The following is a 144,179-nucleotide window of genomic DNA, read 5'->3' as shown; positions in this document are numbered from 1 at the left end:
CTATTTGTCTGTGGAGTGCCAAGTGAGAATTTAGCCTCACCTGGAGCTTCTAAAATAAATAAAAATTATTGAAAAGAAAACCATGAAGGTGATGTTCAAAGCTGTCCACAAATGCCATATTCAAAAGAGCTGTGAATGGCAAATATTTAGTCGTGTGTTCCAGATAAATCAGAATAAACCCATTGTGCTATGTAACGTTAGGATCAAAAAAACTTTCCGCTGTGAATGGGTCCATAGTAAGACATAAGGATCCATTGTTTTTCTTCACTGTCATAGTCTGGAATCATTCCTAATCCCAAATCGTAAACTTTTATTATTGTCATATTTTTAGATGTTAGCCACCTCAGCATATTTTCAACATAATTATGAGTTGTGAGATTGGTATTTTAACATGTAGTATATCTGTATAATTGCAATCTATACCTCAGAGCTCACTTTTCAACTCCTAAATTGAACTACAAACCTCTGCGGTATTGTTTATAGAAAATTCCATATGTTTTTAAGACTTTTGACCTAGATTCCTTAATGTTTTCCGAACAAGAATTTCCCAGACTTTACCAAGAGACTTGTTAGGGGAAAAAACATGGGAAATAAAAAAAAAATAAATTTCACTGTTTTGTTTTCTGAAGTTAAAGATCCCATAATACAGAGGAAAATTCATTTCTGCCAAAACATTGCCACTGTACAGAACAGCCATCTGTAAGGTGATGGGTGCCAGTATCCTACTGTTATAAATGTAACGCACAAACTCAAATAAAGAGCAATTGCAGCTAAAGGAAATGAGGACATTATTGATAAATGAATTGAGATATATGAATAATTTTATAGAGAGATGGCAGTAAAGAAGTGCAATCACAAGGAAGACCTAATAGTTTATAGAATTTCTTTTCTTTATCTTGCTGAAATCCTCAGAATTATTTTTCTGTGAAGGACAAAGACAAAGACAAAACCAGGGTGGTAGTATAAGAAATGCATATTAATTTATAATCTACTGCTTAATGGTTTCAGCCAATGGTAACAGCAGGGCCTAGAGCCTTGTGAATTATTATCAAAATGGGTTAGCTTTTCTGCTGAACATGTGTATGAATATGCAGTGGTACAAATCTGAAGAAAAATCTGGAAGTGTCTGATCTCAGGTTACTAGAGTTCTTTTCTTTAAAGACTTACTTGACCTTATGATGGCATGTCAGCAAATTAGATTTAGGTAATGCTGCTCCCAAGAGCTCTAATTATGGCTTATATGTATATTCTGCAATTCATTAAAAAAACATGCATTATAACAGCCTTACTGTATACTAATTTGCATACACATCAAAATAGAATCTGAACAACCAGAATTTACAGAATGGCTTTAATTTTTCTGAAGCATTTAGATGTTTCATAAATACTCATAACTATTATTCATTGTTGACATGCATTTCTTGAACTGTCTGAGCAAGGATAATTTACATTTGTTTTTGGAAGTGGCCAGCACAGATAACTGGTCTGCTCAAGAACATCTACTAATATGAAATATAACTCTTTAAAAAAATAACTGAACAGATTGCCCTGGGTGTGACATCTATGGAGGACAACGAGAATACAGTAATGAGAATGGCTTATGCTTGCTATTCTTCATTCACACCGAAAACTTGTCATAAAAATGGATTACCTGCAGTTCTGCGCTGTTTGCAATTCTTGTCTTGTCGTGGTAATAAGACATCAGAAGTTTAATGTTTAATATACCCCGTGAAATACAATAGAATATAAAGATGCATGGATATCAAAATATTTGCTATTTCCACCTCTTCCCTTTTACTGTGTATCTGCCAGGCTGACAAATCAACACCACTTGTGATGCTGCCTACTGCTTTCTAGTTTCTGGGAACACATGCTTGCAAGGACCACAGACATCTTCCTTGACACATGAAAAAGGCCCCACAGAAGGTAATAAACATCTTGGGTTGCTAACAATCCCCAGACCTGGGGTTACCTAGCTGATGTTGGTGATATGTTATTGTATTAGTGGCCTAGCTGCACTTCACTTTTATTAATTCAAGAGGAAAATCTGCAAGCTGCTGAGTGTCTCTCATAATGTGATGTCAGTTCCTGGCTTCCAGTGACCACAAGGAGACCCTCAGCATCTTGTGGAGATGACTTTGTATTCAGCTGATTTACTAACGGGAGTTCAGTATTCAGGACTGAACCCAATCAAAACAAGGAATTTGAGGATACGAACTAAAAACATTCAAGAGATGCTGCACCATTACATCTTAACTCACATGGAATTAGACTTGATTGGCCATACCTTAACAGATACTTCAAAGCGGATGGAAATCACCGAAGGACTGTGGAGAAAAGCCCTTTGTCTCTCTGTCTTTCTCTCTCTCTCTCTCTCTCTCTGTACCTTACCAAGGTTTGCAAGTTCGGGTGCTATGGCTTCTCTGGTCTTTAGTGTATTGCCTGTGGGTGCTCTAGTAAAGACAGTTCTGTTTATGGACTGACACTGCATTTACTTGAAAGGGTGTTGAATTAATGTCAGTAAGAGTGGGACTGAGCCCATAGCTATCAACATCTACATTTTGTGTGTCTTCAAAATGCCTTGTAGTTACTGAGTTTTCTGAGCTCCTCAGTTCAAATGTAACTTGCCTGAATAACCTCAAACTTAAAAAAAAAAAAAAAAGAAAAAAAGACATAAGTGTAAGGCCAAAAAAAGTCAGACCAAAAGGAGCTTTTCTGTGGCAGTTAAACAAAAGCAGTGCAAATTTATGTTAATAATAGAAAAAGTGCCACAACATTATCCTATAGAACCACTGCCCTAATGTAGGAGTGTGTGTAATCCTTCTAAAAATGTCATTAGAAGAGAATTTGTCACTCCAAACTGTAGTTACATTTACAGTAGAATATTTGTACAAGCTGGTTGCTGAAATATGCCTGTTTTGATTCCTCAGTAAAGAGAGGAAAGGCAAGAAGCTCTAGCCTGTATTTACCATGGCACAGGCTCAAGATAAGCCTTAAAATTACTTTTTGGTGTCCAAACAGTGTGGTTTCCCCATCAAAAGGTTATTTGTTATAAAAGAGCTTTATTTGGCAAAACATTGGGAACATTCACTTTTTAATTAGAGCAACAAACTTCTGAGCACTCTGAGGCCAGAGTTATGGCATTTTATAATGCTTCTTTTCCTGATTATAAAAGAAACAACAAGTGCAGCAGAATCTATTTCATCCCCTGGGAATTCCCTATAGGTCAGTTACACTATGAAAAAATGAACCAGAAACTGTAACACTGAGTACGCTTTCTTAACGTCTCAAGGACTTGTTTAAAATGTGTGGAGCTTAGCTCCTAGTGTTTTTTAGTTTGTTTACCCTTGCAGTGCTAGAAATTTTAAAAACGCATTTCATTCATTTCCTTTTCCTATATATGCATATCCTTATTTTTAACTCCATTTTTATTTGCAGTGGTTTTGCATTTAATTTTATTAGTTAAGTGCAAGTGGGTCATATGTAAGCTTAAGTGCCTTTTTTGCTCTGTCCTTGAAGGAATGGGACCTTTTGTTTTACTGGATATTTTTCATAATTCTTGCTGCTCCCAACTGGTTATTGTGCTGAGTGATTGCAAGTCTTTAGGTAAAATGAATTCAGATCTAGTTGACTGACTGCGAAAACTGCACCCAAACCTCCCCAAAATAATACATGATCAAATGAAATAGTTGACATTTTGGAAAAAATACTAGATTGAACTACATTTACTCTTTCTAAAAAAAAAGAAATGAAACTATCTTCAGTTTTTTAGACACAACAAATTACATTCTGCTTGTCATTTCACATGGTAAGACCCAGTAAATAATTAATTAAAACAGCCACAGAGCATCTGCAGCAGTTTTGAATGAGTGCAAGGTCAAAATTGTCTGTCTTTATGGATTAGTATTTTTGTGAGAAGGTCGAGGGGCTCATTACCTGCCCCAGAGTCCTCTGCAATTCAAGAGTTTTCTTTCTCAGAGTGGGATTAGATGCGATGGTGGCTGTCCAGACTGTGTTTATTTTTAGATATCGAGGATAACAAAAGTTCTGCTTTAAACATCCCCATGAGCGTGTAACATTTTGCAAACCATGTAGGGGAGGTTCAATTGTAATGCTTCAACTTTTGGGTGGTGCATCTATCTAAAAACTACCATAGATCACTGCAGGCTGGGCTGCTAGGGAAGATTTGTTTGCCTGGAAGCAGTATGGGTAAGAGTTAGAGGGTCTTCATATTGAGCCTAAAGAACCTTTATCTTAGCTTTAGTTTTACCAGCTTCCTAAGAGATATCTGTAGCTCTGGGCATTTCTGGAATGAAATACAGTAAAACTACCAAAAAGCTGATTTGTTTTACAGTACGAAAAAAACACTGAAGTTGCTTGAAATTCATTTTAGGTAGCATGGAAGAAATTAAAAGACAAAATCCTATGAAAAACCTGCCATACCAATTTTCTAGAATAACTGAAATAGAAATAAATTTCAAGGAGGGTTTTAAAATCATAGGATAGATTGACCAATTCCCATGGAATCATCCATCATGCCTTAGCAGTTTGGCTTATCAAACTGAAAGCGAGTTTTGGAAGAAGCATAAAAACTTCCATTTGATCAGAGATAATAGAATTAATCAAAGCAGTTTGCAAAGGAATAAACCTGAAACACTACTGGAAGGGAAAAATATATCTAAACGTTCTTCAGCTGATGAGAGTTTTAAGGCTCTCTGTCATCATGAAAGATGTGTAACTGAGCTCTTCATCAACCCTTAAAAACAGTAATATAACAAAGAATATTCTTACACCGCTGTTTACATCTGCATTGGACTAACATCTTGAATAGTATGTCCACTGTGAACAGGTTCCAGCAGAACTAGAAAAACTAGAAAGAAAAGACAATCAGTACGGTCCACCAGCTGAACAGAAATGATATAAACTAGAACTCTTCAGCTGGGAGAAGACAGTTGAGGAAGGCTGTGATAGAGATCCATAAAAATGAATGATGACTAAAACTTTTACAGGCAAAGAGGAAGCAGCATGCAAAGAAATTATTTTACAAACAAAAGGAAATTCTTGCATAAAGGACAGAATTAAACCATGGAAGTCAATACCACAGGATGTTGTGGAGGCCAAAATTATAAATGGCTTCGAAAAAGGAACAGACCACTTTCATGAACCATAGGTCTATTGGAAACTATTGTGTGATGGTCTATGCCCACCCTCTGACACAAAATTTCTTTAAAATACTGACTGCCAAGAGCTCAGACAGGGTAAGTGAGGGACCATTTTAGAAAGACTGAAGAGGCAATAAATGGAAAAACAGGTCAGCTGAGGACATAAATACAAAATCAAGATACTGTATGGCAATATCAAAGGCTCGAACAGTGCCCACTGGCCTACAAAGGCAGCTAAGAACATATGAGGACCCAAGGCAACAGAAATGCAGTCATGTGCTGCTACTCATCATGGATCCATTCCTGCAAAGTGTGACAGTAATGATATGAGAGACAGCAAAGCAAATGTTACAATAAAAAATGCAGAGATCATCCCCTGCAATGTAAGATCTTTCCCACTCCCTTTCTTATGAGGATTATGACATTTTCAGAAATGCTCAAAAGAGCCATGCCTTTCTGTAAAAGTCTTTTCCTTCTCCACAGGACTCACAGTCTCCATCTGCCTCAAATCCACAGGTGTTTAGCCCTTTCCTTTCTGGTGAGCTGACACACCAGCATATTCCTCTTACTCAGTTCTTCAGTCCTGGCCAACAGCAAATGTTTCATTTGCCCCATGACAGAGGTTTTTTGCCATGTAATTTGCTTTGACAACAACAGCATAGAGCACGGTTATGGGATGGGAAGCATGCCCTAGTAGAAGAGATTCTTCCCTTCAGGTGGACCTAATAGCATCCTTCCAACAAGTACAAGGAGATCAAGAGGAAGATGGAGCAAGGCCCTTTGCAAGCAGTGTGTGACTGAAGCATGAGAGGTAACGGGCACAAGCTGAAACAGGAAAGCTACAGACTGGGTATAAATTTCACTGTGTGGACAGTCAAGCTATGACTTGCAGGTTGCCCAGCAAGGTTGTGCAGTCTCCATCTCTGGGGGTTTTCGAGACCAAGATGGTTAAAGCCCTGATCTGATCTTACAGCTGACCCTGCTTTGAGCTAGACTGGACTAGAGACCTCCTGAGGTTCCTTCCAGCCTGAACTTTCTAGGATCCTATGTTTGGCACTCTCAGGGATTTGATCCACACTCATAATCTATAAGAATTAATGTAATAAAGGCAGGAAACACACAAGATTTAAAACCAACACACAGTTCAAATACTCAGAGATAGCATATTGCTTGTTGAGCGTACTTCAGAATAAGTAGGCTCAGGGGTGTTTTCAATTGTAGATGGTTTCCAAGAGGTAAAGGATGGAAAAAATAAATAATTAAGGAGGAAACAGCAAAACTAGTAGGGCAAGACATACAGCATGATGCTGCTGCAGCCAGTCCTTTTCCTCCAGTGCTGTTCCTACTCCGAAGGATGGTTTCATTGTGGCTCAGTCATGGATGTCTCAGACTGTGGATGATTAATGAGGAAATTCTGCAACTCTGGAGATCCCAAATGAAGAATGCCTGAATCTGAAGGTATAGAAAAAAGTGTAGGTAGAGTTTATTCTGGTAGAAATACTCTTTAATTTGGCATAAATAATAATTTGTAAATATAAATTCAGTATAAATCAGTATAAATAATGAATGCCGTTTCCCTTCACTGCTGAACGTCAATAGCAGAAAAGTCTAGGGGAGGGTCTTTCAAGAAGGAAGTGTTATGAAAAACTTATTTCCTAGAAAACATCATGGTGGGATAGAGTAGACAAAACAGGTGTATGACGCAGGGTCTTTTCAGTCCATCTGTCAGTAGTCCACGAGTTTCTCAGTCTTGATCATAGCACCTTCCATAATACAAAAACCCCCATGCTATCTATCAAATGTCTTAGGGACTGTAAAGGGATTTTGTGTCCAAATCTTCTCAATAGGTACAGTGGAAATTGTCACTTAAAACATCTTGCATGTTGTAAGGAGATCCTGGTAGGAAACTGGCAGGTCAGCGTTGTCTGAGACAGACACCTCCTGTGTGAACATAAAAGAGCTGCTTTGACATACCAGAGTCCTTGCAAGCAGTAGAAGAAGGTCTGCATCAGTGTTCTCTGACTGTTACAGAGAGGATACAGCATCATGGTGTATGTACCCATGACTCAGGATAGCGGTGCTCATGCTTCTTAGTACAAGCTCTTTTACTTAAAGAGTATTATTTGCTCCACAAGCAGCTTGACCTACAATACCATGCATATTTTATAAGGCCCTTGAACAAAGTATGTTCAAGCACTCCAGTATGTGTTATTACAGGAGATGGATAATTTAAAAGCTCTCAGTCCCATTCCCTTTCACTGTTCTTTCCTACCCTATATCTCAGTGTGTCGTATCAGTTAATGACCACAGAATTGTTCATGAGGCTGCTTTGTGAAGTGGATCAAGAAAATTATTTAGTTTAAAAATCATGCTCCAAAACCCAGTTATTTTAGTCTGACAGGAGAGAGATGGAAATTTTATTGCAAATGTTTGAATAACTGGTAAATTCCATACCAATATTCCTTTTCAGTGCTACTTTTTTCCTTATTTTGTATCTATATACTTCCTACTAGAAATGGCTAGTTACATTGATATATGATTACAGTCTGTTGGACCTTAGTTTACCACAGACATTGCTAGAAAAGTTGCTATTTTTTCCTTGGGAAAAGATGGAGTTTCTAGCTTTTAAATGCCTATAACTGGCAAACATCATGACCCCTAAAAAACTGATGAGGTGAACTTCTATATTTTTTAAGATGAATACTACAAACAGCAATAGACCATAAAATTGACTGATTTTAATGTTAAACATTGAACAGGGAAATACAATCTGGATGAAGGGATTTTCCATATTAATATGGTAAAATATGACTCAGTACATAGAAGAAAAAATTATTTTTTATTGTTTATGGTGTATTATCATCTTTCAATGTATAAAAGATGACAACATATTGTCATTCAATGTTTGTAGTAATTAGCTGGTAACGTGCAATTAAAAACATGTAGTAGTCTGCCAACTCTGCCCACAGGGTACTTCTCTGGGACAACAGTGCGTACCATGGCGCATATCCTAGATAACTCTTGGACAATGCAGCAGGAAAATCTTATTTCCTTTTGAGATTTTATTTTTAAATAGTAATCAATAAAGCAAAGCAGACAGTATAGTAAGATCTCAGAACTAGTTTGAGAGTTAATCTGATAAAGAGTGAATATTTAACTGGGAAAGCCAAGTCAAATCATACCTCAAACATTTCAGAATATCAAGAATTACACTAATTTATATAAGTTTGGACACACATTAAGCAAAAAGAAGTTTTCCAACATCTTTACTAATATGATAGTTATGGCTGGATCCTCTCAGGTTGTATAACCACATGAATATGGGTTTGCCATACTGCTTCATTCAAACCTGTCACCACCAGTTCAGGCAACACTGAGGTAGATGATTTTTCTTATTTAAGTAAAACTTGATTTCCTCAGGATCATTTACCATTGAAAATAATTTTTTGCACAGCAAAAGTGAAATCCCACATACAAACACAAAAGGCAGGGGGAAAGTAGACGTTGTACTATATCAGCTTGCACTAGAAGAATATAAAACAAACTGGGACTGATATCTGAGGCAAGAGATTTATTTCCCTGCCTTCATACAGCAGTGTGGAATTCTCACCTTTCTATTTTTTATATGGAAGATTATGTTTGTTCAGTTATATCTCAGTTTTTAACCTATCAGCTGGCATCATCACTACTGAAGTGGTATAATGTTTATTATCATTATGTCCGTATATCCGGATACCTGTAAGATGTTTTGTGTGCCCAGTTATTTTGAGCTATGTAGTTATAACATAGATAATTGATAATTGTGGAACATTCTCAGAGTCTCTCAGCTAGGATAGGATAATAAATCTGTCACAATGCATCCTGAAGTGGAATATGGACCATATGGTGAGATACTAAAAAAAGTGCAAAAAAAAAAGGCAAATGTGAGGTGTCAGTGATCACAAAAACATTGATTTCCTGGTGTTTCAGAGAACTCAACTGGGGTAGAAGACTGTCCCTTCAGGATGAGCATATACATTCTACTACCACCAAGTGCCACCTGCACTACAGAGCAGTGAAACAAGCAAATTGCAAGCTCAGGAAATCTTCCCAAGTAATCTGTTTTATGGAATTAAATATGATTGTGCTTATAACCTGTGACCTCCATGCGTGGAGCACCTGCAAGACATTCCATGTGGAATCAATGACTACAACACTGTGAGTTTATTAAACCATCCTACTACTATGTCAGTGATTTGAAAAGCCACTGTTGTACACAAAACATGGGAATATCACCCATGCTGAAGAAAATGTATGTTTACAGGCATCTCCAGGAAAACAATACCTGGTTATTTTGATGCCAACCAAGGAATATTTTAGGTTAGCACCTGATAAGCATGCTATAATTTTGCTTTATGTTGCATGTTGCTCTATGCATGATCTGTTTTCTACTCTCCCCTGGTCCAACTTCTAGCCCATGGGACTAGGAAATCTTTTGTTCTACACCCAGCCTGACTGTTCTTAGAAGAGCCTCTATTCAACAATTTACCACAAAGTCAGTGCCAAAAGCTGGCATTTCTATCAGTTCACACATTCTGATTACTAGATAAGTAGAAAATGCAAATTGAGAACATTTTCAGGATATCACCAAAAAACATATTTTGACTCCTGTTTCTTCTGAAGACTTGTGTTAGGCTTCATTTCCTTCCTGTGGGTCACCAAAAAGAGGAGTCTGAGCCAAATAGAAACCTGATCATAACAAAACTTGCTGGTAAACATGGTAGCAAGACATTGCAAAGGTCACCAACTCTGCAAAGTCAGCATAACCTTCCACCTATTGATTCTGCAAATCAAGAAACTCAGAAGCTGCTGCAAGTAAATCCAAATCCTATAAATATCAGGAACATGAAGGTTCCAGTAAATAATTCCTGTCAAAGTCAAGTCTATAAACAACTTATTAAAACATGTCAAACTGTCAGACATCCTTTATGTTTTCAGTACCCTTTCCAGTATAGGAGATAAAACAAGAACTTGCTGATATTAACCTACAGAAGGCTGCTGGACATGCTGGTGCCTTTCCAAAGGTCCTTAAGAACTTTGGACCAAAAGGAAGGATCTGGCAAATCTCTTCACAAATATTCATCCCTCTGGCAAGCTACCCAAAGAATATAAAGTTGGAAAAGTTATGATCTTGTAAGCAAGCAAGCAGTCAATTCTACCATCTAGCAGTCAATATATTTGACTGTATAGTGCTTGTCACAGCTTGTTAGAGGAATTCCTCCTCAAGCAACATAAACCAGTCTTGGAAACAGCTGTCCTAACAGAGCAAGCAGAGATTAGATTTAGTAACAATAGCTCTGGTAAGGTTCTAGCATAGTCCGCCTTTACTGAGGTTAGCTACTGAAAGAAATTTAAGCAACAGTTGCATTTATGTGCAAATTTTGCAGCGAGAAATGTCTGTCAGTTAAGCTTATTTCTATGTTATCAAACATCCGTAACTTCCAGACAGCTCTTACACTGTTGAACAAAGTGCCCAGCAGTAGAAAACCTGCACGCTTAAACAAATTTCTGAATGAAGGGCTCCCCCAAGACCCACTACTTCTCAGTCAGCAACACTGCACCTACAATCTCCTACAAGTTTATGTGTGCAAATGGCTTTGCATTTGCAATAGAGTCTAGTGCCTGCTCTGAGGTCAGAAGACATTTCACTATGATCCTCGGAGCATGAGAATGTATCTATCCTAATAGACAAATTAGACCAGGGGAAGCTCAGCCCTGAAGAGAAGTCACATTGACCAGCTCACATCTCCACAGAAAATCCTCTTCCCCTCCAGGGATAGGATGGCTACATCTACTCTACCTTTTGGGAATGGCCTATTGGGAATAGCCACCTGTGCAAGAATATCCAGGCATTTGTCTGTTAGCTGGTAGGCAAAACCCTAGTTGGGAGGGGCTAAGCTGTGCCAATGAGTTTACTAAAAATTAAATAGCAAGGACAGTTGTGATCCAGTACTCAACTCCATGCTCCAGCCCTGTTTTATTCCATAACATAAATGTAGGCTTAGAGACCAACTTCATAGTTGGGAAACTAAAACCACCGTAACTTCTGCTTTCTCCCAGAAGAGGCAGAAAATCATAGACAGTTAAAAAAGGTAGGAACTGGTAGGAAGTCATAAAAAGTCTTATAATGTTTTTCAGGAACACAAATTAAATTCCTGGATCAGAGAATAATTCAGGTTGGAAGGGGCTTTAGGAGGCCATCTAGGCCAGCATTCTGCTGTAAGCAGGGTCAGCACTGAACAAGGACCAGGTTAGGATTGCCTGCTGAAGTGTGTTGGAATCTGACTGAAAGCCACTCACAGCTGCCAAACGCATTTTGAGAACAAGCAAAATCCAAAAGCCCAGACCTACCCATTAAAAGGTAATGGGAACTACCCTGGGTAGCATTGTATGTGCCCTGAAGATTTTAAAACAAGGATTTGTCCTATCTACAGCAGAGAACTGCTCATCTGTTTGATATAACAGCCTTCATACATAGTTCATCCCCCCTGAAATAAATAGCTCTTTGAGAGTAATAAGCAGTGCATTAAACTCAAATCCAATTCCTTGGCTTTCAATACTATTGAGCATTCTGCCATCCAAATATTAAACGTGAAGCAGCTGCACTATAAGAGTGCCAGAAATTTATGGTCAATAAAGATCTGCCACTCGAGGCTAACATAAACGAAGAACAAGCCATCTGCCTAAAATCCAGAAAACTGCTTTAAATATGCGTCTCAAATCTTTGGGTGGAACATAAAGATCTCACATCTAAATGGCATTTTGTATAGGTATCCGGTAGTATCCTAAGTAAGAAATGAATTTTTAATCCCAAATTCTAATGCCAGGATTTACCTTACTTCAGCAATAAAGGTCTATCTAAACTAATTTGCAGCCAAAGAAGTCATGGAAGGTGTACACATCTTCTGCATAAGCAGGGATAACTTTTTGAAGAGAATTTCAGAGAACTTAATAATTCACATTATTAAACAACTCTGGAATGTGCAGTGATGTAGGGAACATCAAAGAAATTCATCAGGCTGTCCCAGAGTCTACAGTAGGTTTTCTGTAAATAGTGTGTTGTTGCTTTTTTGAATGCCTATTGTAAGAGAGAAAGAGAATGTCGATACATAATTCTATAGATAACTCTTATTTTTATAACTTATCGGGTATTTCCAATTTGTATATAAGGTGCTTTTTTTATCATTTCCGCATTTAAGAGCCAGGAGTTCTGGGGGGAATGGATCTACCGTTTTCATAAAGGTTCCCTCTTTCTCTAAAATGAACCAAAAACAGATGACAGAAAATTTCTATCATTTCTATCAGAGATAATGAAAGCATGGGATGAAAAAAAAGAATCTCTAAGAACTGTATTCAATCTATGGAAGTCAAAGGACCTGTTAAAAAGTTAAAAACAGAAGAACTAGTGTTCTATTTCGTTACTAGGAATTTTGGAACAATATTGCCTTTTCAAGGAAAGAATACTTTAATACTTCTACGGAAATGTGAGGAGGATAATAATTCCCATCAAATCCTTTTTAGTGATTCAAGTTTTACAAATAAAAAGAAGTTACGGTTGCAGGAAAAAAGGTATGCATTACAAAAAGGATAAAGCAAACCTCATCCTAGAGCAACATGTGTGAGGATGCCGAACTCTCTTGTTTAATGTAACTTTTGTTCTCAAAGATGCCTATGCTTTGGGAATGGAAATTTTCCATAGTATTCAGATCTTCTCATAGACTGATAGCTGTGAAATCTCTCTTAATTTAGGGATTAGCAATATATAGATATGTGAACATTCAGCCATACCATGAAGCAATCTTCCTTCATAAAAATAAGCTATGTTCCAACATCAGAATGTACCTTGAAAGATTACTTTGGAACTGTTATCAGAGATTTTTCTTTTCTTCATAAAAAGATATTTTTAAAATTTTTTTACTACATCTCATATAGAACACAGTGTGTAGTTATCAGGTACTATATACAATTGTGCAATTCTGACCCTGATGCAATCAGTCTAACATGGGCTAAATTTTCTAGAGAAATTTCCTAATGTGATGTGATTTATAGTCATCAAGAACACCACAGGGGCTTTTTTGTAATTAACATGGCAAGAAGAAAAAGGCCACATGGCCATCTAGTGTTTACTGTGAGAAATGCAAGTGATCAACTTCAAAACATTACTCCCCATTTGACGATGACTTCGCAGCTCTCCTTTAACAGTGAAAAGGTTTTCAGGGTGCACGCCATTTCTGCAAAGCTCAAACCTGAAATTCTGGCTGTAACATTGAAAACCGTAGTAAACAGGCTCTTTCCACAACTTCAGTTATTCCTGTTAATTGTCTCCTTGTGTCTAGACTTCTGCAGCACCCTCATCAGTATGGAGCAGAGATACTGGGGCACGCAGCTAGAATTTTCAAAGGCTCTCTCTCTTCAAAGGCCCTGAGTGAATACATTGAATTTTGGTAGCAGCTAAGTGCCTAACTCCATTTGGTTATGTAAATAATACCAGCTGATAAGCTGATACCTCGAATTACCATTCAAAGCCAAATAAAGCTTTCTTGCCTTCTCATGTGCACAGGCTCTCTGAAGCCCATGACTACATCCAGGCTGCTCTGGAAGGGGTTATGCCGAGCAGCCTGGCAGCTCCCCGCCACGCAAACACACCAGGCGCACCCTGGCATGTGGGGTCTGAGACTGTACTGCAAGTCTCAGGTCTGGTCTTGCTCTGAGTATGGCTTCAAACCCATAGCAAAAAAGATAAACGATAAAGACAGATGTAATAGGATTCTTCGGCTGCAATATGACCTGGTGCTGAACCAGAGCAAGTATTTACAGAAGATCCATAAGTCAAAGCATGCTTATGGTTGTCAGTACGTGTCAGGGTGGAGTTATGGTAAACAATTGCTACAATTGTATGGGAATGTTTGCCTGTACATTCTATAATGTATTCAGTGAAAAAAAATTCACATTTTGTCACAAACAAAAGCCGTTTTGTTTCCTTTGAAGGCAAGAGGAATTTTACCATTGACTTTGGCAGCATTACATTTCTTATGAAATGAACTCATTGGTGCTTATATAGATTTATCACGTTAGTTGTCCTTCACAGAAATGCAGAAATACAGACTCAGAGAGTACATGAGGTTGGAAGAGACCTCCAGAAGTCATCTCTTTCCAGACCCACAACCAGGTGGAAAGAAGGCAGGAGTTCTTCTCCTGCCTCCAGAGTACTTCCTGACAACATCACTCAGAAACTCAGGCTGAATCTTTTTTGCGAAATGATGATGTTTTTAATAGACACTATCTACTTCACCATGCTCTGCCTGGCACTGCGTGGTTCCGCATAGAAAGCAACTGACTGAAATCCTTCAGGAAAATTGACAACCCTTCCTGGGAAGAGACATCTCGCATGAAAGCTACTTCTAATGCATCTGAAGATGCAAGAGACACAGCTAAACGTCTCATCAGTACATGTTCATTAGGAATGGCCCTTTTGTGCATAGTGAGTTTTAATTAGCACTACCTTTGTCCCTGCAGGGGGTACTGCAAATGACAGCTGAGTTCACTACCTTGCTGCCACTGGGTAAACACCACAATGTCTGCCACCAGCATGGATCCCTTCTGCACTCATAAATGTGGGTTCTTGTCCTACCTCTGCCTCATTTGTTAATTATGGCCACTGAGAATTATGCCATCAAGCTCTATTTGAAGGTACTTCCAGCATAAAAATGGAAGAAATTAAATGACATTATAGCTAATGAGGGACCACCTGAGCCCTATAGCAATTTCTACAGGCATATGGGATCTGGTGGGCTATTCAAGAATGTAGAAGAAATATCTGAGGTGATTTAATTCATTAAATAATTCCCTAGGTTCTCACTAAGTACTGCACATACACAGGTCACAGTGTTCTCCTTCTCTTTTTTCCAGTGTACAATTAATGAGACAGCACACTGAGGAGTGGTTGGATTTAAATGTAAGAAGAGATGCCACATATGCAAATGTCCTGAAGGAAGCCCAGAAAGGCATTCCACAGGAAAAACATTGGTGTAGCCTGGCACAACAGCATTCTGGAATCTAGGTAACTGGATTTTTAAAAACTATCTCGGGGGTTGGAAACACATCCCCCAATACATTTAGTGAAAGATATGTCTAAGTCCCTGCAACATTTAAAAAATCTCATCATCTTATCATCCAAATATTTACTCCTGTCACATTTCAAAAGACCAGATTCAGTTCTAAGAGAGCTGCAAAGAACAGTTCACTGTAAAGAAAATAGTAGGACTTGAATATGATGAGAATACTGTAAGTATTTCTGACTATATGCAGTATGTCCAATATACCCTCTAGCTCTTGTCACTTCACTGTCTAGATAAGGGACAGTGCAGAAAGAATAGATAGAACTGTAGCTCATTTGCAGCCTCACCTCTCAGGTTTCCTTCCCATAACACCACAGGAAAAGAGGTAGGATTGCTGGCTCCTGTGTTACCCAGAACCCTTAGTATAGTTATAGGCCAAGAGCCTAAACTTTCTCCTGCTAAAAATTGCATTGGTTGTACCTTTTTTTTTTTTTTTCCTTCAGAAAAGACTGAAATGCAAGACAAAATCCTCACCTTCCCTGAAAGTAGAGGACAATGTTTATGGCAAAATTCTTCACTTGGGGCAGAAAGCAGAGGTTGCAAAGGTTGCAACTACATCACTGACTAATGGAGGACAAAAGGGGAGTTTGGTGCAGTCTGCTATGGTTTTAGGACTGTGTGGCCACATTGGGTGTGTACTGGCCGTCAAAAACATGCCAGTTGCCAGTCCTCCATGTGTCCATACATCTACACTTAAAAGGCAGTGAAATGCAGATCTTTGTACCAACACTGCAAATCACCTCACTGCTGCTGACAAAATTCCCTGCATGTAGCACATGCAGACTCCTGGGGATCCTCATGTCCATGCTGCAAGTGAGGCACAGGGGACAGTAGCCTGGCAGGACACCTTCACTGAGAAGGAAACTACTTTGAAGTCATCCTTGCTGCACTACAGTGTGTACACATCAACCCAAGCACAGAGAGAAGGCAAGTTCTCACCCAAACAAGAACCTCTCCGACACACCAGATCACTCTTGTAGATGCAGCTCTGGTTCTTCTATTCTCCTCCTCTGGACTTTGATGAGAATAGCTCCATGTTCCCATAGAAATACAGAAGTACAGCTGTGAAGAGATCAGGTGCCATTTTAAGTAATTGCTCTTCAAACATATCCCTGCAGACACATCCAAGGAAAGAAAGACACTTCAACAGTTAAACAGTGAATCCTGTCACAGTCTTACCTCAGTTTCTTAACTGATTCCCTTATTGCCACTGTATCAGAACAGTTCCCAATCTCTCTGTATTTGTCTGTACCCTATACCACTCCGAGATAGGGAAGTATTTGCATATTTTCCTTATAGACAAGAGAGAGGCACGGAGACATCCCTCACTTTGGTTGAGATCTGTGGCAGAGAGGATAACTGAACAAAAATCTTTGCAGTCTCAAGGCCCAGAGTGCCATTACCTTTCAGACTTCTGGTAAATATATACAGACTTGATTAGTACTACACTATGGTGTAAAATTCATACATTAAAATATACCTGAAAGAGTAATGAAATTATCTTCCACTTGCTCATTTACTGAATTTTCTCCATTTTCCCCAGTAAGCATAAAGCTTTCAAAATCTTACTAACAGTTTGACAGAAGCTTATTACATTGCATTTAACTTTCTTAGTTGTTTCAAGGATTTCCTGATGGCTTTTGAACTGCTATTTGATGCCATTTTGCAAATGAAACAGCTTAGGGGATTGGTAACAGGATACATGGCCTTCACTTGGAGGTCTGTGGTGGCCATCTACCTTCTGTCAATACTGATCACAGCAACGTGTGGTTGCTTGCTGAAAATGAATTGGAATTCCAACTCTGCTTGCTAATTGACAGCAACTGCATCAGAAACCACCCTGACAACTGACATCCAAGTTGTGATGCCTCAATAAAATGGGTGAAAGAAGTACAAGACTCCATTCTTATCCTTCTGGGACAGGGTTGGATCACTAGATAATTTGTAGAATTACGTACTACCCATACAGTACATAGTCAATGACCAAATAAGGAACTTCACTTTACAGGATTGTCAATCTATCACCTTTCAGGAGCATTAAGTTCACTTAAAAAAATTAACTTTAGCAGAAAAGGTTGTTATTGCTTTTACTGAGGTCACTGAAAGGGTAATACCATTCTCAGTGATGCTAATGTAAAGGTACAGGGGTGACATGAGTTAATTGCACAGTTACCACTCTATTATTGATTTATACTCTCCTGACATTTACAAGAAATAAAATTGAGTTTACATTTTACACAGTATCACAAAATATAAGCCACAGAAACTACTGTAGAGAGTCAGAATTCAAATTGTTAAAATTGTTACATGCAAAGGAATGAAATTAAGAAAAGGCATAATTTCTTCTCTAAGTTTCCTTCCGTGAAGCATTAAAACTATGATTAAGGATTTTGAATGAAAGCAGGGAAAGGGGATTCATCTACTGAAAAAGTTTACTCTTCCAATAGCTATGTGCATATAGAAATGTTCTGCCTCTCTGACTACCACAACTGTTGTAATTAAGGCCCACAAGAAGGCTCCATAAATGTATTTCAGCTATACATTTTGCTCTACATATATTCAAGTGTCAAAAAATCAGATGAAACATGAATATTACTGAATTGGTGTAAATTTACCTGTTTGAACTCTGACAGTAACTCTAAAGCATGTAAATAGCAGTTCTTCCCTTGAAATAGTTTCTTTTGCCAGCCTATTCAGTCTGGTAACTTGGTTTGGTCACTTTTTTTCATTCACAAGTCAGGATAAGAGACTTTTTAAAAGCAAAATTTCTCAAGAAGCTTCATCTGAAATTTTCTTCAGTCATAGGGCTCATTTAAGATTCATGTTTCTGAATCCCCTTCCCTGTTTCATACAACACTGTATGATGAAGAGTATCAGGAAGCGATGCTGCAGTAGAGAAGCAAGTCTGAAACTCACTTCATAGTACAAATCTCCAGCCCTGAGGCTCAAACACAATAACAGAAGATGAATCCGGTCACACCGATAGTTTAGATGCAACACAGGCCCTGGAAAAGTAGTTCCAGTGCTCATGGTTCATATAAACCACCTGAAAAATATATCTTAGGTCTACTTACATACATGTTCTGTATACTTACCTGAATTCCTGTGCTAGACCTGTGGATCATGCACCTTCATCTTTAGGGAGTCTGGGGCCTCCTTCCTTTATTGTGTGAGTCTGGCCTTCTCCCCAGAACTTCTATTTGTCCCAACATGAGGAACATCCCATTGTACCAGATACATGAATCAAACCGGAACATAGAGAGCCTAAACACTTGGCAAAATATCACACAGTAAGCCTATTGAGAAAGAAGAGGAAGTAGTACATCTATACAAATGTATAACTATATATGTAGGTCATCCCTCAAAGACAGCTGTTCTGTGGTGATGGTAGCATAGACAATAGAGAAGCAGCTGTTCCCCAAGGACCTCTTTCTCGGAGGATCCAATGTATTCCACACTGGGGAGAGAATTTCCTTTCAGTGTATTCTTTCCCAGCATGCCTCTTTTAGTTTACATCTTTTGTACTACAGAGGCAAACCAATAATTCTTAAAACAGCTGTTTTGTAATGAGTTTGATGCATTCGATTTCTTCTAACCAACACATCATCGCAACTTAAATAATCTTTTTGTTTCTTTTTCTCAGGGAAAGGTGGACACTCTCAAACTCACTCATGTTAGCATGCTATCAAACTACACATACAAACTTTCTAGGAAAAAACAATCTGAGTACTTCACTAAAACATCCTACTGTCAGGCTGGCAAAAACATGCATCGATGTCTCCCGTTCCTTGAAAGAAAAAGGTTGTTTGTACAAATCAGTATGAGAAAATACACTGAAAGTTGGCAAGTATTAATTTATATAGTGTGATATGACTTACAGAGTGCAGCTGTTTTTATGGTGACCTCGACATATTTCCTGGGGTTAGTGACTGAATTTTGCAAATGATTTAATAGGTAAATATATTATCTCTTAGCAGTCTTAAGGGATGTTTGCTTTTACACTTTTTTTATTAAACTTTTGGTTTTATGTAAAATATTTAAATAAGTTACAACTTTATGTTCATCATCTAGAATATAAGAATGCCCATACTGTAATTAGGCTTTAGGTTAGACTTAAGGGAGACTGCCTTGTATCACACGGTTCATACTGAAAATGTAAATGTGGAGTTTTTAGACCTACAGCTATGTTAAATAGCTGTGTTAAGACAAACTTATTAAAATGCCATTCTTCTCCATTTTTTTTATTACCTTAGAAATGAAAATTCGCTTATGTTATTAACATAAATATGAACATAGTAGTATTTGATCATGTGTTCTGAATGTTGCTGTGCTCTGTACAGAATATGAGGAATATACAAGAGTCACAGCTGTAGCTGGGTTCTTAATAACTTTGGTAATTATAGGAGCACATACAAGGCTGAGGTACATATAAAATGGCCTACCCCTTCTGGATCTGGTGGCTTCAGAACTTGAAGATAGACAGAGGTTCTCCCCCTCACAGATGATTAAAGTTATACCTTCAAAATCTCTAACACTGTAGTTAACCCAGAATACAGCTACTCACCTTTTGCTGCAAGCTGCCAGTCCTCTTTTGATCTGTGCTTTGAAGATTATATCCCCCTTCAGATCTCCCATCATAACTGCATGCGCATCCAGTACTGTTAGAATCATCTGATTAAAAAGCAAACAAGCTGACAAAATTTTTAAGTTAAGCTGGATCATTTTGACATAGTTGGTGGCAGATCTCAGGAACTGGCAGCTCTCAGCCAGGGGGTGGACAACCTAGGAAGAAGTGCTCGGAGCAAGGGTGGGACTGGCAGGGCTCTTCAGCACTCACCTGCCTGAGCCCCTTCAGCCTCAGCCGCTGTGGCCAACACTCAGGCCCTCTTCTGCACTGAAGACCTGAGCCATGTGTTTCGGAGCCAACTGCGTTGAAGCAGTTGAAGTGCAACCAGTTCAACTGAAACCAGCCTGGAGGAGTTGGTTTGCGTTTCCCTAAAGCAGCCCTTTTCAGCTGGTGATGGGTGAATCACTGTGGCATGCGTGGATTAAGGAGAATGTGAGACGTAAGAAAAGTAAATAAAAACACAAGTATTGCCATGAGTCTGTACCTCCACTGAAAAGAAAAGGTGGTGATCTACGAATGGAATAAGTTAAAAAACAGTCTTTTAAACAATTTAACACCCAAAAGGGGCTCCAAAGCTATTCTGTAATTCTTTAAATCCAGTGCCAAGCACAATGCATTCTGAGATGCTATAAAAATAGCTGGTAAACTTTAAGATTTAGGCAACATTGAATTGTCTCATCTTCTCTGCATCTACGTAAGTGTAAAAATAGCCCAGACAGACCACTTAGTTTCAACCATCATTATTAACCCAGACAAATGGAATTTGTTTTAAACGGTTCATTAGATTTCTAGGGTGCTTTTTACCTGCGGAGCTGAACTGAAAACATTGCAGAAGTTTTCAACGGTTGATGTCATGGAGATTAAATTATTCCCAACTCTCAGCAAAAGACGATTTTCATATGCCATGTCTACACTGTCAATATCAATGTATTCACACTGTTTATCAGTGTACGCAGTGTGAATTATACTCACTTATCAGTAAAAGATCATTGTCTTTTGCCCTGCCTACATTTTGAATTCAATCATCCCTAACTGAATCAATGAGGTGGAACTACTTACTTTGTGTACAAATTATGTATCAGATGCACGTTCATCCTGTTAATCTCTGTTCTAGCCTGTTTCAGTTTTGCTGTGTTCTTGTATAGGTACTGTTTAAATCTCTTTCAACAGCAATGTCCTCTGCTTACCTATCCTACAGTTTCCAAGGTTATCTCCCAAGACCTGTGTCTCCTGGGAAGCAGTGACCACTGCATACTCAAACATACAGGGAGAAGTCTCCACTTGACTAAGGATCATTTCAGAATAGCCCATATTGGACAGAGCATGTAGACTAGCATATATGTATCCATGCTGAGATTGTCATGCACATAAACCCTTTCAATCACTTTTATAGATAAGCATGAGGTATATTCTAAATCACGTTCAAGGCATCAAATAATGATAGAACAATACACTTCACAAGCATCGACCAAGCAACAAATCCTTAGAAAGCTGATCTGCTATGACCAGTGCTTTTAGACATGGTATGTTGAAGTACTTAAAATAACTATGACATATTTTTCATTTCAATCTTTTGTTCATGCATGCATCTCGACTGTATTTTGGGAGGAAAAGAAATTAGTCACGATTTGCATAAAGCATACCACGAACACGGCCTGGATTAAGCAACAAGATCAAAACATCATCTCCAAATATGCGGTTACTGTCTTCATCTGGGGAATCGTTTTCATTGTATTTGTTCTCATTACATCAGTAACTGCATTTGTGCTTCCCAGCCCTTATTCCTGCTTTAGCCTGGCAGGATTTTTAATCAGAAAAAAACCCACGGTGAACCTGATTTGTACTTCCACACATTTGCTACCATTATGTCAATGACAATGCCCCAGATGATGATGCCCACCCCATCATCTATTTGCATGATCAGAGGATGGGCTTTTTCCAGGCAAGGAATTGATAGGATCGCCGACATGGGTCAGGTGGAACAAACAGGATGGAGACCCCGGCTCTCATACCCTATTTAGCAATCTATCTACATGATGAGTACTTGTGCGGTGAAAGGGTCAAGATGGGGGGGGGGGGGGGGGTGGGTGAAGGAAGCATTTAAGCAGCGTGAAACCCTTCGCCTGCCGATCGTTTCCTTTTCCCCTGCGACACGTGGGGACGCCTCGCGTGTAACACCTTGACACACTGGCAGGATTTTGCTCACTTTCCCCCTGAAAGGCAGCCGTTACGGCCTGCGGCGGTAGCTCCCCCCTCGCTCCAGCTGCGGGCATCCCCGCCGTTCTGCTGCGCCGCGGCCTCCCTGCGCCCGGTGGCGGAGGCGGCGGGGCCCGGGCGGGGGGGCGCAGGCGGCGGGCGGCGGCGGGCAGCGCGGCCCGGCGCCGCTAGGTGGCACGGCTGGGTCTCGCACGGCGCCCGGGCCCCGCCGCCGCCGCCGCCGCCACCCGCGCTACTTGCGGCGCTGCCCGGCCCGGCCCGGCCCTGTCCGGCGCTGCTGTGCCCTGCCCTGCCCGGCCCTGCCCGGCGCTGCCAGGCCCGGCCCTGCCGCCGCACCCCGCCGCCTCTCCAGAGCCGCAGCCGCCCCCCCCCCCCCCCCCGCCCGGTGAGATAGAGAAGGGCAGCAGAAGCCCCCCTCGCCTCCCTCCTTACTCCGCTGCTAATGAGGGGAACGGCCGGGGGGAGGGGGGCGCAAATCGTCTTAAAAGAGAGGCAGAAAATTACCATGGGCAACCGCCACGAGGCCGGTTTTGTTTCTCCGCTTTCGCAGTAAACTCTTGTAATCTGCAGTCATTAGCATAATCTTCAAAGATCTTTAGGGGGATAATCTTTAAAATGCCTAGGGTGCTCGCTTGTGAGGCTCCTAAATAGGGTATCATTGGGAGGACCGTCAATACCCTTTGAGGTGTCTTTCTTCGGGTTCGAGGGGTTCCTCTCCGCCTTCTGCTGTGGTAGACAATACTGTAATCTCGGCCTTGATGGGGGTCAGGAGAGCATTGCAGCTCTGAATACTCAAATCTGCTCTCTCGCGGGCTTTTAATTTACGAGAGGGAAAGGCGTGTATTTTCCTTCGAAGTTTACTTTTCGTCAAGGGTAATTATCTCACTTGCATTTGAACTCTTCGGGGGACTAGAATGAATTTCCAATCATTTGATTCCCCTGCCTGGAATCTATGGCTCTTTTGTGTGAACCTTCAGAGCTCTGGAAATGAACAACCCAACCCGCGGTTTGCAGAAATGTTCATTGCAGCGAAGGGCGTGTTCGGAGAATACAAACAGCACCCACAGATAGTTGCCAAGGGCACCTAATACATCTTTGCATTACACCTTGAACCAGTCTGCCCATATCTCCGAGTTTTTATTGCACGGATCATAAACGATTGTAAAGTCTGCAAATCTTTCACGAAACCCTGGCAATTAATAGTTTAGCCAGGGAACCTTTAAAGAAAACAGAGGCTCTAATGCAGCCCTTGAAATCGGTTCATAGCCGCGTGGTGCCGGCGTAATCTCACGATTCAGAGTTTTAAGAGGTTTACAGCTTTGCTTTTTCTTTTGAACAATGCACTTTCTCTCTCACTCTGTTTTTCGAGGCAAGAAAACACAGAAGCGTTGGTTAGTACCAGAATGCCAGGTGCGCTCTGATCCGGGGGAGGGGGAAAGGGCTCTGCAGAAGTCAGCTTGAACGCTCGATACCAGAACCTGTAAAATTAGACCGCGTTTCCCATTTACGGTTTCAGATAACCACATAAAACTAGCTGTTTCTTTAAACCGGTTTGGTCCTGATCGTTTCCTGTATTGCGCTTTTAAAGCCAGGAGCACCCCGTGACCCTAAGTGGCTATAGTTCCCAGCAGCCGTTTAGACGGTGTTTAAAGGCACGTTGGGGTCCTTTATCAGTTATTCGTGTTAACAAAGAAAAGGCGCTCGCCTGAAGATGGGAAAGTTTTTCAAGGGAAGCTCCTGCGAGAAGTGCCCAGTTCCCCATAAATGATTTACAAGGGATGGATCAGTAACAGGGAAAAAGCAGCCCAGGGGAGGGAGAGAGGGCACGCAAACAGTCGCTTCACCCGCAGGTTAATGAGACCGGAATAAAGCGAGCGGAGACCGGGCGCCTTGCCGCGGTGGGCGGCCGCCCGCCCCCGAGCCTGCCGGCCGCCCCAGCCCCTCTGCCCGGCCGCCTGCAGAGGCAGCGCCGGCAGCTCCCCGGCTTTTCTCCCTAGCTAAACTGCCGGGCGCCTGCCTGGCGGGGGGTAGCCGAGCCCTCCCCGGAGCAGGTCGGGGAAGGGGCAGACCCCCGCAGAGGCGGGCCGGTGGTTGCCCTGCGGGAGCGCACCGGGTTACCCGCCCGGGGCGCGGGTCGCTCGCACCGCGGGGACGAGGGGGCTGAGCCGGCGGCCGCAGCCCGGCGGGCAGCCGCCGAGCAGGTGTCTGCGGCCCCGGCCAGAAGCAGCCAAGGGCTTAGAGGGGCTTCTCCAAATTGGCACAGAAACTATGCTGTCTGCGACTTCCTCCTTAAGGTCAACGCCTGGAAATATTCGTTATCTGCGCTGCGAAAGGCGACGTGGATTTCCTCCCCTCCCTAACCTCAGCACCGTCTCCCAGCCCTGCTTCCCGGGATGTCGTTAGGGAGAGACGTGGTCAGCGAAAGGGGCGTCTCCTGCCCCTGATGGCCCAGCTGGTGCTTTCAGGGACCCCGGGCGGAGGGTCCCCGCCGCTGCCCTAGTGCCTTGGTGCTCCCCCCCGCAGCTGAGGTGGGGCAGGACCGGAGGTGGCGGGAGCCCCACCGGGAGCGGGAGGGGCTCCGGGCCACAGGCGCCGGGGCAATTCACAGCTACTGCGGCTCTTGGGGCGGTGGCATGATTTCATCGTGGAGGTGACACGCGAAAATGCTGCCTCAGAGGTAGCACTGGCGGCGAGGTGACTCTCAAGGGACTCTGTGCTGCCCCCCACTCTTCCTCAAACACGTTGTTGATAACTAAAAGAGGCAACCACTTCATAAAAAACATTTAAGGAAACGCTGAAGTCGAAATGAAAACCACTAGTTACATTAAGGTTAAATCAAACGTGGCCTCATGTGATGAGAAATACGCGCAAATATTCCCCGCACAGGAAAGAAATCCCATTTACGATTCTGCAAGTTATTTGCTTTTGGCACGAAGCAGAAAGAATAATAACGTTTGTATACGCTGAAGTGACTGGAATCAAAAGGTGCCGAGCCCCCCCCTCCATCAAATCTGCCCGCCTCCAGATGCAAGTGTAGAAGTACGGTTGCTACAGATGACCACATGGCTTTAGCATGCTTACTTTATTCTAATCAGGACAGCAGAGAAACTCCGACCAATCCTCTTTATTCATGTAAGAAAACTGGTTGTTAGCCCACGGCATATGGCTGAGATCCTCAAAGAGAGGTAAAAAACAACCCTCGTGTAAGTGACAGTCACTTTTTAACCCGGCTATTTGCGCCTGCGGATCGCTCCGAGGCGCGCTGTAGCCAGCAGCAGTAACGTTTATTTCATTGTCAGTGCTGCCCTTGCCTGCAGTATTTTATCTGCGGCAGGAGATGGGCAAGAACCCCTCAGGAACAAGTCTTCCTCGGCGACTTTTATTGGCCTTTTAAAAACCACCTTTGAAATAACACCGGAGGACTTTGGATGTATTTACACCTTCCTTGTGGCTATCTGGGCAATTATTTCCCGTGGTTATTAATGTTTCGTAATGGGGAGGAATTGTCAAGCAAAATTCCCTTTGTTCACTCCAAGGGACAATCGAAAGCACCTAGAAATTGGATCCAGAGTTTCCACGGGCAAACTCTGGAAATGAGGAATTGGCCATCTTAACGAGATACAACAGCATGGCAAGGTACCGGCGGTAAGAAAGTAGAGGAAACTCGCTGGTCTCCTCACTGGGGAAACCAATCAATCACCGGCCGCTTTCAGAGGCTGGAGGAAGAGAACATTTTTCATATTTTTTTCTCCAGTCTCCTTCCTGTGTAGAGCCCGCGTAGTCCCTCTCCTGCGGGAGTGTCGTTAAATCACTGACACGGGTGGGCAGTTATGGGAGTCAGGCATGTTCACGCACCCACGGCGAGGCAGACCCCTTCTACGGGGACTTTCGTCATTACATGGGAACTTCTGCCAAATATCCTCCTCTCACGCCGCCAAGGAGCTCCCCTCCCCGCCCCGGAGGATATTTGGAGTGACAGGACACCACCTTCACTGCCTTGAATTATTTCCTTTCTTCCTGATGCCTCTGTGGGTGTGAGCTGGTAGTATCATAGGCAAGGCGTTAATTATTGTTCCGAGTCTATGAATGTTCAATGTCGGAGGACAATGACAATTACTATTTTATAAATAACTTCCTTGTCTCACGACCTCCCCGGTGGTAAAAGGCCGACGAAGCGTCTCCAGTGCAGGGAACCCAGATTTTCCAGTGGATCCCCGTATTTCGTCCCGTTTCTTTAGATAACCAGGCGCCTAACTAAAAAGAGGGGGGCTGCCCCCCCACCCCCACCCCGTGACAGCTTCAGTGGAGTAAAGGGAGCGACACCCGGGAGTAGACCCTCGAGGTTTGGGCGCCCGCAAATCCGTGGCTACCAAACCCCGCGGATGAGAGGAGGCGGGGGGCGGGTCAGGGAGGAAAGAAAGCGGGGGGGCGATGCAGAGGGGAAAGGAGGGAAGACGGGGAGAGAAAACCGGGGGGAAGGAGAAGGGAGGGAAGGGGGAGGGGGGGGGGGGGGAAGGGAAGGGGTAAAGACGTAGGAAAGGAAGAAGGGGGTCGAAAGGAGTGGGGCGGACGGAGGGGGGGAGAGAGGGAGCGAGGGACCGGTCGCTCCCTGGCCCGGCGGCCGGGGGGCGCTGCCGCGGAGCCAGGCGGGGGGCACCGGGGCTGCGGGGGCAAAGCCCCGTCGCAGCACCGCGGCCCTCGCCGGCCGCAGCCCAGCGGGGTCGGGCCGAGCCGAGAGCTGCTGGCCCGCCCGCCGGCGGGGCGCGGGCTGCGCGCAGGGCCAGTCGCTGTCGGCAATAGCTTTCGGTTTTCATTGAGGCTGCTGGTTACTGTTTAACGTCCCCACCCACGCTTCAGTTTGTTTAGTAAATCGATCTGATGCTTGGGCTGAGGCTGCTGCCCTGTCGCCGTTGAGCAAAGTTAATTCCCCCCCCCCCCCCCATACACACGCTCTCTCCTCCTCCTCCTCCTTCCCGCTACAGCATATGGTAAAGACGGTGCCAGCCACACCAAACAGGTCACGCAGCCCCGCACCGGGACGCCTGCGGGGAGCCGGGAGGGTTCGGGGGAGGCAGGAGGCCCGGGGGATGCCGCCGCCCTGAGCTGCGACCGCGCCGCCGGAGGCCGAGGGACGGGGCGGCCCCGCCGGTAAGTTCCCGGGGGCTGGCGGCCGCCGAGTGGCACAGCCCGGCAAACGTGCGAGGTAGGAGAAGTTGCCCCGGCTCGTGCGTGGCTAAACGGGCAGCAGCCGGTTTGGGGCGAGGCGGCGGTACTTCATTTTAGACAATTTTTTCTTTTTTTTTTTTTTAAATACGCCTGGTCACGTGTCCCCGTTGTCGGCGCCCGCGGCGCTCCGGAGAAACGCGCTGCGCTGGGCGCAGCCTCGGGCCCCCGGGGCGGGGGGGGGGGGGGGGGGTGTCTGTGTGTCTGCCTGTGTCCGCGCATCCCGGCGCGTCCCGGCGGCGGGCCGAGGCCGCGGGCGCCCGGCGCAGCCCAGGCCAGCCCCGCTGCGCGCTGCTGCGCTCCCGCGAGCTGCCTCTGCCCCGGCGGCCGGTCGCGCTGCTGCCACTGCCTGGGGCTGTGCTGGCGTTTGTGAGTCCTTAGGCGGTCGAAGTCACGGCTTTGCACCGGGTTTTGGAAGAGTTTCTAAAGGCTTTTTGGTTTTGCCTCCCTTATTTATTTCTCCGCCCCCGCCCTCATGATCACCTGCGCGGCAGATGGAGTTGTTATTGTGGGGCTGCTCCTAGTAATAGCGCTTGGCCAGTGCTGGAAGCCTTGGTAGGCAATCCCGAAATACTTACCTTAGGGGAAAAATAATTATAAAAGAGAAGAACCCAAACATGAAACGGGCAAAGCAAGCCAAGGATGAGTTTTGCAGGTGGATCCAGCAGTGTTTCCAGTGCTTTTACAGTGTTGCAGGTGTACTGTTTACAGGGTACCTTTGATGAAAGCCAACTTTCAGATCTCACACCTGTGAGTCAGATGTCTGTTCCTGTACACTGAAATGGGAGATACAGTCAAGCATTTTGTGAAGTAGACAGTAGGTTGCAATGATTATGGTATTTTAAAGCGACTTTTCACATTTGCAACAGTGAATACTATTCCGTAGTAAATTATGGCTGTGTTAAATTGGCCCTTCCTTTGTGTAGGCCTTTTCTTGTACAGTGCTGCACATACTTCGATTTACTGTGATTCCTCATCCGTATTACAAAGACAGTAGAGTAGTTTAAAGTAACATGCAGAGTTCGTTAAAACTGAGTTAGCGAATAAGACTTACTATGCCACACAGCTTTCAAAGTCCCAGAGTCTCCTGTGTGCTGAAGAAAACTACAGTGCTACGTAATCCCCCATATTCCTTAAGAACAGAAGTTCTTACAACTTATATAGGAGTCATATGAAACATTTATATACATGCAGGTGATTTGCAAATATTATCAACACTGTTCTGGTCATTTTATTCTTTTCCTCTTTCCCTTTATAGCCATATGATAAGGGAAAAAGGGACAAAATGCTCAGTGGTAACTCAGTTCACACTTCTCATTATCCTTCAGTCTCTGAAGTCTTGAGAGGAAAAAAGAATTTTAAAAGTGCTATTTCCATTGCCCAATACTCAGCTCCCTGTCCCTCTCTCTCTTACTGAAGTGTACCAGGCTGCCTAAGGCTCAGTTCATACATATATTAAAAAAAAAAAAGTGTAGGACAAGATCAGGATGCTGTTACCTTGTTCATGGTGTTACTTTTGATTTTAGCAGCTCATGCATTTGGGCTCATTTCCCAGAACACAAACTTTGTGTTTTCGTAACACAAAGCATAACTTTCACTGCAGCTTATCTTATGTAACTAGAGGAATATCTCTATTCCAAAATTTTGTACTTGGTAGCAGTAGTGTAAAACTAGAGCAATGCAGAGGTCCAGTTTGCATTGCCATAGAAGGCTATTATAAAGGCAGTGTATTGGGAAAGCTTCAAGTGGCACTGAGCTACCACTGCCCTCTATCCTACCTCCTGCCAGGGAAGAACACAGGAGGTACAACTAGGAAAATGGGATTCCTGTGGCCTGGCTATAATAGCCTGTTCCTTGGATGGCCAAGTGATCTTTAATGCTAATTTGCGCATATCATTAAATCATCTCCAGGCCAACTCCCTAACAAAAGCATTCTAGTATAAACACATCTTTGCTACTCCCATTCCTCAAGATATGGCCTAGTATTGCTTGGCCAAATTTGAATCTCTGAATCAAATCCTATTTGATCCCGCTGAGTTTACCAAAAAACTACAGTAGTGCAAGAACAGAACTCAGTCCTTGTGCTTGACATGGCTCCTGTTTCAAACTTTGCGGCAGAATTTATATCATGTGCATGTGGACTCAATATTACAAGAGGTTGGTCCGTGTTGTCTGTTCAAGCTCTTTGTGACTGGGCTGGAAAAATGGGGTCCAGCATGTCATCAGTGTTACCTGCAAATCTGCATCACGTACATCAATTTCCACCGGGTACAAGAAACAAAACATTACTTTGAACAATATTAATTCTTCTTAGCAGGTCATTAATTGAAAGAGAATTGAAATTCAAAACTAGTAGTGTGGTAACCCACTTGATGGAAAAAACCGTCAACTCTTTGTTTTGTTTGTTTTTGCTTATTTGGGAATTGAGTATAACAAAACCATAATAATTCACAACTGATTTAAGACTGCATCATTAGTATAACGGGGTTCTGAGCTGAGCAGATTGTGCTTTTACATCTGTCAAGTAGCAGGGGCAATGTACTCCATTTAGTTATTGATAAACGAACTCTTTCAATGCAGGGATCTCTCTGCCTCGCTTCTCAATGATTTCAAAGTTCTGTCTCTTGCTTGTGAGCTTTGAAATATTCTCTGATCTATTTATTTTCAATTTTTATTTAATGAGGTGGCTCAGCTGCTCGGAAGTCTTCCATTTCTTTGTTTAAAAACGAATATTAAGCCTGAAAATTAGTTTGATTTGCCTATGTTGTGTCATGTTGATATGAGGTATGTAATATTAGATAATTGCATTACTCTGGTAATGTAGACTGCTTTAGAATACAAAGAAAGGTTTTATTTCTGTGGTAAATAGTTACCTGTTGTATATGGTAATATGTTCTGTGATAGAATTTAATTTCTCAATGACAGTATTGCTGCAACATAAAATAACAAAAGGTTGCGGGAAGGCATGGCTCTTAGGTTTTAATGTATCTTAATGAATGATGCATTATATAACATGTCATGGTGAGAAAATACGGAAAATGCATTTCTAACAGATTAAGATGTTTGAATGTCTTGCAACAGCTTTGATTGAATCAAATATTCTTCATTTCAAATTTTCAATTTTAAACCAGCACACCCTAAAAATCAGGTCAGAATGCTATGTGTAATGTCAGAGCTGAGATCTATCAAACTGAAAGGCTCCAACAACATTTTCAAACCTTTCTCAATTGTCAATTTAAGTTAATTGAAAATGAAAGGTCTCGCTTTCAGGATTGGGCCATTTAAATAGAAGCCTGCTGCTTTCATTTTGTAGAAGGGCAATCTCCCTCCACATAGGTGTTTTTAAAAGGTTCATTCATAATTCTCCCTTCACACTTCTATTGGAAATGACAGAATTCATTATTTTGAGTTCTTGGAACTATTTTTCTGCAACTTGCGTGATGAATTGCATGAGATCTAGTTCATAACGTGGCACGGCAACCCACAAGATTTAAAATTCTCAAGGCTCGATCTGTCTCTTTCTGGCATTCAGCTGGCACGGGCGCAGGAAGCCTCCATGTGCGTCTTCTGCCTCTTACGGTGTAGGAGCTTGGGATTTTTTTGTTTAATACTGACTAGGAAAAAAGACTCGCACCCTTGCTTGGTAATTCACTAGAGGTATCCAGGCAACAAGGACATACATTACAGTCAGCAGTATGCAAGGTGCTGTGTGAATTTTCTTTGCCTCCTGTTCATCTGGGAATCCAACTGCAATAGACCTATACAAATAGGGCTGTTTCCACTAGCTATTCCTATGGTAAAGTTTGCCCCTAGACTTCTGTTTTTTTATTTGCATTTAGTTCTCTGATGGAAGAGGATTTCTTGATGTGTATATGTGAGAGTACCTGCCCAAACACAGGGATTCGACTCATGTGGGAGAGGGGGATCGAGCTGCCGTGAAATGACAAATACGACTCAGCTTGCAACTGATAGTGCATCTATGGCAATGTTGCAATGAGAATCCCCTTTTTGAGAATCATTTTTGTATGGGGTTGCTAGGCTACACCAGCCTGGTTTGTACTTGTCTGAGACAGCAGCAAAGTCCATCAATAACCAGCTACTTACTAACTGAAATAGGCCTCACTGGTAGAAAGTTATGCGGATTGAATTTCCCTTTTTCTTTGTTAAATAAGACATTTTTTCATTAACTGCTGACATGTAAAGTATCAACACTGGGCACTGAGTGGGACCAGTTTGTACTCTCAGAGCTGGTCCAGATGCTTGAAGATGGCTTACCTCAATGACCATGGTGGTTCATGTATCTCAGGCACTTTTTGTGCCTCCTGCAGCTACACAGTTTCTTTTTTTTTTTTTTTAATTGATGACTGTGATGAGAAAGATGATTCTTATTGATACCACCTGTTTCAAAATCACATGCCAAAGTGTCTTGCAGACAGTGTCTTTTGCTATGCCCTTCAGGATAATAATACTTATTCCTTTTGCAAGGAAATGTCAGACTGACATTACATTAGCAGACGAAATTCCCTCAGTAAAGGTCTAGACACTACTCAGAGCTAAGTGAGATGGTGACCATGCTGCGATCGCACATTAATACACACTCACTGTCATCTCTCTGCACCTGATAGGTGTAGTCAGGTGTTGGCTTGTACCTGCTGTTGTAGTTCCAAGGGTAAAATTATGATTTTGGAAATGGATAGGATTTTGTTCACCAAATTGCTAAATACTTCACCTGTTTATTACTCCCCTGCTCCCAACTGCTAAACAAGTTGAAAACAGTCTTTTCTGCTGGACCATTTGGTAGCCACGCAGTGACCCTGTTAGGCGCGATAGAGATCCGGTACGTTGTTGGCTGCGTGTGTAGTTTCGTATGGTTTCTGGGCAGTTACCCTTCAATCCCTGCTTCTTCTTCTGTCCCGACAAAAATGGAAGTAGGCTTTTTACTTCTGAACGGTGAAAACAATGCATAGCTTTTACTGCTAGTTCTGATTTAGGTGGTAGACGCTATCTACATAGTAGGTATGTATAATCCTTATTTAATATCTTTCGTGCCTTTTGGGAGAACAGTGATATTCTTGTCTTTAATGTCCAAATCCAAAACCTTTCAAAAAGATTTGCGTTTTAAAAGAGGCTTTAATGTCTTCCGAGTCTCTGGTCTCTGTTCATGTTTTACAGTGTCTTACCCTGTATTACTGCTTTTAACTTTCTTTTTTTTTGTTTTTATCTGACTCACTGAGCTTCATTGACTTTTTATATTAATATTAAACATGCAATTTTAACGAGTTATTTAGGGACACTTAGAGACAATGTTTTTTAATTTACTTCAGTTTTGAAGTACCAGAACTTGGTCTGACATAAGTTTAAGGCAGAACTTTAGATTTGGTCATAGTAATAAGAACAATTTTGGCCATGATAGTAGGAGGGGGAAAAAAAGGCAAAGGAAGGCAATCAGTTTTAATATGAGATTTGTCTTGCTATGTTTCATTTCAGAATCTTCTAGATAAATTGCAGGGATACAAACTAGTCCCTTTAAGAGTTTAGAGTTGACACCCAAGCTTGCATGGAAAACCAGATCATTATATCAAAGACAAAACACTATCTGCAAAGATTAAAAAAATAATAAAAGGAAGCCTCCACTGGAGTGTCCCCAAAGAGCAAAAAAGTAGCCTCAGGATTACAGGGAAGAAGTTTTAGTTGTAAAAATGTAAAATGCATTAAGCTAATTGCAGGTGTATTAGGCTAACTTTGTGAGTGGTTTTTGTTTGTTTGTTGGTTATGGCTCTTTTTGGTTTAAAGTGAGTCAAGAGGAAAAGAACTTATCTCAAATAAAAAGTACTTTACTGGGTCTGTGTCTCCTTAACTACTGTTATTTAACATTGAGAGTAAAACACAAGTGGGATGAACCAGAGCCCCAGCTCCCAGGAATTTACAGTCCACACTACATTTGAAAATGTAGATGCATTCTGTACTTCACAGAACACATGTCTGGTTTGAGCTTTTGGGTTAATCTGGGGTCCATCTCCTCAGTGAAATTTTTCAGGCTTCATTCAGATGCTCTCGCTTGCAGCTAAGAGCGGAGAAGAAACAGTACAAGTTCCCTGGCGCAGGCTGATGGTTTTCACTCCCATTTTCAGGCTCAGCCGAAACAACCGAGGCAGCTTAAGGCATTAGCACCACTTGGTTGTCCACTTAATCTCCCACCTCTCCTGAAGGTCATTGTCTCCATAACAAAGGTGCCAGGATTAATAGATATCCTTTTCTGCAGTTAAGATAGTTGCTTAAATTGCTGAATACAGGGACGCTTGCATTGATCTAGTGGATGTTGAACTTCCATGGCTGAGGTCCGGGTGTGTGCCCGCCTCAGCTGTCCCCGTTGAAAGAAATGGTCAGTTCTGAGGAGAGCCGAAGCTGAAGTTTTAGGGTATTGCAGACAGACCTCAACAAATTGTTCTGTCAACAAAATCAGTCATTTCTTTTCTTGCCAGAAAGAGTCAGCTGACTGGTGGATATATAATGGTAGGGGTATTTGCCTGCTCGAAAATTGACTGAGGGCAACTCATTTCTCATTTTTAACATCACGTTGATTAGTGGTAAATAGGAGAACAAGCAACTCCACTAGAGTAATCTTTCCAATAGCAAGTCTATAAAGACCTTTTTAATAATGCAGCAAAACTGGGAAACTTTCAATTAACAGGCTTACGTTTCAAGGGCAAGGAAATGTTAAGCAGTTTGGCGGGCTCTGGCTGAGAAAGAGATTCAAATTTTAACAGAAATTTTACCATGAATTTTGATAGTACAGGACTTAATAGTGGAGTTTTTATCTTATTTTAATCCAGTAGGTCAAGTAATTTATTTCCCAAGATGTATTTGAAGCTGAAAGAGGGTAGAAAATGAAAAACACTCCCAAAGATCATTCCCAAGTTTCTATGGTACCAGGGAGCGTAAATGAGCATTCTGAAATTAAGATACATGTATGAATTGCAAAAACCTTGGCAGGTAGAAAATGAGCACAGCTTCGAATGGCCTGAAGAATGTATCTATGAGATTGCAGCAAACTTTTTAACCCTTTATGGTCTCCTTCTGCATCTAGTGGCCCTGAATTTGTAAGGCAGAGCTCTTGCTTTGTGTAAGAGGACGAAAAGCAGCATTGTAGAGCAGTTCAAGCCAACAAAGTGCTTGTTAAACCTCAGCTGTATATGGAAGGTCATGAAGGAAAAACTTTCCTGGTACAGAAGTATTTCATTAGTTTGGCAAAGTAACGTAGTTAAATAGTTTCAGGGAAGCTGCTGTTAAGAACAAAACACGTTATCAAATGCAGAAAGACAGTGTGCTCTAGGAAGTCACTATGAAAACAGCTTCTTTGTCTGCCTTGTCTGGTAATTTTAGGTGGTCAAAGTAATAGATTTCTATTTTTCAGTTTAAGAGCTCTGTTCTACCTCAAACCAGTACAACTGGAAGCAGGAACTTTGGGGAGCTCTGACATCAACCCACTAATTGTTTAGAAATCTTGAAAACGGATTGTGTGGTGCACTTTTCCGCAAAGGATACATCTGCCCACCACAAGTGCAGCTTGTGATCCTGGAAAATTAAAGATGCTCCGTTGCTCTTAGCTAGGAAAAGAATTCAATATGTCCTGTAATCCTTGATAAGTCAAGATACATTTTTTCAGATATCAAGAAAAATCTGTAGCTTGCTGGTGGCTGCTGTTTGCAGGAACCCCTTTCAGCTGAGATGCTTTCCATGTACAGTTTGGATTTGGTGTGCCAAAGAACACGAACATCCTCATCTTTGCCTCTTTCTCTGTGTCCTGATCCGAATACCATTGAATTCAAAATTCAAACCCATTTTGGGTCAGACCCAATGTTGGCTACTTGAGATGACCCTGGGCGTAGAGTCTGTGGAGTTCTTACAAAAGTGTAAGAGGAGCTTGTGTACGTACCAGGGTATCTTCTTGCTGGGAACACTGGGAGCTACTTATAGTGTATCTCAAGCTTTACATACAGCATTTGGATGCATATATATTTTCTATATCTGCAAATCATACAAGTCTGCAAGTTGCTTGCCTTCTTGCCCTGATACAAAACGTTTAATGCTGTTATTAGTATGTGACATAGTTAGATTCCTGTTGAAAATCAATAACCTTCCCATAAAGCAAGCCTTACATCCTTTCCCTAAATTCATTTAGAATCATTTTGTATGCCTCATTAGCCTTGTAATTTAAGAAAGAATAAAAGAAAAAGAAAACAAACCAGCCACCTAATATTAAACAATGTATGTAATTTAATTTTTCCAACCAAAGGGGATGTTTATGACACTAAATATATCTGCTAGTCTATAAATACCTGTGTTTATAGTTGAACAGAGCAGTGAGTCTCAAACTGCAGTCCATCAGACACTTAGTGATGATACACAGTGTGCTGTAGGTAGTATGATGCCACTGCTACCTTTCTTCTTTCTTTCATCTGCTATATTGCTTTCATGGAAACTAAATGTACCAGATTAAATGCATGCCTAAAGATTCTGTGCAATCTCCCATTAGAAAGTAGATGGTCAATGTGAATAAATATAGAAATTGTTTTAAAGACAGGCCCTATACCTAAGCACAGTCGACATTTAAAGCAAAAGGTATTAAGTTCCTGAAAGGGAAGACACCATACAACATAGAAGAATATTGTTGACTTTTATAAAAAACTTTCAGTGAGTGTTCTGGAAGTTCTTCGAGCAGATTATAGTGCGAAAAAGGGTCACTTGCTTACTTTTATGCATAGTTGGCAACCTTTAATAATACTGAATCTTTGACATTCCTCGCAGTAACCCTGTGGGAATTACACCAAATGAAATAAACGGGATGGTGTTGATGATGACCTACAGAAAAAAAACTGAAGATAGGCATTATTTGAGTTAGAAAAATATGGAATGTCATATGTAATGAATGTGTGAAGAAATGAGACTTGCTATGCTTATAAGTACAGTGACACCTGTTTTTTCGTGTAGTAAATATGCAGCAATACCAAAGCAGATGCAGCTATACTAGAAATAATTGTATGAAAAAACAAAGCCTTTAACAGCTGCTTTATTAAACAATTCTTACATACAGTATATAGACTTTCTATATAATTATATTTCTATATATTTTTATATATATTTATATTTATTTCCAAAATGCAGTCAGTGTTTAGGAATTTTAAATTAAGCAAACTCTTTGCCTATTTAAATTTATTTTTTAAGAATAATCTCCACCAAAATAAAGCCAAAAGCATTAAATATTTCAATGGTTTGTTTTTTGAAATAGATCATTACAATAATATTTAAAATGAAAACATAAAATTTAAAATAAAATTAGAATAAATGATTGACTAGGCTGGGTCTTGACCAACACATTTTTTCAGTTTCTAGGAACTTCACTTAGAACACCTTGGAATGACATCCCACATGTAAGAGCCTTACTGTAGACTGTAACTTAAATAAAAAATGACCGTTTAGTAAGCTATGTTAAGAAAGGGAGTTGGTTGTAATAAAGAAAAGAATCCCACACATTTTTAATTCCCTGAGCAACTTCTTGATGCCTATTGATGCCTATTGATTGAGCCTTGATGCCTGTTCTGCCTGTGTTGATACCTATATCCAAACAGCTCATTTCAAACTTTTCATGTGTGTCTTTAAAGAAGAACAACTATGCACATTTTTATTTAAGCAAAATTGTAAATTGTTTAACCTATATGAAGGTAAAACTTGACTTTTCCCGTTACATATATTTTCTCCCATTTCTAGTATAGCTATCCAGTTCCATCAGAATTGCCTTGCCCTAGCTGAATCAAGATAAGCGTGTGCAAGTTATCTATAGAAATTAGTATTAATAAATTTTTTCCATACAAAAGCTGATCATATATGCCTGGAGCTTTTGTGTGTGTGTTTGGGAGTTTGTTTGGCTTTTTTTTCTTCTTTTGTTTTGTTTGTCTTTCAAGTAGCCCACCAGCTTTTGCTAAAGACACAAGGAGAACAGCTGGCTGTGTATTATATGTAGCTGGTTGGTGGGCAGTTGTAGCATGAAAAAATGTGGCAGATTAATGTTGGAGGAAATTTTTTCTTTTTTTGTAACTTACTCTTGGGCGAGGAGTAGGAGCATCTTTCTGTGTGTTAGAGAATGGATTACAGTCTGTACATCAGTAGGACTGGAGAGCTTGGCTTTAGGGCAGAAAGAGATGTAGCTGAATTGAAAACAGATGAAGGTCAAGATGAGGAGTCTGGTGAAGATGTGTGTAGGGCGTATTTCCAAAGGCTCTGCTCTCCCACCTCATGTTTGGAAGGGATGAAATGAAGTGACTGACCTCCAGCACCTGGAGTCACTATGGCCAGGAAGATCACAGTTCAGACATCAGTCATAGCAACTACTGAACAGGGTTGGACTTCTAGGTGGAGGTATCTTTGAAAAGGGACAAAGTCTGCAAAACTTTCCCTTGCTAGGTCTGGGATTCTGAGTAAGCTGTTTTTGGAGGAAAAAAGCACACTCCGGCTGTGTGCCAAGGAAATTTTTATATACAGAGAACGTTTCAGGAATCAGCAGGCAGTTTGCAAGCAGATGAGATGCAGGAGGAGAAGAATCAGATTGATGCTGAAATTATGAAATATGGAAGCGGTTGAGAACGAGCAGAGAGAAGGGGTAAATAATGAAAGAGATGCTTTGTTTGGGCACATCTCGGGCTTTGGTGTCGTAAGCCAAGAGGAAGCCTAGAACTTACTTGAACAGCAGGGACTAAGGAGAAGGAGGTATTTTAAACAGCTGTTAAAGTGTCTACAAATAAGCATCACTGAAGCTGGAGTGGTGGTTAAGATTATAGGTGACTGATGACCTCATGTTGAATGCTTAGGAAGTAGTAAGGTGATGACCTGGGAGAGAACAGAACAGAGGGCTCAGAGCTGAGCCTTGCAGGAGTCCACAAAGGAAGGATTCTTTGCTTAGAAGAAAATAAATGTTGAGATGTGAAAAATGAATGTTTTCCAGATAAAGTAGTAGCAAGAGATTTATGTTATAATATGGCAATGGGAAAGTTGAAGGAATTCGAGAAATGTGTATGTATTACAAGATGTGTATACATATGCACATTAGAGGCTTACTTTTAATATATTGCAGCTTGTCAAGTTCATTAATGTCTCATTCTATACCATATGCACACTTACGGAATCACATCAGGGTAAACCTGATAAGAAAGAGGTACTACCCTGAAAAGTCATGGAGAAATGGTAGCAATTTTTCACTGCAACCTGACTTTTTGAAAGCTCAGCTGAAGAAGTAAAAAATAGCTTTATTAATAACATTTCCTATTTGCAGCTGAACAAAGAATTCTAAGTACAGCTTTTCAACAAAACAAAACTGTTTTAATAGTCATGGAGACTCTAGGAACATCAGCATCAATATGCTATTATTAGTCCATCACTGCTGTCATGTGGCCTGTGGTAATATTCGCACCAATTCTGTACACTCTGTTGCCAATTTCTCTGCTGACCAAATGTCAATTAATTGAGTTGCACCAATTTAAAAATCACTGTGATAGAAGGAATAATGAATTCCATCATTTTCATTGAAACACACTTTCATTGTGTGAAACTAATTTTTTAATTCAGTGCTAACTCCCTTTGCATGCAGTTCCATTGAAGCAATTGTGTGGGCTTGCCTAGCTTTTACCTCAACAATGGCACAGTATGGATACAGACAATTGCTTGTTCTTGATTGCAAAAATTACTTACAGCCACTGTTATATGACAATGTATTTTCTAACTGTAGAGAACCTTAATTGATTCTTTGCTCAGTCCTTTTAACTTGCAGGTTCACATATGGTGGCTCAATTCCAGCATTTATAAATGTTTGCTACATAAGTGCTTTATTTTTGGTGTTTCCAGATTTTTGTTTGTTTGAAGGAAAAGCTTCATAATCCAGTCCTATGAGTTGCAGCTATTACAGCTTTCTTGGGGAGGCTTTAGCAGGTGGGGCTCTATACAAAGGTATTAAAGGCGTACAAACAGGAGAAAAAAAAAACACATGCAGAGAGTTGAAGACAGAAATTACAAAGCTTTTAACAAGCAGTATGAGGAAGTGTAATAAATGTCCTAAATCTTGAAACAAAAATAAAGTCATCCCTATCTAAAAGTTCTTTCAACTGCGAGATCTTCTGCAGCTCAGTGCTTTGTGCAGAGGTATAGAAGACATAAACGTAAAGGTTTTTCTTGCCTTCCTGGTTTCTAGGGCTGTTAAATATCTGAGAGAAAACTCAGATGAGCACAAAGGATTTCTAGGTGTTACCATTACAGTAAGTAATTACTATTTATAGTAATCATAGTTTAGCAACAGTAATTCCACCAGATGTGTGACAGTCTGTGTCCCCATTTATTTAAACAATAAAATTTCAGCTGTTTGTATTTCATCTGGAAATCACTTTTAAGCTCAAGAAGTATATTTCAGCCAAATCAGTGATTAACATTGACACTCCAATGTCCCTGGAAGGAGGTCTTGTTTTTATTAACACTTTCTCATTCAGCAACGAGAGAGGTGATAGCACCTTCCCGTAGTTCAGGTTTACTTGGTGAAGCAAAATAACTTGCAGACCTTGTGAGAATGGGACCCATAGGATTGGTTGTGGTCCACTTTCTCATTTGTGATTTCCTCTTTTTCATTTTGTTTGAGATTGAATTTGAGAGAGAGCTTTGTTCCGGACAGTAGTTTATGGCAGTGGGCTGAAGAGATGAGATTTCATTGAATCATAGAACTAATACACAAAGAGAAAATATGTGAAAATTGAAATGACAAGGTAGAGTAGCTTGGTTGTTGAGGTAGATAAAATAACTAGGTTCTCAGGGAAATGAGGTGGGGATTTTTTTCCTGAACTAGATTTAGTTTGAACAAGAACAGTTGAGATGGAAAACTTAGACACTATAAAAAGTTGATTAAAAAAAAAAAAAAAAATCGTCCCGCTTTTTCTTCTAACTTTGTGTCGAAGGATCTGTAATGGTGTGATCCCACAGCCCAAAGAAAGCAAACCAGAGTCCATTTTTTGTCAATGTAACACAGCTAAAGGAATAATAAATAGATTTGATTAGACTGGATTTCTTTTTCCTTTATTTACTATGCAACATTGCTCTCAGGGCACCTTGAGATATTGGAATGCACAGGAAAATCGGCAGTACTCAAAGAAATCTGTGTTCTGCCAGTTTTTTTTGTTTTTTTTTTTAATCTAGAATAATAGTATATTTATTTTTCTTCCTTTTTCCTTTAGAATCACTGGGGCAAGTTGTGACTGATCTAAGACATGTGAAGTACCCCTTTGTGAACAGAAGAATAAAGTCGGCTTGATGCAATTATGCCTCAGCACTGACAGAGATGCCCTGCTTTGAGCTAAAAAAGCCAGGAATGCTTCCAGGGCTCTCCAATTTCCAAGTAACTGTCCCCTCGTCTCTCATGTGGCTGGAAAAGAGGGAGTTATTTTGCCTTTGATTAATAAGGAGTTAATTTCAGTAAAGCTTCCTTTAACTCTTCTACAAAGGCTGGGGGAGAAGCGGCAGGCAGTAGCCTTGGTGGCACACAAGGGAGTGCGCTGCGCCCTAGGGAATGTGGAGCTCTGTAGCAAGCGGAACAAGCCTGGGCTGAATCCCCAAGCAGGACGGTGTTTCTGACATTTTTATGTTCTTGCTTTTAGTACCTGAAAAAAATGTCCATTACAGTCAAATCTCATTGACTTTGAACTTACGGCAACTGTAACAAATTTGTCAGGTTTTGTCAGTTTGCTAAGGTTTTCTGCAGAAATGTTCTTCTTCATATTTATTTGTTTGCTTTTCAATTTCTGTGTTACTTTCACTAGATTCCCATGCAGTACTGTTTCCAATTACCCTGGATAATTTTTTTTCACTCTACCAAAATTAGCAATATCTGGCACAAAATAACCACGTTCTCATTCTAGCACTCTCAGCTACCAGTTGCTTCACCAGTGAAAAGTGCTTGACATAATGTGACTGTACCGAGCTCTTACTTCTCTTGCGTAAGCAAACGGTGACATCTTACACTATAGTTTCATTCTTTCATTTTGCTGCTTGATAAAGTCTTATGTTGACAGCTGCCCTAGTTTAGAAGTATCTATGGAGCTATACAAAAGTATGTGATGGGAATGTTTAAAAGCCAGTAATTTAATTTGCTGACTTCTAATTTACCCTACATCTGAGGTTCAGAGCACACCCCAAACTGATCCGAACCATTACTATATTTTTCATATATTACGGTGATGATTGTTGGCCTCACGAGGCTGAATGCTGTGTGCTGCCATAATGAAAAGGTAGCCTTTGCTCTAGGATCTTTAGTGCTTGCTAAAGTATTATAAGGAAAGTTAATCTTTCTACTGCAGACCTGACTTTCACAGTCCCTTCCCTTCTTTATCTGCCAAAATAAATCAAATCGACTTCATTTTCCACATATGGAGTTTTCTGGCAAATCTGGGTTAGATTTTGAAAAACAGAGTTTACTCGATCCACTTGTTTGCGGAAAAGTCAGATTATTTATTTGCTGATTACATTTTACCAATCCTGTCCCCCCACACTTCTTGCTGCCACCTGCTGAGGTGGTTTTTTTTTGATGTTTATACCTGGCCCAAAGGAACTTAGCTGGAAGTAACTTCTTTGAGTCCTCTGGGGACAGCTGGTTATTTGTTAAACAACTGAGTGGGACTGCCAAGTTCCTTCTTTAAAAACTGTGAAGTTAATTAGTCACCACAGTTAGAGCAAGAGGGTGATGAGGTATATTTAATATGAGTGAGAAGAATGATTGTCATGAGAGAGAAGTTGACTAGGGTAGTATTTTCATTAAGTTCACTTTCTCATTCTTATGCAGTACAAACATCATAGATACAAACTTCCCTAAGTCTTCCTGCCCTTAGGAGAGCACTGCTGCAGTTCATGTTGCACTGCAGAGGCTAGAAGTAACTGCCATGGTACTTTCAGAGACAGAGCAGATGTGATCACTGGGAGGTACTGATGAAGGAGCATGACATTCCTGGTAAAGCTACTCTTGGTTTCACCCCAGAGAGCAGGTAATAAACTAGAGCAGAATGGTATTTTCAGGCCTCAACCACCACCACAACTTCATATCAACTTTTTTTTTATGAAGTACCTTCTGTTGTGTTTGACAATGAGACCTTTTGAAAGTAGCATTTTACTCCTTGGTTCAATAACAAGTCTCTCCAATATTTTAACTTAATTTTATATGTGTGTGTGTATATATATACACATAGGTGTACACGTGTATCTAGACATGTATTTTATGGGGGGGGTGTATATATTACATATTTCAGTCGGATTTAGACATTTCAGTAAGATTGAAAATGCAGTGGTCACTGGCCAATAATGGAGGAAGATGCAGCCCTTGCCCACAAAAGATTTGATGAATATTTTCAACTGACCTAAGAAATGAAGTTGTTTTCTACAGTTAGCTTGTCTTTATTCTTATCAAAACTGTGGGGCTTTCCAATGTCAGGACACTTGGTGGGTGGATACTTCTCAGAAGAATAGAGGACTTATCAGTGTTTGCTTAGGATCTATTACATTCTCAGCCATAAAAGTAGCTATGTTGTCTATAGCACTCATAAATCTTCACCTAGTCAAGGCTACTGTCTCTTTCTTCATGCAAGTTTGCATTTAAAAAAAATTAGCACAAACCAATTGCATGAAGTAGCTATAATCTCAAAACACCAAACTTCTTCACTGCTGGTTTTCAAAAGTGATACCATAATTCAGTTTGCACAATTGTCCAAATTACTTATCAGCCCTGCCACAAAAATCTCTCTTTACCCTTACAGTAAAAGCGTATTGCTTGGGCACATACTCACCAGAGGGCACTGTTACACATATTCTTACAGATAATTTTCTTTTGATGAAAATAACGTCTGGTCTTGGAAGAAATAGTGTGTTGGTGTTAGATTTTGATGCACACTTTTCTTAGGGCAGCTGTTGCTGATAAGGCAGTTTGAACTGATTTAGTCTCTTTATCTAGATAAAGTACATTTTTCCTATTGAGAAGTGGCCATTGCTACCAAAGCTGACATTTCTGTAGAGAGCCCATCTTTATATGTGTGAATTAACTACATCATATCAAACTCCATGTAATTTATAAATTCTTTCTAAAAAGCCGTGAATCTTTAGATTTCCACTGAAACAGTAGCAGAGGTGCAAAGACATTTGTCTTGTTCCTATTTATTTTTGTTGAAGAGAATGGACAGGTAATATCAAGTAAAATCAGTAGTTCAGCTTTCCATAATTATTATGTCTGCTGTTTATTAATTAAAGCATTACTTAGGCAATATGATTACACAAGAGATCTCTATCTACACAGTTACACAGATTTGTATTGCTATTAGGTGAATAAAGATAGCTGAGAAAACTAATGGTAAAGTTTATGCTTCAGGCTATATTTTATTGTGGAAATAGGCTAGTTTTGCTAGATCTCTTATGACAAATCTTATTTCAATGTCTTTTCTGCCTGATTATGTGTTTCCTGAATTTTTATTTATATTTTTCATAGCAAAAGATGTTTCAAGTTCTCTAGTGTCTGTTTGGGCTCTTGCATGTGTATTTTTACTTCATTTTAGTATTTCCCAAACCACCCCAAACCACAAAAGTCAAATAGTAAGCACCATATAAAAAATGGACTTTCCACCACAAATGAAGGCAGACATTTTTTTAATGACTAGCTACGTTTCTACTGACTGTGCTCCAGCTTTGTGAACTTTTGATCACAGAGGGGATTTTTTGGTTTTAGGTGAGTCCATTGTCACTGGTCTGTTTGGCAGTGGCTGCAGAGAGAGAGAGAGCTGCCATCTAGAGCCCGAGGTGGCTGGGCTGCATTTGGGGTGACCAGCAGTGAGGTGGTTTCCCGTGGTGGTATGGGAGCCAACTGCAGGGTGGCAGGAGAATGGGAACCAGCATTCTTCTTGCTCTACCTTAAATGTTTTCTGTCTCATCTATTCAACTTTTCTACATTAGGTTTTTGCACATAGTACTGGTAAAACAGGCATTACTTTCACACTGTTCACAAGTAGGAAGGTATTTGAAGGTATTATTATTTCAACTATCTTGTTACAGAACGATTCATATTTACTAATCTGTCTCACTAGTCTGTGTCTGTTATGTCACCCTGTACTCCTGTATCAAAGGACCAGGATGTCATGGAAAATGGTAAATGCCACCCATTTTTTTTAATATTTTTTTTTCCCAGAAAGGGCTGCAGATGAAATGTGCAGAAGTACAGTGTGAGCTCAACACAACACCCCTCCCCCCCCCCCTCCCAACAGTTTAAATCTCTAATAAAAAGAATTTTTGCAGTGGGAGTGCGCACTGCATAAGCCTGCAGTTCTTTCAAGGAGTCGCTAGGTATAGGGAAAAGGATATGTTACTGACATAGGTGTGCCTCAGTGGACCTCCTGGTGTTGTGTACTCCTTGTGTCCTGGTCTCTGATTGTCCTGTCTTGAGAGAGCAAGCAAATGCCTTAGCTCCTCTCCTGCCAACAAGGCTAGTGAGAGGGAAGCAAAGGGGCTGGTGCCCTTCCAGACCTCATCCCAATACAATAAATAGCAAAGCTGGGGTACCTCAGGCTCAGGAGCTTTGAAGTGCTTTCTGGTTGTGATTTTAGACATCGTCACAGTATAGTTAATTTTCCAAAAACCTTTTGGCAAACTTCCTCAAAAAGGCACATAAAGAAACAAAGCTATCATGGGTTAGAATTGAAGGATTTTTCCTGGATTAATGATTGTTTAATAGACAGAAAAACAAAGGGCAGGGCTAGGATTAAGTTTAAGGTTAGCTTTCATAATGAAAAGAAATTGCTAACGAAGTCACACATAGACTTGTCCAGATTAACAGATATTCCTGGGACTTCTGTTGTTCAATATATTCATCAGGGCTTCTTGAAAGTGGTTGATTCATGAAGTTGCAAAGTTTATTGTTGCTGCAGACCTACTGCCACAAGGCACATCTAGTGTGCATCCACATCTTAGGTGTTGGATGTGGACCTGGTAGCCCACTTAAAAAGTTGAAAGAGAGCTTGCAAAGATACCCTTTACACGTCATTTTAGTGTCAGTCAAGATGGCAGCCATCACAGTGATACTGGACAGGTTTTGTAACTATTTCAATAGCTTTGAATAAGGAGCAGGGTACTAATGAACACTGACACTAGTTTTCTCCGCAAACTCTGCACTGGCAATCCTAATCAAACAGATGTGTTAAAACAGTCGAATAACACTGAGTTCATGGGACTTCTAAGCATGTCACTTTCTTTTCTATTAAGTGTTTTGTAATTTCTGCTGATTTTTCTGCAAGTCCATTTGATTATACTTAGTGCAGCCTTGATGCAGTGCACTTGAATTGCTGTATCAGTGAGATTTGCTAAAATAAGTCACACATGAATTGTAGGCCATTATCTATCATTAACTCATCTAGAATTTCATGGTGAACTAAGTGCTACATATAATGTGTTTTCTCAATTGCTACTGGCTACGTTGTCTTAGTACAGCAGAATTTGGCTGATAGTAGTCACATGCAGTTCAGATACATGGAAGCCAATTTTGGAGAAAAATGGGTTTAGTTAATAATTACAAATATTTAAGATTATTTCAGTTATTTCAATTAATTTAGAGACATTTAAATTAAAATTTATCATGTATTTATTTTGGACTTGTTACCTGCATACAGTGCCCATGAAATTCATATCGATGCAGAAGAAAAAAAACAGAAAAACAAACTTGGGCTGTTTTTTCAGGATATGTCTACTACAGAAAAAGCATTTTCAGGTTATTCAGCTGATGTTTATACTTTCCAAGACTTTGTTTCATAAAACAGGTTTCATTTCATCTGGAACTGAGCTCTAAGAATTGCCTGCTAGCATTCATGATTGCCTTAATAATTTACAGTTACTTGCCAACTGATGAACTCAAGACAAAAAAAAGGTCTAGCAAATACAAACTCTTATCATCACACTTCTCTAGGGAATATTTAGGGTTGGGGTCAGATTTTCAAACGGTTTCATGCATCAAAAGATGCAAGTAGACGTCTAGTGAAATACAGTCTACCTATCCTATGCAGTGTCTGCAAAGTCACCATCTTGTCTGCCAGCAAAAAAGAACAGGGTGATCAAAGCCATCATAAATAGTCGTGGTGGGTGGTTCTCTTTCCTGTTGACAGTGGTGGACAGTGGTGGTACAGTGAATGCTGTGTGTGTGTGTGTGTGTGTGTGTGTGTGTGTGTGTTCTTCGGTTTGGGGAAGTCACTGTACAAGATACCTGCTCTTATTCAGCCTCTTCTGAATGCCAGCCATCCTGTCCTTCCCTCTTTTACTCTTTCAGCTGAGGATCATGCTTTTCAGCATGCTGGTTCCCAACAGGGTGAGGCCGGTCATGATCAAGAGCCGTGGGTTCTCTTACAGTGCATATTTGCATCTTAAGGTGCCTGAATACTTTTGAAAAATCTCTGCAGCTCCTTTTTATGGGAGCACTTGGATCTTCTGCTGGTGTGTGGTTTGTGTGTGCTTCTCATTTCAGTTTGTCCACTGATGTTTTGTTCAGAAGATGAGTTGTAAGCAGGTCTAAGATCTCTTTGCTCACCACCTTCAGTGTTTAGAACTGGTGGGGACAGAATGCTCACTATGAAAAGAACATTGGTAGGCTGGTATATCTCACTGTTTCTTCTTGTTTCTGTTTGTTTCGTCTCATCTCATCATCTCATAATTTTATTTAATTTCTTGGAGACTAGGTACTGCTTTACACAATGTTATCTGTACCATGTCTTCTAGTAGTTAACGAACTGTTTCAACTAAAATCAATGGCAGCCTATAAAGACATTAATACATATTTTTGTGGCATAAAACAATTGCAGAATTTCCCTTTTATGGTGTAAAACAACTGCAAAATTTCTTTTCTTGGTCCAACTAAAATTCGATTATCTTTTATCAGACTTGCCATCAAGCCATCATCTGAAGATCATCCTCAGACTCATGTGAGCTTCTATTTCTAGATTTACTTCTCTTTCTAGACTGAAATTTGTCTTTTCTAATTCTACTTTTTTCTAAGAGTTTTAGATAGCTTTCCTCACAGGCTTGTTTGAAGGAAGTATCCTGAATGATACACTGAGACTGAAAGGGATTTTTTCTAAGACTGAAAGGGATTGTGTCCTTTATCCATTAATACTGTCTAGGAGATAGTGCATGTTGCTATTGTTTCAGATGTAGTGCTGCTTTGTAATAATTTGCACGTTTTGCGTGTGGATTTGGTTACTGGGTGGGATACTTTATGACTACATTCAGTTAAATATTGGAAGTTTATTGTGTCATCGTATTTGTTTAGCTTAATGCAGATATGTTGGAAAATCAAGAGCAGTGGCTTGATAAAGCACCAATCTACTAACACTTCTGGTAGAATTAATACCATTTGCTTTCATGTACTGCGATGAGCAATGGTTTCACTGATGAACTTGTCAGAGTGAGTGGTAAAAGTCTGTGTTCATTAACATAGGAAAATAAAGGCCTAATAAGATAGAAAAGGGTAAGGAACAAGAGGACTGACATGAAAGGGTAACAGAATGAAAAATTCCAGGACCTTGAGTGACTTGTAAGGTGAGACATGATTAATCTCACCCAGAGGTTGTAAGAAAGCTGGTTGATCATTCTGCTTCTCACTGGTCACAAGTTCCCAAAGCAAAAAAAGATTAATCCTCTTGCCTGGCTGCACAGGTGGACTGCACTGTGCTGCAACTCTGGACCTGATATGTTATTTCATAGAGAAGAGATAAAGAATTGCCAGAAATGGATGTAAATATGAACCTGGGTTCAGTGTAGCATCTAACTATGGTTAGAGCTAGTTAGAACAATTTTTAATTTGCTAAAGTTTTAAAGGACTTTTTTTTAACTTTGATTAATAATTTTTCATATTTGGATTAACTAACATTTTCTTCATTTCGAGAACCACCTTGCTGCCTCTTTTTTTCATTTTTCACTGCCATTATTTTGTGGGTGCTTTTTCAGAAAATGTGTATATATTAACCAAAATTTTGGCTTAGCCTAGTAGTTACCATTCTTGTCACGTCTCTCTGATGATGTTACTCTAATGACCAAAGAATTACTATGGTGAATTCTGGAAGTTTTCTTCTTAGAAAATCCAGACTTAAATCTGTTACATTTATATAAATGGATATTTGTAACTTTTTAACTTATCAGCACGTTTCCTGAAAGGTAATTGTATTGCATTTAAACATGACTCTATCATAAAATTGTCCCTAAGTCAAACTGCATAACCTTCTCTTTCTATCTCTCTACATACACAAAAGCACCCTATATATTGTGTGATGAAAATAAAATTGTAGTATAAATCTGTAGACATTAATTTTTCTGTATATTTTGTTAATTTATTTACAGTATCCAGGTAAATTGGCATTGATTTTCATTCTGGAAACTAAAATTCTAACTATTTATTTGAATATATTTGCTTATCCATGACTTCTGTGCCAGCTTTTGCTATTAAGATTAGGTAAAGTACATGTTGGCCACATTTTAACTCTTAAGTTCTTACAACAGTTTAAACGTGTAAGTAAACAAGCCACAGTATATATAGGCAGTGTAATTTTTTTTTAAAAGGTCATCTGTTTAAGTCAGCTACAAATCACTTTTTTTTTCATTGCCAGTCAAGTCTTGTTGCCACTATTTATGTTATGAAAGTTTTATTTAAATATATTAAAAATGTTTTCAGTTTTTTTTATTGCTGGATAATTCAGACCCCATTATTGACACTGTTTCCTGATTTATTTTTAGTTTCTTTTTTCAGAAAAGTCTTCTGAATTTAGGGAGGCATAAAGTTGACAAAAAGCTGCATATGTTTTTTCAACCCTTTTCCAATTGCCTGACACTTTGTCAAGAGCGTAGAATTATGTAGCAGAGAGTAAAATATGGATTAAACAAAATTCAGTCATCCTGAAAGGGGCACTGTTTTGTTTTGGTTTTCTCCCATTATTTTCTTCTTCTTTTTTTAACTCTATCTGTTCATGTTTTGTTCTCCCCTGCTTTTAAGCAAAATGATGTGATTTATCACAGTGTTTTACTTTGGAACCTAGCTCAATGAAATAATTCAACACACAGCTCTTTTTTATTGTTTTTTTATTTCAGCAAGCCATTTTTTGCGCAATAGCATACTGTTTGGACACTTGAAAATTCATATGGAAAGGGGATTTTTTTCCTCAGAGTAGTTTTTGACCAACTTTTCTACTTAGAGCATGCTCTTTGAAGAATTTTGCCAAGCTATATGTGTTTTCTATGTATTGCGTGCACTTGCTTGTGCAAACACAACCTGTTGTATGTTTTGCTTACAATATTAATGCAACATATTATGTGTTATCAGGGTCACATAATTTATTTGTTCTGAGCAGTTGCTAGTTTATGGCTCGGCTTCCCATTTGTGCAGCTCATCCCAGTTTGAAAGAGGACAGGTTCCTAGAGCTCACAGTAGAGGAACAAACCACTGCTGAAATTTGTAGTAAAAGTAATCTCTGACAAAAGGCTAACTGAAAGAGAGAATACCTCTGGAAAAGTCCAGAGAAGATGGAGAGAGCAAGAGAAGAACAAGCAATGCAACAGGTGTAACATATGGCAGGGGAAATGCAGTTTTAACCCTCCAAATTATTTAAAATAAAATTCCAGATCTTTTTTTCAGACTAAAAAGGAAGGTATTCAAAGACCAGTCCTGTTCAAATTGTTACAGGAAATGTATAACTGCACTTACAGGCATTTTATAAACATCTGTTACGAAGGTTTTGAAGAAGAAAAAGTAAAATCTGCTGACATTTTAGTACAATGTAATAAGAAATCCAACAGTGGCCTCTTCCAGGTTCAGAAATATTATGAATTTTTGATCCTGAAAAATGGTCCCATGAAAGAATTTCTCTAATTTCAATAGTAGTCTGAAGACATGTTGGCTTCATTTTGTGTGTGTGTGTATATATATATATATATAAATTATTTTGAAGTGATTTTTATATGTAAACAAAATGACAAAATCAAAGAGAGGAGATTGACTGAAAAGGAGCAAGTGGGACAGGGAAAGAAGAGAGAGAAAAACATTGGGAAGGAAAGATTGGCACATATATGACACATGGGTGAGGTGACAGTAAAGTGACTCTGGAGACATTTTACATGGCATGAAGAGGCAACCCGAAAAAAATAGAATAGGTTATTTTTCACAAATAAGAAAAAAAACAACCAACGAACCAGGGATGGTCAAAAGGTGAAACTAGAAATATCCAAACTGGAAGTAAGTTACTGTATTTTGGCTGTGACTGTAATTGTGACTGTGACCGTAATTGTGACTGTGACCAATCACTGGGCTGTGATTGGTCCCTAGATTTTTTTGGTAGATCGTTATTGGCCATTTTTAAATCAAAATGGGTTCTTCTGAAGGACAACCACATGTTCTTGCTCCCCATTAGGAATAACTGGATCAAATTGCACTTTTTTGTGTTATTCAGACATCAGTGTAAATTATCAGTGTCCCCTTATGGCAATTAATGTTTCTTAAAGCTTCTTAGAAAATAATATAAATGGTGAAGTCAAGGCAAAGGAAACTCTACTTAAATACTCAGTGGATAACTATAGCTCTTTAAATTGAAAAGATGTGGTATTTTAAAGGAATGGATTTTAGATCAACATAGAAATGATTGTAAAAATTATCACAATATGCTATAGTTAGTACAGCTTGAATTTGACTGCTTGTCAAGTATTTTGAGGAGACGAAAGTCTGATTTGCCATCAGATTCACAAGTACATAGTTAGATTTTAAATACGTTTCTTACCACTAAGGATATTTCTACACTCTAGTAACAACAGCCACCAAGCTCTGTTTGATGTTTTAGCCATTTAATGTACCTAATTTGGACAGTACACTCAAAGGCTAAGGCACACATTAACACATTTTAACACAACCTCAGTGCAGCTATGCAAATTTTGCATTGCAGCTAACTCACATGCAGCTGGGTCAGACTATGGGCAGCAGAAGTGCAGCCGGTACCCATCTGGTGAGGCAGACCTGATGTCCGCTTCTTCCACCATTCTGCCTCCCCTCACTCAACTGTTTCAGTATTGCTGTAAAAGAAAATGGATTTGGGCTGGATTTGCAAAGTTTTTTTTTTTTTTTTTTTTGCTTCTTCCCATAAAACTAATCTTTCTTTCTGTGAGGGTTTGGTTTTTTTTTTTGCACGGTTTGTGTGAAGCAGGCTTTAAAACATTGGGCTTAAGTCTGAGAGTAATGATAACCAGGGATTTGAGACAGAGGAGAATTAGTAGCAGCTCTGGGTATCAGTGGGTACGAAGGTCTCCGTCATTAAGGACCACGGCTAAATAAACATGCTAGGATATGATTGCTTTATTGCTCTTTGCTCATTTTATGTCATTTTATTGCCTTGCTAATGGCTATAGGATTAGGTGTGTAAGGGAGTTCTGAAAATGTAGAACTAAAAGAGGTATATAAAAAAGTGTGTGCTTCCTATAGAGATTCCAATTTTTCCTCACCATGGATGATGGAGAGACTAATTTACCTTGTATAGGTAAGTGAGGGTAGGGAGAGCGGCACAGAGGGTCTTAAAGAACAAATCCATTTCTAGGCTTCATCCTCACATTAGTACACCTGATGATATCTATGTGCGTTTATAGTGACCCCCGTGGGAGAGGCTGTGTCATTACAAGGAGCTTTTTTCCTCTACAATTGGCCAAATGGTATGTTTCTGATCCAGGGTCTATGCATGAAAATATGCAGATAAGAATTAATTTTATATATATTTAACTATTAAATAAAACACTCATTTCTGGTATTGCCAGAATCAATCTGGTATACTGGTGTAGCAGTATCACTTCTGAGGACAGAAAGTACTGATGGGCTAATAATTTTACTGCTTTCTATTTTGCATGCACGGCAGTTTACAAGATCAATAAAGAATGTTGTGCCTCAGCAGACCTACAATTTAGACTGTAAGAATCTCTGTTCTTGACTAAAGTCCTGTTGTATCTAAATAAGGGGAGCTAGTTTCATCCCTGCTGTCCAGAAGTGGTTTTCTGTGTTGTCAGTTTCTTCCAAGGGAAGGAACGATGTATGACCCATGAAGTTTCTAGTAAAATAAAAAGCAAAGAAAAGAATGGTGTCTTAGCTGAAGCCAGTGGATTTTTTTTTTAATAGGAAAACCTAAAAATGACATGGTGTTATTTGGATCTTAATAGCACAGAGTTACATTTGCGATGCAGAAAAAAAATCGTCTTTCAGAACTTTACAAGAGGCCAGTGTATATTTTGTTTGTATTTAAAAATTGCTCTTAAATGTACAGACTACACGTATACAAGGATGTATAGAATTAATAGGTAGTATTGACATAAATATACATAAACCAAAAAAAAAAGATAGTGACTGCCCAGCTAAAGCTTAGCATTTAAAAGTGCAGTTCACCCAAGAAAAGTCAGCGAGGCTGCGAGAGTTGTAAAGTAGTTCTCAAGGTTACTACAAAATGTCCCTTTGTTTCCTTCATGCCTTCATCCTTCTTGAAACCCTCTCCACATAGTTAAATGAAACTTATTTTTCTTTCAGGCTTTTCTACTACAAATCCTGTTTTACTATGTAGTTTACCCAGTACCTAACATTAGAGTCATCCAAAGAGCAGAGAATCTTTTATTCATACGCTTCTATGTCAACAGTTCCACAGTCTTAAAAAACGTTTTGTCTCTTATTCCCTATATGTAATCCTTCCAGATAGTATTTCAAGACATTGTATAAATTCTATGCTTTTTTATTCTACATGGAAGAAAATCTGGCATCAACATTGTCTGATGACTTAAGCATTTTCCTGAAGTTTCCTTAATCTTCAGAAATGCCTTTGTACCTTGAGTGAAAGCACTGTATTCTCAACCTTTATAATCCAAATAAGAATTTTCTTTAGGAGCATAGTTGGTTTGCATTGCAGGTAGCTTAGCATTTATTTTACTCTTATTGGCTGCAGGTATTACCTAGAGGTGAGGATGGAAACACAGCCTAGGAAACCAGCCTTCCCTCATCTGTATGTGGAGAACTGAAGCTTCTGTACTCTGTTGTTTTGTTTTTTGAATGTAAGTAAAGTTTTGCTGCATGCTTCACTAACCTCCTTGCTTGCTGGAGACTGTATCATTAGCTGTCCTATTTCAACATGCCACTCTCAGAGAAAATGATGACCATTTGGAGCCGCAACTGTTGGAAAGATCATGTGCTCCTGAAAGCCACATAAATACCTATGAAATCAGAGAAATTGGTGGTAGGTTGGTGGGAGGTGTGCACACCCCAAAGATTTTTGCTAAATAATATCATTATGTTGTTCACCCAAGGCTGTGTGTGCTCCTTATCAGGCATTTGCTCCCTCATCATATCTTATTAGTTTCTCCAGTTGTCTGGATTTTCCAATATCGTTCTGGGAAAGATGAACAGAAGACCTGTGAACCACTAATTTCTTCTTTATTTTTTTAATTGGAATGCTTTAATCAGCTAATTAAGGACTTTGCAACTCCCACATGTATTGACCTTGAAGACCCAGTCCTTGAAAGGTGATGATTTTTTCTACTGATTTCATTAGACTTTGACTGATCAGATATTCTTCAGTTCTGGGCCTTAAATACACAACACTTCAAAAAATATTTTTCCCCTTTCTACTTTATTGAGTGAATTCTACCGTGAACGTTTCCCTCTGTCCCCCAGTGGACTCCATGGTTCTTGTTCCTTCCTACTCAGCAGCAACTCACGTGTTTAGAATGCAGTCCCACTTGGTTCATCAGGATGATTTTTTGCACATTTTCCCTGTTTAATTATATAACGCCACTTTTGCTCAATTTGTGCAAACATCCTTTGAACTTGTTACAATTTGATTTTCTGTCAAGCATAGTTCCAAAGAAGAGAAAATGATGGGCAGAGAAAATGATGCTGGTGTATATCTTATTTGCAATTCTAATAACAGCTTTGTGAATTTGAACACATTAGTAAAGAGCACTTCACTCAAGTGCACATTACCACAGAACTTGCTAAACATGCCTAAGAATAATGCTACTCCAGTCTGGGCAAATTAGATGGATAACATCATTTGCAGCAGTTGTTAATTATGTATCAGCTGCAGTCACAGCATAATTCTATTAGTTGCTTATCACACTAAGGTTAACATTCTGTCATTTATATTTGTTTAATTCATAATTAGGATAACACACTTGATACTGTTCACTGACCACTTTAAAAAAAAATATTCACGATGCAAATGTTCAGCAACTTAAGACTAGAAGAGATCTCCCAAGTCATCAACTTGGCTGATGTCACCAACCCATATAATACCTTTCATAAATTTCTCTCCGTGTCTTAAAACCAGTTAGGTTCCTCACCTCTACTACTTAAGTGGAGGTTTGTTACAGTGCCGCGACCCTGCCATGTTTAGAAGCTTTCCACTTGCCAGCCTCAAATTTATGTCTTTGTTATTATGGCAGCATTGTTTTATTGTCTAAATGATTTTTTTCCCCTATGATGTTTACTGTGCATGATTTATTTGTAGAATAAACTCCCTCTCACTTTTCACTTCCTTGAGAAGGGCAAACCAACTCCTTTTAGTCTCCTTCTGTAAGATCTACATTCTCATGCCCTGAACATGGCCGGCAAGCCATTAGTGCTCCTTAATTCCAGCTGTAATGGCAGCTTTTAACTCCCTCCCTTGTGCAGATGGAAGCAGAAATGCCATTCATGTCAAATGAATGACAGATAGCAGGAGGTGTAGATGAGTTCTGCTGGCTCTATGAAATGTGTCCAGAAGCACTGGTGGAAGCGACTGGCTGACTTCTTACTCTGAGTGAACAGATAGGGCAGTATTTTAATTAAAACTACTTGAGACAGCTGAGTCAATCTTCAAACCAAGTCCATGATGGTAACTTAATTAATGTATACATCTAAAAAATAGGGAATGCTGTAGCAGTTTAGCCAGGGGAGGCTGAAGAGGTATTGTGATTCTTAGAGAATAAAAATTCAACTGAGAATTGAGAAATTGGAGGACAATTGGGGAACAATCCTGTATTGGGGGAGAATTAAGGGACTGGCTGGAGAGAGCTCTGCTGAGAAGAACCAAGAGGTCTTGGTAGACAGTGAGCAGAGACTGAGCCAGCAGTGTGTCCCGGGAACAGAGGTCCAATAGCATCCTGGGCTGTATTAGCAGGATCGAGGGAAGTGATTATTCCCTTTTACTCAGCATTTGCTAGATGTTATCTAAATTCTGCATCCAGTTTTGCCCCTTCCCCCCCCCCCCCCCCCCCCCCCCCCCCAGCTTCTTTCATCCAGGAAAGACATGGATAAACTGAAGGAAGTTCAGTGGAGAGCCACCAAGACGATCAGGGTCTGGACCACCTGTCCGGTTGAGGAGAAGCTAACAGACCAGAGCTGTTTCAGCCTGGAGATGAGATGGCTTTGGGGGAGGGGGCCTCACAGCAGCCTCTGGTACCTCAAGGCGGTTTGTGAGAAGATGGAGCCAGGCTTTTCACTATGGTGCAGGTGGGAGGACAAGAGACTGTTGGACATAAGTTGAAACAGGAGAATTTCAGACCGGATGTAAGGAGAAAAATCCCCCCCTCTGAGGACCAGTGGGGACCAGGTCCAGTGGAGGAAGAGGGTGCCCAGAGAGGTTGGGCAGTCTTCATCCTTCAAAGTATTTCAAGATATGACTGGATAAAGCCCTTAGCAGCCTGGTCTGACCAGCATTGAGGAGAAAGTTGAACTTGATGATCTCCTGAGGTCCTTGAAATTAAGGATTAAGAATGTATTCAGGATTTCTCACACCCATAGTGGTATTTCATATAGTTCCTCCTTTTGGACTCATAAAACTGATTATCGGGTGTCATACAAATGCCTAGCCTTTTAGTTCACTTCTGTATCTCTTCTTTCTTGACTGAATTTTATATTCAGATCCCCTTCAGGAAATAACATCAAGACATTAATTTTTTTTTTATTATTCTTTTTCTTTTTTCAAAACAATATAGCACAGCAATCTGCTACAATACTACTTTAGTAATTTTAATTCTCTTCAGTCTTGCAAATTAGCAAAGAACCTGGTGTCCTGTTTCACCTCTGAATCTTCTCTTTGTTTTTCTCTCCTAACAAATGAAAAATACAACTTCATTTATGTAAAATAAAACTCCTTACAACAAAGGCTGTGCCTTCATGTCTTTTTAGGAGTCAATGACTCTGAAGACTTTGGGGTCCCAAAGTAATTATTTCTGCCACACTTCCTAAGAATGGTTGGATTTCAGATTTTTTTTTAACTGTTCCTTCCAAGACAACAGTAGACACCAGTGCTGTAGTTTTCCTTCATTTTTTTTCCCCAAGAATGCTATGCAGATCAAATAAGACAAGTCACATCAATCTTCAATTAGAAATATTTATCATGTTTCCTATCCCTAACATTTATTATATCTCAAAAAAAGGCGTAGCAGAGAAGTTTCAGTGTTTTAGTTGTACTTATTCAAATGCCCAGGCAAGGCCAAATTTTAGCAAGAAGTTGCATCTTTATTAGATCAAGCAGGGTATCTACTTCAAACAGCCAATGTTGATATTCTCTTTGGTGGAGCGATTATGTTGTCGCTACTACAGTGCATCCAACTCTAGACCTTACATCACCTAAAAAAGAAAATCCTATTACTCCTATTTTTCCCACTCACCTGCAGATTCTGAAAGTTTTCAAGTCGCTAATTCGTTGTATCTGTAATAAAACCTTAACATAAATGGTTAGGATATACCCAGTAGTGACCTTTTCATCACCTGTCGAAGTGAAATCATCTTTGTTTCCTTGCACACCACCACTACTGACTCAGCCTTCCTGATTCCTAAACAAATTTGTTTTGCAGTTCTTTCTGATTAGGACATTCTTTTCTACTGTGATTTTGCTTCTTTTTGGAAGTTGAAAGACTTAAGTTTTCACAGGATAACTTCCTGTGCCATTCTCACAAATCAGCTAGGGGTATTCAAATACTAATGCTGATGTATTTACAGAACTTACTGATCAAAAGTGGACTGTCACCTTAGATGTTTTCTCATGTGTCTAATTAAAGCAATGGTATCTGGCAGATGAATCAGTTTTAGGTGTTGTCAGGGCATTTAATCAGTAAAGAGTACAGTTCACAACTGCTTTTTCTCCTTAATCAGATGAAAAAATGTATATCTTTAGTGCATTGTTTTGAAAAAATCACCAAAACCTTGGAGTGCAACAACTTTTGTGTGTCTCCTGAGAGAAATTTAACAGATTAGTTGTGATTTCTCCTTTTTTTCAATGTAGAGTGTAGCATTGATAAAGCAGCTTAACTTTGAGTGGAAAGCTGTTCCTGCGGCTGTGTCTACGCTGTGGGGTAAGCACATCACAGTCCTGGCCCCAGGAGATGCACCTGAATAGTATCCCAGCTAGGTGGGGACATGACCTGTGTCCTCCGCATGCCTTGTATTTCTGGTTCCCCAGGCCAGAGGAGGTATCAGCTAGGCTCTGAGCCTGTGTGCTTGGTGAACCTTCCAAAGGAAATTACAGAGGTCTGTCCTGCGGTCACTGGGATTTTGGGTACACATTGTCAAACCAGGACTGCAAGCAAGACCATGCAGGACAGCTGTCCCACATTTAAGTACAGTAACTTAACATTTGCTTTGTTGCGTTCTGTTGTGGGGAACATTCTTCACCTAGCTTATTTTTTGATTATATTACATATATCTCCATTTTTATCAAACACAGAGATACTTGGGTCTGATTCTGTTAATCCTCACTTGGTATAGTGTCTGTCATTTATGATTGCACACATGGCCATTCTTGTTAAGTTGCCTGACTCTCTTCCTGAAGCTCAGGCCCTCTGAAACATATCTTAAGTTGGAGCAAACATTCATTATGTGAACTAGGAGTATAACAATATTTAAATTTGTTTTAAAATGTGACAAAAGATTTTTTTTCTGGCATTCATAACCTGTAGCAGGTGGGCTATATGATATACTTTAAGTTTTGAGAAGGTGCTTGGGTGGATAGTGCAGGAGGTGGGTCTCCATACAGGGTCTCCACTTTCAGCTCTCTTCTCAGATTTTGGGGAGTCATTTGCACAGATTCACCTCACCTAACTCTAGGTGTCTGTTGCATTTGTGTGAGCACTTTGGTTAGACAGCCTGTAGGAAGAAATAGGTGTTTTGAGGGGTGATTCAGTTCAACCTACTGTTAAAGATAGTTTTGATGAATCTGTTTCGATATTCCTGTTTCTGATCATTGTATACAAAGGGAGTTAGGTATCTAGTTTGCATGCAGATGACTATTGTAGACATGTGGACTCAAGTGTCATAAACACTGTCTTTAGTTATCCTTTGCCTCAGTTCTCTGTTCATAAAAAGGGGAATATCGTTTGTCCCTCTCTCACAGATACGGAAATAATGTTACTGACTGCAAAGTTCTCAGGTAAAGTGTTGGAGCCTACCTACATGAATACATTAAAAACAAGGAATATGGCCACATGAATATTGCTGATGTCTAGAAAACCCACTCAGATGCAGCTGTTATCTATAATATTGAAGGTAAACCTGATCATGTAACCTACATTATTGCAGCTGCACATAACTTTTCAGATTGTATCTTGATGATTTGCATTGTATTTTTACTCGTAACTTCACCTACGAGTATTGCTCAAAGTTTCCTCTTACCTGCTCTTAAAATAGAGACTAAGCACAACTTTGCAGGACTGCTTCTCTCATAGTTTCCATGCCAGTGAATTTTTTCCTGCTTAGCTTGATCAGTATTGTGGCTTTATCAATCAGAGACATGTAGCCCACCTTATTTTTCTAATATTTATCATCAGCTTTCAAAAGGGACTTTTACTGATTTTGAGCTTATTAAAATCACTGTTAAAAAATCTGTTGGGAGCAGATATATCTGTATTTCTTAGAAGTCACAGTAGTTAATGTTTTATTCCTACCTGGGAACACACCTAGCATGTGTTAAAATCAAGAGATAAACGCTGGCCAATTGCAGAGTGGCTCTGTATGTGTACAGCAAAGCTCGTTCTCCAGAGGATTCTGTTTTATGTGCAATGGGATCTGAATTTACTGCACTTACAATGCAGATGCCTCTGCCCATAAAGATACCAAGTGTCCAGGGCCGACCTGATTCTTAGGACAGCCCCGTTGTTTGAATTTTCAAGGAGGTGCTGTTGTTGTTTCATGTTTGCTGAAACCAAGAATGACTTTGTTCTCTTAAGGAAAACAATGTAATAATTTTAATGTGAAATTTCTTGGTTTATGACCTAGTGTAATGGTTTCCTTGGCCCAATTTAGGGTTTTTAGAAGCTTTGGATTGTTGGTTTTGATATGCTTTACAAGCTATATTTTCAGCAGTGTTCAATTCCATCATATATTATTGTTCTCGGAGGGAAATGTATCCCTTTGAAAAACAGGGTATTTTACATGCATGCCTCCCCAGGAGATGAGCTGTTCTAAAAATCTTCATATTTATTTGATGCATAAAATCAAGTTATTTTGATACTTTAAAAAGCTGATCCAAAATATCATTGAAACAGAATATATGCCTTTATGCTTTCATGTTGTTCCTTTATTCAGCTAGTATTTTTAATTTTCTGTCCCTTTGTCGTACTTTCAGTTTAAACTCATAGTCTTTAACATGCTCTGAACTTCTCATTAACAGATTTTTGTAACAGTAAAAACGAGAGAAGTTGTCAAGCTAAGCATAACCATGCTAGTGTCTTGGAAGAGTTAAGTCAAGTGTGTTGACATAAAGTTCTTTGTACAAGAATGTGATGACTCAGTTTAGACTCTAGTTAAAAATTTTAATTTTAGACAGAGTAACTGAAAATAATGGGACTTGTCTGACTATTCAGTTAGCCTGTTACATAGGACCAAGAGTTATATAGTCACTAGCATGGGCAGAAGTGTACTGAATTGGTTTTGAAACATGTAGAATATATACCTCATTCAGCAGGGGATAGAATATAGAAATTAGAAGACTTGCTGCAGTTAATTCATCACACAGAAACGAAAGATTCTAGGCAAGCTGAAAAAAACCCAAACAAACCTTGCCTTGGTACTGGTTAACCTTTTTTTGAACTCGTGTATTGTGCATGACAAAGGTAAGGGTGTTTATCTGTTAAAAAAAAAAAAAAAAACCAAACTCATTATATGGTATTTCTCAAGATAAATATGGATAAATTGTAAGTAAAATTTATCTAACTGGCTACATAAAACATTGTTTATGAGCAAGTTTGCATAAAAACCTGCCAAGGAGGCTTATTAAGAAATTACTAATCACCTGGGGATGACTGAACAAGAGTGTTTAGTCTTGCTTATCAATATCACGATGGTTTGGTTTTATCTTATGCCTTAACTCTTTCCTCTTTTCTTCTCATTTCATTCTGCTCTCTAGGACAAGTGTCTGATTAATTTTCCTGTGTGTACCAGAAAATAATAAGTTACCTGATTTAAGGAAATAATTAACAAGTGACTCCAGTCATTTAACTGCAACTGAGCAAATCTCACCACAAAACTCTATGCTACAAAAATCCTTTAAGCCCTCTAAACTCACAACACTTCATGGCTATTTTGAGTTTTCAAGAATAAAATGAACTAAAGAATATTAAATTAAAATAGCAATATTAAATACTAAAGTCTACTTAATAGTGATTTGTATACCTAACAGTAAACCTTATCCTTTGCTATGTAAAAAGCAAAAGTATCCTATCTTTTATCCTTCCTCCCCATAAAAATGCACAATTTTCTTATAATGCCTGCTAACCCCAGATAGGGTTAGCAAATTTACTGTTAATCTGGACACAAAGCAAGCAGAGGAATGGATTGAAGTGGCAAAATACAGATTTACTACTAGCTCATGGAGAGAATCTGCACATGGACAATACAATGTCAAGAATTACTAGGACCCAGTATGTAGGAGGGAGAGCTTCACCCTGCCAGATCCATTTTTGTAGGTATACTCAATGATAATTCAGGAGGCAAATCCAGCTGTCACAAAAACACAGAAGATAAATTCCTGTGTGTACATATCTACATCTACACATACTTGTGCACATACATATGTATACATAAACCAAGATTTTAAATCTGCATAACATTTGATATCTACATATGTTGCAGTCTACTGTGGACAGCCTCCTGGAATAGCTCGACAAAGGAGTATAACTACTCTGTGTCCTCAGTCTTTACCTCCTAACCCCTGTACCGGGCATACTGTGTTCTGACAGAATAGAATAGAATAGAATAGAATAGAATAGAATAGAATAGAATAGACTATTTCATTTGGAAAGGTCCTACAATGATCATCTAGTCCAACAGCCTGACCAAGTCAGGGCTGACCAAAAGTTAAAGCATGTTATTAAGGGCATTGTCCAAATGCCTCTTAAACACTGACAGGCTTGGGGCATTGACCACCTCTCTAGGAAGCCTGTTCCAGTGTTTGACCAACCCTCCTGGTAAAGAAATGCTTCCTAATGTCCAGTCTAAACCTCCTCTGGTACAGCTTTGAACCATTCCCATGCGTCCTGTCACTGCATACCAGGGTGAAGAGATCAGCACCTCCCTTTATCTCCACTTTCCCTCCTCAGGAAGCTGTAGACTCCTCAGGAAGCTGTAGAGAGCAATGAGGTCACCCCTCAGTCTCCTTTTCCACTGACTGTCATGGGGTTTCCACTTCACCATTAGCTATCCCTCTATAACTTCCCTTGGAAATGTGCTGCTTTAACAGACACCATCATGGCCTTGACTCTTCCATCACCCAGACACACTGCTCTCCATCAGCGCAGTTGCCCAGCTACTACTTGACATTTCGTGGTGGCCTATATGCAGTGGTCCATGTATCACCTCTTGGCTATGAGATGGTTTTTCCTGGACTATTTCCTACTCTTCAGCAGTGGTATTATTTGGTGAAAGGCTGTCCTATACTAAGCTGAAGACTGAGAAATCTCAGAAGAAAGTTTTTAAGTTATTAGCTGCCTGCATACAGCTCTCCTTGGTTGAAGAAATTCATTGCAACATGAGAATAATAAAGAAGTGAAATAATAACAATAGCAAAAATCTTTGTGAACCTGGTAGGTAATCAAGGGCTGGAGAGTGCAGCTGCAGGACCACCATACACAGATATACCACTGTTTTCACTAAACCATTGACAGAAAGTAGCACAGGACATCTGGAAATTGCAGAAGATACTATCTTAATAGTTTTGATCTGTGCAGATTGTGGGTGAATGCAATATGAGAATCATCCTCAAAACACACATTTCTGTTAAAGAGAGCGCACAACTAAGGGTTTGCAAACTGGAATGTATCTTGTACTTTGTGAGATGCTACCCAAGGCGCTCACTGATGTATGTAAGCATGTGTGAGTGATAAATAAAATCAGATAAACTAAATAGCTTTGTTTACCTTGACCTTAAGTAGTGGACGTAACATCTTCCCTTTGCATATGACACCATTATATTACTGTTGCTATGCTAGTAGCATATCCCCTCAATGATAATATGGTATATAAAGTGAATAAATCATTTATCCTTTTAGAACAAGCTGCAGAGAATGATATTTGGAATAGGGAGGGAGGATCTGAAAGTGGGCTATATCCTCAGCCAGTGTAAATTATCTTCAGAATTATCCTGCAGCAACTATTCTTCAGGCTCAAAATATTTTAGAGCTTTCATATTCCTTGGATATTTCCCCCCAAATACAGACAGGGCAAATACTCCAGTGGATACAAGATTAAAATTGTAAATTAGACTTCATAGAATTTGGAGTATTAAATCTCTTACGCAGCTTTGAAACTCTGATGTAGACTACTCACTGATATCTTCATAACTATTTTGGGATTATTTCCAGCTTGAAAAACTTGCTAAATAGGGTCGGTCCATAGTGTTTGACAAGTCAGAAGCCAGGCATGTTCTTTGTTTTCTGTGTTTATTCATATTCATGGCTGCTGAAGTTGTAGTTGGGTGTTCCGAAAGACGGGTACTTTATGAAGCCAGAAGCATAAATATCAAGACAATTCAGACCTCGCAATAATGGTCTGTTCCCTGTTATGCCAAAATGAAAAAAAAAAACAAAACCTGTCATCATAACTTATTAAAGAAAGCTATGTATTTTTGCTGTATGATACAGTGGAGCTTAACATAATGAATCACCAGTTCAAATGAAAAAAGAGGCAGATTCAATATGTGCAAGAATCTCGTTTTTATAGAATGCCTGGGGTGGTCTAAGTGTCTAAAAATGTGTGTAATGGAAACAGGCTTAGCCTAGATTTCCCACAAAGATTTGTACTTATGTTTCACCTGGCATGATTTGTTGCAGCTAATCTTACCACCTTGCCTAATAAGTGTGCCGTGAAAACCTGTTATTCAATTCTGGTACTGGCTTTGCTTTTCTAGTGTTTTATTTAACCACTATATTTGCAGGACAAAGTCAAAGGGCAGATGCAAAATGGAAAGGCACAGAAGCATCTAAGTGCCATAAATTTACTTGGTAAAGCCAATAGTTGATGCTAGGTTTGAGAAGTGCATATGAGATGGTGCTTTTGATCATCTTACTGGAAGCAGTTGTGCTGTGCGTTTACTGTCATGATTCACAAATTGTCCTGAAAAATCCTTTAACATTAACCAACTCAAAGGCAACTTTGTCCTTGTTTGGCTCCGAGCTTTTTATTGGGGGGGAGGGAGGCATGACAATGTTAAGAGACTTGCTGTGATGTTTTAGAGTTGTAGAGGACTGTAGCCGTGTTTTCATCATGGTATTTAGGTCTTAAGCACAAAAGGCTATTTATTTTCCAAGAAGTCTAAGAATTTTGGTAATACACATTTAGATTTTATCCCTATTTTTTAGATCTGATCCAATCCTAACATTTTTATTTAAAAAATAAAAAGCCAGAGATCTCTATCAAATAAAGTAATACTACAGTGTTACAAATCTTTTCATGCCAAACAAATCATAATTTTATATCTTTTAGAACACAAGCAAACATTTCCAGTCATTACTCATGGACCATTTATGAAATACTTGGGGGTGGGTGGCAGCAGAGGTGATGTGACGGTGACTGGCAGTGTTCTCGCTGGTGCTGAGGGTGTGTTACGGGAGAGGGACACTCAGTCTCTGGTATTACATGGGCGTGTGTCTTTGTAAGCCAAAGATGAGATTCCCCACTTGCATGTGGAAATTTGCACACTGCTTCCTGGGTAGAAAGCTTTTGGCAAATAAACTGTCTAGCTTGGAGATCTTTGTCTGAATTTACTGTAGTATGGAGATGTTCTGGCTCAGCTCGTATGGTTTCATTAGGGTTGGTTAGTACAGACTCCCTGCATACCCTGTCTCACGTGTGGGGAGGAGAGACATATCAAAATGTGCGTTTTATCAACATACTGGATAAGTATGCCAGCTTCTTGACAAAAATAGGATGCCTTCTGAGTATGTCCACCGGAACTCACTGTATCTGTAAAACAAGAAATACCGTGAAGATGCGTTCCTTACTCAGAACACATGGGAAACAAGAAAAAAAAAACCTTTAAATTAAGATTTTCTTCTGGGGATGCGCTTTTCTTACTAAGCTAGAATGATAAAAGGACATAGTGCTATTATTAAAGAAAAAAGAAAACTAGAACTGTTTTCAGTAGTGATAGTAGTTTGAGATTTGTTTTTATTTTCAGGAAGACTTTTATGGAAATAACCTTGATTTTATTAGCTTGTGTTCTATTTTATACCACAATCAGAAAGAATAATTACATTTAATATGGAGAGCTGAAAAATTAACAGAGTTAATAGTCTTAAAGATAAGATAGGAATGCTTTCTGTATGTGATTGTGAGGTCTTCAGATTTAAAGAAAAAAACCAACAAAACCACATGAACAAACCTGTTATTGTGTAGCTTTCTCTTTCTTCACAATAACTGCAAAATTTATTTTGAAAAATAATTTCTCACTCAAGTTTACAGTATCACTTATCTCAAAGGAGTGTTTCACAGTTTGACTAATTATACAATTTTAAAACTTCTGCTTACCTAAGGGTAATATTTCTTGGCTGTCATCATGGTAGATGACTTGACTTAGAATTTGAAAGAACATCTCATACTACAAGCTGCAAGGTCATTCAGAATTTGAAAAACAGTGCAGGTGTCCAATATGAGGAGAAATCTGCTGTGTGGGGGTCTGAATACTAGTGAACATTATAAAGTTTGGACTGACGTAGGACCAAAAGCTGTTCATCATTAGCTTCTTTCCTCAGCTGCTCTAATTGCAGGAGTGCATTCGGATCCACCTAAGGCAGAAAGAAAACATATTAATATTTTACAGTAGTCATTTAGTATACATTAATTGTTCATGATCTACTTCATGATGCCAAAAATTCCCCAGAAAGCAGATTTTTATGAATGAAAGATTTGACTGTGAGAAGTTTCCTTAGCAAAACATGAAAAAAATAGTATAAAGAATGTCTTTCCTATAGTGTACATTTTTCCATATTAAAAAATCAATTGAAATGTGTTTTTATATGACAGAAGTATGAAAGGTCAATTCATTCCCTCTCTTTAGTAGTCACTGAGGGGCCTATTTTGGCAGCACTGAAGAAGTTCTGCTAACAGCAGAGGGAATAGCAGGATTTGATCATGTCATACATGATATCTTCCATCTTACATTCATCCCCTTATTTTAAATTTACTCACATGCCAGAATGTTTTCGGGACTGGAGTTTTGAAATAAAAGTCAGCTTGTCTTAGATAGGTTTGTGTTTGTGCAAAATACAATTTTGGTATGAAAAAGCAGAGGTTATTTATAGAAAATCTTACCAAAACATATGCGCTAAGGAACAAAAGATAGTTCTAATTAACATGTAAAGCTCTGTATATTATTTTAGAGTAGCATATTTAGTGCAATGAATCATTTGTCATGTAACTAGTAACTAGTTTTGTAGCAAATACTATACAAATACAACAAATTGTTGTAGCAAATACAACAAATTCTGCTGCTGAAGAAACTTTTCAAACTGAGCCATCAGGTAGTATAAAATTATTCCATCTTGTGATGAAACCACTGTGATTTCCTAAACGATTACGGGCTGTCAACAAATAGCTTTTTATTGATCTTAATTTAATATGCTTCTTTAAGAAAAAGAACAAAATATTAGCTATGGTTAAAGAGAGTGAAACTTTGTACACTTCCAGTACTGTGAAATGATACTTTCTGAGTAGAATTTCTTCCAAGATTGTAGGCATGAAATTTTCTAACTTTTCAGTCATAAACTTAAATATCTTATAAAATTCCCATATATTATTTGTCTTCTGTAGTGTATAGGAAGTATACAGTGGTTGTTAATAAATATGCTATTTATATGAAGGCAGAACATTATAGGTTTGCCCTTTTTTAGGTAGTAACTTTTGCAGTTTTTTGATATCTCATTGAATATAGTAACAGATGAGTGGTTTAAAGGAAAAGAAGTAGCAGTAGGCTGAAAAGGACAGCCCCTGTGAAGACCTTCCAAAATCTGTGGAGAATTTGTGCAAGCAGTAACAGGATCATAAATGCTCTTCAGTTTGTGGATAGCTCAGTGGCTTATACAAGAATCCTGTTGTCATAATTATGTCACTGGACTCCACTGCAGTCAGGAGGAGAACTGGCCTGAGACTGCATCTGTGTGTCCACAAGGAGACAGGATAATTTGTGCCTCTCAGGTAACCCTGGGGAATTGGAAATTAGAAGGATGAATTTTGAAAGGCTTTTTTTCTAGGTCTTTTCCTGTAAATTTTCCTTCTTCGTTGGTAGCTCGTCTGTCATCAGTTGCTTTCCTTTTATTTTTTTAATCAAAGAGTTGTTTTATGGTGCCATTTTTGCAGCTCCTTTTACTGAACAGCAACTGCAGGCACTCCTTCCATTCAAATAAGCATTTAAATGTTGTATATATAGTTACTGGCTCTTGTTAATTAAAAGTAAACCGGGCAGTTTTCCAACATATGTAATCTTTAATGTAACTGTTGTACAGTAGTGTAAAGGGTAGTTTTCTGTATAGAATTTATTGAAAAGTAATAACATTTGAAATTCTGCTATCCAACATTTAAAAGCACCTGATTAGCAAGTGAAATTCAGCTATCTTTTGCACAGATTCAAGCAGCTTTACAGAGAGGGGTTTAGGTGGGTTTGTACAGGCCATGTGTACCAACTGATGAGCAGTGGCCCTACCCAGAAAGTATCCTTTTCCGAGAAGGTGAATGATGTTTTTTTCCTTGTGCATCTGGTGCTTGAAAACAACATGCTGCCATCACATCTTGTATGAAGAAGGGTTAGAGCAGGAAGCCACCCTCTGAGAGCGTGCAAAGTCCACTGCCTAGGGCCATCGCAGCAACACAGTGTGTGATGGAGGGGATCTATAAACTGGCCTTGCTGCAGAGCTTGTGTTGCTTGAGGCCTTGGTTAAGCTCTTTGCTGGTGTTAAAAGAATGCCAACAGTTGTAAAAATGGGAGGTTTTGCAGCTGTCTTTTAAAATAGGATGATGGATGTTTTGGGTATGAGGATAGTCTGTAATCATATCACACTTCCTTATTGTTCTGAAGAGAGAGAACAAAAAGGCATATGAACCTACAGTGTCTTTACATAGAACAACTAGAGAGCTTTGTTTAGGACTGTTTATACCACACATTGACAACAAAACGGGTAGCAGGGCATAGGAGAGAGGAAACTTCCTGCACGTCCTTGGGTTCACTCAAGAACTGGAACTAGTACAACTCCTGATAAGGTTATTCCATAAAGCATTCCAAGATTATCAGCAGGGTTGCACTGTATCATAAAAGAAATAAAACAAACAGGTAGAATATAGCATGCAGAAGCAGTTTTCCAGCTCCTCCCATTGCAGCACGTAAGTGACACAGTTATAGTTAACTTTGGATTATCAATCACTGTGAAGCAGAATGGGAAGGTTGTGCATTTGAGCAGCTTTTTCACTGGTTTTGCATTCAATGATGAGGCTCTCGGAACCAATGCTAGACATGGAAATGGCAAACTACAGTGAAGTTTTAGATCCGACGTATACGGCACTGGAGTTCGAAACTATGCAGATTCTGTATAATGGAAATGGTGAGTGCTGCTCCATGATGCAAAATCAAGCCAGTTAACAGAAAAAGTGAGGTTTCGTAATGCTATGAAGTTTTAGCTAAATGTCTTATTAATGGAGCATTTGGGGGTTGTTTTGAAACTACAAATCTGCTCTTTTACACTTCATCACTAACTCTGAGTTAATAACATTATAATTCTTTAACATTAAGGAAAATAAAAGAGAGGTTATATGTAATAAAGTAACTGAACTGTACTGTCACCAGTCAGTTAATCAAAGGAAGAAAATGGTGTATTCAGCAGTTGTTTTATTTACTGTAAGACAAATGAATAACTAGTATTGACAGTTTGGACATGAAAGTATATTTTGTATATAACATTTGGAAGGACAGGACAAAATTATCCAGAGGCTTGTGAAAAAAATTAGCTACTGTTTCTTGATTCTTAGTTTCTAATTGTTGGACTAATATTTTATTTATTTAAATGTTAATCTGGCCTTTCTAGGTATGTGTATATATGAAATGGAGTGATTTTTAAAAAAAATCATATTGGCTTTCTAGACACTAATGTTTAGCTGAGAAAAACTATTTGCATTTGGCTAATGTAACATTTTAACTTTAGGTGGAATTTTTAATGCAATAAATTTTGAGAAATTGTATCAATAAGTTATGCTTGAAATAGGAAGCACACCATTTTATTCTGCCATCATTGAGGACTGCCCAAAAAAAAAAAAAAGGGAAATCTCAGTCTATTAAAGTGAAGAAAAATATCAGGCAAATTATACTACTCTAAAATGGCTTTCCAAATCTTCTAATATACTTTAAAAATTGTTTTATTGTATCATAAAGTATAATTCATAGATCTATTGTATTTTTAAAAGGCAGAACAAGTATTTAGTGATTTGCAGGAAAAATACTTAGGACCTGCATTTCCACATATCCCTGCCATATAGAACCTAAGTTAGTCTTTATTGTTGGGCTTGAAGTTTTATCTGAATTTCTGATGTTACTTTACAGCAAGCTTAGTAAACAGAAAGGTAGATTTGGTTATTGATTTAGGAAGAAAAAACAGACCTTTATGCCCTAAGTGATTTTGAAGATACCAACAATGATTATGTAACTTTTAGATGATTTCTCTGCTTTTTGTTCTAATATGGGTGATCTCATTGGTCATTTGTTTTTTGCTGAATAGCACCCTTTCAGATCTGTTAATATTACATAAAATGGGAAAACAGATTAGGGAGATTATGCTGTGTTGGTGATAGAGCTAGTTAAATTATTCACTGTAAGTGATTAGTTTGACAATTATTAGTTATTAGGTGTAGCCTTTTTCTGTTTAGAGTTTGCTTTGAGTTTAGCCTAAGTACTTTCTTACAGAATTTATAAAAGCATTGCCTTGTAGCTACAGTGCTAGTCTGGAACTGAAAGCTGCCTCTTATGAACCTTCCTATGTGTCTTTTCTAGCTGTGTAAATTAATCAGAAACATTCAGAGAAGTTTAACAAGACACATTCAGGCAGATTATGCAGTTCTCTGGAAATCAAAGAATTTTGCAAAATCAGGTCAATTTTCCAGACATTTTGTTTCAGAATAATACCAAAGAAAATAAGTATATCCTTATATATATACAAAACTTATACTGCTATGAAATATTCCATCATTAAATTTAAATATTGTGGGTTTAATTATTCTACTGTATCACTGTGATGCAAAATTACAAAACTCCAAAAGAAATTTTTTTATTTTTCTAGCTGAAGTAATTCTGTAACCTATTTTTAAAAATAATTTTCCAGTCATGACAGACTTAGTTTTAAAATAAAATCTTTACAGAACTGAATTTTTACTCTTAAGATTCCATTTGTATTTAATAAGGTTTTAGTATAATTCCTATCAATTATGTCTCTGTAAAACAGAAAACAGTATTGCTTCTTCTCACTTTGTCTAAAGAACTCTGTTTAAATTGTAAGCTTTTTGGGACACAATGAAAATTTTAAAATATATTTGTGTAATACATTTTGGTTGGATCTAGTAGAATATGAATAACAATATGTATCAATATTAACAGTTTTACTTTTCAACCTGTCCACTGTTCATGAACTCATGTACTTGACTTTTGAATGCATGTTTGAATAACTAATTAATGTGGCACTCTTTCCTCTTTCTGACTGAACAACTACAAATGTTTAGGGCATATTGCAAACAGCCTTCCTTTTGTAAAACCAGAAGCATAACAGAAAAAGCTATTTTGCAATTATTTCTTTGAACATGTCTAACGTTGTGACTCAAAGAAGAATAAATATGTCTGTTTTGATTTCAAGTTAATTTCTTCAGTATTGTTTACCATATTCGGTGACTAATTGTTAACCACATAGCTAGTATTCTTTTGTGCAAGTAAAGTCTGCACCAATGTTCCTTTGGAAAATATGTTCAAGGAAATAACACTTAGATAGTCTTCTTAGCGCGCATTTTTTTTTCCATTAAGTATTGTGCAAAAACTGACTTGTCTTTTTTTTTTTTTATGTCACGTATGCAGTTGTATCTTTGTATGATAATTGCCAGCTCCTATGAGACTGATACAGGAGATCTTTGCCAGCTGACTAGGCAACATTGCTTGGTGCCAAAGTTCCTCTTCATGTTAGTAAGAATGTATATGTAATTATACACTTTAATTTTTAACCCCTTTCAGCTGGAAAGAGTTTAGAATAAAACTATTTGTTGTTGCAAACTTCATAAATTCTGTTAACATCTCTATGACTTTGAAAGTGTTCATCTGAATAAGAAACAGATGTAATCACATACACCATGTTATATAAGTAGTAAGTGGCAATTAAAAGAGAAAAGGCCAGAAAAAGCCTCCATTTAAGTACAAATTATTCAAGGGGTGGTTGTTGAAAGTCTTGTCCATAACTACGTATGTTGTTCTTGCCTCTCCTCAGACAGTTCAGGAGAAGCTGTCAACATGAACGCTGCTGACAATGGGGTCAGTAGTCTCTGTGCAATATGTGGAGACCGAGCGACCGGAAAACATTACGGTGCTTCCAGCTGTGATGGATGCAAGGGATTCTTTAGACGCAGTATACGGAAAAATCACGTCTATACATGCAGGTATTTCAAAAGTTCATCTAGCGGCACTAAATTAATGAATTTAAGCAAAAATTACATTCAGACCTTTTTAGACTTTTCAGAACTATGTCAGGGTATTTTCAGCTTTTTCTTAAGGAATTCTAACCAGCATTTTTGATGAGCATGTGGTTCGTGGTATATTCTTATGATTGCAATAAATGTATTTTATTCAAGACTACTTGTTATTACACATTCCAGATAGTACATTCCAGATGTCTGTTGATATTGTTGATATCATTACACCACTCAAGAGCTGTTTCACTCTTTTATTTATGATTACAAAGGTCATTGCCTGAAAAAAAAAAAAAACGGAAAAATTCTCATATTTTCACTGGCAATATAAACGGTGTATTTCTTAACTGTTTTCTAAAAATTATTTTCACTTTTTTTTCTTATGAAGGCAGTTTCTGAATAGAAAGTCTAAGATTTATGAGTCTTATTTTAAGGCCTGTACAAGCACATCTGCACATCTTCCCACTTTGGGTGACACACTGCTCTGTTGAGTGACCATTTTCCCCCCGTCAGTCTGAATGGCAATCTGCTAATTTCCATATGTCTGGCTGCCCAGATTATCACACTGCAGGTCTGTGCACCGTGTTTGACGAATTGCTCTGTGCATGCACAAGTATATAAAATGTCAGTTTTAAGCAGTGCACAGAATATATGGAAACCTCTGTGAGCTTAGACAAATCACTAAAGGAGAAAACTTTTTGTGAGAATGGCTTGTTACTGGAAATGTTGTTTGCTATGATCGTCCTTGGTTGCTTAATACTCTTGCAAGGAAATCTCTCCCTTATAGACATACCACAGTGATATAGCATAGACATACCCCTAAGTGGTGTGACACGAACTGATATAAGTGATTTCAAGAAGAGGTCTGCAAAACATAGATCTATTAATCTAACACATGCACAGCAAAAAGGCAGAAGCAAACAGGGAGAGTGGGGGATGGCTCATATATTCCCCTTAGGCACCCCGATAGATGTGCATCAGATCTTGGGTAAGCCTTCTTTTAGTGTCACAGTCTGTGTGTTTCCTCCCATTTCCTGCTTAAGTTGTCATCTGTAATGGTACAACATGTAGCTTGTTCATTGCTATCTCCCAGAAGGAGTAAACTTGGCCAGTCAAGGGTATTGGTTGTGCAGCTAAGGGCTGCTCCGTGCCAGTGCCAGTTGGCATTTTCCTCGATTGTCCTTTCCTTTTTCTATTTGTAGCTTTTCTTCTTTTTTTCCCCCGCTGCCACTTGATGCAGCCAGTTACTGACATACTTCACAAATAAACTGAGGTGTAAATGATGCACATAACTCTGAAATTTTCCACGCTTGCCCATTCCAGTGCATATATGTGTCCATACACACACATATATTCCTGCAAACCAAGCAGGTGTGAAACACTTCTCAAGACTGATTAATTAAAAAAAAAGTCAAAACAACAGAAGAAACCCAGTGGTCATTGACATTATTCTGACAGGCTGGATTAGCTGGTTTTCTTTTTCGTAATCAGGGTGCTGCTTTATTAATGCTTTATACATTTACCTTTTCTTGTCTCTGATAGATTCAACCGGCAATGTGTTGTTGACAAGGACAAAAGGAACCAATGCAGATATTGTCGTTTAAAAAAGTGTTTTCGAGCAGGAATGAAAAAAGAAGGTAATGGAGTAATTTATTATTTGATATACAGAGAGAAATAATCTGAATTAGTTTTAAAATATAATAGAAATTCTAAAAAACTCCAGCAGAATAATTCAGTGGAAAGTCTGCTATAATGCCTTCATGATGGAGAAATGCTTTTATATTGAGGTGAAATATGCGTCATCTAATTTTCAGGTGGGTAAGCAGTTCTAACACTTGGGGCATTAGCAAATCTGTGGGTTTAAAGTGAATTTGCAACTGTTTAATCCATGAATCCTGGCACCAAAATTCATTGATTTCTAAGTGTTGATCCATATCCTGGAAGAGGTCAAAGTGTGAGATTTTAATTTTAATTTTTACCAAATTTGAGTCATAAAATCTCTGTCTGGGACTTTGTTTCTACCCTGTCTAAGTAACGACAGTGACAATTTACTGGTACTTCCCTTAAATTTAAATGTTTGAAGCATTTAAGCCAGAGGAGGGAGTGTGAAGTTGAACAAAATAGTGGCGGGAACAGTAGTGGTAGCTCTCAGTGGAGTGTCCACATTAATTAAAAAAAACTCTAATCTCATTAGGGCTTAATATGGGAAGATTGTTACTTACACATCTGACAGACCTGAAGGAACATGGGTGTCACAATGATCCTTCTGTCAAAGCGGAAGGACCAGACCACCACAGGGGCAGAGCAATAGGGAAAGAAAGGCAGTGGGAATATCAGAGGATTTTGTATCGGGTTGTTGGGGCTGTTGCTTTACTGGCAATTACAATGTAGAGGCAAAAGACATCCTGATGTGGTTCAAATAAGCACTCAGAAATGGTTCATCACAAACTTTGCTGCCTGTTTTGTTTGGAGCATGGTGTATCTGCCTGAAGGCCAGTCTGCAATGTGATGTGTGCAGTTCTCCTGTGCTGTAACTTCCCTAAGATAAAGGAAGCTTTTTCTTTGTGCTCTTATATATCTATACTATAGTACTGCTTTGCAAGTGATCAACTTTTGGTATGAGGTATGATTTTCTCCTTGCAGCTGGATGAGGATATTCTAAACAGTGTTACACTGTGTATGTATGAAACCGGTTTGCTAATTCTTGCAGATCTCCTTGAACACAGTTTAGCCTTTTGGAATTTGAGCCATTAAAATCAGTAACATATGGTATATGTATTATCAATCTGACGGGAAGAAAAGGGAAGACCTATGTGTCCACAGCAGCCCTAAAAGTTTTGCAAAAGGCAGAGCTTCACAGACTTTCAAAACCTGGAATTAAAGAATAGTTTAGCTCAGAAGGGACATCTGGAAGTCATTGAGTCCAGGCCCCCATTTAAAGCAAGGCTAACTTCTAGGTTCAGTCAGGTTGCTTGGGACCCTGTCCAGCCAGGTTTATACAGTCCCTGAGAGGGGAGATTCCACAACCTCTCTCAGCAACTTCTTCCAGTGCTTGACCACCCTCATTGGGAAGAGTTTTTTCCTTATAACTAATTGGAACGTGTCTTACTGCAGTTCGGGTAGTGTCCATTGCCTCTTGGCCTTTCACTGTGCATCTGAGAAGAATCTGGCTCCATTTTCTGTAAACCACAGAAATTAAGACCTCCACCTCCACCTTTGTCGTCTCTTTTCCACATAAACAAAGATGCCTCTCTCTGCTTCACCTTGTGCGTCTTGTGGGTTACATCTCCACAGCCCTCTGCTGGACACTGCCCAGTTTTCCAGCATCTTTCATGCACTGGGGAGCCCAAAATGGACAAATACTCACTTCCCTCAAGATTCTAATGCAGCCCAGTGCATGCCTAGCTGCCATCACCATGAGGCACGCTGCTGACTCATGTTTATGAAGTGAAGATATATCCTGCATGGAAGTTTTAACCTAATTTACACCACTGTACCTCCTCTAATCCCACTACCTACAAAACTTTGATTTTTCGTTGTGTCCAAGCCATGTTTATTCAAGGCTTCCCAGTGCTAAAATAATTCAAAACACTGAACTGTACATTTCACTGCTTGTGTGTTGTTATATACCTCTCTACACCATCAGGGGATGTCTCATAGCGTAAGTGTAGCATAGTCTATATGATAGTTTCTCAGCTTGTTTCTAGCAAATAATTTTCTTTTCTGTAGGGTGAAGGTGAGAAAGGCTTCAGCTGGTAAAAGCTATACAAGCCATCTTTGAAGAACTATTCCCCCTTTCTCATGGAGTCCTGTTTAAGGCAATTTTAGCCTGAGCTGACCAAAAGGGTTTAGCAAGACAGACAATCCAGTCTAATAATCCAAAATTATGCATACGCAGGAGAAAATTAAAGCATTTCCCTATGATTCTCAAAGTGTTCCACCAGTGACTTTCACTAGCAATTGTCAGAATAGCTTAATATTTTTCTAATACTAATCAGCACTGACCTTATTTTAATTATCTATGTAGCTCTTAAGCTGCTGAGATTCAGTGGGTTTTTCTCCATTCTTTTAAAAAAGGTTATATTTTTTGTTTTCTGCCTACATGAACATTTAGCACTTTGTGTTTATCACTGCACAACATTTCTTACTGTGACCTTAATAAAAGGCCCATCAGTGGGTGTCCTTGGCAAAAAGTTAGTACACCTCTGGAATAAACTATGTGCATTGTTCAGATAAACCCTGAAAACTATTCAGTGTATAGAATATTTTATTTTTTTTATTGAAGCCTTTGGTACTACTCCTAAATTCTGTAATGCAGATTGTTTCCCACAAAATAGCAAACATATCTTTGGAAATAAAGCTGCAGCTCTTAAAAGATGATGAGATTCCTTGTGCAATAAAAAGATTTTGATCAGCACAATTCTCTTTTTTTTCTTTTCTCCTTGGCCTAACCTTGGACATGATCTAGGTTTTAGAAAAATCTGATTGATAGTTTTATTTTTTCTTCTTCCTTCAATTCAAAAGTAAGCCTTCTTGCTTCATAAGCCTTACATGTGCTGATTAAGGATTCCTTATCCAAAGCCCTTTCAACTGCCTTCTTTTGGACCCCATGAGACAAAACTTACTGGCCTGAAACATTTTTCCTGTTTTTTGTTTGTTTTTTTTTTTAACTTAGTTAATATTCTGTAAACTGACTAGGAGCGCAATGTCACTGAGAAGGAGCATAAGATTTAAGTTTCAAAATTATCTTACTAGTGGATTAAGTTCGTGATTCATTCCTGTTCCAGGGTTTCTCACAGGAGAGCAGGAGTAGGGCTTTCAGACTTCCTCTGACAGACATTTTGTTAGTGGTGGTGCTGTACCTCTTGACCTGTTCAGCAGTCTGGAGGTGTCCATTTCTACCACTATCATAAAGCCTCACTTATTAAATTGGTTAAAATAACAAAACGACAGCATGTGTTCAAGTTCAAAGGAGGAAAGAGGTTTTACTGTAATAAAGCCAGTCACAAAAATGCTGATAATTCAGTATCTATCTACAAGTAGTTATATATAGTTTTTACAGACAAATAGCATACAGATAAAGACCATAAACATGTGTTGTCATCCTTCCTCATTACTCAGAGCTAAAAGCACAGGGTCTTTTTTAAATGTCATACCTTTTGATTCTTATAGTTATCTAGTAAACTTCTGAAATGATATTGTGTGGCAATGTCTACAAGTCAATAAATGAGATGGTTATTGTTTTCCAGCTGTACAAAATGAACGGGACAGGATAAGTACAAGAAGAAACACTTTTGATGGCTGCAACATTCCCTCTATTAGCACGTTGTCACAAGCTGAGGCACTCTCCCGTCAGGTACTGAGATCTACCACAAATTTATTTGATGACTTTAAGACTATTTTTTCTAAAGTTAAATACTTTTCAGTTTCTTACTGTAATAAATAGAGTTATTGAGATTACTTTTTTCTACTTCCGAAATGCACCCAGCTTCCTCTTCCCAATGAAAGAACCAGTAATAGAATACATTCGCAAAGCAAAGTCAGTAAAAAAAATTATTTGTCCAGGACAATATGTCCTAGGCACCTTTCTTAATAAAGCTTTATGGTTCTTACTGCTTTTAAATCAGTTGCTGTCTCAGGCAGCTGGTGGCATCTATCTATCCTTGAGGCCGGCTTTCCCATGAAACATTAGGGAAAAAATTGTCCAAAGCCATTACATGCAAAGGGGTGTGGACACTCATTTCCTTACATTCTTTTGAAAATCCCACTTTTAATATCCTTAGACATTATAAATAAGGCAAACAGAAGTGTTCCAACTGCAGAGTCTATCCACATCTCGCTTTTAAATTTTCTTTGTCTCATCTGAACTTCATTTTCTTTTTTTTTTTTTTTTCCTATCCAATCAATTGCTGAATGGAACAGTCTCCAGTCCTTTTCTGCACCTCAGATAAATCATGGTCATTGATTCTGCATTCTTGCACCTCTTACTAACTTACTTAGAATTTAACTGCCACCTTTATGATTTCATGCTGACTGATTTATACATCCCCAAATGTTTTGTAATCTCATCCTTTATCAGCATCTCTCTTAGGGTGGAACTGTCTGTAAAGAATTGATGCAGGAATTACTGGGTGATAGTCTTTGGCACATATTGCATGTCTGTGCAGACTAGATGAACATAATGGACCTTCCTACCTTTCATACCTATACAGTATGAAAAATATACCTGTTTTTACCTCCTTAGTAATTCTTTGAACTTGCTTATTGTGCTTTTTTTCTGTTACTCCCTTAATCATTTCCAACTGGCATACGCAATTCAGGAATAAGAGCTGTCTTAAACAGAATCACATCCTCAGCCTTTCCTGCCAGAAAGTTCTTTTCAGATGGTAGGTTCCTGGCCTAAAACATCACCTTGTGTATACACACAAATGTATTCTACTTATTATTTGGTATGTTGTAGTAGGAGAGAACTGCTCCCACTATGCCAAGCCTATATGAAGATACACTCTTGGCCTCAAAGACCAAGAGGTCACATAAACATGATGGAAAAGTAAAGTCTTAAAAGTCCTTGTTTCTCCCTCAATCGAATGGGTCTGTAAAATTAGTTCAGTCCTGAGGAGATACTTGGAGGAGGTGGCAGTGTCACAAATCATTGGCCAAGTTCTTCAGCTGTGAAATGAGGAAGAAGGTGTCATTCATCCCTTTTAAAACGTTCATACTAAAATAGGGAAAATGAATTATTTTTCCCTGAAGATCCCTTACAGGGGGAAACTGTCCAAGTAAGGTTTTTGTCCTGCAGACGCAGGAGAGGCTTTCAGGAATATGTAAAAATGAAAGGGGCATGCTGGACTCTTATAGGAGTAAAGACGTGTCTCTGATGGTTCTCAGGACAACAGGGATATAGTGCTATATTGTCACGTTTGTCAAGTCATTGATGGGTACAAGTTGCACTGGGAGAGGTTTCATCTCAATATAAGAAAGTGATTTTTTACAGTGAGAACAATCAATCACTGGAACAACCTTCCCAGGGACATGGTGGAGTCCCCATCACTGGGGGTTTTCAAGATGCGATTGGACAGGGTACTAGATAATCTTATCTAGGTTCCCTTTCCCACAAAAGGTTGGATGAGATGATCTTTCGAGGTCCCTTTCAACCTGGGCTAGTCTATGATTCTATGAAGTCAGCGACTCCCATGTTGCACCTCAGAAATGAGAAGTAGGTTAAAGCAACAGAGAAACAGAAAGAGGAAAGTTCACAGCTTCCTATCCTTGTGAAGAGATGCAACCCTAGGAGTTCATAATGAGCTCCATGGCAGTCATCCCATGAATCCCCAGCAGAAGCTCACCAAGTAATTTCAACACAGAGTCTAGTTTGTCCAATAAGGTGTAATTTATAAAGATGCATAGCTTTGATTAAAAGATATTAAAGGAAGGACAGTATATTTAGTTCATGAGTCAGTAAGTCTAATGGTTAAACGAGCTGCCTGTTCTTTACCTTCTTGAATTAACTTCTAGTTGGTGCATGGTGGTATCTTTTTCTGGTAGATCAGAGTGCCTCCTGCTATCAGAACTTTCTTCTTTCTGTAGGTATTTTCGAATCATGATCAAGACTCCTCTTACTCTTCTGGAAAAAATGAAATATTCTGAATTTCTTTACTCTCTTTCTGTACTGAAGGTTTTCTAGCCTAAATCATTCTGGAGGCTCTCACCTGAATAATATTCAGTATTTTCAACTTGTTTTCCTAGAAGAAATGCCAGAAATGGACTCATGATTACAGCAGGGATTTCACAAATGCTCTGTCTACAAAGAGACAACAACTCTAACCTTTTTCCTACATGGCAGCCTTTGAATTATGTGTCTGAGGATTTTTATCACCTGCCTAGATCCTGTATTTCTCCGAGAACTAATGTTCAGCTGGTTAACTGCCGTTAATATCTAAGCTGTTTTCAATGTTTTAGACTACTGAATTACGTAGGAAGCACTGAGCTTTAGTTCAGAAGTGTAACTCCTTTTGACTACCCAGGGATAATGGGATTTCACCACAGATCCCACTGGGGGATTTAACATGTATCTGGGAACGAAGGGAATCTGGTAGGAGTCAACCTAAATAGCATCCACCATCCTGAAATTTGTAGGTACACAGTATTGGAAGAGCAAACAATGTTTGGGGTTTTTTTGTGGCAGGGGGGAGAGGTGGGGAAGATAAACTACAGTATTTCTTGAGTATGCTTTCTGATAAAATGAAAAGTGAAAGTCGGTTTCATAGGCCTTGTACAGTGGTGGGGTGTTGTTGTTGTGGGATTTTTCCTTTTCTTTTTCTTTTTCTTCTTTTTCTCTTTTTCTTCTTTTTCTTCTTTTTCTTTTTCTGTTTTTCGTTTTCTCTTTCTTCTTCTTTTCCTTTTTCTCTTTCTTTTTCTCTTTCTTCTTTTTTTCTTCTTCTTTTTCTCTTTTTCTTCTTCTTTTTCTTCTTCTTCTTCTTCCTTCTTCTTTTTTTTTTTTTTCCCCTGGTATGATAGCAGCTATAAACTGATGTTCTCTTCTCAGGCTTGGTTTTATCTTAAGTTGTCTTTCCTGCCTGGCTTAAGAGCAAGCCTGGTTTTGTTCCTTTCCTTGAAAAGTCATTAAGAATTTCAGGATTTGGCTCAGTTATTATGTGAAAGTGTCCCAGCTTCAGGCCCAGAAAGATACTGCTCTCTTCTTATTTCACAGAACACTGTTCACTGCAGGTGGTCTAATGCACACTCATATGCTTTACATTTGCTCTGAAACATCTCAGGCCTCTGCCTATACTGCTGCTTCATCATTACGAACTATTCTCCTCCAGGCGCTAAAAAACCCCCGTTGTACCTTCTAAAGTTAATGATACTTATCTTTTCACTAGAAGAACATGCTGCCCCTTTATCTCGCTCTTTCTTTGCCCTTAATGTTACTGCATGCCCCTATGAGCTCTTTTTTTTTCTGAAGTGAAGTAAATGTCAACCATTTTAAAGGACTAAAAAAAACCCACCTCCCCAAATAATAAGGGCTCTGGTATATTTAAAAATAGTATTTTGGAATGAGAAAATATTGTATCATGATATGAATAGCATAATTTTTAACATACGCTAATACACACTGGTAATAATGAGAAATAAAATTTTATAATTTATGTGCAGACTAATGGTCCGTATGGTAAAGGAATTTCTCAAGAGTATGCATGATTATTGCTGCAATTTTTTGTTAAATTTGTTGTTAACCAGTGAAAATGCAATTATATGAAATTTAACATTGTTAATTTTTTCTCTCATTATGGCCAGATCTCAGTCTCCAGTCCTGGTGCTAGCACTGACATAAATGTTAAGAAAATTGCTGGTATTAGTGATGTCTGTGAATCTATGAAGCAACAACTTCTGGTCCTGGTGGAATGGGCTAAATATATTCCAGGTTTCTGTGAATTACCACTGGATGACCAGGTATAAGAGGAGACCAAAGAAAGAACTTTAATTACTGTCCTGTTATTTCTGTGATATTTAAATGTTATGATTAAACACTTATTTTTTTGTCTGGTCAAATAGAGCTGGGTGCTAGACCCACCATCTTAAAATTTTTAAAGTTTTGAAATAACACCACCACAAAAAAACAGAGGAAATATTGGTAAGGCTCTAGCACGTTAACAAAAAGAAGCAGCAAACCAGTATGTCTTTCAGTGTTTTGTGCTTTCTGTATTCTTTTGGAAGCAGAGATACCAAGCTGCGTGCAAAAATGAAAAAAATCTTGTAAAAAAAGCCATGCTTTTTTCTGACCTTGCAAAGTATTTATTTTATGTTCACCTTTCATTATAATATGGTTTAAGACAGTGTGTTATTTAATTTGAAGCAGGTCTTCTCTACTTGCAAAAAATAAAAGCCATTAGAATCTCAAACACATGCCAAACATACTGATACCAATCCATGGCAAATAATCTTTCATATAATACGATGTACTAAAACTTTATTGTATATAATGAGTGTGGGGGAAAAAAAGCATCAAACCTTGAAAATTCTTAAGGGTTTTTATGACAGAGGTCTGATCTATCATCATATCTGTAATATATCCTAATATATCACTGGGTTTCAGAGTAAGTTGTGCTGGCACACTCAGAACCAGTGTCTCCGTGTTGTGGTACGCAGTTGTCTCACTGGCCACCTGGGCAGGAGGTTAATTCATGGCTCAGGATCTCTTGATCCTAATCCACCAAAATCTGATTCAGCTTGAAAATGTCTTTTTGAAGTGGAATTGTGTAATTCCTCCTTTTTGCCTCTTCAAGCTCTTAGTTTTTAACAAAATCCTGCAAGGAGGGTTAGATCATCCTTTGGTGTGAGATTCAAACTGATTTCATTCCCTCTTATAGTCTTCCTTAGGAGTATGGAGGTGTTCCAGGTCACAGGAGATCCCCCAAAACAGGAGCTTAATGATGTCTTTGCAGACCCACAGAATATGATATGTGTGCACAAACTCAACATACTGGAATAAGTTAAAAATCTGTTCATGTGAAAGAAGGACAATTTTAAATGCATTGGTTACACAAGGGCAACAAAAGCAAGCAAAAATATTGCTGTTTTTATTGTTAAGATGGCATGAAGGAAAAGAGAAGGGATCAGACCTCATTAAAAAGTTCCTGTCTGTATTTAAAAAAAATAAAAATATATCAGCTTAGAAAGATAGGCTGAAAACACCTCTGCAGTGCTTGAAGAGTGCATGTTGGGAAATACTCCAGAACCTTAAGTGCCTTAGAAGTGTAGTGACAAAGGTATTGGGAGTTAAAACAAATGCGCCTTTTGCATTTGTGATTGCCTCTTTCTAAGGGGCATTGTGCATTTAGTTATATAATAAACCATCTGGTTTTGAACAAATGATTCCTGATCTGGGAATCAGCTTGATTTACAAACCATAGAGCAGGCCAGAGCAGGTAAGTTAACCCTACTGAGAGCCTGAAAAGTCTTAAGACACTAAGTATTCCTAGGTGCTGTGTACCTTTACATCACTCATAAAGTATTGGCTTGGATTCATAAGAAAAGAATTACTTGCCAAGAGAGGAGTTCCTTGAGAAAATAGAGGCCAATGCTGAAGTTTCAAGCAGACATTAAAAACAAAGGGAAGTAAACAGGTGACAAAAGAGCAAACTAATGACCACATTTTTAAGTGCCTTACTGTTATGAATCAGGTTTCTTCTTTGTTGACAGGAGTGCATATTTTAGCATATCTGGGTTTGTTGGGGAAAAAGCCAACATAAATGTTTAGTTCAAGGTGAGAAAAATGAAACACTGATAGCGCCAAATTTACTGTAACAGTTCATTCCAGCCCACCAGAGTCTTTAGTGTCATCTTAAAATTCCAGAGAAAACTTTGTTAAGGGGATAGGCACTCAGAAATAAATGCAAGTATTGTATTTATTGAGAAGTATTTTGCCGAGCCGTATGTTTAAAATCTAGACCAAATGCTGGAAGTGACAGAGGATGACAATTTAATTATAGTGTGCTGTTAGTACAGTGTTAAGGTTTTTACATTCACTTTACATTTTACATTAGAATCTTAACAGTCGTAAACATGTACCTATAGCTGAGTACACTCACAGTAATATGCATCCTCATTTCTTTTGCCCTTATTGGAACTTACTGCTTTATCTTCTAATGAGTTTGCTGTTTTTTTCTTGAGGTTGCCCTGCTAAGAGCACATGCTGGGGAACACCTGTTGCTTGGAGCAGCAAAACGGTCCATGGCATATAAGGACATTTTACTTTTAGGTAAATATTGGGGTTTTTTTAATTAATAGTGAAGATGTTATAGTACATTAGCAACCATGTAATCACTTAAGTGGGACAACTGCTCTGGCACAATCAAAGCAATGCATTCTGTGAATGCTAAATAGCTATTAATGATAAAATGTCATGTGCCCTGTTCCAGCAAAAGCAGGTGGACAGTTTCCTGTGAGTTAATATGGCTAAAGGTTTATTGGATACCAGAAACCACAACTTAAGGGAGTTCCTGGCAAAATGTCTCCTTACATTAGCATCCTTTCTGCATCTTTGTCCCATAAAAAACCAGAACAAAACAACAACAAAAAAAACCATAAAAAAACCTTTGCTTGAAAGACGAGCAGCCAGCCTGTGGCCCAGGTCCTAATTTCAGTCTTCACGAAAACCATTTATCTGGAGCTTTCTCAGGAGCCCTTCAGATGTAGTCAGAGAAAACCCTACAGGCTCGAAAATTGGATAGCCTGTTCCCTGCAACTCGCTTTCCCAAGAGCCCTCTCACTGCTGCCTTGACAGTCGCCACGTGGCCATTGTGTAAACAGCATGCCTGTTGTTCCCTGCCGTGTGCGAGGGGTGTGCGTCCGTGGCACGGTGAGGAGCCTTGCCTGCACAAGCACGTTCTTGGTCACTTGAAATGGATCCTTCACTGGGTTATATGAAGAGAGCATGGCTGTTAGGGAAGGGGATGTCGTCGCGTGGTGGAAGCATGTCTTCCCTTCATTCACACAACAGAGAGGTGCAGTGATATGATGAGATGTGTGCCTGTGTGTATAGTGATGCAATGAGGTACTTGTCAGCATTGTTTGACACAGCACTCTGCGAGTCTGAAGTGTACCCTGCCAAAACCAGTCTCATTAAACTTGTGGAGCACTTGGGCTGTTTTGTGAGAAAGTGTGTAGGTCTTCTTGCACAGGATTTTGTACGTGAGGCAAGACTATGCGGAATATGGATTCAAACTAGTTTCTTCACTGGTGGTGGGGTACAAAGAGGTTTTCCACTGCTTGTTCTCCATCCACTTTGGGCCTGCCTTTTCATAGCTCTAAATCAGCTTGAGTTTATTTTTACACATATAATAACATTGAAAGGACAAGAAGGGCTTGTTCTGGAGGTATTACTCTCACCAGCAATCCTTGCAAGTTAAAAACTATACAAATTACTTTCTTAACCTAGTTCTTTATCTAGATACCGTTTTACTGACAAAATTAACATAAATAAAAAGGAAATATTTGCAGTTTTATTGGGATTAGTGGGTAATAAGGAAACTAATGATAAAACAATAAGCAGAAAATTATAGTCAGTATCACCAACATCAGCATATATACCAAAAGAAGAAACTATTTGAGGCTCCCAGGCTTATTTGTGATACTTGGATGTTGATATCTATAAAGCTTATGAGTCATTTTGGCATGGATCTTTTGTGATATAATCATCAGCTTTTCTTTCAAAAACTGTTTGGTGGCTTCTGGAAGCTCTGTGGCTTTCCCAGTGTTCTCACCACTTATGTTAGATGATTTCTGGACAGAAGGTGAATTAAGATGCCATGATGGAGACTTCTCCAAAATGGAAATTTAAAATTAAAAAAGCAGGAAAAATTAATTCGTTACTGAAAATTTTATCACGCTTCTAAATTTTATTAGGAGTAACAGAAGCATCTGTTAGAAAAAGAAGCATTCTTGGTGTCTCCTCTGAAAGACGGCTTCTTTGTCTGTTGACAAACCTGATCATTCAGCTTGAGATGTATTATTTTAATGGGGGAAGAAGAAATTTTAAGATGAATTTACGATTATATTTATCTACTATGTAAAGATAAAGGCCTACTTGCTCCGTACTTGTGCATTCAAATATGGACCTCAGTGCTGTGGACTAATCAATAACTGTACATGTTGGCATATTTACATGCACAGATTATTTACTGGGTGATAGCTATATTTTGCACATATACTTTGTTTGCAAAGAACAGTTTTGTATGATACAAAGGAGAGTTATTACTTTAAAAAAATTAATTTAGGCAAAATGAAATGTGCTTTTGAAAATAGGCTTCATCTAGTAAGTTACATCAAAGTCTTTATGTGATCCCACATGTTGGTATTCTTTCTCTCTAAGGCAACAATTACATAATCCATCGCAACAGTACTGAAGTAGAGATCAGCCGAGTGGCAAATCGGATTCTAGATGAATTAGTTCGACCCTTCCAGGAAATTCAAATAGACGACAATGAGTACGCTTGCTTGAAAGCAATTGTGTTTTTTGATCCAGGTACCTTTTTGAAAATATCTCTCAGAATTATTTTACATGTGATTATTTTGAAAGTAATTTTTGTCAATGTAGCATCTGCTCATGTTATCTAGCTGGATGGAAAAGAACAAAATGAAAAAAAGTAAGATGCTCCTCCCAAATCATAATCTGCCTTGACTTCAAGTTTTTGTCATTTTTTAAGATGCAAAAGGCCTGAGTAATCCAATGAAGATTAAGAACATGCGATTCCAAGTCCAAATCAGTTTAGAGGATTATATTAATGACCGTCAGTATGACTCCCGAGGAAGATTTGGAGAACTTCTGCTTTTACTGCCTACACTCCAGAGCATCACTTGGCAAATGATTGAGCAAATACAATTGGTTAAACTATTTGGAATTGTTAAAATTGACAGTTTGCTTCAGGAAATGTTGCTGGGAGGTAAGTTAACAACTTGTTAAATTTACCGTGTTGTATTATGTTGAATTTAGCATACTGCGATGTTGAGGGAATCATGATGTAAGGAAGCACTTTGACCATGGCCTCGCTGGCTAAGCTTTGGGTGGTATGATTGTTAGCTAAAGCCTTCTTGTCTTGGCTGCTCATCTTGTTAACTCAGTCCTACAACCTCAGAATGTGCTGTGTACTTCTCAGTCATTGCTGGTATCTAGACATACAATCCCCTAGTCAGATGCAAGAATCCTTACAACTATTTCATGAAATCCACTGTTAATGCAGTCAAAACAGTGAAAATAAACACAGTGATTAATATGGTTAAAGTCTGGTTAAATTGTTTAATGAATACCTAGAGGCAATTATTCAAATTGCCAATCAAAATATTTGCTCCGCAGAAATGTAATTATCGAAGTATAAGTCACTGGCAACAACATGCTCTTTTGAATGGATATATGCTTACGCTATTTTTGCAGGTACTTCTAATGAGGCCAGTCATCTGCATCACCCAGTGCATCCTCACTTAGCCCAAGATCCATTAACTGGCCAAACTATCCTCATAAGTTCAATGTCTGCTCCCGTACATACAGAACAGATTTGTAAGTAATTGCAAGTTAGCCTTCTGTCATAACTTTTCACTGTTACATTTAAAAATATTAATTAGAATGGTAGCCTGTCAGTGCTTATAGAGTTATTTCATCAGCACTCTTAAATTAAAATAATTGTGCATTAAAAATGTATGTATATAAGCAGTGTTAAGTAAGAGACTTTGACCTGAATTTAATATAATTTTAAAAATTCAGCACCATTCTGATACATCGTTTTCACATGCATAATTTTTAAAAACTAAAAATTCTGATAACTAAAATATCCTATTTTCCTAGCATGCCAAATGTAACAACTTCCTTTCAGCGCAGTAGTATGTATATGTGTATATAGAATAGGCCAGTATATAAAAATACATAATTCTTTCTATATTCTTTTTCAGCAACTCCAGAAACTCCATTACCTTCCCCTCCTCAAGGCTCTGGGCAAGAATACAAAATGTCTACAAATCAGGCTTCAGTCATTGCACAGCAGTCTATTTTGAAACAAAAACCATTGTGATAATGTTTCTGTCTCTTACTTGTCCGTCCTTCCTTTCTTCCCCCCTTCCCTCCCTCCTTCCTTCCTTCCTTCCTTCCTTCCTTCCTTTTTATGCACTAGATAAATTGGTAGGACACTTGCACATTTAAAATCTCAGGATGATAAAGGAAATTATTTCCTCAGCAGCCACTACTGTGGGTGTTTCTTAAAACACCTTGCGATTTGGAAAGTAATACTCACTGTTCTGACTGCTGCATACAACTGTAACTGTGGACACTGCAGTCTGACAAATATGTATAGAGGTTGATATTATTTTTAGATCTTGTAACTGCACAGATTCATTTTTTATTTCCTGTTTAGTTGTCGTCTTAGTATTATTGTTTTAGATGTGTATATAATTTTTTCATTGTGACGGAACTGGTTAGTGCTTGTTTAGCTGTGAATTGTAGACATGAAAAAACGGATTCATCAGATAAAAGCCAAGATTCCATTAACAGTAAAACAGGAGGCCACCAAACAAAGCACATGCATTAAATAAAAAGGAGAAAATACTTAATGGACAGAAATACCCAACTCATTTTAAAAAATTCTTGCTTTGAAAGAACCATGTATTTCAAGTAAAATTTCAACAAAAGAGTTGAATCCTCCCTGCTTACCTATTTGTATGAATCAGAGGGCCTGCCGTGGGCAAATATGTTTGAGGACTTTTAAAAATCTGTACACACAGTAATGTCTACATCAGTCGATTGGACAGTGCCGAGGCACGGGTGCTAGCATTTATATTGCTAAATTGTTAGAACAAGGACTGGTATGCGTTTTGGTCAGGACTAACTAGTACTCTCCCAAACGATTTCTGGGCACACTTTGGGAATTAGGCTTGTCTAGGGACACTTTTCACCACGTGCTTTGGCTATGGCCACCTCTCTTCAGGGGCACAGAGAGTATAAATAGGAACATGGCCAGACCATGCCACTTGACCTCAGGGATGGAGTGTAGACTTTGTACTGTTTGATTTACCAGTGTAAATGTAGCCATTGTATTTATTTGTCTAACTGGCTGATGAATGCATGTTTCAGCAATCACTCTAAACTTCACCTATATGTAGTAGCTCTGTGTCTGGAGAGGTATGGCTTACTAACTCAAGCAGCAAATGTGCCTGAGTTCAGCTCCAGATGTTTCTGGTTTGAGTCATGGTATTTCAAGCCAGAAGACAGCCAGCACACCAAATACTTGTCCTCTGGATTTTTAAGAGTTTTCAGAACCTTGGGATGAATTGATTTACTGTGACGAGCCCCCTTCTCCTCCTCTTCCTCCCTTTCCAGTCTGGGGTGATCCAACATTCACTAAGTTTTGTGTCTGGAGTCTATAATAATCCATCTGAATTTGAACCCTCTGTGGATTTGCACGAAGGGGACCTTGTGACACATACTCACTTGGGCATTTACTCAGTTACAATTTGTGAAAATAATCTATTATGATATATAAAGTGATCTGTTGTTCATACAATACTGACATCATAAGAAAATCACCACTTTGCACATTTTATTTATTCCAGACAGCAATGATTTTCCTTTAGTACTTTTTCTTCCCAGAAGTTGTGTAAGAGAGAAACAGAGAGAATAAAATATTGCAGTTTGCTGAACTATTGCAATGAGAAAACATAGTGGAGTCAGAAATTCCGCAAGGCAAGGTGTTGATCATCCTGAACCAGACACCTGCATTAATCACAGCATCCAAAGATGGTGTAGTTAAACCTCTGGCTTTTAAAAGTTGCTCAAACAAACTGGTATGATTCTTCAGCTACATTTTGCAGGCAGGAAATGTAACACAGTAAATGCTGAGCTGATCTGAACATTCAAAAGGCTTTAATGAGAATACACTTACCACCAGGTAGATGCTGTGTTTCTTTATGTTATTTTAAAGTAGTTGCTTTTGTAAAGTAAGTCTGCATACAGTAGCTCTTTATGTTGACCTTTTGCTTTTTAGAGTGTTTTTCTTTTTGTTGGCAACTGTTTACTTTTTATCAATGCATTGCTTTTTTTACAACTCCCTTTTAGTATGAATTTTTATGACAGAATAAAGTACTGAAGTTTTGCCATTAACTTTAGGGGAATCCAGACTGTGCTATTTTTACAAGTTGGCTACCAACACTTTGTGGGGCAACACAAAGTTAAAGCATGCGTGAGAGACACTGAAGAGCCCAAAAGTTGACTGATGGGGGTCACTTTTGTGTACTTGTCATAGAAAGAGTGTTGGGCTCAAGTTGGATCTGCATGACTTTACTGGGTCAGATTAATTAAGTCAGTTGCCTAAACATGGCAGTATTGGTCTGACTAAAAACATTTAACTGGAAATAAAAAGTAGTCCCCAAGTTGGCCACCCTTGCCTTATATAAGCGATGTGCATAATAGTTTAATGGGTTTAGTTTTCACATGGTACTTTAGATATCAAGTGTACAATAAAATGTTTTCACACACTGCCAAAAGGTACTGGATGAAAAATATACTTTAGTATTTTATCTGACAAAAAGTTGTTATCTATTTTGTATGATATATTACATTTTTGAATAAGAACACCGCTGTAATTTATTGGGAAAAGCTGATTTATTTTATAAATGTAACATTATTTTTGTAAACTTAATTATGAACAATCAGAAATGATTAGCTTTGTTAAATATTAAATTATAATGAGATGTAACTTTATATGTTTGAACTCTGATACCAAGTTTTTGTGCTGAGCATTTGCAATTGAAATGGTTGCTGGAAATATTTCAAATGGACTGTTTTTCATCAAAGCTCAATAAAGAAAAATGAATGATCCAAATGACACATTTGCCTTTTGGTAATTTTCTTACTATTTACATAAACAATGACAGTGCTTTATATTGCTTATGTTATAAATAAGTATAAAACTAACATGCTTTCATCTCTACAGTATTCACAGCATCACAGAATGGCTGAGGTTGGAAGGAACCTCTGGAGGTCATCTTATGCAAGCCCCCTGCTCAAGCAGGATATTGAAATCATATGAAAGAATATGATGGCAACATTTTAGTTGATTCTACTGTAGCATAGCAAAGTATTACATAGCTATGGTTTTCAATTTTTAGTTCTGACTCAGAAGAGAACTGAAGCACATGCTTAATTCCATCTGTGTTTAAAATGAAGCATATGTTCAACAGCCTTTTTTATTTTCTGGACAGGGATAACTTAACAAATCACTCCCTTTCCTTGCTCTAGTGCATTGTTATTTAGGCTAATTCAGTTGCAACTAAGCAGTTATTTATTTTGTAGATAAAGACTTTGAAAACTTTAGAAAGACTCTTTAAGATATATTTTTTTAGATAATCAGTATCTCCTCAGCCTTGGAAAGTATGTTCAGTCATATGTCTCCTTTGAGTAGATTTTGAATAGAGGTGGGGTTTTTTTTGATTGGGTGGTGGTAGTAACACATTGAACTGGGCTGTTTGCTTTTGCTCACGTGCTCTACTCTGGAGCGCAGAGCTGCAGGGCAAAGCTACCGTGGGAGGAAGAAAAGACTCCACTTGTGAATGCTGGAGATCTTCAGGTCCCTCTGAGGAGCTTGTGTCTGTGGCTGATTGCTCCAGATGAAGAATTTCTCTGCCCTTTACTTGTAAATGCTGACATGGGTGAAAGTTTATGATTTTAGGGAACAGAAGAGATGTTTTTTCAGCCTACAATGGAGAAAACATGGAAAACCCCCTACATCTTCAACGCCATGAAGTCCTGACAGACTCTTCTTTAAGGATTTCCATAAATCAACTTTACAAACAGGTCCAATAGGTGTATCAGGAGTGTATATTTTACAGAGGGAGATGGATGTATTAACTTTCAGTTCTAATCACTGTACAAAATTCCTCCCAACTAAGGAATTTTGAATGTGAGTGAAGGTATTTGCTGAGTTCCAGGAACCTTCTGTGACAGAAAATTTAACATTCTCAGAATATAAGAAAATTTGTTATAGCTCTTAGTTAATATTTGTACACTTGGCAGTTCTGTTTTCACCTCAAGGATGTCTTTCAGTTTGTGACTCACTAATTTTTTTTATGTCTTTCCAACAGACTATTTCCAGTTGTGCACCTCCAATATTTCTGTAACTTATGCTAAAGTACACAGTAAGCAAATATTTAGCTCCACATTTTACAGTAAGTCTTTCATAAGTCTTCTGTATTGGTTTGCAAATGCCTACATTTTTCATATTGTCCCTGATGTAGACCCATTAGCTTTCTTCTTTCCCTTTATTCTCTCTAGGAAAAAACAAGAAATGAAAAAAAAAAATTATTTACCCCCAAATTTAAAGTCATTTTGTTAACAATACAATTGGGTTTCCCTCTCTTCTGTTGTTTTTGTAAGAGAACAAAAAGAAAGAGAACATAGTTGTCATCAAGGCTGGCATCAATCACTTCTTCCTTCTGGTTCCTTATTGTCTTGTGGCAAATCCAAATATTTTCATTAATTGGAAGGTCTACTTGTAAATAAAGAGCCCTCTATGAGGTCAAAATCTAAATTTGATTACAGAGAGGAGTAAAGTTGCTGATCTGCAGGAAATATATTTTCAAAAATTTCTTCTATAAAAATTAAAATGCATGCCTGATTTCTAATCAAAATAATAAATATTTCTATTAAAGGGTAAGAAACTTGAAGACAGAAAAGAAATATAATGATTTACACAGTGAAAGAGAACTTCCATTTTCTGTCACAAGATGGAAAGAAGCAAATCATTCTCTTTGAATACCAGCATATCTAAAGAGCGTCTAAACAGGATGGGCAAAATCTTATCAAGTTGGAGGAGCAAGCGTGTTATGCCTAAAAGATGTTCTTATGACAATGATCTCTATTCCTTAATGTTGTGGTGGAGCTATGATTGCTACTGACATTATCTGGTAAGTTCATCTGAGTCAAGTGTCAGTCAAAGATACCACATCAACGCTAGATTTACTGGTGGAGCTGAGAGGGTTGTCACCTCCTCACTAACAGTGTCTGATGTGACAGCTGCTCCAGGTCACATCATGGTGGTACAGACTTGCACCAGCAGAGAGCTCTTAATTACCCAATGATTTTGGGCCTGACATCACTTTTTCCTTTTGCAAGGGCGAATGTCACTGATGTCTAAGATGATGAGATGTGCTTCACTGGGTGAACAGCAGCAAGTGTTTAAGATTTTCCTTTAGCCAGTTTGATCAAGGGGTAGTTTCATCTAAAGCTTAGGCACTGTGCTCTGAGATTAGAGTAGAAAGCCTAAAAATCCACACTTTTAAAATTTCTTTGACTTGGATCTGAATAGCGCTGGCTGGTCTCTTTGAGTCTTATTGCAGCAAGAGTTGAACAGTTGAGAACCTCATGTGTCTGATTAGGCTCAGTGGCTTTGTGGGGCTTGGCCTCCCACGTAACCTCATCTGCTGGTTTGTTCGTAGGTTGACCAAAGAGACAGCAGTTGCTGTTTCAATTTTAGAATCCTGAAGGTCTTCAAAGAAATGTAGTGACAAAGATTGCACAGGGAGATGTGTCTCTGGGAGTGAAATTAACTTAAGAAGTTAAAGGAGATAGTGACTGGTTAGAGAAAAATATTTTAATAGAGTATAGAATAAGGTGTACTACAGTCTTTCAAGGGAATTTAGTGAAAGGAGGAAGGAAAGAAGACCTGCAAAAATCTGATAACAGCATCAATTCCACGAAGAGATTATGAGAACCTCTACAGTGGAGGTATAAGATTAGACAGCTTTGGTCAATATAGTTTGGTTTGTGGTCCAGTATATCACCTGTACATTGCAAACACCAGATTAAGCTGGAACAGCTGATTCATTTACAATTTTTCTTGAGCAGTTCACGAAACATATTCCAGCAGCTTAGCGTGCCCTAAGGTGCCCACAGACAGCTTGTTGGCTCTTCACAGGGCTGCTGTGCAGGGAGGCCTGGGCACATTCTGCATCACTGCTCCAAGACCCTTCCTCTAAATGTTATTTAAACATATTCCTTATCAATGGGCAGTAATGCCATGGGAGTGAAACGGGACCCTTTATGTAGCCCGCGGCAGTGCTTACTGTCACCATTCTCTGTTTATCATCGCATCTTGTTGCACGTGGCACAGCTGAACCTGCCAGTTGCATCACCTGCGCTACATGTGCACATGTCCCGACCACTTTTCCTGGAGCAGCTCTGCAAGTTTCCCTATTCTGGGAACACTGCAAGACAGCGAGCACCCAGCTGATGCTACAATGCCAGCAGTCAGAGTCGCCTTGCAAAGTGATCATGGCAGCAGCTCATCCGTTATGATAAGTCATGCTTATGTCATACTTCTCACAGGCCAACTGAGATGAGAGAAAAGCTTGTTCAAGTTTTTCTTCGTGTACGGAGGCAATGTTTCAATTTGATACAACTTTGGAGAAAAAAAAAACAACACTGGAGCTGGTGATGTTCTCATCTGTCACCTTCACATCAACCACTTGATCTGCAGAGTGCTTGTGTCACCTATTAGAATGGCCCCTATTTCTGTCTTTTTGAAATAAAACAACTAAATAGATTGGGTTACAACTGCTATCTAGCTAAAAGTATGCCAAGTTCATAGAAACACAGTTTTGAGATCATATAAAACTTTCTTTTTTAGTCTATGCATTTTGCTGCTTAAATGAAATGGTGCAGCTTATGTTACATTTTGATCAGCAAGCAGTTTCCCCCCCCCTGTTTTTTTTACCCCCCTCACAATTGAATGAATTTTCATGAATGTGACTGCCCAACAAAGCATCCCGTTTTTCAGATGCCTGCCTTTTGTAATTTAAATAATGCAAGCATATGAACATAGAGATTTTGCATTGAGAGGCAAAAGCAATCTCACCAAAAGAGTTTATTCAATATATTTCCAACATCATCTATTCCAAGATATAATTAAGATTACCATGGCCCAAGACTAATTTGCTGTGGTTTCCAAAAAGTGGAGCAGATAGCAATTGTAATAGAGGACAAGAATTTTCCATATAAAATTTTTCATTGTCATATTAGATTTTTTAATGAGCATTAGTCTTGATCAGAAATGTAATAAAATGGAACAATACTCTAAAATATGCAGACAGATGCATTATAAAATAACAAACTTTATATATTTAATTTAGGTACTGTGAAGTACGCTTTTCTTTTGCAACATGAACATTACTATCCATTTTTTATCTCAACAGCAAAATCACAATTTAACTGTAGCATGATCTGTCCTCTATTTTAATGCAGGGGTTTTTTTGCAGGTTGATTAAAATTGCATCGTGTGATTAAATACATAGAGGCAGATATTCCACCCCTGTGACACTGTGCCTCTTCAGAGATTGACAGCCTGAGGTGCTGCTCATTAACCAACAAATAATTTGAAAATGAAAATAGGGATGGAGTCCTTCTGGAGGGCAGGAGAGGAATCCACATCTCCCTGATCGTGAGGAAGGCACTGTTGGAGCTTTCAGCTTTTGACTTACAGAAGGAAACACCTGCTTAGGGAGAAATTTGCACTTTGAAGATAGGGGTAATAGTGGGAAAAAAAATCCCTTTAAAAAAAAAGTGTTGTTAGTCTCAAGGGTACCCAGTTAGAGACGATAGATTCAAGAAGGCTTGATGAGCACAGAAGGGCAGTCAGCCAAGGAACTAACACAGCATTATTGCCTTTTGCACAGCACTATTGCCTTTTACAATGCCTCAGCTTCTGGAGGTATATGAGTATGTGAAAAGGAATCTTTCTTTTGTTATGGTCAGAGCAAGCTTCAAGGTATCATGGTTAACAGAGAACCTCCTCAAACAATGAAATTTACAAGCAGAAAAATCAGAAGGAATATTATTTTGATTTGGAAATAATTCAGCTTATTGATTTTTTATAGAAGTCAATCTTTCTGGTATTTTGAGGGTTCTTTTCAGATTTTAATGCTTGGAATTGACCATGTTATGTCAGATGTCATCTTCATGTTCTGCCTGGTGGGGGACAGTGGGGGTGGTGAATGAAGACATTAAAAGGCCAAAAAAAAAGCCAAAGCAGTGAGAACTCTCAGACCCAAAGAATACGCCTCCATCAGTGCACTAAATAGACTCATGGGACCTACTTCAACTAAAGCATGTGAATGGAACTATTTGCTCAAATTACTGTCTTCAACCCTAATAATATCATTTGCTGGTGATAAAGGTTCTTTAGCGTAATAACTATGAATTGCATTGCTCTGTCGCCTCTCTCACCTGAATCTTATCTTTGCCAGAGTAAGAGTCCTTATTTATTTACAGCTTAATTTAGATTGAATCCTGTGCCTGAGAATCCTTGAACCCATCAAGCTTACAGCACTTGTGCTGTCACACTGCTAGCCCCGTTTCATGTGAGCTCAGGCTGAGTTTCCTGGGGCAAAAAAAACCACCTACTAGAATAACTAGAAAGGGCAAGAGAAAACTGCAGCAGATTTAGAAAGATACAGAGCATCCTGTCATTTCTGTTACACACTGCTGTTGAACTGACTACCTACTGTTTGTGACCTCTGAACATGTTAGCGACTGCACGGTAGTTCCTCATGTCACAGGGAGACATATGGTGACACAAAGGTCTGTATGCTGCCACTCATTTTCTCTGTGCAATCTACATCTGGATTGTTATGGGGAGTGTTTGGAAGGATGTGTAAGCAGCACAGTTGTTTCATCCCATTCTTTTGTTTAAAAAGCACAAATGCATGAGTCATCCTTTGCCTCTTTGCACTTTATTTCATTCATAAATACTGATGCTGAAGTATTAATAAAAATGTAACATTTGGACCAGATCTTAGCTGATGCATTTCACTTTCTGTACCACTCACCTTACTAAAATCAGTTTTAAGCAGTGTTCATTTTCTAATACCACTCAATTTTATTGCAAGGTAGTTTAAGATTTTAATCTAAGTTTATGATATGTGACTGTGGGACAGTAATGCAGAATACCAGTATTTCTGTAAACGAGGTATCGTTGCAGTCAGAGTATGTGCTGCAATGCTTTAAAGATGCTCTTCTCTGAAGTTCTGTAATTTGGGTGCAATGTGTATTACAGGTTAATCCCCAGTACACACAAACCAATTCACCAATTTAAACCTCATTATTTCCTGTCACTTTGCTTTAAACTACAGCCAGCACAGGAGACAAAGCTGTGCCCATTGTCCACTGTCATTTGCTTTATATATGGAGACACTGAGAGTTATTTGTTGACCTTTGAAGTAGAGTGTCAAGCTCCTTTAATATTCTTTCATTTCAGATGATGAGGAATACAACTGAGAGTGCTCAGTCAGTCCCACGTGACTCGTGTCCTTGTGGTAATGAGGCTAAGTGGTGCAGATGACCCCTAATGTAAGAAGGGAGCAGCAGAGTGCCTACTCCAGCGTGTCTGTAGGGCTACATCACCCTGTAACTGGAAGGGAGTTACTTTCTGCTTCTTTTTCTGTGGAATAGACAGCTCAGACTCCACTAAAGCTGCTGCTCCATGGGAACGATTCTTATTCATGAATTAGGCATTTTGCTTTTTTATATGAAAAATATTACAGCACAATATTATTACAGGATTATTGGAAGAAAAATTTTGCTAAAGAGCATACCAAGCCTACCTTGGAGTTTGATCAAACTCTGTTGTGTAAGTAAGCAAACTTGAGGAAAGATAGCAGGGGTCTTATCATCTCTGTTCATACGGAAATTAGGAGTATCTGGGTATCCCTCACTAATGTAACCTAGCGTATAGGAGTAAGCAGCCTCCCTCAGGTCATGAGGTAGAGCTCTTCAGCCTCCTAAGACATTTGAGATACAATCTAAAAAAGCGCTTAGCACTCTGACCCAATCCAACAGAGCACTTAAGCAATGCTTAACTTCAGTCATGGCTGACTTCATTGGAGCTGCTTATTGGTTTAAAGGCAAGTGCACTCTGGCATGCTGTGCTGTGTAGGGACAAGTGACATGCCACTGCATGCCTCTCCATGGAACGGAAAATACTGCAGTGCTGCAGCCCAACATACAAATTATTGCTGCTTCAGCCACTGTATTTTAAAAAAACACAACCACTTTCAGCAGAATGGATGCTCTCTCCTATCCACAGGAAACAATGTAAGAAGACAAGACCGACCTACGTGTCCTCTATAAATTGCAAACGGTCCCCCACCTCCTCATCATTTTGAATACAAAATTAGTCATAGGTGGAAAATTCTGATTTTTATCCCTGGACATCGGTGAGAGTTTTGAAGGGAGTGAGTAGCTCTTTCCACCTGCATGTGAAGTGTTGGTGGAACTGACTGCTCAGCCATCAGCTGGGCAGAAACTTTTGCCCTATCACAAAGCTATGTTTGCAAGTAGAGTTACACTCGCATCCTTGCAGCAAGGTCGGTGACTGAATGGGCTATGAGGGATGGTGCTATGTTCTAATACCTTTAGACACAGTCCCCCTCAAAATGAATCTAGTGATGGGAACTTTGCGCTATAGCTAATATGTGAATCTAAACTTTGGCACCAATCTTCAAAGATATTTTGGCACCTAACGACTACTGAAATCAATGGAAGTTGGGTACCTAAATAGTAATTAAGTGCCCATGTATCTCTGAGGATCTGTGCCTTTGATCTCAAAAATTGTCAGTCCAGCTCATTGCAAGCTCCACATTTCCTTTAAAAAATATATGAGGTATGAATTAAGGATAAGATTAATTAATAGTGGCATTAACCGTAGCAAAGCAACGAGACAGATTGCACTGACAGAGAAACTAGAAAGGATAATGGATTTAATGGCATGTGTTCTAATGGAAAAAAAATAACCTACTCTGTGAGACTGTCATATCTGAAAAAAATGTGGCTACCATTTACAGTTCATATAGGGACAAAAAGGTTTATACACTAGCAGTATATAAATCACTGAAAAGAGTAAGCTGAGATCTTTATAGTAGCAGTGATATATTTTCCCTTGTGGAAGCCCTAGCCCAATTTTGTACCTACAGAATCTCTCTCTGGCTCAAGGGGCTGACCTATCTCAAACACACAGTGCTGGGGAGAGATGCATCCTCAGTGGAAACACTCAGTATCTCTGAGCAAACACCCACTGAGGAACAAGGATGAAACCTTGTCTTCCTTTACTACTGGATAACACAGGGAACTCATCATTTAGCCTACTAGCTTCCGTGTTTATTGTTTAAAGTATGTCCCCAAGCAGGGTAAGGACAGAGCCCCTAAATCACGAGTGAGAATTTGACCAGTGGGCAGTGAGCCAGAAAGTTAAACATTCCTAGTCCAGGTATCTCCCATGTGGAAATTCGCATGCGTGCTAACCACTGAGCTAGCAACTAAAAGGCAGAACAGGATGTTGCCTCCTTCTTCATCCTTTTTCTTGACCAGGCTGTGGGTCTCCATGAGGAAACATGATCAAGTTCAAAGCTATTGAGGCTAAGATGCTTCTGGCTGTGTATACAAGTTAAAATTTAGGAGCTTTTTTTATGGGATCTTGGTGTTAGGCTGAGAACAATTTTGAGGATGGCAGCAGGGACCCCAGCCCTTCTTGGTCCTATGTATATTTAATGATGCAGGATGATACTGCAGCCTCTGAGCCACCTCTGGGCTCTCAGTGCCATGCCAGCTGTCATACTGCAAGCATTATAGCTGTGTCAGTACGACATTAAGCTTGAAGATATAATGCACTGATATGGCTAAACTGCCTCCAGACCCAAGCTAGCATTTCCAGGAAAGTCTGTGCTAACTTGGTATTCTTCACCTATGCTGCACTGTGCAAGGCAAGCATGTATTTCTGTTGGATCCCTTTGTAGACCTAGTTTTCAGTGCTTTCTTCAGAGGATTCTTTGCCACTTCTCCGAGTCTGACTTCTTAATTGATCCAGATGATTACATCTACAGATGAAGACATGGTGGAGAAGTAAGTAAATTTAAAAATTAAATATAATTGAATATGATAACTGTTATAGAAATTTATTGTCAAGCTGATATAGAATACAATACATGATGGCAGCAATAATTTTACCTGGAAATGGTGTGGTGGAATCTGTGAGACTTAAGGGGGGATGTGGTTTCATCCTAAATGCTTATAAGTAGGAAGTAGGTGCCTAAGGCTGATATCTGCAATTGGTCCCAGCTTGCTGTTAACATCCCAATTGCACATGTTCTGCCAGTTCAAAAGTTGTGGGGGGAATAAAAGAGAAAAAAAAAGGAAGCCTTTGCAATGATATTAAAATGAACAGTTTCAGTTTCACGTTCCCATGGCATTCAATTTAAGCAGCTGGATAGTGAAGAAGTGGCTAAGGAACAAAGTGCTGATACATGGGCCAGATCTCCAGGTATGATGGCTAAGTGCACGGTCCAATTTGGGGAGGGAGGGAGGGAATGCACAGGAAGAGGAACTCTTTCCTAAGCCCTCCCCTTGTCCTGGGTCTGCTGTGTGCAGGGCCAGCCCTCAGGCACAATTTAGAGCAGCCCTGAGGCTACCTTGCTGAGTAGATCCCTCCACAAGTGCAAGATTACTCCCAAAAGAATGTTATTGACTGCTGTGTTCAATTTGGTTTTAAATGATTCATGTACTAATTGAGCTTCTACTACTCTCCAGCTGAAATATCATTTGACCTCCATGTTAAGGAACACAGTCTTGTTCCAGTGTCCTGACAATCATCATTGTGTAATTGACCAACGAGTGGCTGCAGAACAAATTCTGCTGATTGAATTCGCTGTGTGAGAGTGATCAGGTAGATATAGTGCTGCAGCTGATTTTTTCAAGCAACAAAACTACGAAATGCCTCAGGGCACCAATGCAAACGGGCAGAAAGCAGAACCTAGCACAAACTGGGAACAATACTCCCCAGTGAATTACTTGTTCAAATGCCCTAGCTCATGGTAGTAATAGAAAAAATAGTGGACAACAGTATATGATCTTCTTCATAACTACTTACTAAAACCCAGAATACTTGAAAGATGAGGTGACAAAGGAACAGGAAGGTGATTTAAAGGGTCTCTGCCAGAATCACTCCGACAAATATTCAGTTGACTGGTGGGCCTGTGTTTCCAGTAAGTATATACTGACTAAAAGAACCCCTTCTCTCCCTCCATTTTTTTTTTTTTCTGTAGTAGTTAAGGCATCTTAAAACACTTCTTTATATTTGGGCACTGCATCTTTACAAGTATTCATCTGTGCCACAAAATGTTTGGCACAGATCCTTTTCTTTCCAGTACTTATTTACCTTTTTCCAGATGACAGGTTTGTATTGGTGCCCCAAATGGTGATGAAGTGTGGTACAACCAAACTAGCTTTCTATAAAACCTCAGACTGAAGGGAGATGTCCACAGTGGCATCCAGTGAGTGTCCAGAAGAACTAAGGGGACACATGTTGAAGTACCTAGACAGAAGGCTTCAAGGGACTATCTAGAAATGCATTTCCATAATGGCCTGGCATCTTCCCCTACACTTTCTTCAGAAAGGTCAATTTTTAGCCTTGAAGAAAGGACTGATTGGATATGTGAAGCCCTAGTCAAGAGCTGACTTGAAGCTTCATGAACACTGAGCTATTCTGGACTTAGCTTTGAGGTGGATGGGGGGTGGGGGTTGTTTATTCCTTTATTTACTATATAAAGTAGAGTTGGGTCAGTTGATATGACTTATATGAGGCAAATTTTTCCATGAAAAAGCTGAAAGAGCAAGTTCTCAGTGGAAGCAGAGCATCATTGTGATTCTGCCACTTGTGGCGATACAAAAGCATCAGGAGAGGGAGTTATCTGGAGCCAATTTGTCTCCAGGGCAGGTACACTGACAAACCAATATCACCTCAGTACCAATAACTAACTTACTCTAATCTCCTAAGCCTTACAGGCTTGGCCAGCTTCTGTATGCCTGGGAAATATTTTTATTTCCAGCCAGATCTTCAAGGGCTGGTGCAATAGAGCTAGATGTCTGTGATACTGGTTTTGGCCTCATGCATTCTGCCAGCTTCAATGTGAGCTTCAGTGTGAGCCTGTGGGTTTCAATGTGAGACTGAGCTCCAGATCTTGGCCATCCCTCTCCCAGTGGAAAAGTCCGTCTGACCCTTCAGGGTTCATGGGAGCTGGACGTGCCTTGGGGAACAGCATAGGCCACAGATCACTCATGCCTCTTCTAGATGATAGAGATCAGGAGATCATCTGGCCTTAAACGCCAAAAGACTGCACAACCCTAGTCTATATGTGTTGCTCAGAAAGGTGATCAAGACAAAATAAGGATTACACAAACTGAAAGATAGACACATTGAGGTCAATCTGCTTAATGCACTGACATGCAGATACTTGAACTATAATGAAGAAAATCTGTTGTTCTTTGTATTAGGTCTTACACAACTGACAAAAAGAAAATATATGTCCTTCTCCTGAATAAACTGTATAAAATGATATTGAGACTTACAGGTATATTAATCTTATCAGGCACAGTGAAGTAAAAAAAACCACCACAGAAATTAAATGCACAATTTTGAACCAGTTCGATGGTCCCTTCATTTTATTATAACCCACATTGCTTTCATAAAAGAAAATCGCATCTTGAAGAACTGACTCAGTAGAACACCCACCTAATTGTGTGTTTCAAAAAGACTTAAACCTGGGATTAAGTGATCTGACGAATCAGAGCTTTATATACTAGTGTTCTCCTGAGCATACTAACAAAATACTAGAAAAGGAAAGTAGAAATATATTTGGTCTTCCAAACCCCTTTTTAGTCTATTAAGTAATTTAAAAGTTATAAGGTTGAAGGTAACACACAGTCTTTCTCTCAGTTAGAGACAAAAAAGAGAAATCGTAATGAACAAGTGAATATCAGCACAGTTAAAAGGACAAGTAAGAAACTACTGCTCATGTTTATTGGTGATGTGAAAATGGGAGCAGAGGAGAGGAAGAAAACTGTAATTATTATCTTTGGAACCTATGGTAGTAAAATGAAAAAAGTTTTCCCTCAGGGAAAAGAGGAACCGCCCATGAGAGCAGGAAATTTTTTCTCTAAACCTATTTGTCTCCCATCTCACCTCCGTGTGATGGCCACTTTTCATCTCCAGGACTCAGCACGCTCGTTAGTCACCTGCCTTGCAGGCCAGCAGCTATGGGGGGTCCCACAGCCTGGGGAGGGCTGTGGCGGTGCAGTGGCCATGGAGTGTCGAACCATGCTGGAGCCCAGCACACAGCAAAACCCTGATGTAAGGCATAGTCTTCCCTACTTCAAACTTTGCTTAATATATTCCTACAAATTTCATGGAATTGCAATAATTAGGGAAGTCCAGGACTGGCAGGATGCATACAGCCCCTGCCTCCAGTCCTACATTATTTTGTCTCTGAGTTTGCTCATTAGCTCAGTGTCACCTTTGACAGTCCCTATTTTTTATAACATCTTTCTGACCAAAGATAAAATGGAGATTTTAAAATTTGCTGCTTTTGATCTTTGACTTGTTCATTAAAAGGCATCAGATGGATATTAGCAACTTAATTTTTTATGCTACAACCCAAATGTTTCATAAGAACTCCACAGGCCAGAGATTTGTATTGAAGAAGAATAAGAAATTGAGATGCTGTATTTCTAACATGTAGCCCTCATACACATCAACACACAAAATAACCCACAGCTCCAATTCACTTTAGTGGGGCAAAAGCAATCTAAAAGAGAAATAAAAACAACTTCATATTACTAGAAAAAATTGAACTCTGATGTATATTGATGTTCAGACCCTTCAGAATTATATGTTTTATAGAAAAGGTTCTGTTGCAACATTTTTAGATATTTATTTATTTTAAATGTGCATATTTGTGACTTTATTTAAATAAAGTATGCATATCATGGTGCATACACATATGAATTATATTTATATATATATTTTTATATTACATTGATCAACTGTCATATGCACATAAAGACTGGCACAATGTTTTAGGAATTCTTAGCAGATTCGACTTCCTAGTTCACTGCCAATTATACAATGAACATTGAATTATTCCAACTGTTTCAGCAGCTTTAGGAAGAAACTGGTCCCTGCATGGACCAGTATCATTTTACATCTTATGTATACCCAAAGTTAGATATCCAGAATAAGATAAATGTGTCTCTTCTTTCTTCCATGGAAACTCCAGCTTACTATACCATCTGAAGACACTGTTTTTTTCCCCTCATAATCATAAAAGTTTAGCACATTATAGACAATCACCCTAATTTGCACACTGAACTAGACTCAAATTTGTGAGGATGATCCTAAAGGAACTCAGGAGGTAATAGACAGAAAGCTATTTCTGGCCTACTCATTTTGCAATAAGAGATCTTCTATTTCTGTAGCACTGTTCATTGCAGACACAGATATAAACAAACACTCTTGGTATTCAGGAGGGTGTATTAAAATGCAAAAAGTCTTCTATTGCTTATTAGAACTTGCACACTATAAATACAATAGTCACAATATCTGTAAAGATCTAAGTGACCATATTACACATAACTTGTGCACCAGAATAAAAAATAGATATAAAGTGTGTTAAAATGGTAGCCACAAAGCTCACTGAGAATTGCTTTATTGTATCATTGAACTTCATGGCCAGTTTCCACAACTTAGACTTTGGGGAGAAATCTGAACATTTAAGGCACAGAGAGAAAGGGGGAAGATTTGACATCTCAAGGAAGAAAAAGCTGATACAGAAATAGAATACAAATATAGCAAGATTCAAAAATGGCATTCAGAAAAAGTGCTACAAAATATACTTGTAGATTATCAAAATGTAAAATCCCAAACAAAACAAGTTCCTATAGATTTCTATCAGAACTTAATTCCTATAGGTATTCTCAGCGTTGGGGTTTTTTGGGTTTGTTTTTTTCCCTTATCTTCTGAGATACTAAGGTACTGGTACTTCTTGTACCAGTCCTGACCATCCCAATGAAAGCAGCAGATGCTCAGAAGGTCTGAAAAACAAAAGCCATCTGATTTCAAGAAGGAAACATACATATTTAAGCAAGCAGAATATGCCAATTGATGATTTCATAATAAAATAAAATAGTAATACAATTACATAACACATCACATTCAAACACTGAAATGAATGATGCTTGAACAGTGAATTTATAAAAGTTTATACTTTAGGAAATCAATCTCAGTTCTATGATAAGCCAGTATTTAATATAATAGATGTGGCACAGGTTTACATAGTCAGACAATTACTGCTGATATAAAACTGGTCCAACATACTTTACAGGATGTTCATTTTCTTGGCAGTTATTGTAGACTCCATGATTCCCAGAATCTTTGATATGCATTCAGGACCACTATGTGAATGAAGTGCTATCCTCTTAAAGTACCAGCATCTAGTCTAAGTGAAGAAGGTTTTAATATAATGTTTCTTCTTCTAGTGTTGGAAATCAGCCCATGAACTATCATCAACTAATTAGTCTTCTGAATAAATAATTTGAAAAATGGTATTATTTTTCCCTGAAAGCACGGCATGTGCACAAGATCACAATGTCCTGGGTATAAGCTACAGGGACTCTCTTTAGACTGTTTCACCACTTACTTCTCAAAACAACCACATTACACTGCAAGAAGAGTACACGAAACAGCCTTGCTGCTCATCAGTGTTACTTCTGGACTAATAGGAAGGGATGAGATTTTATTTCGATGAACCTCGAAGGACTGATCAGATGACAACCAAGGAGCCTCAAGGTTATGCAGAGAGCAGTCTGTTACTGTGAGCCAACCTGTTGAGAAAAAATTTCTCTGATTCTTGCATGCCCATTTTATATTCTGTTTTACTTTCCCCAATCCTATCATTATGAAGGGAAAAGCAATTTAGGAATGGGCAAGGAAGTATGGAACATTTCCTTTTTAAGTCTAAAATTTCCTCTGAAACTGGATTCCATTGTTTGTCATCAAACTTCATGACATCAGGCTGCTGCTTTTTATTTGTAATATATATTCATAATCTCTTTGCAGTTCTTCTTCCAAAACTAGTATTCCTAACCCCTAAAATAATCTACCCAACTCTAAAACTCAGGCCCTGCTTTTGATATTCACATTGCAAAGCCACTGATATACAACTGGCCTTAATTGGAATACTTTGTGGCAGGCTCAGTAAAAGAGAAAAACTGAAAGGATGTGTTAACCTTACTTGCACAGGCAGTCAGAGTCACACAGCATTGTGTGGTCAAAATTTTGTGCTCTACTTCTGTACGTTAAAAAGACTTCCTAGCGATCTTTGGTATCTTTCACAAAGAGTTGCTGGCTTTATCCTTTTTGTATTATTTAAATAAGAGCAGCAGAAGAAATGTTCTCTGCTGTCCTAGTTCTGGAGAACTTTTCTTACAATTTGTATAAATATACTCATATGTGAGTGTGGTTAGTATTTTTCCATGAATTAATACTTTTACTTGGGCTCTTCTGTATGTAAAATGTGATTAATTTTAAATTAAAGAATGACCCAAACAGCACTTGAGACTAAACTGAAATGTTTTATAAAATATGTATATTGATTTTAACCAAATGCAAGCTTTTTAGATGAAAAGACTCTTTGATCCATTTTCGGTGTACCAAAAACTAACTTTCCTGACTTTGATCATGCAAAGACATAGAGAAGATCTTGTCAGAGATGAAATACAGAAGTGAAAAGAGGTGAAAAATGAATGAAGTGACATAACACTGGTTGAGCTTTGTTGTCCTTGCTGTACTATACTAGAACAAGCACTTCTTGCTAATATGATGGAACAGCTCAACAATTTTCAGGCACAAAGACTACTTGAGGGAAAATTCAATAAGTAAGTTAAGAATACCAAACTGTAATCAGGCCTTGGGGAAGAAGCAGTATTGAAACACAACTTTTTTTGACAGTTTTGAGTGTAGCTCTGGTGGTCTGTTTCAAAAACTGTCAAAACGATGATAAGTGGTCTTAGGAGTCTGGTTTGATTCTTAAACCAAATAATCTGGCTGCCTTCTTGGTATTAGTGCCGTTAGCAATTTAAAAAGTCTGCTTTTTGAAAGAGAAGAGAAGTTAAAATAGAAAAATTACTATGCTGAATGTAGAGTAATTATTTTTCACGACATCCTCATCAAAATCAATAGGATTGACTAATTAAGACATCTAAGCTGAAATCAATAGGATCTGACAGCTAACACCTCCCTGTAGCTATAAGCCAGCATCAACAATTTTGCATCTATACTGATGTGAAAATTAGCCAATCCTATTTCTATTTCTATTCAGTAATTAACATCTTCCCTAACAACAAAGCCATTCCATGCCTACTATACTCCACACATTCCAAAATAAAACCTGATGAAACGGATACACCTTCTGCCTTGTAATGCACATTTGCAGTTTGTTATGAAAGAGCTTTGATAGGCCTGATGTTTGGGTTCTCTTTCCTAAGATGCCAGTGGACTCTAACAGGCAATTAAAATGCATGTCATGACCAAGAGCATCAAAGGCAGAGCCAGCAACCCAGAATGGGACCCCCCCCCCCCAGCCAACACCAGCTTTTTGTTTTATTCTTTCATTAATGATGCTTTAATGGTAAAGCCTATGGGTGGATAGTTTCCTGCCAGTTCTTCCACTGAGGGCTTGCTCTGCCTTCCCACAAGTTTTCAGTCTTCCCTCAGTGAATTTCTGGAGATCTATGCAAAGTCCGTGCTACTTTACTCCTGAACCTATCCTCAGTGCACAGTAGAACAGGTTCATGGGAATCATACCACCTTCAGGCTTTCTCGAGTTGGAAAGGGGAGAGAGACAAGGAAAGAATCAAAATACAACATGTGCTATCAAACAGACATACAGCCTGAGGTTTGTTATTCTGCTAGTTAGATTTTGAGTCTTGGAGTATTTGTTCCTTCTGAATTTCTAGGCAGAAGTAATAATCAACAATGTTTTCCATCTTTAGTTTGCAGTGAGGCTGTGACTCTTCTTCAACCCATGCTGATGAACATGATAGCCTTCATTAAACCAAGTGCAATCTGTTTGACATTATACATAAATGACCTTGAAGACAGATCAGGAAATTTAAGGAGAGCAGAACACATCAGAAATATCTTCTGAATTATCCTGTTGTCCCTAGAATTCACTTCATATCTCTTCATTTCCTGATATTTTTTTCCTTCCAATTGCTGTTGGGTTTTTGCAGAGTTTATTTTCCTATTTAATTCATGGCCAAATGAGTATTATTGGTTTTAATATAGCTGTCCATAGCAGACTAGAACCATTTCTTCCAACTGCTAAAGGTCACAGTAAACAGCCATTTAAAGACATGTCAAAAGCTCACTGTGGACTATATGTATGTTTTCTCTTTCTCTCAGGTACGGGCACATTTATTTGGAGGTAGAGTACAAATTTAAGCATGCCTTAGTGGGGCCTATGTACTTTGATTCATGACTTTCCAAGCTAAAACTCCAAAATTTTTAAGAATCCAAAGTAACAGCATATCCTGTCCCAATTATAAAATAAAAACCAATCCAAAATGTATTAGAAGTCACAATCTCTCATGGCAAATTCCCTCTTCATAATTTCTGAGCCAAAGTACTTCCATAATTTCCTGTCCTCCAAAGGATTTTGCAGATGCCTGGATATCAACAATAAAGAGGTTATATGATTCATGTTGGAGAAGAACTGAAGTCCAGATGCCCTAAGCAAGCAGTAAAACTTAATATTAGACATATTCAAAATTTACTGTAGGTACAACTTTCCTTCCAAGAAATTTCTTCTTATCTGCACGCAATATTTGATTTGAGAAGAATTAAGCAAGAGTTTAAATTTGAGCATGTGTAGAATGATTTATCCTGAACTGGGCTGGCAAGAACATCCTTGACAGCAGGTGTTTTTCTTATTTATATGTCTGCCCCAGTTTTGTTCAAGTCAATGGAGTTTTTCTATTGGATCAGGGCCCAGAGAATTTAATCACCTCTGCTGGTCTCACCTGAGCAACATGGCTTGGAAGGAGAAGATGGCATGCAGGTTGGAAGTTCTAAACTGCTAAACCTGATTCAATGGCCTCTGAAATGTCCTTCTCTACAAGTACCATCACTAAAACAACAACTTCACTATGTTGTTAGGCAAATTACAGCATTTTATTCAAAACTATGGCTACAAAGGAGACCAAATTACCTAGCAAATGTGAAAAGATGGTACAATACCAAAATTTTGAGGTGGCAGGAGACAAATTGCATTGTGACCAATGCCATAACATGCTCTCCCTTTTTCCATTTTAGCAAGAGAAGGTCTCATAGATAGGCAGTGGACTTATGAGCAATGGGTTCAGTTTCTCCATTTTTTCCCCTGTGTGTCTTTTGGCAAATGTCTTGGCCCTGGCAATTCTTGGGTTCCTCAAAATAGGCTTTAAATAATTTTTAGGTACCATGCTCAGTATCACTGTCCAAGGCCATGTAGAATATGGACAGAGGTGCATAAGAGCTAATACTTGCCCAGAACAGACACATTGCTTAGAATTAGAGCTAATGAAGCATCCATCTGAAATAGATGTTTCTCGAACAATATTTTTCACTCGTGAGTCCAACACAAGAGTGAGTAAGTGCTAAGATCACTTCCCTTGGGGTGGGGAAAACCGGATTCAGATCCCTGTTCTGCTTTTTTCATGATAGTGAGCTAACACAAGACCTTCCATGTGATAGATGAAAATTGCTGGATTAAAGAGACAGTCCCACATGTGGTACTGACATGGAAGCTGGCAGAGCTATACTGAAAATTCTTGGTCTAGCTCCAACAGAGGCAGAACTTGAATGCAGATCTCCTACCTCTGTGTGAGTGCTTTAGACTTGAGTTTACTCTATACTCTTTGTGTCATTTTCTTTGCAAAAGGGCAAAACAGGGTTAGATTCATGAATCTCACAGAGGGTTAATGACTGAGGATTCCATTAGGTGATGACTTAAATTTTGCAGTACTGCATGTTGTTACTTTTAAGGGCCCAACCCTTTAAGTTTCTCCCTGTCTCTTTTTCCTTGTCCATAAAAATGGGATATTGGTGCTTCTCACATCCTATGAGTGTAATTATAAAATTGCAGGAACAAGGTTAATGGGACCATGTAATTCTGTGCATTGATATCTAAGAACACAATAGTGCATGAAGATAATGAGCCAGTGATTCACAAAGGCTGAAATGAGAAACTAGTTAAGAAGAAACACCTCTGGGTTATGGAGTCCACTAGGCACTTCTTTTCTAGAGGTTCCAGGTATTCAGTATAAGATAAGCTGTAACAGAGGTACTACAGAAAAGTCATTTCTGTATCTGAAGGGGGAAAGGATTTCTGTAACAATTAAGCCCGTAACATGTGAGTTTTGTAAGGATAAGGCTTTTGCTATATCAATTCAGTCAAATAAGAGTTTATAAGCAAAGCATTACATAGATTAAATAACAAGGTGCAGGTGCCCTGGTTTAAGCCTGCAGAGCTCTGTGATACTTCTCAGGAGAATACCTTCCATTTTAAATGTATTATATTCATTATTCCTTTCCTCCCCCTCCTTTCTTCTTACATTTTAATTCATTTTGCATCACATGGGCTTTTATTTTCAAAATAAGCCATTTGTGCAGTATCTTTACAAATGCCTTTGGAAAATTTAAATATATAATGCAGCTACATTCCCTTTATCTGTCATGCTAGCAATATCTTCAAAAAGTCTAGTGTATTTGTAAAGCAAGAGCAGCTCTCCTAGCATTCTTACTGCATCTTGTTAACTAATCCCCTTGTCACCACCTCACTTTCACTTTCTTCTGTCACAAATTAATCCATCAACAATCTTGTAATTCGAATGATCTGGTTTCCTTCTTTTTCCATGAAGTGACATTAACTCGTATTTGAGTTGTAAGAAGGCTGCATAGTTCTCACTGAACAAAATATAATCAAATCTTACTTCTTTTAAATGCTACTCGAGGGCTTTGCTAGTTACCATGCAATGCTGTCAAGGATATTTAAGAATCTAGAGAGAGGTAAAATGCAGATTGGTTAACATGTGGGATCCAGACCCCACTGGAGCTGGGGTACAGCTTCCCATTGACTTTACTGCCATGGCACTAACACATCCTCCTTTTCTGGGAGCAAGCAACTTGATTTTCCCGTATTCTGGGAAGGTGAAAGTAGAGCTCCTTGACTGTCCTGTTAAACTGAGGGGAGAGAAACAAGGCTGGTATTATCCCATAAAAAACCCATCAGAAATAAAGCCTCCCCAACACAACAGAACTGAGCATGTGTTGGTGATGAAAATAATACATGAGGGATTGTGGAGTCTCCTGTAATTAGGCATTTAGGTCTTCTGGACTGCTGCAAACTGGAATGTGCTGCTAGCAGGCAGAATTTTTGAAATTAGGAACTCCAGTGTCGCTAGTTTCACATAAAAATTACATCTTAAAACTTTGTGGAAGACCTTAACTACAACCTTTGGAAAGGAGGAGATTTATAGTAAGGAAAAAAATTACTATCAAGATCTCACGTGAGATTGGTGAATCTCATTCAAAATGGCATCCTTTATCATCTTTTATATGGTAAAGCACCCTTTATCGTCTTTTATAAGGTAAGATAGAAGATTCATTAGTGTGAAAAGTTTATGCATTATAGGTTTTTTTAAAATGCGCACACACACACCCCCACCCCAGTATGACCAAGTTACAATTTTAAAAGGCTAACAAGTTTTTTTTTTTTTTAATATGCAGTTTGGGGACTAATCTATATGCTGTTTGTCACTTAGGCCAAAATTCAACTTTTATCAAGAGCTATTTTGTTTCTCAATCTCTTCAACATTTAGATTTACAGGACTTTTTTTTCCTTTTTATGTGTCTTTCTACTAACACTTGGAAATAGCTGGAAAACTTTTACAGCCTAAATAATTTCATTTTAGGAAGAACCTACACTCATGTAATTTCAGCCCACAAAATAGGTATGTCAGGAAGTTATGAAGGTCTGAATTTGATATGATGAACATGAAAAGGGTTGCAACTGATCCTGTATTGTAATGGTGTCTGTACCAACAGTCTCCCATGCTGAGAAGGAAGGCTCATGTTTTATACATCTGATTCATACGATGGCAAGAAAGACACAGTCTTGATGACAGAGATGTGTTACGGTCATGCAGTTGAGCATGGGGGATGTATAGGAATTTCTCTGGGAGAAAAGAACAGTGTCTGGAGCTAAGAGTTAAAAGATACAGAGCTAAGTCATGTTTCTAGCCAGAACTCTCATGTTTTCATTGCTTTGCTTGTAGAGACCACACTACGTGAGAGCCTATGTTAAAGGACACAGCTAACAGTGGAGTCAAACGGCAGGGAAGGGTGAGAACACTCAGCTGTAGGGAGGGTCTGTGTGAAACCTCATAGCTTGCAGGGGCAGCCCTTCGCCCACCAGAGCCAAGGGTTACGGTACCTCCTTGCCCAGGAATTGCATTGCATGCTGCTTTCTATCTTATGGCAGAAAACCTTCCTACAAGCTTCACATCTGGTGATATGGACTTGGCTGGTCACTGGAGAGAGGGCTTGAAGATAGCCCGCTGTTAAGGAGGCTCCTGCAGCAGCTTTTCCTCCCTGCCACTGAGTCCCCATGAGACCATATGCAAATTCTGCTTTCTCAATTTCCCCATTTGCAAACAGAGAACATCTAATCCATGCCACTTCCACAGCCCTTGAAGATCCCTAAATATAAGCAACTGTTGAGTGCAGATGTCTACTAAATATCAGCGCTGTTAGAAGCAGGTTATAAAACCTGTGTGGACCAGCTCCAGAAATGTGTTTGGGCACAGGCAGAGATTTGCAGAGGCAGAACAGGCACAGAGAGAGCAGTTGCACGCAGTGGGACCCAACTGTTCATTATTATTTTTCATGTTATTTTTCTGCTTTTATAGCTTTGTTTTTTATTTCGAGCACTAGCCATTGGATGCAAAGGCAATTATTGCCCCTGCATGAAAGTTGTGCTTTTTCATTTCCATCTCTTTTATTATGGCAATTGAATTCTCATCACTGACCCATATTCCTCCTTATCCCTATAGGATATAGACTTTTTCAGTTCTTCTCTCCATTGCTCCACTGTATTGATCAAACAATTTGCAACCTGTCCTTCCTTTAATGTCATTTCCAAACTTCCATCTATCTAGCCTCCTATCTCTCCCAGGCAAATATTTGGTGGATGCAATCTTCTCCAATATAGCATGGCATTATTTCTGTATTTAAATGCCACATTATATACATAAATGGATGCATGGTATGCAGAAATTCATGAAGAATCTCCCTGTAGGTGTCAAGCAAACCCTATTGTTATTATAAAGGCAAGTGAAATAGAAGGATGGCTTAAAAATAGACAAATAAACAAATAAAAATGATAAACAGAGAGATTTATAGAGGACAGTCCTAATAATTGTCTCCTTCAGCAGTCAGAACAACAACAAAAAAGCCCAAGGAAAGAGAATAATCTGCCCCTTGTAGAAGGACACACATTTATTCCATTTCTCCTGAAAAAGCTTGAATGGTCAAATTCGAATCAGTTTTGTACTGATGTAACACAAGCAGTTTCAGAAGAATGATTTTCAGCTTGTGTCAGTGATATAAAACCAGATCCTTAAAGCAATACAGGTGCATTCACTTTCATTTTCGCACAACTGGTCTCTAAGAAATTTTTCAGGTACAAGCTGGATCCTAAAACCTAAGCCTTCTGATAAGGATCTACTCTTATGGAGAGAGAATTTTTATGTCACAAGAAGACAATTTTGAATTTTTTTTGCAAATTAAAGAGTTTTAGTTTGCAATGTAGAGTGTATCAGACTCTCAAAGAAAAAATACCTACTTAGTCCTTTAAAAAGGAAATAAGATTTTGAGAAGTCCTTCCTAATGAAAGGAAATAAATGAAGGCTTGTAAGAGCTTTTCTAATTTTCTGTTGACTAGAATGTATACGTATTTATAAGTACTTATATATAAAAATAAATTATATATGCATTTATAAGTAGTTTTTTTTATTATTATTATTCTTTCTGCAGACCTCCTGCTTTAGAAATCAAATCAGTGTCTGAACTGTTCTTGCTGTGCTGTTCACCTTTCCACAGGTCTCTGATTTGCTGAAGTTGGGATGGGCTGCAAAGGACTACTCACAGAGGCTTAACTGCAGGATTGGGACCTTGATGTATAGTACGTGTGAGCTCTTGTAAGAGAGCTTCACTCTTGAGAAGCCTGCAAACCTCTAGTGTGTTTCCTAGCACTGAATTTAAAGATTCTGCGTGAAGCGTTGAAATAAAATCTGTTCCTAGCCTTTGATAACAAGCCTTTTCACACAAATTTACACTTAGTATCTCCCTAAGTTTGCATAGGAGCCAGAGTGCTGAAAACAGATGAAGAGTAGCTCTGTGCTCCCATCTGATGTTGGTTCAGATCACTGGAAGGATGTTCTTATAAACAAAGAGCTGCAGGCCATGTCAGAGCCCCTTTCCTCCTCCTAATCCACAGCTCAGTTAAGAAATAACACATTTTTCTTCATTCAGGACTCCTTTTATCTTTTCTCCTTCTCATGTGTCTGTGGGGTGTTTTTTTTTCTCCTCTTTGCTATCGCACTGCTGCTGAATGTTGATGAGGAGTACTTAGGCCAATCCTAGAGTGATTTTGTGTTACTGGGTTTTTTTTTTCTTCAGGTCTGGCAGTACTCGATCCCTGCATTTAAGAATACCAGCTAGGTGGCTTAGCTTGCCCGAATGCTGGATGTTGTCCTACGGTGACACTTTTCCTCACCTCTCCTGAGGAAAGGAGATGCATTAGAAGACAAGGCAGAAATGTTTCTCTCAGTGAATCTTGCAAAAGAACAAAACTACTCTGTCTTCTGTGCCTTGTGAGCAAAAATCACAGGATGGAGTCGTACTGGAGAGGAGAGAAAACAAAGGTTCAGCGCTGGTGTTCTGGGTCAGTAGGTTCCAAATGTACACTTACTTTTACATCTGTTGCACTGATTTATATACAAGGTGGAGGTTAACTGCTTTCTGTTTTCCTTTTGCTACAACTTCCTCTGAGCTCAGAGCATATGCTTTCTTGATACTATTTCAAAAGAACCTTTGGGGGGGGCATTCTTTGACTAGACCAGGTGAAAAGTCCCATTTTAAAATTGTACCCTCTATGCTTGTTAAAAATGTACAGCAATCTTTTCCACTTGCTCTGCTTTCTAGGATCTGGCTGTATTTTTAGCAGGGGTGGTTAGCAGAAAAATACATGCCCCAAACGCTTCTTCCCACTGTAGCTGTGACTGACTGCTGGGGGTGCTTGATGGTTGATGGTTTTCTGTGCTGCTTTGTGCTGGAGAGGTGAAAATACTAAAGCCAGCTCTGTAGAATGGAGAGCAAATGAGGTATAGCTTGACCAAAAACTGCCAAGAGAAAATTTGCCTAGACCAAAGGAACTATAGGGAGTCTCCTGCCAGGTAGGGAGAGATTTGGCTAACATAGGTGCTTGTACAAGCCCCTGCTTCTCTCTTACATTGATGTACTTCTGTCAAAGGTTGGGAAGGCATAGGAGAAATAGTTGCCTTTCCTTATATTAGCTGAACAGTCCTGATAGGTTTACACCAAAGAGAAACATTTTCATAATCCTGTCAAAGAAAATGGTATATGGGAGTGAGACTTTCCCAAAGCTGTGAGGAACTGTGCCCAGTCAGCGGGGCAAAATGTTTGCCCAAGGGTTTTGTAGTAAGGCATATACCAGCATGTAGCTTTATCAGTCGAACAAAAAGTCTATTGTGGACTACTTATGTACACCCTTAATGGAAAGTATGCAAATCCATTGGCCTTTATAGCAGTATTCATGTATGTAAAGTTCGACACATGCTTTAGGTTTCTGTTACTTCCACCCAAGCCATTCTGTCGTTAGTGAACAAAAAAGCAAAGCAGTTCCTCCAGCTTTTACCTTGGTAACACTTGTGAAAGTGCTGGTAGGAAAAACCTGCAACGAAAAAATTATATTGAATGTTTATAATGAAAAAGGTTCTAGTTTTGTCTCCAAAAAACATTAATAGAAAACAGTAACTTCTGTGGAATTATGTTTTGGTGACTTTTTAAGAAGCCCAGAGCTTAAAAGCCTGCAATAACTGTGAACAGCAAAAGCTTGCTGCAATCCCAGATTTGCATGGTCTTTACAAAACAAGCCATGGTCAAAATCAGGGTGGACTGCTTATAGGTTGCAAAGATTTTCAATTGAGTTAAGTCCTCTAAGGTGACGTATCACAAAAATCATTCCTTGTTTGAGCGATGGTGGCTTGGAGAATACGGTTCACACACAGTAAAATATTGAAACCATCTGTATTACAAAGTAGGCAGCAACAAACATTTCTCAGTAGAAGCGTGCAAAAATACAGTGATCTGTTTTGCAATGGAAATCTCTATATGAGGTAATTCTACCATCTTGCAATTACATGCCTAAAGATGTTAATAGCATAAAGCATATTTTAAAAGCAAGTCGTAAACCTATTAATTTCTTACATCTCCATGTATTTGTCATTTACCATGAAATACTTAAATGTTTTTGCTTTGTTTCAAAAAAACTGTCCATATTTAAATAAAAACCTCCTTTCACTGCCCATGCTACATATTTCATTTTATCTGTATGAGAAATGTGAAACTAGGGAATTAATAATTATTTCACTTGGAAAGGTATGAAGCAAATTCCATTGCCTTTGTCTGATTAGAATCTTCCCTGCTGGTTTAATTAAAAATGGCCATGTGACAAGCAAAGAAAGCATCTCTCCTTTGGGGTGGAGGGGGGAGGGGGGAATGGTATTGTATTTTCCGGTAAACAGTGAATCCTCAAGCTCCAGAGTTGTAAAATTTAAATGCTTAATGCAAATGAAAAATGCAGACTCAGGTCAGCTATAGACAAATGTCACCAGACTGGATGCAAAATGCACTGCAGGCAGAAAAGATGACATTTATCAGTCATCCATACATCAGTAACTAAAACAATTTTAGGGTTGTCTAGACAGGCATCTATTATTCCTTAAATTTAAAAGCTTTAGTAGAAAGACAACAGCAAATGCTCTATTTATATTTAGGACTTTTTTTTCCAGAAGAGACAAGATAGGAAAAGGAAAAATGATAGTTTTCAAAATGAAAAGTACAAATTTGCTTTTCTTTCTTTCTTTTTTTTTTTTTTTTTAATCTTTTTTGCTGTCTGGGTAAAGGAGATTTTCTTGGCAAGTTCTGAAGGCAATTTAAGTGAATTATCAGAGTGTGCATGCAATGCTGACTGTAATTATTACAGTACAGGCCTGTAATATTGAGCTTAATTACTGTGTACAGTGTTTGGCCTTTATGTTTTCTGCTTAATTTACCCTGTATAGTTAACGTGGATTTAGTGAAATCATTATGCACCTTTCAGGTTTCTTCTCTGGGAAAAAAATATTTACATTCTCAGGAGAAACAAACTAGACTAGATACAAATATTGAAGTAAATTATTCTAGTGGATGGATCCTTTCCCTCTGTTACTTACGTGGAGCCACAGCTCTGCAAATATATATACATATGCTCAATTAAGGTCCGTGAACTGTCCCATTAGCTGCAACACGAATACTTGCAAGCTTCAATTTCAACATCTGACTAAATCTTTTCACTATTTAAACTACATGCAGTAAGGTTTTTTCTTCTCATTTTTACCCCATAAGGTACCAAGCATTTTTGTAAGAACATGCACAAAATTGCAATTATTCCCTTTACTGTGCAGAATGGGTACTACATATTTCGGAAAGAATGAAATTATTTGTATGACAAAATTATTTATACTGCTGCTTTAAATTAATCTATGGATATGCTATACTTAAGCAAAGGCAGTGTAGCCCTACTCATCTGCAGTCTGTTGTCCATTAATATCTTTTCTGTTCGCAGGTCTCTCTTTTATGTCACCTCCTCTAGTAGGAGGAAACAGCTCAGCATCAGATTGCCCCTCTGGCAGCAGGGCTGGAGTGTTGGCTATTCAAGCCCTGGTCTTTAGTGCCAGCGGTTGAGAGCCCTGCAAAATGTGAGGTCAGTTCTTGCTGTTACATGCAGAGCTGAGAAACTGAGTAGTGGAGCAACTTGGTAAAAATACAGGAACAGAAGATGTTGCTTACGCAGTAGGCCTTAACAGAGTGCTTTGACTTTTAAAAAGATAGATGATTTTAATGGGCCACAGTGAAACACAGACTGCTTGTGGAAGAAACAGTAAGAAAATGTTCGAAAAGTGAATAATAAAAATAAGTAAACCAAGGGTTTCAGCTGAGAACATTCCATCGCATTCACTGCCTTTCAGAAAAGAAAACTGCTGTGGAGCATAACACCTATACACACCGAAAGGGTTTAGGGATTTGGTTTGGTTTGGTTCTGGTTTTTTTCCTGCCTACAGTTCTTACCTTCAGTGTCTGCTGTGAAGAGGTGATGCATTTGTACGACCTCATATGATTCTCATATTTTGTCAACTTGGGAGTGTCAGGCAAAGGTAAAGAAAGTGAGGCACAGAGAGATTTCAGGAACCATCCCCTGGATTCACTTGTGTCTAGCTACAGGTACAATACTGACACGTTAATATTTGGAAAGAACTTTGAAGCAATTAAATGTGTTACGGAAGTGCAAATGAATACTGCAGTAAAGTGTGTACACGGTAAATCCCCTTACCTTTAATTTGGCAGAGGTCGTAGGAAAATTCTGAATGCATAGGAAAATTCAGACACTTTTTGATTAAAAACATACATAGTTTTTGCCAGCTTTATCTTTTGTTTTGACGGATGATCCTGCCAGTATTAAAGGGTGCTGTTTTCTGACAAAGCTGCCCAACCTGAGAAGTAAATAGAAACAAATAACCTCTCATCTTTGGTCTCCAAAGGAGAGCATTTTGTATGGTTGAAAAAGACCGGTCCACGCCCCGGTCGGAGTGAGAGCAGCCTGCGGGGCCGGTTCGCGGCGCCCGGGGCCGCAGCTCCGCCTGGGCCGGGGCCGTCCCCGTCCCCGTCCCGCTGCCCCCCCGCTGGCTGCCGGCTGCTCCTTCGCCGAGGGGTCGCGGCCCCCCGGGACTGTGCTTCGCCCCTGTATTTTTCCCCATTTTCCACTAGGTGGAGCTGCGACAATAGGTTTGCCGTCTTTATGCTAAGGAGGGAATGGTTACGAACCTATTTGAAAGGCAATGTTCGTCTTAACAATTCAAATGTATTCCTGTTAATTTGTATTTGATAAAGGTTCAGAAGTCTTTTGTTGTATGTCTAGTTAGCCTGCATGTTACATTTAGAGCAGTTGCAAATTTTCTGTTTGATTGTGAGCCTTACTGTGAATTTTTATGTGGCTCTATACCTGCGCTTATTTGTTTATATGTGTGCATGTGTGTGTATTTCTGCATTTGTAGGTGTGTGTATATAAAAGGCAGGAAGAAAAAGCTATGTCTTCACAGTTGTTATTCTCATGAATGAAGTGGTAAAGCACAGAGTGATGCCTCAGATGTACACAATGCCAGTACATTTTTCAGAGACAGGAGATTAAGGATTTGGTTGTCTTCTATGTAAAGCTCAGTGGGTCCAGTGTTCAGTACCCAAAACTGAGACAGGACAGCACTTAGCGTTCAGAAAGCTCCTTTTCTGTTTATGTTCCTCTTGGACAGCTTATTGAGGTGGGAGCTCAACACCCTCATACCAGTCTTTAGCATCTAGTTATCATGTCTTCTTTTTAAAGGGTCAAGACCTCCTATGGCAGATACCTCTAAACACTGAAAGGTAGAAAAAAAAAATAATGAAAAGTCAGGTGTGGCAGATGTACAAGTGTCCTTGCCCTTAGGGTTGACAGCAGATTCAGGGCTACCGTTATTTGAATGCAAGTGCCTGTGTTTTGTTACTCAGATTCACAACCATGGATGTCCTTTTAGACCTTGGCTGTTTGTGGAGGGCAGGATACTTGAACTGGCCATGCATGTTCTTTCCGTTCCCTCTTAGGCACAGGATTGGCAAAATCTTCATCCAGATGCAAGATCTTCTAGCACTATCTAAACCTTTGCTACCTCTGGCTTGCTTGGCTGCAGTGAGCCCCTTTAGGGGTCTCAGAGTTCAGCAAGTAGTAATGTACCTGATTAGTGGGAGCAGCATTGCTATCTGTCCCCAGAGATTGCACTGGCTTCCCATTTGTTTCTTGATTAAATGTGAGATGTACTTCTGACTAATAAAGACCTCTGTAGCTTAGACCCTGTGTAAACCAGATTGTTCCTCTTTTGATGCTGGATCCAGCATGAGACTGGTAATCTGACATTCCCCAAAAGAGTGTGGGTGATTCTTGACATGTCATTGGAAAAAAAATTTAAATCCTGTGACCTGTTTTAAAAATCTCAGTGAGGTGTCAGAGGTTCTTCTGTAGCAGGGATTGCCTCTTTGGACTTTAGCATCAAGAACCGAGGGGTTGATGAACCAGCAGCACCTTTTAGGCAATAGTAATGTTCGTGTGCGTGTGTGGTAAGGGGGTATCGGTGGGTGATTCCAGCCTGCAATACAACATGGTCTCAGTCTGAGGTAGTTAAAGTCTGATTTTCATTGCACAAGCCAAATTTTTGGTTACTTTGGACTTCATTATGTCTTATGAATGCAGAGAGGTGTGGAGGGAGACTGGGGAAAAATTATCTTTGGCTGATGAAGTGGCTGTCACCCTTTTACAGAGGTGGATTTTATGATGGAATAAATACACTTCTTAATCAGATGTCTTCCTGACTACTTGTGATTGGTAAAACCTGTGAGATTATTTGGAAATACCTGTCTAATGTATGCCCATCTGATGGATGTGGCAAATTGTGTCCCCCCCCACTACACCCTCTAGCATTGCTCAGCAGCGCTAGAGCATGCAAGGGATTCTTTGGGAATTTTTGTCCGAGTGGCAAACCTTGAACATTTATTTCTTAATTAATAGGTCAGAATATAAATATACCTGAGCACCTCTGGTCTAGAAACACAGGCTTGTGTTTCTACTTAGATGCTTCTCTTCTGAACTGTTACTGTGACTGCATATCTCTGTGCATGACAACAAGAAAAGCTGGCATTTAACACCAATTTTTGTGCTGACCAGCTCTAAGAATGCAGAGTGAACCTTTTCAACCTCCATGTTTCTTTCTAGACTTTTTTTTTAAACTTCAGGCAAAGTTGCTGAACTGCTGTAGGTCAGACTAAAGTAGGAAGCACAGAAGGACTTCTGAAATGACATTCTATCAACAGAAGAGTGCCTCTCTCTGTCCTTTTCTTCTTTTACTTTAAACTATCCTGCAAGCTTAAGAAAAGGAAAGAGGGTTTTAGAGCCTTTTGCCTGCAGGATAATGGCTGAAAGAACTGCAGAAAATGGGAGAAAAATTTCAGAAAAGCTACCTGAGCCCCCACAAAAGTGACCAGTCATGAAGAAATCTGTGAAACTGAGACTCTCATGGTGTGAGTAAGTAAATTACTAAGAAGATTAGGGTAGGCCATGTGAGCAGTTCAGATGTGACTGAACCGCTGTGTACTCATTCTACTGTGTACTCATTCCACAATGCTTGTTGATTATGAATATTAATTTTAGATAAAGAAGTAGGTATGTTCTGTATGCAAACATAATAAAGGGTGAAAAGTTATCCATGAGGTGTACTTCATAGTGAGGTGATGTAGTAGGAATGACAAGACGTTCCTACTGTGTGTAATGGTGATGAACACAGTAGGAAGACATTAGCTTTTTCTTTCTTTCTTTCTTTCTTCCTTTCTTTTCTCTTTCTTTTTCCTTTCTCTTCCTTTCTTTCTTTCCCTTCCTTCCTTCTTGTCTTTCCTTCCTTCCTTCCTTCCTTCCTTCCTTCCTTCCCTCCTTCCTTCCTTCCTTCCTTTTTTTTTTTCAGGCTGCCATTTGTGCTACAGAGCCCTAGGAATAGCATCTGTCCAAATAATGGTTGTTACATGGTTTGCATTACATGATGTAATGAAAATTGAACAGTCTTTTAGGGTGTCTTTCTTAAGACATGAGCCTAAGAGTAGTAACCCTTTGTGAGCGTGAGAAGCCTCCATTCCACTAGGAATGTGTGCTGGTCAGCAACAGAAGGCTCCGCGCAGCAGTCAACCATCATTATAGCTGTGCATTATAGCTGTGCTTCTGGAATGGATTGGGGAAATCTCCTGCCAGGAAAAAGGTGCGTCTGGGAAGGAGTAAGCTACATATTATTTCACTTTAGGTCCTGTAAAAGCGAACTTGCTACTCTTTGAAGACTAGTAACTGTATTTATGTAAGTGGTGTAATACAGGGAGACCTGTAGGCAATTAGCCTACATTCGCTGAATAATCAAAGCTGTTGGAGGTTTGCGAACTAGTAAAAACATTTGTGAGGAAAGCAAGTATCTAAACTTTTTAGAGCCATTTAATCTAATTTTGACTGGATGAGGTAACCTAACTCGACAAATGGAGACTGCTGCTGCAGCAGTTATGGTTGTAAAGGCCACTATAATGGCCAAAAAAAAGAGATTCTTTCTTCCATAATGATTTTTCAAGTTCAGTAATCAAACCAGAAGTTTTTAATTGGAATATCAGTTTGGAAAGTCATGTCAAGTCATTTCTGACATTTCAGGCCAGAAGCACTGCTAGGAGCATCTTTCAAATGTTTAGTCTTTCAGAGAAGTCTCAACATGTATTAACTAGTGTGGGTGCAATATACCAGAGGATAATACATTCTGGTATCTCTGAGGCCATCACAATTCATGATAGCTGAGATGCAGAGCTCTTCCATAATTATCTGTACTTACAGAAGAGTCTGTTGATGCAAGAAATACATTGTGAGCCAAATATGCAGGACAATGCGAAGTTGAAGCAGTGGTATTTTAACACATTGCTCTCCCAGCTCTGAGCAGCCCTCTTGGTGCAAGGTGTTATTCTACCTACTGTGATTACTCACTGCATCCATATGGTGAGTAAACATACACCCTTTATTTTTGGTAACAGAAGAAACAGTAAGCTTCCTAATACATGTGAATGTATGCAGCCATACAGTCTATTGAAAAATAGCCAAAAGATAACCTAGAAAGGATATACATATGTATTTCATTTCTCTTCTGCTTGACAGAGTGTGAGGCAATTGTGAGAAATTAAGTTCCATCCATGGTATAAGACTGGGACAGGTAAGAAGAGGTTCAGGCCAAATATGCTGGCATAGTTTAACATAGTGTCAATCTAGAAGGGAAGCTGTTGATCCTCTGATCATTGCTAGAATATAGTGTAATGGTGCCTTTGACACCTTTGTCTTTTATTTCATCAGTATGTAGTACATGACATTTTGTACTTGTGAAAGGTGCCGAACTGACAGGCCTTGAGACTGAAGTCTTCTCTTTGTACACATATCAGACGATACATAGACAAACACAGCATCCCCTCTCTGCCTCTTTCTCTATCTTTCCTACACTTCAACTGCTTTCTCGCTGCAGCTTTCTCGTATGACCACCATTTGAAGTGAAAAGATAGTCTCATCTCTGCTACAATTCAACAGTTACTGTTTGCTGTTAATGTTACCAGGAAGGTTGCTTGTCCTGTGCGGTTTTTGTGGGTTTTTTTGTGATACAGAAATGTATTTCCATGAATTTGAATAATTCCAGCCTATTTCATGTGGGTCACAAACTGGCCATTAGGCTGTAATATCTTTAGGTTACCAGTGACCTGAACCAGACTTGATCTGGTAACCTATAGCAGAAGTGAAATGCTCCATATCCTATTTCCATTCCTGCTCATATACGAATTTGGTCAGTATAAGGTTAATCATGTATACAAGAGAAGTTTTTTTGTCTGAAGTGCACAGTAGATCTGTGTTTTTGTCCTTTCTGTCTGTTTGGAACAGACAAAGGGGATTATGAATGGGTGAAGTAGAAATTATAGTGTTAACAGTACCAGTGAATGCATAGTAAAATTATGTTTCATAATATTAGTGAAATTTGTCTCTTTATTGACATAGCACAGAATTCCCATTGTGAATATTGGATCCACCAGGCAAATCAGAGAGAACAATTTTGCCCGTAGTATGGACTTCTAATGGTTTTACCATTCTTGTACTTGGAGGGGAGATGGGTGTGGGGGGAAGGAGTTATTGTCTCCTCTCAGTTTTGAATAATGTGACCACTTAGAGAAAAAGAAAATATGAAACAATCCACATTCAGGACCAACAGCTTGCAAAATTTAACTCAAAAATGTATAGCTAGTTTCTGTGGTTGGCACTTTCCCAAGGTGTTCAAGAGTTATTTTATGTTTGTCTATCATCTACTTAAAAATAAAACAGTGTAAGTACTTTAAAAAAAAAAAAAGTTGCCACCCTCAAACAAAAAAACCCACCCCATAATAAATCTGTAGCTTTCAGGCTATTTGCATTAAGCAGCAGAATAACTTGGGGTGGGGTGGTGGCGGTGCAGGGACAAAGTCCAAAATTCCTGGAAAGTGAGTTTTCTGTCCAAAATTTTGGGCAAGGTCTCTACTTTTTATGCCATAATTAGTAAAATATAGTCTTAATATATAATTGAATTTATAAACTGCAATAATACACAGCTTAGTATGTTTTGGTTTTGGTTTTGTTTTTTTTACAGCACTTTGAATCTTTTTGCCTTCTCAAGGTGTTTCTTGGTGTGCAGAAATGATTATATTTTTTGCTCTTCTCAAAAGATTTGTTATGTAATTAAGTCTTCGGTTATCTTTCACGAGGTGTTGCAAATTATTCTATTTTTTTCAAAGGTTATGTCAAGAGGATACCCCTGTTGTATAAATTGTTAATATTCTGATAGATGATAGAACAAAATTAGTAATACAAAGGAAAAAAGTATAAATGTTTGTTTGGAAGAGACAAAAGGGCGGGGGTTTTTTAATAATCTCATATCTCTACAACAACATAGGATGAGGTTAATATTTTTAGCAGTAGCATCATATTCCTATTCCACTTACTCATACAAGGTATCATATGAACATAGACCTAAATTATTTTTGGCAGGACTGGGTTTGCATTAAGGATCTGTTTAGTGATTAAGGGCAAAAACCACCCCCTATCATTTTTCACACTTGCATTTACTCATACTTTCAGACTTGTCTCAGCTAGATCAACTATATTTTCCCTGAAAGATTGAGAACATATCTGGCCTCACTCAGTCACAGTCCAGAAGGAATTCAGTTATTTCAAGAAGTCTCATTACATGAGATCCTTCTATTGCCTCTTGTTATTTATCTTTCAGTACTATCACCTTTTACTACCCTTTCTTCTTCCTTAATTCAAATTAATAAAGTCCTGCAGTGAATGATTCTTCAGTTCCTTTGAAATTTCTTTTGAAAGAGTGAGAAGTCCTCAAAAATCACAATACTCATAAAATGGTTGAGGGGGAAAAAAACCCTTTATTCTTTCCTCTAGACTTCAGTGACACTATGAAGTTTCACATAATTTGCAGACTGCATCTCATAAAATACTGGCAAAATTTATTCAATTCAAATTAAATAGATGTAGCACAGAGTAATCTTTCTCTATTAAATATGTCACTTTTTGCAATTGTTTCTTAATATCCCTCACAGCTTCCATCTAAGATTAGCACTTTCTTTGCTGCCACAGTTTCACTAACCTACTGAATTATTCACTGAAGCATAACCTTCAGATATCAGGTTAGAAAGACCTTGATTATGGCAGGAAGTGAACTGTATAAACCATTTTTCTTTAAAAGAAAATTTCTCAGTATAGAAAAGTCTGAAATGAGATAAGTATTAAATGTGTGTAAAAATTAAGTTCATAATTGATAGGAATTTAGTCAACTGTGACATTCCTGTATTTTGTTTATAATAATGTACAATAGCATTCTAGATACCATTTAATAGTGTAAAACCATGTGCATTTTCATGGTACTTATTTAAACTTAAAGTACAAGCCAGAATATCCATGTTGGTCTCAGCTGTAAAGTAGCACCGTGGAATCTTTCACACGGATTTAACATACTGGACAAAGAATATTTACATCCAAATCCTGATTTTGTCCCATTTGCTGAAAATTACTTTTAAGGGGCTCTCAGCTCTGGAAACCATGGTGACAGAGTGGAAGGCTTCCCTACAGCAAACCGCTGTTATTGACCATTACTTTGTGCCAATCCACTGTTGAAAGCTCATTTGAACACCTACCAAGGAGACAACAGCTTCGGGAACGCTTTCTTTGTGAGTGTTGAAATACAAACTCACCACTCGCCTGTCTGCTTCTCATGACCTGTCCGGTGGCACCCACGAGCTGAAATGTAATTGTGAAGTTTAACAGGCTTAAACGCCCTCACTTTTAGAGGTAGTATGATAGCAAAATGTCAGGGCAAACAACATTCTACAAATTATTCTGCTAGTCATGCGTACAGATTTTCATAATGACTTGACCTAGAATAGGAACAAAATGTGTTTTCCTAACGTGGGTGATAACTGCATAATTATGCAACTGATTCTGCTAACATTATCAGCCTTATGTTACTTTCCCAGATGTCAGAGAAATGGCACAGAAGGAGAAAACAGGTGGTAAGATTGTGGGATATTCCATATTAGTACAGTTCATAACAGAATTTTCCATGTAGATTTGTTGACTGTAACTTGAAGAACTATAATATAAAACATGCTGCACAAGGATTTAACGTTTCCGGTTTAGCAGGGGCTTCAGCAAATTTTCTGCTGTGCAACAAAATGTTCAGTTCCTAAGACATTTTTAAAGCTCTTGCTTCCTCTTCTCTGTCTCTCTTTCTCCAGGTGACGTTTGTGGTTTGTAGGGCTTTAGGAACTTGTAAGGCTGTCACTTATGGGTAGCTAAATTTGCATTAAATGATTATGTGAATTCGCAAGTCAGATACGACTTCAAATGAAATACAATAATGTAAAGGAAGCTATTGTTTTAATGAATTTTTTAAAAAGATATATATATTGCTCTTCAAGATCCCTTACACCACAAGAAGCATTTGAAAGCAATGTGAGATGTCATAAAAATTGGGTTCATGTTATGGGTGTATAGATGATATTTTTCTTCATGTTTTTATATACATTATGCATACATACATTATAAGGATACATGCAGTCATGTATACTTGTATACATTTATGTGATTATTCAACTCTGTATTTATTCTGTGTTTATTAAAGAAGTATGCCTATGACAAAAAGGTCTGCAGCTGTGGCATTTGAATTGCAGACCAAAAATACATGTGAAAGAATTAAACTTCCTATATGGGAAAGAGGCTAAAATGTGTACTTAGGGAAATTGATAATTTTGTACTTAGAAATACATGTTGGACGTCACTGTGGGCATGACTTTGTGTACGCCGTTCATTTCAGTTTAACTGTATCCACTGAAACTGCCTAGGAATTCCATGGAGAGTATTCAAAATTCTTTGGTTACCGCATTTTTGCCTTTTAGTACTCTTTGCTAGAAATCTTGTCAGGCTTAAAATAATTGGAAGCAAACTACAATATCAGTACTGAAAATGGAAGTTGTAAAAGACAGAAAAGATGGTGGTAGTGGTTCCTCCAACAAAATAGACAAAATGAGTGTCTCATTATGTGACTGGAGATTGTATGATAATCTGAAACCCTGATTAAAAGGAATGGTATTAAATTGATTTTTAGTTTCTTTTTCCCGATGAATTGATCTGCCATGAGGCTAGAAGAAAGGTTGTGTAATCTGAGGCAAGCTGCCTTTGCTTTTTACCTTCCCTATTTCATGGGAATGTTTTGAAGAAGCTGCTTTTGGTTAACATGTAGAAAACTTGCCTTTAATGGAGTGATAGGAGAACCCAAAATATGGCAAGAAACATAAATATTCTTGCTCAGTTGTTGCTGAAATGGCTTTTTTAATTTCTCATTCTGCATATGGACTTTTACAGAATCCTTTAGAGTTGGAATCAATAGAAAAAAATTTTCTGGGAAAAATCAAAAAGTATCAGATCAAAACTTGTTTTTCATGTTAGGACTTTGTGGAGTTGATGGACAAGTGTGGACTTTGAATGTTACACTTTCTTCAGATTTGTAGGCATTTGGAAGGTTAATAGCAGACTTGTTACAGTGGTTGCCTATAACCACTTGGTTATAGGTTGGGTTGGATTCAAACACCCATTCAACCCCACTTGTACCCACTCATTAATTCCAAAAGCTAGCCATGCAGATTGTTTTGGGGGATGACATTTTACATGTGTGTCTAGCAGTCTCTTCTGTATGTATTTATCTAAACATTTATATTTCTCCCATCACCACATTACACAAGTGTGAATGAATCTTGGCTGACAACATGGCTGTGAGGAATGGAGAGGGAGTATTATCTTCCCCATTTAACAGAGAGAGAGAACTAAGATTGTAAGACTTACTGAAAGTTTAAAAGAAAATAGGTATCACTGCTGGATATTGCTGCTGAAGTGTTTGAGCCTTTATCTGCTTTTCATTTTTTTCTTGTGTCTGTGCAGAAACATGCGGAGTCTTCTGTGCCAGAAGCTCCTTTGGATTGCTACCAGAGATGATACGTTGGCTCTTGGAAATGGCTTTGGGATTCCTAGCTTTATTATAACAAATTTTTTTGCATGGTGTAATTCAGATTTTTAGGCATATATATGAGTGTGTGTGTGCATATTTGTTATTCTTGCAATCATTAAATATTCATTGTCATCAGGTATGCAAATACAGACATTTCTGTGATAAATTACATATACTATTTGTTGATAGCCAAGCTACTTGGGGATCTACTTGTAGTTGCACTGTGGAAGTGGAAGCTGTTCCAACAAATGTTTGGTGTTTTTCTCTGTAAACAGCTAATAGCTACATATTACAGTCACAGGGGGATTGGGAAGGAGCTTGTGAAGCCACGCCCCAAGGCAGGTGAACTGCACCTAGAGAGATCTAAAACATTGTGCAGATAACATAAAATGGAAATGCTCTTTCAGGAACTGCTAAGCAGCTTGGAGAAAAAAAGAAACCTCTCAATCATGGTTTGAGTCTACTCTTAGAAGTAGACTCTTGGACTTAGTATCTATAGCCACCCTTTTCACTCATGCCTACACTGCTTCTCCAAAGCTTCACTCTGTTGCTATGTTGTGCGGTAGAGGGGAAGAAACAAATGTGAGAATGCATGCAAATCTGTTGATGATAGTTTTCAAATCTTCGATCATGTTTTGTAAGGAACAATGCACAGACATTGCTAGACTATTCAAAATGGGTAGTGTCTTTCTGAGTAATGTATTTATCCAGCACACATTCATACATTTCCTTTTGATGTCTCGTACTTTCTGAGGCATATCCCTGAAGGTGCATGGTTAAGCCTGTTGGACAATCACATGCAAAAGTGATTCATAGAATCATAGGATGGCTTGTGTTGGAAGAGACCTTAAAGATCATCTAGTTCCAACCCCCCTGCTGTGAGCAGGGACACCTTCCACTAGACCAGGTTGCTCAAAGCCCCATCCAACCTGGCCTTGAACACTTCCAGGGATGGGCCAGCCGCAACCTCTCTGGGCAACCTGTTCCAGTGCCTCATCACCCTCACAGTGAAGAACTTCTTCCTTACATCTAATCTAAATCTACCCTCTTCAGTTTAAAGCCATTACCCCTTGTCCTATCACTACATGCCCTTGTAAAAAGTCCCTCTCTGGCTTTCTCGTAGTCCCCTTTAGATACGGGAAGGCTGCTACAAGGTATCCCTCCCCAGAATCTTCTTTTTTCCAGCATGAACAACCTGAACTCTCTCAGCCTGTCTTCATAGGGGAGGAGCTCCAGCCTTCTGATCATCTTCTTGGCCCTCCTCTGGACTCACTCCAACAGGTCCATGTCCTTCTTATGTTGGGGGCCCCAGAGCTGAATGCAGTACTCCATGGTCTCATGAGAGCAGAACAGAGGAGGAGAACAACCTCCCTCGACCTGCTGGTCATGCTTCTTTTGATACAGCCCAGGATATGGTTGGCTTTTTGGGCTGCAAGCACCCATTGCCAGGTCATGTTGAGCTTCTCATCAACCAACACCCTGAAGTCCTTCTCCTCAGGGCTGCTCTCAATCCATTCTCCAGCCAGCCTGTGTTTGTGCTTGGGATTGTCCTGACCCATGTGCAGGATCTTGCACTCGGCCTTGTTGAACTTCATGAGGTTTGCCCAGGCCCACCTCTCAAGCCTGTCAAGGTCCCTTGAAGAAGCAATGAGGAGTATAGAAAAATATTTATAAACACAATTTGCTGTTATATGGCAAGATTGCTTCTCCATAGTCCCCAGAGTTCTGCTCAGCATAAGGAGGCTAAAATAGCTGAACAGAGATACAGTCCAGCTGCCCTCTTAAGAGTCCAGCATGTACCTGTTCTGGCAAAGGGGCATCTGGTAAGCATCTCTCAGTTGTGGACTTGTTCAGCACCAGTTTAGTAGTAGATTACAAGTATGGTGGGTTTTTTGTGCTAATGGATACGTACATTTCTAAATTGATGTATTATTACTCTAAATGTACCTTGAGGGGGTCAGTAAGGACCACTGCAGGCTTTATAACCCTATGTGTACCCAAATGGCACCCATTAAGAAAGGTAGTATCTCCCTTCTCTGAAATAGGGTAAAGTCTGAAGTGAACCCTCTGCTCTCAGGCATGAGCTGCTACTAGCGTCCATCTCCTGCTCCCTCCCACCATGTACTATCATGAGTAATATACCTGCATTACAGTTAAGTGCTCCTGTTAACAAGCTAAGAGGACCCAGCTTCAGATCAGAGAGCTACTGTACATATATTTTGTTGAGTTGTGCTGAAAGGAAAGAAAACTGCTGAAAGTCTGTCTCAGACACATGAAATGGAGACTATCATGAAAGAATGGGGGAAGAAAAAGGTCACAAAGAAGGCTGAGGAGAGCTTAAAAAAAAAAAGACTTGGAATAAGAAAGGAGGGAATGTATTTAAAGATTGCAAAAAAGGGAACAGATGGAGGGAGATTCAATATTTACAAATGAGAGTGAAAAATTAATTTGGAATGAAAACACACCAAAGGGGCTATGAAGAGGAAACTAGTAGGAATGGAGGAAGGAGGGGGAGAGCAGGAGAAAGGACTGAGGGAAGAACAAAAGAAAGAACAAAGGAAAGAACAAAACCCGTCTCACTCTGCAGTTATGGTATTTTGGCCATAAATATTTGCAGGTGGTTACAGTAGTAATTTCCCCACTTCTCCTCCCCTTCTCCCTTTTAGAACCAGCTCACAAATCAGTAGAATCTCCAAAACAGATGAAACTCTTAAAAAGTGAACTCTGTGTCTAAAACCACAGCAGTCACTCCACAACATCCACATCACTGTAATGATGTTTTCCTCTTTTTCAGAGTACTGCAAGGCACACAGAACTGGCCCATCATTGTATTACACTAAACATGAAACAGCCTCTCTCTTTAAAAAATGAACAAAATGAATATAACTTTTTTTTTGAGCTTCATTAACAGATCCTGGGCTTGTTGCTCTTTATGTGTTAACATTTTCAGTTGCACTTGGCATTTTCTTAGCACGTTTGGGCTTTTACTATTTCTGTGCATATTAATAGTAATTTACAAGTGTGAAATCTTTCTGGAAACTTGTCCCATTTCATTCCCTGATGCATCTCTCCATGCCCACAGGACTGTCCAGGTTCCCTCCTTCAGTGGCTGCTGGGGGCATTGTGGCTGCGAATCTCTTTTGCTGTGCAGCTTCTGTAGGAAATCAGAAAATGTTTGCAAGTGCGTCTCTCGCGTATTTCTATCATTTCTCTGATAATCTTTGCTCGTGGTTGCGCTGTGCTCTGTGTGCGGCAGTGGCAATTTCACCTGCCCACTTTTATGTGTCATTAGTTGTCACTGTGCTCCCGTGTCTGGGTAGACACGTCTTCACTGGGAGCAGCTTCGGCATCATGTCTGGGCCTTGTAAATCCTGGCAGCAGCGCTACGCACGCAGCAAAGGCTTTGTGACAAAATAGAAGAATGACAATTAATGATGGCTGAATTTGGGAGAGGGAGGAAGAACGCACTTGGGTCGTGTGGAAAGATGCCTTTCGAGCACGAGGCAACGTTTTACAATTCAGGCTACAGTTTTAAAGCCTGATAGAGAAACCCCCTCATCCGGCAGAGCTCAAAGCCTGCGTTAGTATCTGCCATTTGCAGAGCCTCTCGACTTCGGCGGGGGCTAGTTTTCATCTGGTGGGAACGTCACTGGATGATTGAGGCATTATCGCTTTGAAAAGGACCTTAATCGTGTGATCAGTCTATAAATGAGATTTTACTCAATGAGAGCCGGGGTGGCAGGACTGGCCCCCTTGACTTCAGGGGGACCACTTGCTTCAGTAATGTTTTACATGGTCAGGAGTTTAGATTTAAGAATAAATACTTTATTTTCTGCCAAATATACAATAAGAGTTAATCTTACTAAATTATTCTGAGCTCCGCAAATGCTAAAAATATATGTTCATTTAATGTGCAGGATTTTTGTTTACAACGGGCATTAAACAGAGGGAATGTCAATGTAAGAAGAGGTGGACTTAATGGGTTAAAAACTGTGTAAATGTTACTCTAGTTAAATTACAGCTTGTTGTTCAGATGAATACTCTCCACTTCTCATATAGCTTTAAATTATGGACAAATGCTTGCAATTGTGAACTACCTACATTGTGGCTGCCTGTTCCCAGGCTTCATCAACCCTAGCTGTCCAATGGGATTACTGTAAGCTTTCACGGCAGTCTGCCAGCCACTGATCAGAAATTCATATCCCTGGATGTTAGATTGCTCTCTTTATTCCATCCTTGTGATGGCTGTGATTGCTGTCATGGTGTTAGGTTAGAAATTAGCATTTTGTGGCCCAAATTTTGCCATCCAGAACATAATCAGAAAAAAGAGGGGGGGGGGGGGGAATCAAAGAATAGTAATTTCATCTGTCAAAGGAGGGAAATGCAGTGTTACCACGATACAGATGTCTACGAAACTTAGGTCAGGAAATGTTGTGGTATTTTATGGTCCTATTTGGCGAATGCTTAGGCAGGTGGTGCTTTTCTGTTACTGCACACCTCTGCTCACAGATTAATGCTTTTCCTCTGATAAAAAAAAAAAAAAGTAAATAAATAAAAATCCATTGGTGAAACTATAGGTGGGCTTCAGAAACTCTTAAATTAAAAAAAACAAGGATCTCTAGCAGATACTTTCAAGGACATGCTGAATTAATCACAAGAGGCTGGTTAGCAGGAGGTCAGAGAGAGACTTCTTAGCATCATTTTGGGTCATATGTCTAGAGGCGATGGCAGTATGTATGTGCTGTATTGTAATATCCCCTTTCTAGTTTTCTTGTCTCAGTCAGAAAAGGATGAACACATATTGCATAGGGCTCTTGAAAGGAGAGAGGCACGGGTAAAAATCAGTAGTTTGGAGGTTTTTTCCTGTTCTTTAAAACTGAGTCATATCTGACTGGCTAATAAAAATATGTCATTGTTTTTCATCAGATTTGTACTATATTCAGCAGTCCTTGTATTCCTTGTATTTTATTTCCTAAATGCATTATATCTGATGATACAAAGGTGGTGATTAAACAGCACAGTAGTAGTCACTGATAGATTTAATGAACATTTATTATTGCTCTAAACAAAGATTTTTCTATTAATCTGTTCCAAAACAATCCATCAAGGCTTGTTACAGAAAATTATGGAAAACAACTGTTTAAAATTTAGTGTAGAGATATGGTTAGGTCCTTAAAGGTAGCTTGTTATTCTTTTTAGGCAACTCACAGACATGCTAATTTTTCCTGTCATTAACACTGAACAAGCTGGAAGGATTCTGACATGCGAGGTGCACAGATTCTGTTAGGAGCCTTGATTTTTATCCACCCAAGCTTATCCGTCATCTTTAATCATGCAAAAAGCAGGATTACTTAATCATTTCATTTTATTGAAAAGAAAAAGAAAGATTTACATTAAAATGATGACATGCAAGAAAAAAATAAATTGAAAATGATTATGAAGAAAATGTAGTGTAGAGACTAAAGCTCCATTGGTTTTGTGATGCTCATTTAAAGCAATGATCTAGTAAAGCTAAGACATAAAAGTAATGATGATGTTAGCTGTTGAAGTATAACCATCTTTGCATTTTAAGATACATTCTAACATGAGGTGTGTAGTTGATTATAGCAGATAACTACGGAAGATACTGTTTTTCACCTAGGCTGTATTTATTCCTTGCATTAAGTTGTACCTTTGCCTGAACTAAGTGTATTTTAGCACACAAATGTTAACAGGCAAGGCATACTAGCATTTTCACAAGCACTTCAGTATGCATGTGCCTATCTGTTAATCTCCCTATATAGGATATACTGATTTTTAGACTATCTACAGAAAGTATTGATTTAATGCAAGTGTAAATTATATTTTGGAGATAAAATTAACAAATTATTCATGAGTGGTTTCTGTATCTCTTGGATTTTAGACATTGCATTTTATTCCCTGCGGGTTCTAGGTTTCATACACTGATTTAATATATTCATTTTTTTTTGTTTGTTTGTTCTCTTTATCCATTTTGAATATTCTTTTAAGTTAATACATTTTTTTTTATTATACAACCTTTGTGTCTACGTGTGTCATAATTTAGGTAATAAAAGAGGTGGGGAAAATATACCTGCAAACTTCTGATGTCACAATACATTTGTTTTGGTAGCATATTATAGTTTCCAAAAGAAAGTTTGTTAAAGGAGAAAATGAGGAGATATTTTCTTATGTGAGTATATAGAACAAGTGGTGTATTTCATCCAAGAAAATTTATTAAAAGTACCAGACTTTTAGGTCTTGGTCTGATATTTACATAAAATGGTGCATTAAACAAGTAATTACATTACAAATCAATGTTTACCAATTAGGTTATTAATAATTCATTCTACTGTACTAAGTTGAGTGAATTTAAGGTTGAATACTCTGGTGCCAAATTGTTTTAGGTACATTAACATTTAATGAAATCTGAAAAATATCCAACTTTTTCCTTTAATACATAGCATTTCTGGGTGTTGAATATTCATTTTATTTAAAGAGCTAAAAAAAAGAGAAAACAACGTTCAGTTTTTTTTCAGCTTCACATCAGTGCAAGAATCTTGCATTGTTATTGGAGTTGAGAGTGTAGAAATAAGAAATGAACCAGAAAAGATAAAAATAGGTGTGTAGCTATTTATTTGGATTCAGTCATTCACTTTCTGACATTAGCTCTGTACACTGCTTGGTTGTGATAGCTGACTGTTTTGAGAGGTAACCTTCTAGTAGCAGGGAAATGGTTAAAAATGTCATAGGGTAAAACCGCACGAGTGGAGGAAAAGATTAGGAGTCCCTAACTGCAAGAACAATTCTTGTTTATATGTTGTTTCTGAGTTCTGTTTTAGAAAGGATATAGCTATTATTATAGAAAAAATATGAAGTAGTTAAAATATTTAGCCTTCTTATGGATTCCTTATGTTACTATAAAAAAACCCCTAAAACTCTTTCTGCTACCATGGACCTTTTAAATACTTTGAGAATTAAAATACTGCATTTACTTAAAAAAAGCAAACACTTTTATTTTTTTGAAATATTTTCTGGTTTTCCTCTTCTTGAGTGCATCCATCTTGTAATTTCACAAATCTTAGAAATGCAACTGGACTTATAATGAGAAATTTTAATATAGGGTGAATATTGACATTCTGCATAGTGACTGTGAACATTTTTAGGCACGAGAACAATGGATTTGTAGTTTTTCTTCTAATAATACAAGAGAATATAAGGGATTTTATATTATATACAGCTACTTCCCTGCAGTGAAGAAGTAAATTCAACTTGTTTTACAGATGCAGACTGAGTAATACACTGAGGATAAAAAGAGGCCTTTCAACAATACATCTTCTTCAAAACTAAGTAATCTTTCTATATCGCTGTAAACGAACCTAGCTAGTACTTATATTACATAAGTTTATATAACTGGTGTTATTTTATGTTAAAGCAGTTATCTTCCTGATTGATTCATATGACTTTCCTTACTTAGTATGGTCAAATATCTGTTTCTCACTTTTTCTTTTAAAGAAGTGGAAATAATTTTCTTTTTCTTCTTTTTTTCTTCTTTTTTTTTTTTTTTTTCCTTTTTTCAAGTTGGCTAAGGTTATTCTAATGGTATGATTCTTGTTCGGTTATGGAATTAGTGATCGTTTCATGGTTGTCCTGAAAACAGAATTATTTATTCCAAAGAATTAGGTCTGATCTTATACTGACTTATTTCCATGATTTTATATCTATGTCCCTAAAAAAGCTGCAGATGTAGGTTTATAATTTGAGTATTTGCCTAGCCACTTGCAAAATGCTAGCAAGAATCACGTTATTTTGGATGACATTAGACACTTTTTATCTAACCAATAACTCGGATTTTGCAATATTTGTCATGTTGTAGCCTGAAGAATCTTCTTTTGTTCCTTTTCTGGAAGGTTTTTGTATTTTAAATGAAATTTTTTAGTATTTTCTAGAAATTTACTTTCATAGATATTGAAATGTTCTTTTGTTAAGTTTCCATTAATTCCTGATAAATTATAGCCATAGTACTGAAGGCAGACACTTATTATTTGTTAAGCATCCTTGAATATGAAAGTCTCATTCGGTTATTATAAATAATGAAAGGGTAGTAGTCAAAACAGCAGAGACGAGTGACAAAAAACTGCAACAGATTTTAGTAACTCTAATGTTTAAGCAATAGGTGGCAGTGTTACCTAAATACTCTTTGCTTTGAATTGGAAAAGAATGAGAGTACTTAGGAACAGGACATTTGTTTTACTTGAACATAATTGCAGATTTGTACAAACAATTTTTACATTGTTAAGGATGTTTTCGAAAAGTTTTCCTAAAAACCTTTGAATTCAGTATCCATTATCACTTAAATGACCTACATTTTTGTGTTATGTGATTTATTAGTTAAAACATGATATTGGAATCTAAAATATTCAACTTGTACCTGAAAAATAAGAACATTTTCCTATGACATAATGTATTGGAATATGTCATCCATTTTAACTTCATTACATATTTATAGTAATAAACACCAAGCATAGTATTAGAAAATACATTACAGAAATTACTTTTCTGGTTTATTACAAATTTATAAATTTAGGACCTAGTTAATAAAGCTTATAGCACATAGTGTTTCTGTAGAGATTAGAGGATAAACTTTATGAATTCTTTTAGTATGTATAGTACAGTATCACAGAATATACCTGCACTAATCTATGTATGAATAGTTTCCCTCTTTATGTACAAGTAGGTACTCTTTTCCACACCTTCTGAAAAGAATGCATTAGCAAAAAATTGATGGCATTGCTTAGCAAAATTGATGTTTTAATATACATTTCTAAACTGAGTATGCCAATATGCATATTCACTTAAATGTAAAACGCTTCACAAAATGCAACATTGTACATTACAATCAAAAACAATTAGTTTAAGCCATTTTGGTCCTTTGAGCATTACTTATGAATATTTCATCACATAATAATTAAAATACCATACTGACCAATGCAGCAGCCATATTCCATACCATGTGTTCTACCTCTAGGATACAGCTTTCATACAGTAGCACTTCCAAGAGATGTGTTCATCAGTGTGTGATAGAAACACTACGCTGTACTTTTTTGCAGTTTGAAGGGGGGGGGGGGGGGAAGACTTGCTATAGTATGTAGTCTTAGTTTGATAATTACACCTTAACTATTTACTATATTATATCTATTGATTTTTAATCTAAAATTAGGATGTTGCTTGTAAGAAGGAGAAAGGTAAATGATAATCATGCTAGCGAAAGAAGATAATGATGGATAGAAGCAATGATGAAATGTGTCTGATAGGGTAGTTTTCTTCTGTACCACCATTTCGTTGCTGCTCTGGGATTACAGCAAAATGGTGGCTACTTATATTTTATGGAAAATGTAAATTTTATGGTAACCTTCCTATAGACTCCAAATTGCTTCTCCCCTCCATCCCTATTATATTGCTTTGTTAGAATGAGCGTGCAGTTTGCCTTCTGAATCTTATAGTACTACAGAAAAGGTAAAAGCTCAGAGTATACTTTATCTCCAGACATACTGGTTACCTATAGGCAGAAGTGGTGAATGGATATTGAAATGTATACCAATGTGCACAAACACACTATCCTCGTTAGTTGCAAAATTCTGCACTGATAATATAGACTTTACTTACATACGTGTGATTAAAACAAAACATAATCAAATGGGAAAATCATGTTGTCTTGTAACTACAGATAAGGTACTAAATAGTCATAGGTAAATAAATAAGATTTAGAGTGTATTCTTCTTTTGCACAGCACAGAACTACTGTAGCTCAGTGCAAACATTTGTGACACCTTTTTATTTTTTTGGATAAAACTTAGGGCTTTTTATCAAACAATTCTAATAAGTAGTAGATCTCAAGAAGGAGAAAAGACATAAAGTCTTAACACTTTGCTTTCTAGCGCTACTGTTTCTCTATTCCCAATAGTTGACATGGCATGGAGTGACAACACTGTCTTGTAAAAGATCCCCTTTTCTACCTTCTTGGGTAGGGGTAAGGTACTGAAACAGTACCTTACTAAAACACCTTTTTGTTTTTGTCAGAGTTTACAGAAGGGTGTTACCTGTGATAATACGATTTTCCCCAAGTACCTAATTTTTAGAAATGAAAAGAATTAGAATACATGGCTTATAAATCTGATTTTTGTTAACTACATGTGTTAAAAGAGAGAGAATGCAGGAAAACAAAAAGCAAAGGGAAGTGAACAGAACCAAATTAAGAAAATGAACTGAAAGAGAGAAAGTTGGAGAAATATTACAATACTGGCTTTTTTTTAAATTCTGAAGGGAAGATGCTTTATAGAACTCTTTGTTTCTGCAGTTACTGTATTATAGTTAAATTGTATTAAAATATGGGGTATTTTTAAAATGCAATTTTATCTCTCTCCAGATAGATAGATATTAAAAATTAAATGTATATAATATTATATAAAATTTCCTTGCCTAATTTTATGATGTGCTTGTTATAAGTTACTTCAATTTTGAACATGTGACATTTTAAATAGTAGGAAAAAATAATATATTAAAAAAACAGTTTCCAGAGTCATGTTGCACTGTTTTTTTATTAGGTGGATATAAGTGAGGTGATAAAGTATTGAATTAAAGCATGTCATAATGGAGTACATGCAGCAGTACTACTTATTTTTAAGGAAGCAGGTTCTTCAAGGAGTAAATTCTTTCTTTGAATGTTTCAGTATCTTATTGAATTTGGCATTGTGGTGACTGTAATAACACAACCCAGATAAGAGTATACTTTATCTCCAGAGATGCTGGTTACTTATAGGCAGAAGTGGTGAATGGATATTCAAATGTATACGAACGTGCACAAACATACTATCCTCATTAGCATATCATGGCAGCTAGAGACAGGAGAGGTACTATGTTTCAAGTGTACCTTTAACTTCCACTTCACCCTCCACACTTTTTACACAAGTGAATCAATTGATATCCCTCAGAGTAAATGGTGAGTCACAGCATTATGTAAAACCAACATTGCTCTGAATCATTTCTGATGAGTGCATAAATTTAAACCTCAATATTAATTTTTTGAGAGTTATTTTGTTCTGAAATGCTCAAACAAATTTGAATAGAGATTTTAAATGTAAAAATGGTAATGACAAATATTTTTATGATGCAATCATAAGCTTCTAGTTGCAACATGGCCATTTGTTTTGTTACTCCAGTTTCTTCTTTATAACCTGAAAGTTGGCAACATTGCTAGGGAGGACCCCTTTAGGAAAACATTCTATTTCATACCTAACAAAAAATACACTAATCTCAAAATACATGACCTCATTTAAAGTTGGATTGATTTTTTTTTTCCTTTGTAACTTGTTAATTTTAGCTGTATATCTACATGCAAAGCTTAGAGTACTTTGAAGTTCTATACCAAGTGAAACAATACCCAGGAAGATCTAAAAATCCATTTCCTAAATTTACATATTTAAAGAGAACTGATGTGCACCATACTTTTATTTCAATAAAAAATCATAATCCTAAACCCCCCTATATCAGTCAGTATATTAATCTTTTACCAATATTAATCACACTGTAAAACATAATTTTCCATGGTAAAATATGCTATTTAAAACTACTAAATAATAACACCAATATTTATGTAACAATATAAGTATTTCTGGTTTACAGAGGAGTTCTGTAGTCATTTGTTTTTCAAGTACTCTGCTGTATATAGAAATACAGATTTTGATTCTTAAAAATTGAGGACATATCACTGCAAATATATGATGAGCACAAGTTTTAGTATAAGCACTTGAACTTGCATAATAAGAATAAGAAAAAACGTATTCAAACACCACCAAACTTGCAATGTGTTCATGCCAAGCCAAAATAACATCAAAAGTAAACTGAAACATGTTTAATCCTACAAAACAGGTTAACATTGGTTTGGTCCGAGCCTGTCAGAGTTGCTGTTGTGATCCCTGTTTTCACTGTAGATCAGACTGAAATCACCTATGTGTCAGCAGATGCAGTTCAAAAATAATTAGATGTAAAGATTTATGGCATGTTGTTGTAAATTTGTGGGTTAAGATAAGACTTAATATTTAAAGAAAAAAATATATTTTAAATCCTGAATAAGGTATAAACTATTTAAATATTGTAGCAGTGTTTTAAAAAATTATTGCAATACTTTCACATGTAATGGTACTAAAAACAAGTCTGTTGATTATTTTATTTCTTCATTACAAAACGTGTGATAGTCATAATATAAACAGAAACTATTCAGAGGATTTTTATTTTGTATTTTCGTTCACATGTTCAATTTAATTTTTCTATGGACTACTAAATAAGTTACCTGCTGTATCAATGTAGTCACTGAATAGCTCAAAAGTTTTGTGCTATCCAAAAAGACCCAACACCAGGAGAACAGTCTAATCCTTTTTATTGAACAGGTATTGCTGTCCAACGGGTATGGTATAGCTTGCTTCATGTCTTAAAACTTGCTATTAGCTTGAAAAGTGAGTGCGTGTTTTTCAGTATGTTTAAAAAAATTAAAAAATAATATTAAAACCAACAAAAACATTAGTCTTGCCTCAATTAAATTCTGTTGAATAAACATAATGGTTTATGTGGTGTCCTGCAAAACAGAGATTTCAGAAGGATGTTAGTTTTTATTCTGAATTTTCAGAAATTGCTGTATTTTGATATGACTGTAAGGTCTATATGTAAAAGCGTTTTAGTTTTTCTGTTTTATTTTACAATTAAAAATGTTTGATTAAAAAAATTAAAGTAGCAGTTTAATTTGCTGTTATGCAGCATTTTTTAGTGCAAATAATTCTTGTTGTCTTAATGTCAGTCAAGAAACAAATTATTACTAGGTAACTCAAATATAACTAGTCACTCAAACCAACAAAATGAATGTCAATTTAAAAAAAAAAAACAAAACAATAAAAACAAACCCAATACTTTTCTTTCCTTTTTTTTTTTTTTTTTTTCCCCTCTTCTTCTGATGCTGGCAAAGATAAAAGCTGTGCAATTACACCTCAGCAGCCAGGATTCTGAACTTCACTAGATTTGTCAATCAGAAAGCTCAACTTGTTCACTTTCATAAAATTTAGAAGCAGAGGACAGAATGGTAACCTGGTCTTCTGTCTGTACCGGTGCAGAATTGTTTCCAGCCTGTATATTTATTCAGTAATGGTTTGGCCAGTTATTTTAAAATTGCTTAGCAGTGGGCCAGTCTTTGCTCTCTGGGGAGATTTTTCTATTGGTTAACTCACAGTCAGGTTTTTCTTTTTCCCCTACTGATATATTCCCTTTATTAATTTCCTCCCATTACTCCTAGTTATACCTCCTTTTACTATGCTAAATAATTCCTTTTATGCTAAATAATTCCTTTTTTCCATTTTTGAGTTATCACTCTGTAACATTGCTGTTCTCCTTTTTATGGAAACTGTCTCAAATTGGCAAGGTCTAAAATATGCTGAGTTAAATCTGCTATAAAAGACTTTATTGACAATTACTATAACTTAAACACAGTCCTGCTTTAATAAGCTCAGCTAAAACTGAAGTTTGAATAATTTTTGTTAGCTGAACCAAGAAATCTATTAAAAGGAGCCCTCTATTTTGAACTGGTTTGTAGTGATGTACTGGGGCCAAATGATTAAGCATAACTTAGATAGCCAAAATCCTCTGGGTCAAATTACCCTGTCTGCTGAGAAGCGCAACAGGGTTGAAAGAAACACAGACACCAGGCAAATGTTTCTGGTAAGAGGAGGAAAAGCAGTACAAGACTGTCTCCTTTTTTCAAGGTAGAAGCTAATTTGGGTAGGCTCTCCTTCCCTCTCTGCATTTTCCTGAAGGCTGGAGACTGCGTGGTGCTGAAACCTGTGGATACCCCCTCCCAAAACACTGCTTTCTCTTACCGTCTGTGGGAACGGGGACTTGGTGCTGCAGATTTGGCATTATTCTGCTCCTAGCTTAGAGAAGAGCTGGGCTGGTTCATTAGCTGCACGTGCCCACGATGCAGCAGGTAGGTGCTGGTGCAGGGCCAGAATTGGCCCCTCCGCACCAGCACCCTCGTGTGCATGGTCCCATAAAAGTTGACTGAGGCATTGAGGAGGTAACATGCTTCACAGTGAGTATTACCTGCAGCCAAAATTCCTGATGGGCTTTGATCGAACTTTGTTTATGGGAAGGCCCAGCTAGGGGCAGGGGGAATAATTCTGCGCTGAGATAAAAACAGGGCAATGGTAAGGTAGGGTGAATGCACAGAAGCTCCTAGATTTTCAAAGGAGGAAGCAGGTTTCCCTGTAACTCTCATGGCAAGTTGGGAAAATTTGGGTAGTAAACATAAGCTAAACCATGTCTAGTTTTCTAAACTGTCTACTACCTCAGCTTCCTTTCCCTAGAGAGACCTCTAAATTTAGTTAGGCAGACTTTCACACCAGCAGCCTGACAAGGATTGAAAACCACTGCGATAATGTTGTACTGATGCACGCTACCATCATGGTTACAGCAAGAAGGTTTGCTGGTTTTTGACACTGTGCATATGACATTAGTAACTCTCCATTTGCAACAGGGCTGCTTTTGCAAAATAGTAAGCAGATTCTACCCTGGCTGAAGTTAATGGAAACTGAGGGCTCATTCCCTTTGACAAGCCAGACATGTTTTAAGAGTACCTGTGTATGCTTAAACAGGGACTTGTTTTTTTCCCTTCAGTTGCTTATTTTTGTAAAACTTTGATTTCTGCATCTCAAAGGATTGAGCCTTCCAATCTGTGTGTCTGTGTAGATAAATGTATTTTATTTTATTTAACTTCCTAAACTGATGTGAATTTGTACAAAGCTTTCAGTGTCATAGTGATGGCTGTCTTTATTACATTACTTTTGCTGGTCAGCATATTGGTTCTGATAAAAATTAAGGCTGCTGAGATTCATCTTATTTTGCAGAGTTTAAACCTGCTTTTAGAATATTTTGTCTTGTCTTACAATATGGTCTCTTACTGAGTATATCTGAAAAGTGATAGATAATGTAGGCAAAAATTCTACAAGTAGTGGTAAGTGTTTGTTTCACAATTACATTTAAAAGCTTCTTTTTTTTAATTCTGATATAATATATTCAAAACTATTCTGCGATCCCTCGGAGCATGTAAAAGTGCTCCATGTAAACAGGGCCCTCTTCCCTTGTTCGTTAGACTTTAGAGAGGCTGCTGAAAGATTTGAGTGATGGTGCAATGTTTTAAATTAAATATAGATTTGGGGTTCTGAGCCTGCTGAGTTGAGTGCTGTAAACATTGGAGGACCAATCAAAACAAACATAAGTGACACAAGTGATCTTCATTGAATCATTTGGCATTTCTCTTGACTTGTTTAGAGACAAATGCTTTTGTTTCCTTTTGTGGAATATTGTTTGTAGATCTAGTCTGAATTTTCATTTATAGAGAGTACATCGCAAGATAAATAGCATGCTTTTACCTTGAGCAGCTAGTTAAAAAAATGCAGAGCATAAAGCAAGGGAGCTGTGGCATTTGGAGGCTCTGTTTTCCTGGTGTGATTAACTGTATTCCATTCCTGATCAACTGTGCTCTCTGTTTACAGTATCCTAACTCCATCATGTGCTGTTTATGAGTAAAATTTCCAATTTGAAATTGCTATGGCTGAGAAGGAAGAAGCGTTAGGTGCACGTGTGTGTGTGTGTGCATGTCTGTATGTATTCATTAACATCTGGGGTAGCAGATGCTGAGAGCTCTTTTTCCTTGGTTTGAATACATTTTACATCAGTGGAAGGCACTGAGAGATCTTATGCTGCAATCTTTTGTGAGCGGCAGCTTAACATTCTTTTTATTGCTTCACTAGAAGGGGACCATGCAAGCCAAGGCCCTTCCAGTGCTAACAGCTCCAGAATATTGCTCAGCTAAGTGATGAAGAGGGCTTATATGCTGAAAGGATTTCAGGAGGAGGGTTATCATAGAAAAACAGCAACAAAAAAGACGCCCAAACCTAAAAACATTTTAATTGGTTAGGAAACAGGAACAAGAAGGTCAAAGCTTTATCTTACGACTTTAATTTTTGAGTGTAGAAGACTCATTGGAAAGGTTGGACTTGAGTTGGAAGACTAGATGATCGTGTGCAAGTGTAAGGATATGATTTTCTCACTTTTGTAGTTAAAGAGCCGGGAGGCGTAGCAGAGCACCCCATGGAAGGGTATTTATTTATTGTTTTTTCCTTCTTCCTCTGTACAACAGCTTGACCTCTCTACTGGATGAGTAGATCTGGCGGTCCTCTCTTTGGTCCTTTCAGAGGCTTTTTACATCTGCAGTCATGTTCGCTATTAAAATGTGACTAACTATGGAGAATTTCCTTTTTTAACTGCAGCAGAAAAATATGCTCCTTTGTAATAAAGGGAGGCTGATGGAGGTAAAACAAAGATTAGGCCATTTCAACAATAATCACTTAGTTGTGTAGTGTAGTTCAAAGCACAACACAGAAAAACAGGGAAATAATGAACAACCTGTGCAGAGGTGACTTTAGGAGAGTGTAGAATGAGTTGTTAAAAATAAA

General features: G+C 38.6%; 1 protein-coding gene across 2 annotated transcripts; it reads left to right on the top strand.

The window, feature by feature from the left end:
• The first annotated feature begins 27,166 nt into the window (after positions 1-27,166).
• HNF4G (hepatocyte nuclear factor 4 gamma) lies at positions 27,167-90,017 on the top strand. Of its 2 annotated transcripts, XM_041123204.1 has the most exons (12): positions 27,167-27,311; positions 53,429-53,534; positions 68,377-68,543; positions 71,454-71,622; positions 73,195-73,289; positions 76,902-77,008; positions 80,950-81,105; positions 83,326-83,413; positions 85,526-85,678; positions 85,860-86,096; positions 86,585-86,707; positions 87,097-90,017. In XM_041123204.1, the coding sequence occupies exons 3-12, from the start codon at positions 68,426-68,428 to the stop codon at positions 87,213-87,215; spliced, it is 1,365 nt and encodes a 454-aa protein (XP_040979138.1). In that variant the 5' UTR covers positions 27,167-27,311; positions 53,429-53,534; positions 68,377-68,425; the 3' UTR covers positions 87,216-90,017. The 2 variants fall into 2 exon arrangements, with proteins under 2 accessions (XP_040979138.1, XP_029868631.1); XM_030012771.2 differs by lacking the exon at positions 68,377-68,543.
• The last annotated feature ends 54,162 nt before the right edge of the window (positions 90,018-144,179 follow it).

The sequence above is a fragment of the Aquila chrysaetos genome, chromosome 4 (assembly GCF_900496995.4).
Source record: "Aquila chrysaetos chrysaetos chromosome 4, bAquChr1.4, whole genome shotgun sequence".
In the NCBI taxonomy this organism is placed as follows: domain Eukaryota; kingdom Metazoa; phylum Chordata; class Aves; order Accipitriformes; family Accipitridae; genus Aquila; species Aquila chrysaetos.
This window is presented reverse-complemented; position numbering and strand designations above follow the sequence as displayed.

Coding starts and splice junctions, on each gene's coding strand:
- HNF4G (XM_041123204.1), top strand. CDS start 68,426: ATGATGAGGCTCTCGGAACCAATGCTAGACATGGAAATGGCAAACTAC. Junction 77,009..80,949: donor CTGAGGCACTCTCCCGTCAG/GTACTGAGATCT, acceptor CATTATGGCCAG/ATCTCAGTCTCCAGTCCTGG. Junction 83,414..85,525: donor TAAGGACATTTTACTTTTAG/GTAAATATTGGG, acceptor TTTCTCTCTAAG/GCAACAATTACATAATCCAT.